Below are 144,179 nucleotides of genomic sequence, written 5' to 3' on the forward strand. Positions count from 1 at the left end.
TTTTCGGGCTTCGGAAAATTGGGTAAAGGCCCCTTCAGAATAGATATCAGCAGACAGAAACTGGCACTGGGTGCACCGAGTTAGTAGGTTAGTCCAAATATGTGTGAAATGATATAAAAGTGTAGAAAAACATATAACGTTGTCACCCAAAAGAGCATGGAACAATATAAATTATAGATACGTTTGGGACGTATCAAGCGCTCCTGTCTAGCCGCCCCAGATTGTCGAGGGCCAACCTGGTGTTGGTTATGCGCGCTAGCGTGTCCGTCGGTCATTCCGCCGTTCTCCTCGCGTCCCTGGTGGTTGTCGGTATGGTGCGCCTCGGGGCCGGTCGCTGGGTTCTGTAGAAGGTGGAGGGCAGCGCGAAGCACGTCTCTCTCGGCCCCGCCCAGAGCAGGCAGGGCCCCGAAGCTTGCAGGCCCGGGGACCGGCACGCGGTGCAAGCCCCCGGCGCCCGACGCTTGTGGCCTTGAGTATGCACCGGCTTGGATGGTCTTCTGGGCGATGGCGATCAGCTCCATGATGTGGTCTGCCCAGGCGTCCAAGCCCCCTGGTGCCGGTCGTTGGCGGAGAATCTCTTTTGCGATCCGGAATGCGTCATGTGCACTGAGGTCTCCCAAGTTGATGCGGCGCGCTACGGGTTCCTGGTCCGCCGCCCACCCACCATGCACCTAGGTGGCACGTGTGCCCGCCACGGTGGAGATGACGTTGACGACCTAGTACGAGCCACCTGGTACCGCGCCGCCGGCATGCGGGCTTCGAGCCGCTGTGATGTGGCGGTCAGAGACCAGCTTGACGAGGCTCGAAGAAGCTGGTTGGTCGCCGACCATCGGTGGAGCGTCCTAGGAAGGAGCAAGCTAGGAGAATACCTTCACACGGCCCCTACCTGGCATGCCAAATGTCAGATTTCGGGCTCTGCAAAACCCTAAGGATTTGAACACAGGGGCGTGTACGACAATTTCTCCTGGCTCGACCTTACCTAGCCCACTACTCGATGGAAACAACAAAGGACTCACTCAGTGGTGAGAGGAACACAGAACACAACAGTTTACCCAGGTTCGGGCCATTGCGAAGCGTAAAACCCTACTCCTGCTTTTGGTGGATTGCCTCTCACGGAGGTTGGTGGATGAACTAGTACAGTGATCTCCAGCCTCCGGAGATGAAGTGGCTAGGTGTATTGACCTACGGTTGGAATGAACTCTCCTATGTCGGTCCCTGAGCTCCATCAACTCTCCTGTCTCAAGTATCCTACTCTCTCTATTTATCATGGAGGCCCGGGTCCTCTTCCCTTATCGTAGGCGGGAAGGGATCCCACAACGGCCAGTTTCGGAGGGGTACAAGGGAACATGCGTCCCCTGTCAAAAGTGGTCTTCTCCTGCAAAGTAGCTGCTGGCGCTACAGAGGTGGGCACACGTAGGACGCTGGTCCTGCTGGCGGGCGGTCGTGGTCTTGATGCATCGGAAAGGAAACCTTTGGAAGATGCCTTTGGAGCCGTAGTATGCTCCAACCTCCTTTGAACTAAAGGGGAAACTGTATCGTCCTGCCATGTACTACCCGCCTGTCCTTCCTCTACGTCAGCCTTGACTCCTGAGGCTGGGCCTTGTCTCAAAATATGCGCCGCTCTAGAGGGGTCCTGAGGAGGCCCCGTGCGGGTCTTGACGTCGCTATTTCTCACGAGGCTTGGCCCCTCACGAGGAACTTGTCCCGGTGGTGCCGTTCCAGTCGATCTTGTGTTGATGAAGTGGGCCAGCCCTGGGCCGCACGCGGGTAGGTCTGGGTACCACCATTCCCAGAATGTCGACAACCTCCGATAGAATTCAACGCACGCTAGCTCTTACTTTACATAGAACAAGTATGCTACTATATTGCGGGAAATAAATTAGAAGTACTTAGAAGGTGTAATAGATAGGTTTGGAAGGTAATAAAAAATTTGGAAAAAATTTAGTTGTTGGTTTCATAAAGAACAAGAAAATAAATTGTGTAGTAGAAAGCTTTTTGTGTAAAGCAAGAGAAAGATTGTCCATAGGAAATTGGATATAACATGATAGATACTTATCATATGCAATGAGGGAGAGGTATATGCTAACACACTTTCCGTACATGGATCATATGGACTTATGATTGGACCTCTAGCAAGCGTCCACAACTACTATAAATATTCAAATTAAACGCAACCATAGCATTAAGCATTAAGTCATCTCTACTCCCATACACACACAACTCCCTTACTCGGGTGTAAGCTTCTATCACTCTAGCCACCCACTATAAGTGAACCATGAACATATTGCAAACCCTCTAGCGTGTATACCTCACGTGTGCCCCTCATGGAAGGCACCTTAGGGAAGCACCATATCAACACACAACTCATATCAATAATGTCATATCACAATTCTCCCGTAGGGAAAAGAAATCTACTCAAACATCATAGGATAGCTGCACATCATTGGGTAATAATATATAGCAGTAAGCACCATGTTTAAGTAGAGATTATAGTGGGGAAGAGAGGTTTTACACCGCTACATAGAGGAAGAGAGATTAGGTGGTGATGGCAGCGAACTTGTTGGTGTAAATCGCCGTCACGATGGTTGCCTCGACAGCACTCCGGCGCCATCGAGAGAGACCGGGAGAGAGCCCCGTCCTTCTTCTTCTTCCTTGGCCTCCTCACTACATGGGAGGAGGATTTCTCCTCTTGTCCATGGACACCATGGCACTGAGAGGGCAGCAGCCCCTCCGGGATTGGATCTCTCTGTCTGTGTGTGTGTGTGTGTGTGTGTGTGTGTGTGTGTGTGTGTGTTTGTGTGTGTGTGAGTGTGTGTTTGTGTTTCTCTCTTGTTTTCACGACCTATTTTCTGGCCCTTCACCATTTCTTAAATATCCGGAGATCTGTAACCCCGACCGGGCTGAAATTTTGAGGGTATTTTTATCGCAAAAATATCTTCCTTGTGCCAAAAGGAGAGCATCAACCGACTTAAGGTGTGACCTGAAGCAAGTAGGTCGCGACCTATTGGCTTGTGCCTCCCTCGGGCACTGTGTTGCGTTGACTCAGACACCCAAATATCACCTGTATTACAAAAAAATCTTCGTAAATTTTATCGCATTTGGAGTCCGTTTGATGTGGATTTTCTGCGAAACAAAAAACACACAAAAACAGGAACTGTCACTTGGCACTGGATAAATAGGTTAGTGCTCAAAAATAATATAAATTGGTAAATAATTACTCAAAAAGTATCATATAATGATAATATAATAGCATGGAACAATAAAAAGTGATAGATACGTTGGAGACGTATCAAGCATCCCCAAGATTAATTCATGCTCGTCCTTGAGTAGGTAAATGATAAAAACAGATTTTTTATATGACATGCTACCCAGTATGTAGTCTTTTGCATATATGCTCATTGAGAAACGGTGAATTAACAAACAGTGACATAGTAATACTTATAAGCACAAGCAATAAAATCATCAATCCTTCAAACCATACGATCCTCAAAGAATGTTTACCCCCATTCATCTTATTATATTAGCAAGGCATGGCTCCATCTTCACCACATTAATACAAATGTCAAGCACGCCGGTTCCTAGGTCAGGCAATTGGATCGTACTAATGCAATATGCTTCAACTTTTTAGTCTTCCCGCAATACATGAGCGTGAATAATGGACATAGCATATAGGTGGAATCGAATATGGTCTTAGGTTTCAAAAAGGGTAAAGGTGCAGAACGAAGTCTTGCATCAACTCAGCGTATCAACGGTCTATGTATATGTCCATCAATAGATATCAATCCGAGGAGTAGGGATTGCCATGCAACGGATACACTAGAGCTATAAGTGTATGAAAGCTCGACTGAAGCTAAGTGGGTGTGCACCCAGCTTGCTTGCTCATGAAGACCTCGGGCATTTGAGGACGCCCATCATCAGAATATACAAGCCAAGTTCTATAATGAAAAATTCCCACTAGCATATGGAAGTGACAAAACAAGAGACTCTCTATATGAAGAACATGGTGCCACTTTGAGGCACAAGTGTGGTAAAGGATAGTAGCAAAGTCTTTTCTCTCTTTTTCTCTCACTTATTTGTTTATTTTTATTTTTTAATGGTAAGATTTTTTCCACCTCCCACATTACTTTCTTTATGGGGGCACATTTAGCCTCCACTACTTTTACTTCCTCGCAGGGACAGTGCTCTAATAATGACAATCATCACACTTTTATTTACTTACAACTCGATACGGAAAACCGATAGGATGATATGACTCTTTATGAATGGCTTTGGCAGTGTACCACGATGTGCAATGCTCTAGCGTAGCAAAAGATATAAAAAACGGACAAGCCATGTAAATATCATCCTAGCTATCTTACGATCATGCAAAACAATATGACAATGGAAGTACAAAGCATATGAAGTGACGGTGCAAAACAATATGACATGGTAATATAAAAAGGAATGGCTATGGAAATGCCACGATAGGTAGGTATGGTGGCTGTTTTGATAAAGATATAATGAGGCTTATGTGTGTAAGTGCATCTAGTGCACCTTAGTGATTTTGGTGGTTTCAGGACTTATAGGTTAAGACACATATATGTTTGTGAGTGTACACAGGCTCTATAAGTCGCTGAGGAGTTTGAGTTATTCGATGAAAATCGACCCCTAACAATGTATGTCTTTGGGTGAAGACTTTGAACGCAAAGAAATTGCGAATAAATTGATATTCCTCATGAAGATATTCAAGATGAAGAATTTGGTGTTTCCTGAAGTAAACACTCTGAACACTTTGAAGCTTGAAGATTTACTCTTTTTGTTTCATTTTCTTTAAACTTGAGTCATAGGAACACCATACTGTTAAAGGGGGTCGAGGTAATACTATGGAACGAATTTCGTCATGATGCTCAACCCAAACCTACATCGACCAAATCCTCAAAGTGAGGAATATGAGAGACATCAGGACTTTCACAGTTGAAAGTTCTGACCGTTGTCCCGCCACGCGCCAACTGCCATAGAACTTATCCACCCAATGGTCATATTATTAAAGGGCATTTATGTCAAATCATGTCAGGATGCTCCCAAGCTATAAATAGCTGCCCCCACAACCACTAGCTAGTTGGATAGTCCGAGAGAAACTGACACTAGTCATTTAGAGCAACCCAAATTGCTCATAGCCTTTGAGTGAAAATCATCAAGTGAGGAAATACCCCAAACACCAAAACCCAAACCAAAACCAAAGTGATTGAGCATCACTCAAGAAGTTATTCCTATGTGGAACCGATGCTTATTACCTTTGAAGACTGTGCATCCTCCAGACGGCTAGGCGTCATGGTCTTGAGTATTAGCAGTCAATTGTGGATCTCCAGGTGACCGATTTTTTGAAGGTTTGGAAGTCTGCCCTGAAGACTTACCACGAGTGTTGGGCGAGGACGATGTGTCCTTATCTCAAGGAGAATACGGTAGGGACTGTGTGTCCCGATACTATGTGTCCTTTGGTCTGGCTACGAATGTTGGTTTCAATACCAAGCCGCTCCAAACCAGACGTACAATTATCACAACAATTTGAACTAGGTCATCAACAACTATCTTCATCGAGCTACTTGTTCTATTTCCACAACCTTTTCAATTTCCTCAATTGCATGTTGAATACTTTCATCTATACTGTTTGAAGAATTTGACTGAAGACTTTCTCTGAATTCCTCACCTCAAATTCTTCACCTCAATTAATCTTCACCTCCTTACTCTGTACTTGCGACATGTGCAAACCGAATCTCTAGAGTCATGCTGAGTACTTTAAAGTGGACGTTTTTGCACTTCTGATCTTGTACTGTTTCTGTTGCACACAGTTCATGACTGACGACTTTCCTATGTGATGAAATTGAAAAAATCTCCTATTCACCCCCCTCTAGCCGATATAACGCACTTTCAATTGGTATCAGAGCAAGGTACTCCCTTGTTCCGTGTGATTTTGGTTTAACTATGTGGAGTTTTAGTTATATCGACCGCAGGTATGATCAAGGTTACTGCAGGATGTCCTACCTTCGAACGAAATGACTTGCCCTATTGGAAGACCAAGATGCAAGTGCATCTTCAAGCAATTGACAATGATCTCTCGTATATTGTGGAAAATGGTATTCCCTCCATCACTTCTACTATCTGTGCCACTAATGTGAAGAAGTTCAAGAAACTTGACTCACAAGCAAAGATAATTATTTATGGCCACCTCAGAAAAGGTCAGTATGGCAGAGTTAGTGCTTTGGCCACAACTAAGCTTATCTGGGATAGGCTGTCCAGAGTCAATGAGGGAGTCTCAACATAGCGTGACTCTCATGTCGATGTTCTTCACAATCTCTTGAGTCGCTTCAAGAGGCTTGACAATGAAAGCTGCCAAGATAATTTTGATCGCCTCACTGATATCTCAAATGAACTGCAAGCACTTGGAGCTAGAGACATCACTGTCACACTGCTACAATTTCTTGATCCATATTTGACACACTGGTTCTAATGATCTGAGAACGAAGAGACTACAAGATGCTTGAACCTGCTGATATACTTGAGAGACTCAATACTCATGAATTCCAACAAGAAGAAAAGAGAGATCTGTATGGACCAAGCTACTCAAGACCTCATGCGCTGAAGGGCAAAGCTATTTCCTCATATGAAGAAGAAGAATCTGATTGCAGTCTTGGTGACCCTGAAGAACTTGGACATGAAGTTGATATGCTCGTGAGGAAATTCCAGAAGTTCACAAAACGTGGCTACTTTCGAAAATCTTCAAGAAAAAGTATGAGGAAATCAGAATCTTCATATGAAGACTACAAGAAAAGAACCTGCCAAAAATGCAGGAAATCTGGTCACTACATTGCTAATTGTCCTTGCTGGGTGAAAAATCAAGGAAGAAGAAATACAATGATGAAAGTTTTGATGACTTGCAAAAAAGGAAGAAATCTTCAAAATCCTGATCGCACAAGAAGACCAGTTTCAGAAAGGCTCGCGCACACATTGGCAAGAAAATGGATTCTAAATACGATTCTAAGGAATGTGATGAAGAGGAAGATTCTGAAGTGGAGTCTGAATCTGGTGTGGCAAGCTTTGCACTCGCCACCACATTTGTCAGCAAGTCGATCTTCAACCTTGAAGAAAATGACAACAAAGACTACACTAATTAATATGCTGATGACTTCGCTCCAACCTATTGCTTCATGGTAAAAGGTTCAAAGGTACCAAACCACATTTCCTCGTCTGATTCTAGTGACGATGAAGCTGATTATTATCAAAAACCCAGTTACTATAAACTTTCTAGCATTGCCACTAAGCAACAAAGTGCCACTGAAAAGCTTCAGAAACTGCTAAACAAAAGCAATGATCTGTTGAATGATAAAATGAATCATACTCAAGTCCTCACGGAAGATGTTCAAAGTCTTCAATCTAGATTTGACATTCTTCAAGATCGCTATGGCACACTCTTGGCTCATCATGAGAAAATTGCCTATAAATTTCGTTGAAGGAAGGTTGATCATGAGAAGTTAAGAATGTCCCATGATGATCTTCGATGGAATAGAATTCATTGCTTGCTCAACAGATCGGTACCACTCAGGTTGAATTCATTCCACCATGTCTGAAATGCATCGAGCGTGAAACTACTAATTCTTCACCAGAAACATCAAATGCTTCAGTCGCTACAAATTCTTCAACTGTTCCTGTTGTATCAAATTCTTCACTTGAGCAAACCACAAATGCTACTAAAGAAAATGCAGGATTGAAAGGAAGTGTATGTGATAGGAATATACAAAAGTCTCAAAGGTCATCAAGCCCTTTGTGATGTGCTCAAAAACTAGATTCTGAACAGGAACCCAAGGAAAGAGGGCATTGCCTTCGAGAGGAAATTGAATATTGACGGATCATACTGGAAACCTAAGCAGTACTTCAAAACCTCATTGGTTGCTGCTAAAGACCCTCCCATTGATCCATCCACTCTAACAGGATTTGCATGTGAAATGACATATTCCTGTGATGATTCGTTTGACTCCAACTATAAACTGTTCAAAAATCAATCCGGTGTAGTATTTGCTCGATATGTTGGAACTAACTGCAGGAATGGATCACTCCTGAGTAAAATCTAGGTCCCCAGAAGTTGCTTGGAAAATCTTCAAGTGAATGTCCTCCTAACACCACCAGTGAAGAAGCAGAAACCCGGATCAAATTCCGCAGGCGGACCAAAGTCTTCACGAGGATCAAACTGCTCAAATGGTCAAAATTATGCCCGTACTCACACTAATGCTTCTGATATGCAGGGAAACTATAAGGGACATGAATATGAGAATTATTCCTCAAATCATTACGTTCATATGTTCTCAAAGAATTTCTCTGCCTATTCATTTGAGTAGTATATCCCCCTACTGTGAAAAGAAGTGCATTAACTTCAATGCCTCCATTCTCATACGGTGCTCGAAGGATGATGAAATCTTTGCCACCCCTTCATATGTGGGTGGTGAAGAAATCAAACTATTCACTTCTACAGGTCAGGTTTCGAGATGAAAGTCATTATCTGAAGAATTTGTTGTAGACGTGAGGAAATTGCTTCTTTGGATGCAAGCTAAAACATGGTGAAATGATAATATTTCACACGTCCTCAAATTACTGTTCCTGATGAAATTCTTGTCTGGTGAACTTGATATCATATTCTTCAAGTCTGAAGCATATGAGATGGTTTGTTGTACTAATTCAACTGCAGGATGAGAAACCCAAGAACACAGAGTGGGTTCTTGACACTGGTTGCACAAATCACACGACTGGTGATAAAATCTTATTGATGAATATACACTGACTCCATCACCACTTAAGGAAATCACTTACGCTCATAAAGGTAAAAGCAACGTATTGGGACTTGGTAAAGTGGCTATCTCTAAGGATCGGCTCATGGACAAAGTCATGCTTGTTGAATCCCTTGGGTTTAACCTCATGTCAGTCTTAATGCTTTGTGATCTTGATATGATGGTCATCTTTGGAAAATATAGATGTGTAGTCATCATGGAATCTGAAAAATCTTAAGACTTCGAAGGCTTTAGGAGAGGAGACTTGTACATTGTTGATTTTTCCACAGGTCCTCACCCAGCCCCATGTTTCTAGCAAAAACCTCAGAAGGCTGGCTATGGCATCGACGACTTGGTCAGAAGGCATGATGAATTTGCACACACAGGCGAAGAAGAAGCATGTCATAGGCATTGAATTAGTCAAATGACTCTGTCTGATTTCGGGCTCCGCAAAACCTTAAGGTTTCGAACACACGGGCGTGTACGGCGATCTCTCCCGGCTCAACCTTACCTAGCCCGCTACACGATGGAAACAGAGAAGGACTCACTTGATGGCGAGGGGAACACATAACACAATAGTTTACCCAGGTTCGGGACGCTGCGAAGCATAAAACCCTAATCCTGCTTTTGGTGGATTGCCTCTGAAGGAGGCTGGTGGATGAACTAGTACAGTGCTCTCGAGCCTCCGGAGGCCAAGTGGCTAGATGTGTTGCTCTGGGGTTTCAATGATCCGATCGAATGAATCCCCCTCTCAAGTATCCTAGCCTATCTATTTATAGCAGAGGCTCGGGTCCTCTTCCCTCATAGCCCCGACGGGAAGGGATCCCATAGCATCCAATTTTGAAGGGGAACAGGGGAACATGCTCCCCTGCCGAAAGTGGTCTTCGCCTGCAAAGCAAATGCCAATGCCGCAGAGGTGGGCACAAGGATAACGCTCATCCTGCCGGCGGGCGGACGTGGTCTTGTTGCATTGGAAGGGAAACCTTTGGAACATGCCTTCAGGGCCCTGGTATGCTCCTTCACTTTTGCACTAAAGGGGAAACTATCCCGTCCTGCCATCTGCTGCTAGCAAGTCCTCCCATGGCGTCACCCTTGACTCCTGAGTCCTGGCCTTGCCTTGAAATGTCTGCCGCTCCGGAGGGGTCGTGAGCAGGCCCCGTGCGGGTCTTGATGTTGCTCTTCCTCGTGAAGCTTGGCCCCTCGCAAGGGTCTTTTTCAGGGTGGTGGTGTTTCCAGCCGATCTTGCATTGATGAAATGGGCCAGCTCAAGGCCGCAGGAAGGCACGTCTAGGAACGCCCATTTCGAGAACGCCAACAGTAGCCCCCGGGTCGAAGGCGCGCTTGAGTTGGCTTCTCGGCGAAGCCTTAAAGATGGCGCGAAATGTTGCGGGCCCCATTTTCATGCGGGTCAGGCGACACACATGTCTCGAAGTTGCACGGCGACGCACTCGCTCCTGGAGGCGCTCGAGTGGTGCCAGGCCACGACGATGCGATCCCCATGAGTCGCGTAGGCCATCATGTTGCTCATTGAATGTGACCACGCCCGATGATCCTCATGAAGTGACCGATCGGTGGACACGTGAAGCGACGCGGGCGGCAGCGCTTCCGTCGGCCCACCTCGTGGCCCTCGTGAGGTGTGTGACGCTCATGCGACTGCGACGGTTGGTGGCTAGGGCTCGCCTATAAATTCGCCCAGCCCCCATCGGGGGAGGGGCATCGCAACCTCGAGCTTCTTCTGTGTTTCATCCGTCCGCGGCGAGAAAACCTCTTCTCTCCATCGACCTTCTTCTTCATGGCGTCACCCAAAGACGGTTCTGGTCGGGGGAAGCGTGCGGTGCCTCCTGCGCTTTCGTCCACTCCCGGAGGCAGCGGTGGAGGGCCCTCAGGGCCTACGCGTACCGCCACCACTGGGTAATGGCCGACGAGTAAGTCCTTCATAGCGTCTCCTTTGCTTGTTGCTTCAGCTGTTGTCCCGTGATTGATTTTCCTTCTTATTCAGCGCGCTGCCTCCGAGAAGCCGGTTCCAAGAGGAGGGAGAGGGGCTGCAAGCCCGGGTCGCGAATGACGAAGCCGCACTATGGGCCGCCCGTGGGGACGAGGTGGAGGCTGTGGTGAGTTGGCGACGCTGCGGAAGCAGTCCATGAGGCAACCGACACCGTCCTGGCTGCCAAGGGCGAGGCACCGAATGCCCTAATGATGGTGCACCAGCGCGCCAGGGAGTTCGCCGGCATTGCTAGGAAGGCGGTCGATGCGACGCGCCGATTTGCGCGGGAGGCCCCAACGCTGCCCAACGTGACGAGCAACGGGGGGTACCTCACCTTCTTCGAGAGGGTGGTGGAGGCGCTAGAGACCGGCGTCTCCCACATGGAGGAGGACAACATGGCTGACGGATGCAAGCTATGGGGCCTGGCCTTGACGCTTGTCTTCTCCAACCTGCGTTGCCTTGCTCCGGAGCTCGACCTTCAGCGCGTCGTCGAGCCGGCGCCTGCCGAGTCCCATCGTCTCCCCTCGGGCAAAGTCCGGCCTCACGTGGCCGCTCTGGTGGAGCGGTTGGCCCGGGTGCCTATCTCCAGCGAGGAGGAGGGCTCCGGCATCGAGCCCCGTGGTCATCAAGGGCACTGCCGGCGGTTCCTCCCCCTAGGCATCCCCCGTCTTCTGCTTACATGTTCCTGTGATGACAATAGAGACTCTGCCCGGTCGGGCGTTCAAACTTTGCCGTTATTACCTTCGCTGCCCTCCTCTTTTCTTTTTGCTCCTTAGGTGATTGCTTGCATGTTGGTGCTCATTGCAGCCGGTATACAAAGCTTAGGGTCCATCTTTGGACCTGCCATGGCTTGGGACGACCAGGGAAGCACGACCTTCTGGAGGTCCTACCCCCTCCCCCCGGGGCACCTCTTGCACCGTCACTTGCTTGGGTGTTGGGCTCGCTCCTTGCTGCTGTCGAATCCTTAGGCCCTGCATCCTTTCGTTAGTGTGTATGTTTTTAATTCACTGTTAGTATGTCGTAAAGGGAGAGGTTCCCGGTCATGGCCTGCGAGGAACTTAGCTTGTGGGTTTGTGTTGGTCCCCTGGGTACGTCCTTGTGTGCAGCTCCTGTTTCATAAGTGGGACGAGGTGAAGACCCTTTCGGCACTCTATGTCTGCGGGTCCTAGTCCCGCACATTTCCTTGCCGCCGTGTGGCTCAACCCGTTACCAAGACTGCTCCTCACGAGGCAAGGCCACGGCACCCTGGGGGCCGAGTGGCTTTGCGACTAGTGAGGCTCCTGAGGCGCGCCCAGGAACCCCGCCCCCTTTCTGGCACCCGAGCAATTGCGCACATCGTTCCTTTGGTCATTGCCCCACAGGTCCCTCAGGCCTCCTGATACTCTTTGTGGTGGTATCAAGTTTCAGTCCAGACCGCCATGCGGGGGTTAACCACTGAAAAATATGGCCCCTGAGGTGGCAAGTCCTTGCACTCATGCTCCTTGACTCCTAGGGGTGGCACGGAGCGGTTGCCTCCAAACACGTCCTCCGGACATGAGGTTTCAAAGCCAGTGATATAAGAAACGCTAGAGAAAGTTCCCCCCCTTTTTATTTTTCAAACATCGGGCATTGAAACTGGAAAAAACCAAGTTTTGAAATCGGCCAGTTCAAACTCAGAAAGAAGATAGTTCGAATCCAAGAAAAAGCAAGCAAGTGCCGCGTCCGGCATTAAAGCGAGCATAGTCATTGGCGGACTATATGGGTTTCCTTGCCAACTGCGAGCTCGGTCATTGGCGGATCATGCTGATTGCCTTTGTCTTTTACTCATCACAGAGCATATGTCTTCCAATAGGCATGGGGTGGACCCCATCCGCGTCCTCAGGAGGCCCTGGGCGCATACAACCTCGGCTCGTTATTACGTGAGAGTGTCATGATGAGGTGTATATGGGAGGTCGCGAGGACGCTTTGGCCTCGCGAGTGTCCCTACTGTCGGTGTTCTGGGAACGGGGGTGCCCAGACTCGCCTATCTGTGGCCCAGAGCTAGCCCACTCCATCGACCAAGCATCGGCAGGATCGACAAGGCCCTCATGAGGGGCAAAGCCTCACGAGGAGGAACGACATCGAGGCACATAGGAGGCCTCCTCAGGACCCTGCCTGAGGAGTCAAAGTTGACGCGAGGAAAGGACAGGCGAGTAGAAGATGGCAGAGCGGGGAAGTTTCCCCTTTGGTGCAAAGTAGACAGGATCGTACAGGGGTCCAAAGTTTTCCCTTCTGGCGCAGCGAAGCTGCCGCAGCCCGTCAGTACGGCAAACATCATCCCCTGGCATGTCTCTAATGGCGCGGACAGTTACTTTGCAGGCAAAGACCACTTTTGACACGGGAAGCATGTTCCCTTGTCTCCCACCGAAACTAGCTGTTGTGGGATCCCTTCCCGCCTACGATAAGGGAAGAGGACCCTAGCCTCTACTATAAATAGAGAGGGTAGGATACTAGGCAAGGGGATCAGATCGTTGACACCTCAGTGCAATACGCCTAACCACTTGGCCTCCGGAGGCTCAAGAGCACTGTACTAGTTCATCTACAAACCTCCGGTTAGAGGCAATCCACCAAAAGCAGGAATAGGGTTTTACAGTTCGTAGCGGCCCCAAACTGGGTAAACTGTTGTGATTTGTGTTCCCCTCACCATCTCGTGAGTTCTTAGCCTTGCCCAACATGTAGCGAGTATGGTAAACCGAATCTGTTGAGTGGCCTCTACGGGCGCCCCTGAGTTTGAATCCTTATGGTTTTGTGAAGCCCAAAATCCGAAATTTGGCGCCCAGGTAGGGGGCGTGTGTCGGAACCTCCACGCCAACAGCAGGAACCAGATCTCGACTTGACAGCACCATGGAAAGTCCAACCATCATCCACCGCCGACCCACGAGGGTGGACGGCGTCCGAGCAAGTAGGGCCGTCCCTGCGATCGCGTGCATTCTCGGCGGATCACATGCGCCACCCTCAAGCCGCCATGTCAAGCCTTTCCTGCATCACTGGGGGACGGTCTTCCTAAGGCCTGACCCGCAGAACACCGTGTGTGGCCAGAGGTCGACATCACCTTCGGCCCCGACGCCCACCCTAAGGCCACGACGGCTGCCGTGGCGCTTCCCATGCTGTGCACGCCGACCATTTCCGGCGTGGCTGTCTCCAAGACCCTTATCAATGGCGGCGCGGGCCTCAACGTCATCTCGGTGGAGGCCTTCAACGTGCTGCGGTTGCCCCCAGTGCAGATCTGTCCCTCGAAGCCCTTTTCTAGGGTTGTGGCGCGATCCGTCGTTCCCATCGGACGGATCCATCTCCCTGTCACGTTCGGCACCCGCTCCAACTTCCGCACCCAGCAGATCAACTTTGATGTCACTCGCATCTACCTTCTGTACAATGCTATACTCGGCTAACCCTCCCTCCCGCAGTTCATGGCGGCGACACACCCGGGCTACCACATCGTCAAGATGCGAGGGAGCGGCAGCGTGCTTACCATCATGGAGGACATCAAGGACGCCTCACGGGTGCTCGGATTATCCCATAAGGCCGCGACCATAGCGCGTGCCGACTCCAGGGCGAGGCGCGCGCCGGCGGGGACCCAGGAGATGCCTGCGACATCATGCCCGTGAAGAAGAAGCAGTTGTTTTCCCAAGACCGGGCAAAGACGAAGCAAGTTCCGGTGGGTGAAGGCAGCCTGACCCCCACCTTCGTCGTCGGCGCGAATCTCCCCCAAGACATAGAGAAGGCATTGGTGGATTTCCTCAGGGCGAACACGAGCGCGTTCGCATGGGGTGCCTCCAACCTTGTGGCGGTTCCGAGGGACGTCATCGACCACCACCTCATGGTGTGCCCGAACGCGCGTCCGGTAAAGAAAAAGGCAAGGAGGCAAGCCCGGGAGAAGTAGGCGTTCATCGCTCAAGAGGTGTGCAAGCTCAAGGAAGCAGGGGTCATAAGCAAGGTGCGCTACCCAGAATTGGTGGCCAACCCGGTGGTTGTCCCAATGAAGTGTGGGAAGGAGCGCATGTGCGTCGACATCACGAACCTCAACCAGGCTTGCCCTCAGGACCCGTTCGCGCTACCACGCATCAACCAGATCATGGACTCCACCGCGGAATGCGACCTCCTATGCTTCTTGGATGCATTCTCGGGCTACCACCAGATCAAGATGGCAGTGGAGGACATCGAGAAGACAGCCTTCCTCTCCCTGTCGGGGTATACTGCTAGGAGTGTATGCCTTTCGGGCTGCGGAATGCCAGGGCAACCTTCTAGCGGCTGATGCATATTGCCTTGGGACCGCAGCTCGCAGGTGGTGAACCTGAAGCTCAACCCCGAGAAGTGCGTCTTCGGAGTCCCATGAGGCTAGCTACTTGGTTTCCTCGTGTCGCACTAGGGGATCAAGGCTAACCCAGTAAATGTAAATTCCATAAACAAGATGAGTGCGCCCACAACCCTTAAGGAAACGCAGAAGCTGGCGGGATGTGTCACCTCCCTTGGTCGCTTCATCTCCAAGCTTGGCAAGTGGGCCCTGCCCTTCTTCAAGATCATGAAAAGGAAGGGGCCCTTCGAGTGGACCTCGGAGGCCGACGCTGACTTCGACGAGCTCAAGCGTTACCTCACGAGCCCGCCGGTCATGATGGCGCCTCGCCCACGGGAGCCCCTACTTATGTACCTCGCTGCCACCCATCACTCCGCTTGCGCCGCTTTGCTGGCAGTAAGGGAGGAGCAAGCCAGCAAGGGTGCTACTTTGGGAAGCCACATTGTGGCCTCGCCAGATGCTCCTTAGGGCTCGCACGACTCGCAAGCTCCAACTCCCCCACGAGCGGATGGACCTGAGGCCCAGACTGGCGAATCAAGTCATGAACAGCCTTGTCCTCTCAAGGCCTTGGCTTTTCCTCGGGACGGCGAAGCGTCAAAACCTCTTGAAGACACCAAGGAGCATCATGCACCGGGCGGACCCGTCCTCATCGAGCCCCCCGTGTATTTTGTCAGCACGGTACTGCGGGACGCGCGCTCGCACTACCCCATGCAGCAGAATCTCCTTCTAGCGGTCCTCCGCGCCTCGGGCAAGCTACGACACTACTTCAAAGGACACCCGATCAAGGTCGTCTCCGCTTACCCCTTCGAGAAGATCCTGCACAACACAAACGCGGCAGGAAGAGTTGCTGAGTGGAACATCGAGCTTCAGGCCTTCAACTTCGAATTTAGCATGACCAGGGTCATCAAGGCAGCTGCCCCGGGCGACTTCGTGGCGGAATGGACGGACGCACCGGACCGGGGGCTGGAAGGGAACCAATCCCTTGCGCCCAGAGCAGAGGTGCCCGAGGGATGGACAATGCACCTCCCCGATGGGAGACATGCTCCGCTACATCGTGGAGCTCTGCTTCCAACGGGGGGATAAGGTCTCAAACAACATAGCAAACTACGAGGGCCTCATCGCCGGCCTCAAGGCAGCGACGGCTTTGGGGGTCCAGCGCCTCACCGTGATGGGTGACTCTGAGCTCCTCATCAACTTCTCCAACAAGGAGTACACACCCAATGGCGAACATATGGAGGCATACCTACAAGAGGTACGTAAAATCGAGAAAACATTCAGGGCCAGGAGCTGCAGCACGTCCCGCGAGGCAAAAACAAGGAGGCAGACAACATCGCCAAAATAGCTTCACGTAGTGAGGCTCATGAGCCAGGCGTCTTTGAGGAATGACACTTCAAGCCTTCTGCGAGCTGACACCTGAGGACCCGGCACCGCGCGGAAAGGAGTGCCCCCTAGCATTGCCCTGGGGGGCTCCGGACTGCGGCCACGCCTCGGGGGCTCGACTGCTCCATGCCCTGGAGGTTCAAGATGAGGATTGGATGCAGGAACTCGGAGCGTATCTGCTTCGCGGCACATTGCAGGAGAAGGAAGAAGATACGGAACAGGTAGTACGACAAGCCTTGGCTTACTACGTGCGAGACGATGCCTTGTAGCGCAGGCGCCCAAACGACGTCGCACTACAATGTATCTCCAGGGAGTAGGGGCGCGAGCTACCGGTCCGCATTCACGAAGGGGACTGACATCACTTTTCCTTGCACACGCTCGCATGTAAGGCCTTCAGGTCAGGTTTTTACGGGCCCACATCTCTGGATGACGCTACCGAGTTGGCCAGGTCTTGAGAGGCCTGCCAGTTCCATGCCAAGCAGATCCATCAGCCCACGCAAGGCCTCCAGACCATCCCGCTCACCTGGCATTTTGCGGTCTAGGGGCTGGACATATTGGGGCCCTTACCGTGGGCCGTGGGGGGTTTCCGCTACCTCTACATCGCCATCGAAAAATTCACCAAGTGGGCGGAGGTGGAGCCCGTGTGCACCACCTCGGCCGGGTCTGCCGTCAAGTTCATCAAGGGCCTCGTGAGCCGCTTCGGCATCCCCAACCGCATCATCGCTGATAATGGTTCACAGTTCACAAGTCAGCTCTTCAAGATTTACTGTTCTAACCTCGGTACATAGATATGCTACGCATCGGTGGCCCATCCGCGGAGCAATGGCTAGGCGGAGCGCGCCAACGCAGAGGTGCTGCGTGGTCTCAAAGTGAGGGATTTCAACAACAAGCTCGAAGGTTGCGGTCGAGGATGGGTTGATGAGTTCCCATCGGTACTGTGGTCCATCCACACCACTGCAACCAAGCCCACCGGCGAAACCCTGTTCTTCCTTGTCTACGGAGTAGAGGCGGTTCATCCCCACGAAATCAAGGACGGCTCCTCGCGGGTCTTGGCGTTCGATGAGGAACGTCAGGAGGCTGCGCAGGAGATGGGCCTCGTACTTGGAGAGGAGGTGAGCCGCTGGGCCTCTCTCTGAGCCACGAGGTACCAGCAGGCCTTGCAACGCTACCACTTCCGCAACATCCGCTCCAGGACCCCATCCTGAGGCGGGTCTAATCCAGGGAAGGATTGCATCAGCTTTCGCCCATGTGGGAAGGCCCATTCAAGGTCGTCCACGTCTCCAGACCTGGCTCCATGCTTCTGGAGACTCAAGAAGGAGTTCCCATCTAGAACGCATGGAACATCTAGCACCTCCGCAAGTTCTACCCGTGACGACTCTGCGCCGCCCCTGCACTGCCTCCACGTCGCCTCTGCATCGACCCTGCATCGTCCTTCAATTCTTCCGGAACCTACTTCATCCCGTGACACTCTCACGTAATAACGAGCTGAGGTTGTATACTCCCAGGGTCCCCCGAGGACGCGGAAGGGGTCCATCCCATGCCTAGTGGGGAAGACGACGGAAATCAACACGGTCCACCAATGACTTCCGGAATCAGGCACCTAATGCCTAGGGGGTAGGGACACTCGCGAGGCCAAAGCGTCCTCGCGACTTCCCAGATACACCCCCACCGTTACACTCTCACGTAATAATGACCCGAGGCTGTATACGCCCAAGCCCCCCTTAGGATGTGGAAGGGGTTAACCCCACGCCTAGTGGAAGTCCTATGCTCAGCACTGGGGGCGATGGAGGCGGAGAATAGATTAGGTGCCGGACGTGGCTTGAATTTGCCTTTTCTCGCTTGGATTTGCTGGAATTTATGAAATCAAAACTCGGGGCCATTCCAAATGAAGCTTTCTGCAAAATCTTATTTTCCCTGCATCACTTCGCAGCGTGCTCTTTTCCTCTAAGTCGTGCGTCCGTGTGCCCTCACCTGCTCGTACCCCGCGAGCAGGGGCTGGGGGCACAGTGCCGGCACCTCGCCAAGGCCTTGGCGCCCGAATCCACGTGTGGTACTAACTGATGAGTCGGCATCCTCACGTCAACCAGCACTCGCACAAGAGGTCCATTCGCAGCTCGACGCACCGTCCTGGACAGGGAACAACATTTGGTTTTTCCTCACAATAGCTTTTTATCTTGGGAAAGTTTAAGCGCCTAATGGGGCTCCTGAGCACAATGCCTCAGGATCCTTACCGGTCATAAAACTACCTGGCACCCGGTGCCGGGGCCTGGCCCCGTGAGGAACCACCTTGGTAATGGTTCGCGCCTCACGACGGTGAGGAAATGTGCATGACCGCAACCTGCCGACGTAGAGCTTCCTAAATGTAGATTAGGGATCCACAAAAACAGAACTAGCGAGGGCCTCATGAATGTCTAAGGGGGTTCATCAGGATCGTGCCTCAGGAACCTTACCGGTCGCAAAGCCAACTAGTACCCGGGTGCCAGGGCCTTGTTCCACGAGGGTCTACCTTGACAAGTCGCGCCTCGCGGTAGGAAAATGTGCGGGACTGGGACCAGTCGATGTAGAGCTGCTTGGATGTCTAAGGGGGCTCCTGAGCACAGCGCCTCATGAGCCTTACCGGCCACAAAGCCACCTGGCACCCAGGTCCCAGGGCTTTGCCTCATGAGGAACAATCTTGGTAACGGGTCGCACTCCACGGCGGAAGGGAGATGTGCACGACCGGGGCCAGCTGACATAGAGCATCGACCCACTTCACCTGCAGCAAGGAAAAGACCAACCAACCAACAAGACCCCTCCCAAGCACCATAGTCATGCATCACAACAAAGGAGTTCCCCTCAAGCATACCAAGCTAAGTATCTAAATCAGCAGAGAAACAACATCGATAACAAAAGGGGGCGGTCGCCCAAATCCATTACATGCCTGAAGGGTCCATCCCTGTTCCAGTGGATAGAGGGTCAAAAGCAAGGATAATACAACTAGCAATGGAGATCCCGGAGGAGGGTTTCTGCCGTCGACGCCCATCATCCGCACGCCGACACTCAACCCGTGTCCTCCTCCTCCTTCACAAGCGCCGCAGGAGTAGACGGGCGGCGCATCACGTGGGGGATCCTCCCCGTGGCTCGGACACGACGGTTAGGCGGCTCGTCGTAGCTGTCATCGCTGCTATCGCTCGGGCTCCTTTCGGAAGAAGTGTCGCCGCCGCTGGGGGATCGGCACCCGCCATCGCAGGCGGGCTCGTTTACCGGGCCGCCCCGGCAGGCGTCCTCCAGGCAGCAATCCAGGCGATTGCCCGCGACCCCGAATATCTTGATGAAGAGCGTCGCATCCCCGTCGTACTTGAAGAATAGTCAGCGCCTCCCCTTCAGGCCTCGGGCGCGCACGAAGGTCTGCCACCCGCGGTTCAGATACAGGTAACCGTCGGGGGTGACCTCAACCTCCACCCAGGATGCCCCTCCGAAAACAGTCGTCGGCCTGCAACCAGAGGCCCCGAGGCCCGCCGGCTGGCAGTGCTTGCGCGAAGAAGCGATTTCCTACCACTCCACCCACATCATGAACTCCATCATCGTATCAGCCGAATGGAGCAGCGGGCGAGGCAGGCGAGTGGCCATAACCGACCTCCCACTCCGGCCGCTACGGGCGCCCGCTCCAAACGATGCCCCGCCATTGCCGCCGATGGAGATCCCCGGGCCGGCGGAACCACGACCGCGCCCGCCGGAGGCCGCTGACCGCCCCGCCGCATACTTCCGGGGGCGGCATCGCCCCCTCTTGGCAGGTGGAGCAGCAGGACCTTCGCCAAGGGCCTTCAACTTGTCGGTGGCAGAGATTCTCCTCATCGGCGCCATGCTGAGGGAACTAAGGGATCAAGGTCGGAAGCAGAGAAGACTGGGTGACGTGAGCATTATCACCCTTGCCGGGTAAAATAGGCGGCCCAAAGTGGGATCGCGTCCCCTCGCGTCCCCGGGCCCTCGAAATTCGCAAGGGGACGTGCTCACATGGCGGGCGCCCAGGCGTCACCCCAAGGAGCAATGATGGTCGGTGCTACACCCAGGCGTCACATCAATTTCACCTGGTGTGACTCTGGGGCCTCAGGAACAGGAGTGTAGCCACCAGGCTACGTGGCGGCCCTGAAGCCTGACCCGCAGACATTTAGGACACGCGACGCTTCGAACTACCTCCAAGGCTTTGCTAGGAAGCTAGCCCGGGCGCACCTTGGGACCGGGGGCTACTGTCGGCGTTCTGGGAACGGGGGTACCCAGACTCGTCTCTTTGCGACCCAGGGCTGGCCCACTCCATCGACCAAGCATCGGCAGGCTCGACAAGGCCCTCGTGAGGGGCCAAGCTTCACGAGGAGGAACAACATCAAGACCCACAGGAGGCCTCCTCAGGACCTCGCTGAAGTGGCGGACATTGTGAGGCAAGACCCAACCTCAATAGTCAAAGATGATGCCAAGAAAGGACATGCGAGCAACAGATGGCAGAGCAGGACAGTTTCCCCTTTGGTGCGAAGTAGACAGGAGCATAGAGGGGTCCAAAGGTTTCCCTTGTGGCGCAGCGAATCCGGCGCTGCCCGCCAGTAGGGCAAACGTGATACCCATGCCCGTCTGTGATGGCGCGGACAGTTACTTTGCAGGCGAAGACTATTTTTGATAGGGGAAGCATGTTCTCTTGTCTCCCACCGAAACTGGTCATTGTGGGATCCCTTCCCGCCTATGATAAGGGAAGAGGACCCTGACCTCCACTATAAATACAGAGGGTACAATACTTGGCAAGGGGATCGGATCATTGAAACCCAGTGCAATACGCTAACCACTTGGCCTCCGGAGGGTCAAGAGCATTGTACTAGTTGATCCCCAAACCTCCGTGAGAGGCAATCCACCAAAAGCAGGGGTAGGGTTTTAGCTTCGCAGCGGCCCAAACCTGCGTCAATTGTTGTGTTATGTGTTCCCCTCACCATCGCGTGAGTTCTTAGCCTTGCCCAACGTCTAGAGAGTCTCGTAAAATGAATCTGTTGAGTGGCCTCTGAGCGCTCCCCAGAGTTCGAATCCTTAGGGTTTTGCGGAGCTCGAAATCCAACACCTACCCCCGAGGCATTGGGGCTTGAGCTTCTAGAGTCATTGGTGTACTGTGTTGTATCCAGCGCAGAGCATAGGTCTTCCACTACGCATGGAGTGGACCCCTTCCCCATCCTCGGGGGGCCATGGGCGTATACAACCTAGCTCGTTATTACGTGAGAGTTTCACAGGATGAAGTAGGTTCTGGAAGGATTGAAGCATGATACAGAGGTGCAACGGGTTGATGCAGGTCTTGCGTGGTCCCTCCCGGGAGGCCAATTGAGGGCTTTTTATGACTCTACGTTGACAGGTCCCAGCCCCACACATTTCCCGACCGCCGTTGCGTCAGACCGAGTGAAAGGACGTAGCTACGGGGTTGAGCCCTTCCTCCCCTAACAACGATCGGATCCAAGGACGCTATTAAGGGCGGCTGGTGGCCTTGTGACCGGTAAGGTCCCAGAGGCGCGATGCTCAGGAAGCCCCCTCTAACGTTTGAGCGGCTCTACGTCACTAGGATCCAGTCCCGCACATTTCCCGACCACCATTACATGGGACCGAGTGACTGGATGTAGCCACGGGGTAAGGCCCTACCTCCCCCGACAACGACCGGACCACTAAGGATGCTGTCGGCGGCGGTAGGTGGCCTCGTGACCGGTAAGACCCCTTAAGCACCATGCTCTGGAGCCCCATATTGATGTTCAAGCGGCTCTGCGTCGCCAGGACCCGGTCCCACACATTTCCCGACCGCCGCTACTTGCGACCGAATGAATGACCTCAGCTGCGGGGTCAGGACCTGCCACCCCTGATAACGACCGGATCACCGAGGACTATATCAAGGGTGGCTGGTGGCCTTGTGACCGGTAAGATCCCTGGAGCGCCATGCTCTGGAGCCCCCCTGGACGCTCAAGAGAATCTGATTTTATCCTGCCGATTGTGGTCCTGAGTAGCCGTGGGGCTCCCCAATCCCTGCGTTGGGGCGATGCGTAGCGGCCGGTGTCAGGTTGCCGAAGGATGCAAGGAAGGCAGTGCGTCAGGTCGCCAAGAAGATGCAATGAAAATTGTAAAGGATAGAACTTGCAGAAGTATGCCACGACTAGTTGAAGCTCCTCCGGTCAGCAGACACTCCTTAAGGCAGTAAATCCAAAAAAAATCCTTGCTTAATAGTTGAAGCCCCCTTCGCCTGAGGAGCGTATCGCGAGGCCAGGCCCCCGACGACCAAGCCTGCATCATGGTCGTCGCAGGTTATCCGTGCCACTTCCGTCTCGTCGCGGCGTTTGACTCGTCCTCGTGAGGCCCGTGGGGTTTGGCCTTACGTAATCCTTCCGCTGGGAAGGCGGCTAGCGCCGTGCTCCACGGCTTGAGGCCACCTCCCTGCCCACGATTCTTGGGACCGGCTCCAGGAGGAGCCCCCAAACGCTGCTCACTCCTGAGGAGGATAGGCGTCGGGGGGGGGGGGGGGACGCCCGAAACTCTTCCTCGTCGGGAGGGTCAGGTAGTGCCGCATACTCCGGCACGTATGGCTCCATGTAGTCGCTCGATCGTCCCCCATGGCTCTTCGACAGCGCGACGGTGGCAGTCCCTCTCGGCGGCGGAGGAGATCCCCTCGGTCGTGCTGCTCGAAGATCTTCCTCCGATAACCTTCCGCGCGAAGTCGCTTGTTTCGGTTGCTGCCGCTGGCTGGTCCCGGCGCCGCCCGTTGTTCGCTCTCTCCTTGGTGTCCTTCCATGTCTCCGTTGTCGTAGTTCGTCCACGCCATCGTCTCTGCCCTCTAGTGGCTGTGCCGAAGGGAGCACTCATGTCGAGTCGCCCAACGCTATCGAGGGCCGACCTGGTCTTGGTGATGCGCGCTAGCGTGTGCGTCGGTCGTCCCGCCGTTCTCCTTGCGTCCCTGGTGGTTGTCGGCGTGGCGCGCCTCGGGGCCAGTCACTGGGGTCTAGAGAAGGTAGAAGGAAGCGCGAAGTGCATCTCTCTCAGCCCCGCCAAGAGCGGGTAGGGCCCCGAAGCATGCAGGCCTGGGGACCGGCACGCGGTGCGAACACCCGCCGCCCGACGCTTGTGGCCTTGAGGATGCACCAGACTGGATGGTCTTCTGGGCGATGGCGGTCAACTGCATGATGTGGTCCACCCAGGCGTCGAAGCCCCCTGGTGTCGGTCGTTGGCGGAGCATCTCTTTTGCCATCCGCAACGCGTCGTGTGCGCTGAGGCCTCGCAAGTTGTTGCGGCGCAGTGCGGGTGCCTGGGCCGCCGCCGAGCCACCATGCGCCTGGGTGGTACGTGTGGCCGTCACGCTGGAGACGATGTTGACAACCTGGTACGAGCCGCCTGGTCCCGCGACGCCGGCATGCGAACTTCCAACCGCTATGACATGGCAATCAGAGACCAGCTCGACGAGGCTCAAAGAAGCTGGTTGATCGCCGGCCATCAGTGCAATGGCCTGGAAAGGAGGAAGCTGGGAGAAAGACCTTCACACGCCCCCTACCTGGCACGCCAAATGTCGGATTTCGGGCTCCGCTAAACTCTATGGATTCGAACATAGGGTGTGTACGGTGATCTCTCCCGGCTCGACCTTACCTAGCCCGCTACACGATGGAAACGGTGAAGGACTCACTCGATGGTGAGGGGAACACAGAACACAATAGTTTACCTAGGTTCCGGCCGCTGCGAAGCGTAAAACCCTACTCCTGCTTTTGGTGGATTGCCTCTCACGGAGGTTGGTGGATAAACTAGTACAGTCCTCTCGAGCCTCAGGAGGCCAAGTGGCTAGATGTGTTGCTTTGGGTTTCAATGATCCGATCGAATGAATTCCCCTCTGAAGTATCCAACCCTCTCTATTTATAGCGGAGGCCCGGGTCCTCTTCCCTCATAGCTTCGACGGGAAGGGATCCCACAACGGCAAATTTTGAAGGGGAACAGGGGAACATGCTCCCCTCGCAAAAGTGGTATTCACCTGCAAAGCAGCTACCAACGTCGTAGAGGTGGGCAGGGATGACGCTCGTCCTGCCGGCAGGCGCCCGTGGTCTTGTTGCACCTGAAGGGAAACCTTTGAAAGATGCCTTTGGGGCCCTGATACGTTGCTTCCTCTTTTGCACTAAAGGGGAAACTGCCCCGTCCTGCCATCTGTTGCTTGCATGTCCTTGCATGGCGTCACCCTTGACACCTAAGGCCCGGCCTTGCCTTGAAATATCTGCCGCTCCGGAGGGGTCCTGAGGAGGACCCTTGTGGGTCTTGATGTCGCACTTCCTCGCGAGGCTTGGCCCCTCGCGAGTGTCTTGTTTAGGGTGGTGTTGTTTCCAGCCTATGATGTTTTGATGAAGTGGGCCAGCCCTGGGCCGCAGGCAGGCAGGTCTGGGTACCCCCATTCCCAGAACATCGACAACCTCAAGGACCATCTCTGTGGTGCTTGTGACTGTGGAAAAATGACCAGATCCAAACACCCCTCGAACACTATCATAACTACTACTCGTCCGTTTGAATTGCTTCACATGGATTTGTTTGGACCTATTCATTATGCTACTCTAACCAATTCAACATATTTATATGGCTTTGTCATCGTTGATGGCTATTCTCGCTATACTTGGGTACGCACCATTCTGTATGAAACTGAAGTGTAGGAAGTCTTCAAACGATTTTCCTCAAGGGCCTAGACGAACTTCGGCGTCAAGATCAAACACATCAGGAGTGATAATGGGACAGAATTCAAAAATACTGGTCTTGATGATATCTTGATGAACTTGGTATTACTCATGAATTGTTTGCTCGTTATACTCCTCAACAGAATGGCGTCGTTGAACGCAAAAATAGGACTCTAGTTGAAATGGCACAGACTATGCTTAAAAATATCAGACACCTCGTCGCTTTTGGACTGAAGCCATTCAAAAGGGTATATCTTCACAAATTCCTTAACAAAACCTCATATGAACTCAACACTGACAAGAAACCCAATGTAAGTTATTTCAATGTCTTCGGTGCAAGATGCTGGATTAGATATCCTCACGATAGCGCAAATTTACACCTAAAGCACATGAGGGTTTTATGATTGGTTACGGAAAGGACTCGGACACCTACAGAGTCTTCAACACATATCATAACAAGGTTGTTGAAACTGTAGATGTGCGGTTTGATGAAACTAATGGCTCGCAAAGAGAGCAACCGCCTCTTGTGCCAGATAAATTGACTCCTAAGGAAGCTATTAAGCACAAGGTTACTGAACATAGCATTCCAACTGAGTAACAACCCCTTGTTGAGGAAGTCGTCCCCAACACTAAGGAAACTCAAGCAAGTGTACCTGAAGAAAATGCTACATATCAAATTCCTCAGCGCAACCAAAGCCTTCAACTAGATCATCCGAGGATTGTGAATGAAGTGGAACTTGACAAAATCCTCGATGACATTAATGCGCCAGGTCCTCTCACTCTCTCAAAAGCATCACATTTAGTTAACTTTTGTGTACATTCTTAATTTGTGTCAATCACAGAACCCTCAAAAGTTGTTCAAGCCTTCATGGAACCTGAGTGGATACAAGCCATGCAAGATGAACTACTTCAGTTCAAGCTAAATGACGTGTGGGAACTCGTCAAAAGACCAGATCCTCGCAAACACAATATCATCGGGACCAAGTGGACCCACCTAAACAAGCAATATTAGGATTCTCAGGTTGGGAGGAACAAGGCACGACTTGTAGCCCAAGGCTACACACAGGTTGAAGGTATTGAATTTGTTGAAACTTTTGCACCTGTTGCTAGACTCGAAGCTATTCGAATATTACTTTCTTATGCTAACCATCACAATATTAATCTATATCAAGAAGATGTGAAAAGTGCATTCCTCAATGGTAAGCTTGAGGAAGAAGTATATGTTGCTCAACCCCCACGTTTTGAAGACCCGAAGCACCTTGACAAAGTCTTCAGACTCAAGAAGGCACTCTATGGCCTCAAGCAAGCCCATCGGGCGTGGTATGACACATTGAAGGAATTCCTCATGAAGAAAGGATTCAAACCTGGTTCACTTGATCCTACTCTTTTCAGCAAATCCTATGACAATGAACTATTCGTGTGCCGAATATATGTCGATGACATTATCTTTGGTTGTACTCACATACATTACAGTGATGAATTTGCCTACCTGATGGATGAAGAATATCAAATGTCCATGATGGGGGAGCTGAAATTCTTCTTAGGTCTGCAAATTCGTCAACAACGGCCTACCTGATGGATGAAGAATATCAAATGTCCATGATGGCATATTCATATCTCAAGAGCAATACCTCAAGGATGTTCTCAGGAAATTCAGCATGCATGAATGCAAAGGCGTCAAGATTCCTATGCCTACCAATGGCCACCTCTGCACTCACGAAAATGGTATAGATTTCTATCAGCAGGTATATCATTCCATGATTGGCTCTTTATTGTACCTATGTGCATTTAGGCCAGACATTATGCTTAGTGTTTGCATGTGTGCATGTTTTCAAGAAAAACCGAAGGAATCACACCATAAGGTTGTGATACATATTCTTTGATATCTAGCTCACACACCAACACTAGGATGATGGTACCCAAGGGCTCAAATCTTCACCTCTTTGGATATGCTTATTCTTATTATGCTGGTGACTGTGTGGATCGCAAGTCAACATCAGGCACATGTCATTTCCTCGGACGATCCTTAGTCTGCTGGTCCTTAAAGAAGAAGAATTGTATATCACTCTCCCCTGTTGAAGCTGAATACATTGCTGGTGGATCTTGCCGTGCACAACTGCTATGGATGAAGCAAACCCTCAGAGATTACGGCATCAACATGATGAACGTGCCCCTCTACTGCGACAATGAGAGTGCAATCATGATCGCCTACAACCCAATACAACACTCAAAAGACTAAGCACATTCAGATTTGTCATCATTTTCTTTGTGACCATGTAATCAAGGGCGATATCATCATCCACCATGTAAAGACTGATGGCCAGCTAGCAAATATGTTCACAAAGCCCTTGGATGAGAGAAGGTTTTGCCAGTTGCGGTGTGAGCTAAATATCCTAGAGTCTTCAAATGTTTTGTAAACATGCACACGTCCTAACACTTATAAAAAATTGATGACTTAGATGTGCAACACACGAAGTAACGATTTTCATCATTCACTGAAGAATATCACTCTAAGGTGAAGAAATCAATGCAAAATTTGGTTCTCAGGGCCCTACAACAATTGTACGCGGTGCCTGAAATCATCATTCTTATACGGTGGGTCACGCCACCACCAAACTTACAAATTCTTCGAGTTGGAAATTCTTCAATGTGAGACTACTCACAAATTCCTCCAAATTTTCAAAGTCATCAAATTTTCAATTTCTTCAAACTTTTCTGTTATGATCTTCATTAACTATATATATATATATATATATATATATATATATATATTATAATGAGCTTTCAATGTCCTCAACAACAATCAATTATTGCTAAGCATTCAATTTGGTATTTCTTCTAATTGAATGTGATCGGACCCGACTCCCCTCTATGCTAATCTCAACCTAGTCTATTCTCAAATTCTTCATATGCATTATGTTTGACACCTGTTCAAAATCCTCACCGAGTCCTTTTCAAGTGAGGAGTTTGCAACAAAATCCTCAAAATTCAAAAATTAATTTTAACGTTACCACAGTAACTGCACCCACTACTCATGATAGGATAACCACGATCTCCACCGCTTCCATCATGCGTAGCACGTGTAATGCGGAGACGAAGGGGCAAGGGCAGTTTCGTCCGAAGTTTTTGCTTCACACCATTTTGACATGAGCTATAATTAGCACCTTCCCCCTTTAGTCAAAAACTCTTCATTCCTCTTGACTCCTCCGCTCGAGCTCAAAAGTTAGCGCCACCGCTAGTATCCTCGTCGCCGGTGAGGAACAGCTTCACTGCCTCGACCTCGCCATTGCTGGACTCACGCCGACTACGGAACATCTTCCTCCGCCGCCGCCATAGCTGTTTTCAGTCGCCAAGTTAGGGCACTGAAGATCTGAGCCGAAGAACTTCCTTTTTTACCTCCCCAGCTGATCGTGTTCTTCATCCAGGGTAATTAAATCCCTATTTTACCATCCTGTTTGATTCATGAAATAAGTTTTTCCTCAGAGAATCTCTCAGATGCGCACAACCATATCTAGAACACTTGATGAATTTCACTAAGCCCCTAAATTGTTTAATTTCCGAATCTGCACAACTCTTGAACCCAAGATCAGAATGCTTAGTCAAATTCTTCAACACACTAGTCAAGTTCCTCAACTTAAGAAAAATTTCAATTTCCTCAAATCTGAGAACGCATATGACCTCTCCAAATTCTTCGCACCTATACTCCGTTCACATGTACAAAATGCCAGCTGATGAATCACTAGGTTCTCATCAGCTTAACTCATTTGCAGCATTTCTTGAAGAAACATTACATGTGTCCTCAAATTCCTCAAGAATACAAATTTCTCAGCAAAAACCTCAACTGGAAAAAATGGAGTACGACAGAAAACAGAAGGGTGGCAATAAACTGGAACAGAACATTGCTTTTGAGATCAGTGAGGAGATATATGTTGAGTACTGCACGCGAGATGAAGAAATACATGGAAAAGAGACCATGGCTAAACGCAAAATCAGGCTTCAAAGGATTGAACACAGATGGGCAAAGGAGTGGAAGGAATATAGTTATGTCACTCCAAAGTATGCCAAGAAGTTTGCCCTCAAACCTCCTTGCAAAAGGTTGCCAGAGGGAGATCAACAAACAACACATCCCTCAAGCGTAGCCATAATTGAGGACTATCCTGGTGAAAAAGACAAGTATTTCTCTAAGCTTCAAAAAAAGAAAAACCTGCTGTCACAAAGTTTAATGAGGATTCTGCTGCTGCAGCAACTGCTGCCACTTCTTCTGCAGCTGAGGCTTCTGCTACAGAAAAACCTCAGAAGAGGGTTCTGATGAAGAAACGAGGTCTCAAGCCAAAATCCTTAACATCATTATCAAAAGAGGAAATTCCTTAGAAAGTAGAAACAATGACTACCAAGTCCTCAACTGCAACAAAGTCTTCACCTCCTCTGCAGTCACACCTCAGCCAGCATCAAACACAAAATCCAAGTTCCTCTATACCATCTTCCTGAGGCTCAGCTCCAAAATCTGCACCTGGTCTATTGAAGACAAAGACGACTGCTGGTAGAGGTACAAGGGCAAGCCCAAGAATGATTGTCAACATTCCTTCTCGATCACAAGGAAGTGAAGAATATGATGATGAAACTCTTCAAGCCATCACCAGAAAAAAGCAAGAAAGGCTTGCCGAAGCTACTCGCAACACCATTCCCCTCGCACTCGATCCGAAAGTATTGCTGAACTTCAGCGAGCTTCGGTATGAGGATACAAACACTCGAATTGATGTTTTGAAACTTCCACTTAGACTCAGTCATATGGTTAGTTCATTCATCAATGAAGCAAAATGGAAGGATCAACAAGCCAAACAAGCTAGGGCTGCGAAGGTTAAAAAGGAGAAATACTTGAAGCAAAACATCCTTAACCTGATGCTTGAGAAACTTGTTTCAACTCAGGCAGAATTGAAAACCCTCACTGATAAATACACAAGTCTTCATGCAGACCGCAAGGGTGTCAAAGTGAGGTTTGTCCAAACAGCGATTGATGGAATTGATGAATACAACAATAGAGTTGCTGCCCCAAAGCAACCAACAAATCCTTAGCCAAGCTATATTGTGCAAATCGCTGATGATGATGAAGATGAAGAACCAGCTGCTGATGAAATTACTCAGAATATTACAACTAAAGAATCTACCAGGCCTAACATTGCTCCTGCAATGCCTGATGAAAATGCTCCTTCACCAAACTCATCAAAGGTGAAGAAAGTAACTCTTCCGTCCACATCAGACGTGAAGAAAACAAAAGATGCTGACAAGGAGGCCAAGAAGAGAAAAGTTTCAACACCTTCAAAGTCTTCAGAGGCAAAACGCCTGAAGACTATGCCTACTACATCATCAGCTCCAATGGATGCAACTCCCCTCAACGTTGCACCATCATACATGATTGTACCATTTGGTGAAGAGCACATCATTCCAGAATAGGATGATGAAATGAATGAAAATCGCTCTGTTGCATCCAGACCAACTATTGAGGAAATTCAAGCAGATCAAATTCCTCAAGACTCAACATCTCCTCCTCAAAATCCATAAATGACTAGTGAACAAAAGGAGGGTCATGGAGACATTGGCAGCATCAGACCTGTTATCCATGATGATTTTTGAGAAAAGGCTCACCCAAACTTGCCAATAAACACTCAAAATCCTCAAACTCTTATGGACTCCGAAATTCTGACTAGCAGTGATGAAAAGAGCTAAAATGTGAAATCAGCACCACACCAAGAATCAGCTGCATCAGCTGAAGAAACTGAAAAGGAAACCACTGCACCAGAAACTGCTTCTGCTCTCTCGGAACAGCAAATTCCTCAAGCTGAAGAACAAGCTCCTGATGAAAATGCCTCCTCATAGGATATCAATACTACTGATGAAACTGCAAATGTGGTTCAAATCATGAAACTGCAATTTTGGTGGCCAAAACTCCTCAAGATGAGCAACATCATAATCTTCAACCAAAGCCTCATCAGCCCTTCTCAAAGAGGGCAAAGTTTCTTAAGGAAGATTTCTGTGATGAACATCACTTCTTCACTAGAGAAAATCCTTATGATAGGCTTCGTATCAGGCACAGAAAGTTCTGGACTAGAACTCAACTTAATTACTATGCTTCTTTACTAGGTGGGAAAAGGAAGATATTTCATCACACCCACATTCCTCACTGTGACATGGAGGAAATTCCTTGCTTCACCCCACTACTGAGTGTTCTTCACTAAGCATGGGCTACTTAAATTCTGCACATATATCGGTGACTGTAATACTAATATTATTCTTCAGTTCTATGACACACTACATATCTGTGGTGACCCCAAAGACATCAACTCGTGGGTCTTGGACTGGATGACACAACACACTCACTACAAAGCTCCAGCCACATAATTGCTTCGAGCTCTTCCTATCTCAATTCGTTCAGAAGCTGCAGTCAAACTTTATGATGAAATACAATTGCCAAATAAGCTCATGGAAGTCCTCATGAAACCTTTGAATCCGGGCTAACCTCCAAGGACTAGATTCTTGGTGAAGGAATTGAAGTATGTGCCCAGAACTGTTTACAAAATATTGGCATATTCCATCGCACCTATCAAAGGGCATGATAAGGAAGAAGTTGTTTCTGGAATCATGAAGAATATCATGTTCAACGTCATTCATGGCTTCAAAATGAACCTTCATGGTTTCTTCTTGAGGAATTCGGCTAAAAATGCCTTGTTACCATTTGAGCTGAAGATTTATGCGCCTTGCATCATGAGATTCATCAGAAACAGATCTGCCATCGACTACCAAGCTGACTATCAGAATCACCTCGGTTATCTACCGCCTCTCAAAGTCATCAAGAAATCTTTCGAGCCAATTGAAGGCAAAAGCAAGCCAGTGATTGATGAAGGAAATCGGCCCCTCTATATTCAATTTTGCAATGTTGCCTCTTATTCCTCATATGATGACACTTCCAAGCCCAATTGCCCCAAGAGTGAAGCTTAACAAAGAGCTTCTCCTCAATCTTCACCAAAAAGTCAATCACCATCACAATTGGGTAAAACACCAGTTTGGCTCCATTGTGAAAACCCTCAATGAGACTCGAATTGTTGTGAAGGAAAATCACTATTATCTTCATGAGGTATTTGATCGCACTTGCGCCATATTGTCTCACCTGAAGATTCCACAGGAAATTGAAGAACTGGAATTCTCTCACGACTTTGATTGGTCATCGCCACCTAATAAGAAATTCAAGACTATTCCAGTTCCTGACTGGGTGGACAACTCATATTCTTCATTCCGCACTGCTGACTTGGACGAAGAACCTGAGGATACTGCAACTGGCCCAGCCGGGAAGTCTGACTCAAAGACTGCTCATGCCTCTTACTCAACACGGAAGTGAAGTTGTTCATGGGCGTTAGTCCTCAGTTTCGTCCCTTTTTGTCACTTGATGACAAAGGGGGAGAAATCTGAGAGTTAGTTTTCAAGCAGGATAAATTTATGGGCTTATAAACTTTATTAAGTTACAAACTCTTGGTTCTTCTGAAGTTTTTGTTGTAATGAGTTGTAACTTAAGCCCGATGTTGTTCAGAAATTTTTGAACTTTTTCCTCCCATGCTTTTTCCTCAAGCTAATTAATGCATGCATGGTGAAATTAGTCACACACCATTTTTCATAATGCATTTCAAATTACTCATACTATATGTCAAATGCATGCATGAATTTCAAGATACAAGGGAGATCTCCATGATATATGCTAAATGCGTGCATTTGCTTTTCAAAGCAAATTCCGCAAAACATGCATAGTTTCAGGGGGGAGTTTCTCTATATCTTGATTTGAAATTTCTCAAACTCAGTACTTACATTTCATATTATTATCCCCATTGAAAACTTAACGTATTTGTCATCAACCACCAAAAAGGGGGAGATTGTAAATGCATCTAGTGCGACGAAATTGCGAAGAAATTGATATTCCTCATGAAGATAGCCAAGATGCGGAATTCAGTGTGTCCTGTAGAAAACACTCTGAAGACTTTGAAGCTTGAAGATTTACTCTTTCATTTTCATTTTCTTTACAATTGAGTCATAGGTACACCGTACCATTAAAGAAGATCGAGGTAAAACTATAGAACGAATTTCCTCATGATGCTCAACCCAAACCCAGCAGTTAATTGTGGGTCGCCGGGCGACTGAGTTTGTGAGGGTTTGGAAGTTTGCCCTAAAGACTTACCACGAGTGTTGGGCGAGGACTGTGTGTCCTTAGCTCAAGGAGAATACGGTAGCACCTATGTGTCCCGGGACTGTGTGTCCTTTGGTTTCAATACCAAGCCGCTTCAAACCAGACGTACAACTGTCACAATAGTTCGAAATGGGTCATCAACAACCGTCTTCATCGATCTACTGGTTCTATTTCCTCAACCTTTTCAATTTCCTTAATTGCATGTTGAAGACTTTCATCTATACTTTTTAAAGAATTTGACTGAAGACTTTCTCTGAATTCCTCACCTCAAATTCTTTACCTGAGTTAATCTTCACCTGCTTACTCTGTAGTTGTGACCTATGCAAACCGAATCTCATAAATCACGTTGAGTACTTTATAGTAGACGTTTTTGCACTTGTGATCTTGTACTATTTCCGCCGCACTCAGTTCATGACTGAGGACTTTCATCACTAGGAATTTCCTCAATGATGAAATTGTAAAAATCCCCTATTCACCCCCCTCTAGTCGATATAACACACTTTCAATGTGCAAAAGAGTGTATCAAGTCACGAGGTTTGGATGGACCGTCGAAAGTTGCACCAATCCTCGAGGTAAGATGGGCAATGCACAGTACCAAAGAGGCTACCAAATATGAGGAGGTGAGATTGCGTATGTCCATGGTGTCACGCTAGTCATAAACAAATCATATAATTATTGCAAAGTTGTATTGGTTTTATCACAAATCAAAGCACTACTCGCGTGCCCCGAGGGAGAGGGTCGGGTGGAATTAACCATCATGCGACTTCGACTACAAACAACACTAGGATTTCAGCTAGGAATAGAAATGCTCACACATCATCACCATGCCTTTTTTATTTTTAGACAAACAAGAAGTTAACACCTCTCAGTGTGGACACTTCTATGAATCAAGAATGATGCACTCACACCCTTTCACATTACCACATCAATATCATTATCCCACAATTTCTCTTTAATTTGCTACATGAAGGTTTTGATTATCACTCCTTGAGTTCCTATTATTTTTGGACTAGTCTTCTAACCCATGCAAACTACACTCTAACAAATATAAGTGAAAACTGATATTTTAATTATTTCTACAAAAAACCATGCGCTCATAAATATAAGTGAAGCTAAATAGCATTTTACAAATAACGGTTTTCTATATGTAGAGAAACAAGCATCCAACTTCAATCATATAAGTGAAAGACATGAAGCATTCTATAAAGCCATACTCTGAAGATATAAGTGAAGTGCAAAGAGCATTCTATAAATCAACCATGGAATTTTCCGTACCACCATGGTGCACTCCTAAAAGGAAAATAAAACGCACACGACACTCCAAGAATTTACGTATATCATGTGAACAAAACAAAAACCGAGACACTTGAGTCTCCTCGAATAATTACTTGGGGTGCCTTAGGCATCCCAAAGCTCGAGATCTTTCCTCTCCTTATTCTACTCATATGAATACATTGTCGGGACCCCGATCCTAAGCCATAGGAATCTAGCCTGTAACCCATCGCATCCCTTTGTGGTCTCACGCACGGTTAACTCCACGGCTGCAGCCTTACCTTAGCCGGGACCGTTTGCGTCTTTTGACTCACGTATGCGATAGTATCGCTAGAAATCCAATGTCAAAGAACCCGGATCGACATGTCTAGTCATAATCCAAAGTGGCAGTACTGCACAAGGACAGGCATACATGACCCAACAAAGCAGGTGTCGGTCACCGGCGAATGTAGACGAGTCGTAGCAAGCTACAAGGACTCCATTACATCGCGTGACATTTCCCCAAAGGGGACAGACACAACAGCTAAGAAGGACACATGCCGGTCAACCAATGTGTCCGGAGCAGTAGCGAACTACCAAGGCTCGTTGGACCACAAAGGGGCATTTCCTTGTAAGGAGTGCTACTAAAGTTCACGACTAGGTAATCGAGCCCCATACATATCAAGTACGACACACGTACGCATGGCATACCGATATGTATAGATACATCGATGGCATCACAACATAACCATAAACATACAAGCTTTATTTAAGAGGCTTGGAAGAGCCACACACATAATATTACACATTAAGGGTCTCACGACCCATAATAGCAGTCATACAATACAAGCCAGCGGAAGAGTTATAAACTGTCTAGGTACAGACAGGGCAACTAGTAGGCACGTGGCCTGACTATACTACAGAGCCGACGTAGGGCCAGATCGTAGCTGGGACACCAACTACTCGTCGTCGTCGATGTCTACGAAGAACCCTCGATTAGGGTCATTAGCAACCTCTAAAACATTTATTAAGCAAACATGAGTACGAAGGTACTCAGCAAGACTATAGGAGAACTAACTACTCATGCAAGGTATCAAAAGGTATTGTGGGGTTTCATGTGGAAAGCCAGCATTTGACTCGTGGCTAGACAACTTGCATTTTGAAATTAGTTTTGACAACTTGATTTCTCGCACACGAGTCCACTAACACCACAACAATACACTATCGTGGAATCATTCCGTCTCCATACGGAAATGCCGTCCACGACACTCACGCTTATCTTGACAATTTTATGAGTAGCCATTGAAGTTATCTATGAACAACATATGTCTCCAAGTAGTCCATATCCGCGGACGCGGCTATTCGAATAGATCATAACCCTGCAGGGGTGTACTTCGTCACACACGCTCCCGCCACTTATCGCCATGTGCACGTCATGCACCTCGGCAACCTTCTAGCGGAAGCCCAGCGAGGGAGTCGGCCACGACCGTTAACCACACTAGTACCTAGTCCAGGTTTATCGTCTATCTGAGAGTAACCCGTACGGAAGTCCGGCCGAGGTTTCCGCCACGGCCTCAAACGATGTGCACAGGGTTCCCAAGCCCACCATCCGGGTGCCACCTGGTACACCGTGCCACTGCCTACCGCATCACGGTCCACCTCTCAGGTCAGCACCATGCACGGCCTCCAGCATTACTATAAACACCAGAAACTACTTGCAACTCCTGGACCGAGTACTACGCGATTAATAGGCCGAGCGGGGTCATATTTCAGGGCCTAGCATGTGGTAGTATCTAGTCTTGGATTACATACACAGAACTCAGTTCCTAAGGACGGTTCCAATGAAACAACCCGCCATGTACTCCTACACAGCCTTTCACCGGTACCTTTACCAAATCAAGTTCAACACACAACCTTTGCTCACCGAACACATTCCACATTTCTGTTCATCTCCCAGATGACAGACCATACACAACTCTAAGCATAGCATGCATAGCAGGATAAGGCAGATCATAGCTCAAGCCACTACCAGGTATGCTAGGTTGCAAGGTTTGGCTATTTACTGTGACAAGGTTAGGTCATGCAAAGGAAGTGGGTCCAACTATCGTGGCAAAAGCAGTTAAAGCATTTGACCTTAAATGCAATAAATAGGTGCAGGAGCAAGAACATGGGATTTATCGGGATGATCAAAAGGGTTGCTTGCCTTGTTGCTCAGAGGAGGAACGATATCCGTCAGACGGATATTTGGTGGAATCCGGGGGTGCGGAGCCTACCGGAATGAATGGCAACATTCAATAACAATCATATGCAATCAAAATGATGCATGAGCATGGCATGAGAATGCAAAGTGATAAGTTATTATAATCAAGATGTTTTAGGTTTAGAGTTGATTTGAATCACATTCGAATAGCAATTCAAACGGGTATTCTCGGATACCGGTTTAATTGATTCGACCTGATGCTCAGATCAACTTAATGTTAACATGCATGAAATGTCATGTTATGGTACTGATTTATATCTAGGGCAGTGTGTGATCATTGCATTTATAATGAAATTTGGATATTTTTGCAAATTCCATTTATAAAGTGATTAAAAGAATTGAATTATTCCTTATTTCACGAATTAGGGTCCTGTAACTTTTTCAAACATAGTTGAAAATAGCATAATCAGAATCCTTGAATTTTTCTGATACATTTTCATATATAATTTATTTTCATTGGAGTTACAGATTAATTTCTATGATTTTTGCAATTTTTAGCAATTTCCTGAATTAGTTTTAAACTGGAAATTCCATTTATTGCATCAGGCTGACGTCAGCAGGTCAGCCGACCTGTTCAGGTCAAACCTGACAGGGGGGCCCCACTGGTCAGCCTCTCTGGGAATAATCCCGCGCTGGCCAGCCCTAACTGAGGTTTGACTTGGCCTTGGGCCCACTTGTCAGCGAGTGACTAAGTCACTAATCGGCTAGGTTAGCTTACCACGTCGACCTCCACCGGCGGCGAGGTCGTCCTCGCCGGCGGGGAGCCTCCGGCGACCACCAGCACGGCGGAGGGGCTCGGGCGTCATCGGGGTCTTTGCAACAGGGGGATCTACGCTCGGTTCTTAGCTGCTACAGCATCTAGGCGTCGTCCTGGAGCTGTTGGTGCCATCGGAAGGACGAGCTGGACATCGGAGGGCTACCGGCGACGAGCGGCAGCGGTGATCCTCGTCTTGCTCCGGTGAAACTAGGGCTAGAGGAGGGGATCGACGGGGAAAACTTACGGAAAACGACCTCATGCTCACAGGGAGTGCAGAGCAGAGCTCAGACGGCTCGGGGAAGGCCTGGGGGCGACGAATCGACGGGAGAGGTCCGTCGGCCGGAGGTGGAAGACGATGGCGTTGCGGGTGTTGCAGGGCTCGAGGAAGCTTCGGCTTCTGCAGGGATGACCAGGGCGATGAGACGGAGCTAATGGCGTGCTCTGGGAGGGGTTCCTATGGCCAGGGGCACGGCTAGCTCGAGCTCGAGCTCGGCTCTAATGGCGGCAGCAGGGAGAAGGAGGGGATCCGGGAGGAGGGGAAGAACCGAGGCGGGGAATGGATAGGGGAAGCTGTGGGGAGCTTATCCCCGTCGTCGACACCGCGAACCGGCGGCCAGGCAGGCACGCAGGTGCGTGGCCGCGCCGGAGGAGGCGGCGGCCACCTCCTGCTGCCTACTGGCGCGAGGGAGGGGACGAGCGGGGAGATGGGCCGGGCCTGGCTTGGGCGACAGGTAAGTCTTTTTCCATTTCCTCTGTTTTTGTTTTTCTGTTTTGCTATTTATTGCTTTGCTAATTATTTCAGCTCCAAAACAAAAAGTAAAAACTATTTTAGACCTCCTGAAATATTTGTTATAATATCCCCACTCATTTCCAAGGTTTTCAACATTTTTGGAAAATTATAGTTTCTGATTTCAATTTTTAAATTTGAAACCAGTGGCTTTTGCATTTATTTAAAATGCTTAAAGTGTCAAGAAAATAGTTTTCTCCAATGCTCATTTACTTTCATGATTTATCAGAAAGTTTGAACATTTCTTGAGGCCATTTTGGGTTCATTGATTTGAACTAGTTTGAAATTTCCTTTAGTTGAAATGGTGGCTAGGGTTTTGAGTTTTTCCTTTGCCACTTTGTTGTTTTTGTTGAAACTTCTTAGATGCAAATGCAAATAAGACATGAGCACAATGCTATCTTGCTTAAGGGTTAGGGATGTGACAACTCACCCCCACTCAAAAGAATCTCGTCCCGAGATTTAGAAGTCGTCGGGAATAACGCAGGATATTCGAGTCGGAGACGATCCTCTCTTTCCCAAGTTGCCTCTCTCCGGTTTCTGACCAATTAAGAGGTGTTCGACATCTTCGTCCATAGAGAACTTCAAAAGGGGCTTTGCCCAAGCTTGATTGATAACTGTTGTTATAAGCGAATTCGGCGAATGGAAGACACTTCTCCCAATTCATACCGAACGATATAACACAAGCTCGGAGCATATCTTCTAGAATTTGATTCACTCTTTCTACTTGACCACTTGATTGGGGATGGAAAGCAGTGCTAAAAGATAAATGAGTCCCCATGGCATTCTGAAAATTTCCCAGAAGCGAGAAGTAAAGATACTTCCACGGTCCGAGTTAATTTCCAGGGGAACACCATGAAGAGACACTATTCGAGAGATATATAACTCTGCTAGCTGGCTAGCTGTTATACTCTCACGAACAGGAAGAAAATGAGCCACTTTGGAAAGACGGTCAATGACCACAAAGATAGCATTATTTCCTTTCTTGGTCTTGGGAAATCCGGTAATGAAATCCATGCTAACTTTATTCCATTTCCATTCAGGAATAGGTAAAGGTTGAAGGGTGCCAGCAGGCCTTTGATGTTCTGCCTTAACTCGACGACAAACATCGCAGTTAGCAACGAACTCAGCAATTTCTCTCTTCATCCTAGTCCACCAGAACCTCTGGCGTAGGTCCTGATACATCTTAGTACTACCGGGAGGAATGGTGAGAGGGGAATCATGAGCCTCCTTAAGGATTAACTGCCTTAGATGTGGGTTCTTAGGAACCTCTAAACGATTCTGGAAGAACACCACACCTTGATCTTTCATGGAAAATTCTTTAGCGTTTCCGCTAAAAATATTCTCCTTGATCCGTCATATACCCTTGTCACGCTTTTGGCCAGCTATAATTTGATCCTTAAGAGTAGGCTTCGCCACCAGGGTAGAAAGGAATCCTTGAGGAACAATATGAAGATTCAACTTCCGAAAGTCCTCATAGAGAAGTGGTTGACCTTGTTGTAGCATCAAATTATTACAATAAGATTTACGACTTAGTGCATCGGCCATAACATTGGCCTTCCCCGGGGTGTAAGTTATCCCTAAGTCGTAATCCGAGATCAACTCAACCCACCGTCTTTGCCTGAGATTCAAATCCGGCTGGGTGAAGATATATTTCAGACTTTGGTGATCAGTGAATATTTCGCAACGATTACCCAGAAGGTAATGTTGCCAGGTTTTTAGTGCATGGACCACAGCTGCAAGCTCAAGGTCATGTGTGGGATAATTATCCTCATGTGGACGCAACTGTCGAGATGCATATGCGATCACATGACGATCTTGCATGAGAATGCAACCTAATCCTTGTCGCGAGGCGTCGCAATAGATAACAAAGTCCTTAGAAAAATCTGGTGGTAGCAACACAGGTGCGGAAGTCAGGCGTCTTTTCAGTTCCAGAAAACTATGCTCACACTGTGGTGTCCACTCGAACTTTTTATCCTTCTTGAGAAGTTCAGTCAGAGGCTTTGCAACCTTGGAGAAATTCTCGACGAAGCGGCGACAATAGCTCGCTAGACCAAGAAAACTCCTAACTTGCTTAACCGATTCAGGTTGAGTCCAATCAAGGACAGCTTGAACTCTCTCGGGATTGACAGCAATACCCTTACCAGAGATTACGTGGCCTAGATAGGTCACTTCTGGTAACCAGAATTCACATTTTGAAAATTTGGCATAAAGGCGATGCTCTCGAAGTTTCATCAATACCAGACTTAGATGCTCGGCATGTTCTTGTTCATTCTTTGAGTAGATGAGAATATCATCGAGGTATACTACGACGAATTTATCCAAATACTCCAAAAAGATTGAATTCATCAGTCAAGAGAAGGTGGCTGGGGCATTGGTTAAACCGAAGGACATAACGGTGTACTCATATTTACCATAACGAGTAACAAAGGCCGTTTTTGGAATGTCCCCGTTCTTAATCTTGATTTGATGGTATCCCAACCTCAAATTCCGTTTGGAGAAGACTGAGGATCCAGCGAGCTGATCGTACAGATCATTGATCCTGGGGAGCGGATACTTGTTCTTTATGGTGACCAGGTTAACTGGTCGGTAATCTACAACCATCCGATCCGTTCCGTCTTTCTTCTTGACGAAGAGGACGGGACAAGCCCAAGGAGAAGAGCTAGGACGAATGAAACCTTTGTTCAAGGCCTCATCCAATTGCTTCTTAAGTTCGGCTAGCTCTAGGGGTGCCATCTTATAAGGTCTTCTGGCTATTGGGACAGTTCCCGGAACAAGATCTATCACAAACTCTACATCTCTGTCAGGTGGAATTCCTGGCAGTTCCTCTGGAAAAACATCCGGGAAGTCACGGACTATCGGAGTGTCTTCAAGTTCCGGAAGTGGGTTGGCATTTAGGGAATAGATCTGGCATTTGGCAACTCGAGTAGAGACATTTACTATCTCACCCGAGGGATGGGTAAGCTGGACATTTCTAGAGTGAGTATCAATCTTGGCATAGTGAGCTGACATCCAGTCCATGCCCAAGATGATATTAATATCCGAAGATTTCAATGCTATCAATGAGGCTAGAAAAACTAGCCTGTCTACTAGAATCTCATTGTCATAGGTTATCCTAGAGGTTTGCCAATTACTACCAGGGGTTTGGACAACCAATGGGATTGGCATATCACAAAATGACATGTTATGAAACTGTGCATAACTTTCTGAAATGAAGGAATGAGAAGACCCAGTGTCAAAGAGAACGGACGTTGTGTGATGATTAACAAGAAGCGTACCCAGTATGACGTCGGGATCCTCTGCAGCTTCTTCTGGTGACACATAGTTCACACGGCCACGTGCAGGTGTTGGCTTCACATAAAACGCTTTGCCCGACTTGGCCTGCCCGACGGACTTTCCGGGTTGCTTGGCACCCACATTCTGAGGACACTCACGGGAATAATGCCCTGGTTCTCCACACTTGTAGCATATCACCTGGTTGGCACGTGGTGCAGCATTGCTAGCTGGACCACCATAAGCTTTTGATGGAGGGTTGGCCTGATTCGTCTGAGGCGCCACGTAGGATGGCTTCGGAGTGTATCTTGGCGGCAGAGAACTGTTTGGAACCCACAGCCTGCGTTTTTGAAACGCGGAACCAGAAGATGAGCCAAAGTCACGGGAGTGCTTCCTTGTGGTTTCGAAGTCAGTATGACCAGTCTCCGCACTGATCGCTTTGTTGACCAGGGCTTGAAAGCTTGCACACTCATGGAGGCGCAGGTCTCGACGGAGCTCAGGGCTCAGACCCTTACGGAATCTTGCTTGCTTCTTGGCGTCAGTAGACACCTCCTCTATTGCATAGGGGCGAGGTTACCGAACTCGCGGCTATAGGCATCCACAGACAACTTGCCCTGAGTGAAGGCACAAAACTCCTCTCTCTTTCTGTCCATCAGGCCCTGTGGAATATGGTGCAGACGGAAAGCTATGCTGAAGTCTGCCCATGTAGCCACTGGTTCAGCAGGACGCATAGCTTCAAAATTCTCCCACCACGGATTGGCGGGTCCCTCCAGGAAATACGCCGCAAAGGTCACGGCCTCAGACACATTCGCAGAGCGAATCTTGCGCGAGATGCTGCACAACCAGTCATCAGCGTCGAGGGGATCGACGGAATGATGAAACTTTGGAGGATTCAGCTTCACAAAGTCATTGAGGGACACTGCAGCATTCCTAGGCTATCGAGCCGTATTCTGCTCAATACGCTCTAGCAGTCGGTTGGTCTCCCTTTTGTTTCTTTCTGCCTCAAGCATCACTTCTACCAGAGAAGGTGGGTGAGGCAGGTCTTCCTGCGACGCTCGACTACCCTCACCTTGCTCATGAGCAGGGGCACGGTTCAACCTGGTGAACACCATCCTGACAAACAAACTCATAGCTTAGACCAATATCATATCAATACTAACTATGGATTAAGAATGTACTGAACACACGGAATGCGGAAATGAATATCCGAACAACATGGTAACAAGCAAATGCTATATATACACCATGGTTCATACACACCCTTACATAGTTCAGTACAAACTTACTCGAAGAGCAAACTACTGAAATGGTGGAACTACTCATCAGAGGCATACAAGCTTCCTATACATTATTTATCTAGGCCTCCGGAATTCGTTTCACATTACTACCGTACTCCACATGTCACGCAGGACTGTGAACATACGGCTATTACCATACTATCCTTCCGCTCATAGCTCAGGCATCCGCATAGAACATCTCATAGAGATTACCTCCATGACCCGGAAGCTCAACCTGCGGATCAGGAAACACTCTAGCCTGAGATCCCTGGGATCCATAAGGACACGGATGTGGCCTTGGTCCCCTGACTGGTGGTAAGAGGGGTCCCCGAAGAGGTGTAACTCCTCCTATAGCTGGCCAGTCAACGTGGGCCGGAAGATGGTTCCTAACAGGGTTCAGCATCTCCATCTTTCCATACCCTGTCTGGACTACCGGTGCGAGCTGCGTCAAAGTTGTCCACAGACGGGCACGGGTAGCATAAAGCTCCATGCGGAGAGCACGAGCATCCTTGTCTCTATTCTCTAGCATCTCAAAAGTGGACTGCAGAAGTGGGTCCTCCATAGAAGAATCAAAATAGACTCCACTGAGGTATCCCTCTTCACCAGACTAAGAGGCCGGAACATAGCAGAACTCTGAATTCTGCAGCAGTGCATGTCTCGCTCTCATAATAGTCAGCATTGAATAGGCAGCATCGTGTACTGCCATGTCAACGGTGACCCCCAACCCATAGGACCAATGGATTGGCTTCTCCGCTCCAGGGTAATCTGGAAATACCCTAACAGTGCAAATGTACTAGCTCTGGTTGAAGTCTCGGTACTGTTCCTCCACTGTGTACTGGGGGTACCAGCGGTAACCGCACACCGACATCACCCTGACCAGCATGGCCATATGACCCGGCACATCAATGCACCTGTTCAGAGGTACCACTTGACGAGAAGGACGGCCAGGCATCTGTAATTAGAGAGTAATGCAAAAGCATTAGAGCTCTGAATGCAAAAAAAATTGGGCAGCATAACGGCTGTAAATGCTCAAAACAAATTTGAGACAACCCAAAGTGGAATAACATAACCACTCAACTATCAAGTTCAACTCTCTGGTCACCAAACTTACTTCCTGCTTCCTAGGAATAAAAGAAACCCAATATCTCTCGACCCGTAGTCCTATAATCTACCGATCAGAAATACGAGCCTAGGAGAAGATGAGTAACCTAGTCCTTAATTCCCGCGGAAAAGACGAGGATGACCAGAATAGAATATCTTGAGAAGAGAACAAGAGTGTTACGTTCCCTTCCACAAACAATTCCCTTATATATAACTAAGAAATTCTAGACACAACTTCGACCAGTTTGGCTTAGTAATCCTACAGTCAGTCAGGCTCTGATACCAACGCTGTCGGGACCCCGATCCTAAGCCATAGGAATCTAGCCTGTAACCCATCGCATCCCTTTGTGGTCTCACGCACGGTTAACTCCACGGCTGCAGCCTTACCTTAGCCGGGACCGTTTGCGTCTTTTGACTCACGTATGCGATAGTATCGCTAGCAATCCAATGTCAAAGAACCCGGATCGACATGTCTAGTCATAAACCAAAGTGGCAGTACCACACCAGGACAGGCATACATGACCCAACAAAGCAGGTGTCGATCACTGGCGAATGTAGACGAGTCGTAGCAAGCTACAAGGGCTCCATTACATCGCGTGACATTTCCCCAAAGGGGACAGACACAGCAGCTAAGAAGGACACATGCCGGTCAACCAATGTGTCTGGAGCAGTAGCGAACTACCAAGGCTCGTTGGACAACAAAGGGGCATTTCCTTGTAAGGAGTGCTACTAAAGTTCATGACTAGGTAATCGAACCCCATACATATCAAGTACGACACACGTACGCATGGCATACCGATATGTATAGATACATCGATGGCATCACAACATAACCATAAACATACAAGCTTTATTTAAGAGGCTCGGAAGAGCCACACACATAATATTACACATTAAGGGTCTCACGACCCATAATAGCAGTCATACAATACAAGCCAGCGGAAGAGTTATAAACTTTCTGGGTACAGACAGGGCAACTAGTAGGCACGTGGCCTGACTATACTACAGAGCCGACGTAGGGCCAGATCGTAGCTGGGACACCAGCTACTCGTCGTCGTCGATGTCTATGAAGAACCCTCCATTAGGGTCATTAGCAACCTCTACAACATTTATTAAGCAAACATGAGTATGAAGGTACTCAGCAAGACTTTAGGAGAACTAACTACTCATGCAAGGTATCAAAAGGTATTGTGGGGTTTCATGCGGAAAGCCAACATTTGACTCGTGGCTAGACAACTTGCATTTTGAAATTAGTTTTGACAACTTGATTTCTCGCACACGAGTCCACTAACACCACAACAATACACTATCGTGGAATCATTCCGTCTCCATACGGAAATGCCGTCCACGACACTCACGCTTATCTTGACAATTTTATGAGAGGCATTGAAGTTATCTATGAACAACATATGTCTCCAAGTAGTCCATATCCGCGGACGCGGCTATTCGAATAGATCATAACCCTGCAGGGGTGTACTTCGTCACACACGCTCCCGCCACTTATCGCCATGTGCACCTCATGCACCTCGGCAACCTTCAAGCGGAAGCCCAGCGAGGGAGTCGGCCACGACCGTTAACCACACTAGTACCTAGTCCAGGTTTATCGCCTATTTGAGAGTAACCCGTACGGAAGTCCGGCCGAGGTTTCCGCCACGGCCTCAAACGATGTGCGCAGGGTTCCCAAGCCCACCATCCGGGTGCCACCTGGTACACCGTGCCATTGCCTACCGCATCACGGTCCACCTCTCAGGTCAGCACCATGCACGGCCTCCAGCATTACTATAAACACCAGAAACTACTTGCAACTCCTGGACCGAGTACTACGCGATTAATAGGCCGAGCGGGGTCATATTTCAGGGCCCAGCATGTGGTAGTATCTAGTCTTGGATTACATACACGGAACTCAGTTCCTAAGGACGGTTCCAATGAAACAACCCGCCATGTACTCCTACACAGCCTTTCATCGGTACCTTTACCAAATCAAGTTCAACACACGACCTTTGCTCACCGAACACATTCCACATTTCTGTTCATCTCCCAGATGACAGACCATACACAACTCTAAGCATAGCATGCATAGCAGGATAAGGCACATCATCGCTCAAGCAACTACCAGGTATGCTAGGTTGCAAGGTTTGGCTATTTACTGTGACAAGGTTAGGTCATGCAAAGGAAGTGGGTCCAACTATCGTGGCAAAAGCAGTTGAAGCATTTGACCTTAAATGCAATAAATAGGTGCAGGAGCAAGAACATGGGATTTATCGGGATGATCAAAAGGGTTGCTTGCCTTGTTGCTCAGAGGAGGAACGATATCCGTCAGACGGATATTCGGTGGAATCCGGGGGTGCGGAGCTACCGGAATGAATGGCAACATTCAATAACAATCATATGAAATCAAAATGATGCATGAGCATGGCATGAGAATGCAAAGTGATAAGTTATTATAATCAAGATGTTTTAGGTTTAGAGTTGATTTGAATCACATACAAATAGCAATTCAAACGGGTATTCTCGGATACCGGTTTAATTGATTCGACCTGATGCTTAGATCAACTTAATGTTAACATGCATGAAATGTCATGTTATGGTACTGATTTATATCTAGGGCAGTGTGTGATCATTGCATTTATAATGAAATTTGGATATTTTTGCAAATTCCATTTATAATGTGATTAAAAGAATTGAATTATTCCTTATTTCACAAATTAGGGTGCTGTAACTTTTTCAAACATAGTTGAAAATAGCATAATCAGAATCCTTGAATTTTTCTGATACTTTTGCAATTTTCATTGGAGTTACAGATTAATTTCTATGATTTTTGCAATTTTTAGCAATTTCCTGAATTAGTTTTAAACTGGAAATTCCATTTATTGCATCAGGCTGACGTCAGCAGGTCAGCCGACCTGTTCAGGTCAAACCTGACAGGGGGGCCCCACTGGTCAGCCTCTCTGGGACTAATCCCGCGCTGACCAGCCCTAACTGAGGTTTGACTTGGCCTTGGGCCCACTTGTCAGCGAGTGATTAAGTCACTAATCGGCTGGGTTAGCTTACCACGTCGACCTCCACCGGCGGCGAGGTCGTCCTCGCCGGCGGGGAGCCTCTGGCGACCACCAGCACGGTGGAGGGGCTTGGAAACGGCGCACAGGGGGCCAAATGTTGCACGGAGAGCACCAGAGGAACGACACGTCTCCCGCAGCTTCATTTCTGCGCCTAGCCGGGCTGATCTGGCCGGAGATGACGCCGGCGACGAGCTTGGCGGCGGCCAAGGCTCGATCGTCATCGGGGTCATTGCAACAGGGGGATCTACGCTCGGTTCTTAGCTACTACAGCATCTACGCGTCGTCCTGGAGCTGTTGGTGCCATCGGAAGGACGAGCTGGACATCGGAGGGCTACCGGCGACGAGCGGCAGCGGAGATCCTCGTCGGGCTCCGGTGAAACTAGGGCTAGAGGAGGGGATCGACGGGGAAAACTTAGGGAAAACGACCGCATGCTCACAGGGAGTGCAGAGCAGAGCTCAGACGGCTCGGGGAAGGCCTGGGGGCGACGAATCGACGGGAGAGGTCCGTCGGCCGGAGGTGGAAGACGACGATGTTGCGGGCGTTGCAGGGCTCGAGGAAGCTTCGGCTTCTGCAGGGATGACCAGGGCGACGAGACGGAGCTAATGGCGTGCTCTGGGAGGGGTTCCTATGGCCAGGGGCACGGCTAGCTCGAGCTCGAGCTCGGCTCTAATGGCGGCAGCAGGGAGAAGGAGGGGATCCGGGAGGAGGGGAAGAACCGAGCAAGGGAATGGATAGGGGAAGCTCTGGGGAGCTTATCCCCGTCGTCGCCAGCGCGAACCGGGGGCCAGGCAGGCACGCAGGTGCGTGGCCGCGCCGGAGGAGGCGGCGGCCACCTCCTGCTGCCTCCTGGCGCGAGGGAGGGGACGAGCGGGGAGATGGGCCGGGCCTGGCTTGGGCGACAGGTAAGTCTTTTTCCATTTCCTCTGTTTTTGTTTTTCTGTTTTGCTATTTATTGCTTTGCTAATTATTTCAGCTCCAAAACAAAAAGTAAAAACTATTTTAGACCTCCTGAAATATTTGTTATAATATCCCCACTCATTTCCAAGGTTTTCAACATTTTTGGAAAATTATAGTTTCTGATTTCAATTTTTAAATTTGAAACCAGTGGCTTTTGCATTTATTTAAAATTCTTAAAGTGTCAAGAAAATAGTTTTCTCCAATGCTCATTTACTTTCATGATTTATCAGAAAGTTTGAACATTTCTTGAGGCCATTTTGGGTTCATTGGTTTGAACTAGTTTGAAATTTCCTTTAATTGAAATGGTGGCTAGGGTTTTGAGTTTTTCCTTTGCCACTTTGTTGTTTTTGTTGAAACTTCTTAGATGCAAATGCAAAGAAGACATGAGCACAATGCTATCTTGCTTAAGGGTTAGGGATGTGACATACATCCTCGATCTTCGAACACTTCAGTCACACAAAACTTAGCAGAATTTTCATTAGAGATGTTAGTTCATACAACATCAAATCTCATCCTGTCCTCCCATATCATTATTTTATATTTTTAATATAAAATTAACGTTTGTAATCTATCACAATTCTTTGTCTTCTATGTCAATGGGTCTCAACAAGAATTCAAAACATAAGCACGCAAAAGCAACTACAACAACAATCTATGAAAAACAGGACAGTCTGGAAAGATGTTGATGAAACATATACTTCCGTAACTCAGAAAATTCTGAAACTTTTAGATGTGGTAAAAAAATTATAATAGTAACTGCTAAAAATTTCAGATTTTTTTAAAGTTCCAGTAAAATATGAAAATCAAACGCTACAGCCAAAGTTTATGTTTTTACACAGCAGATATCAAATAAGAAATTTAAACATCCTAAAGGCAATTCTTGGTACTTTTTATTGATGAAAATATTATAAATGACATCTAACCAATAAAACAAAAATAAAATAATGCTCCAAGAAAAACACATTTTATGTGATGAATGAAAATATAGCTTCAAGTAAGATATATCGAGAGAGTTGAAGGCGAAAGAGGGGAAGCCTTCCGCGGCATCCCCATGCATAGATGGTTGAGTCTTCCTTGGATATTACCTTGGTGATTCCAAGCTTAGGTTCTTGCTACTCCTTATTCTTCTAATATTGGTGTGTCACCCAAAACTTCAAAACTTCAATCACATAAAACTCAAAAAAATTCGTGAGATCTCTTAGTCTAAGCCACATATCAAATTCTTTAGGTATTTCTATAAGTTGATTCTTATTTTATTTTATCATAAGATATTGTATTATAACTTCTCTATGGCGTATACCCTCCGATACAATACATAGCATCATTAAAACAAGCAAACTATACAAGAAAAAATATAATATGTCTAAAACAGAATAGTTTGTGATGATACATTACTTGCCATACTTCTGTAACTCAAAATATTCTGAAAAGTTGGGATATCTTTAGAATTTTTATATATGTTCTGTGTAAGGGATTCAGCTTAAAAAGACATTCCAGTAAAAATCATAGAAAATGTGCACTAGGCATCAAAGTTTCTGTTTTTGCACCGTATCAATTCTACTAATCACACAAATCATCCCAAAAGCTTTATAATACAAAAGAATTTATACGAGGGCATGATTATTTTTGCTGAAAAGTTTCTGTAATCAAGATTCACAAAGTTTTCATGGGCATGAACAAAGTTCAAAGCTAGCCCCCACTTCAACGGTGCTCGTCCTTCTTGGTTTCACCTTTATTTTTGAAAAAGTTTTAAGTTCCCCACTTTATTTTTTTGTTTTTAAATATTGTAAAAGCACACACCAGAAAAAATGACTCTCTAAAACTTCCGTGTTGTCTCCCTCGCAGTGCTTTCTTTAAATCCATTAAGCTAGGCATATAGTCCTCAAGTAATTCATCCACCCGGATCCCAAGGTATATCAAAATCAATTTTAACAAACAATGATTTGTAATTTAGTACTGATCACCAAGTGATATATATCATGTGGCAACGAATTCTAAATATTTTCTTATGCATTGGCATGTCATAAAAGAACAATTTATTCACACAAAATAAAGGCCAATACATAGAGTAAGTAGTTTCTTGCAATTTTATCGTATTGGAAACATAGAGAGGTGAAGACTTGGTTCCTCTCACATAATAATTGCATGTAGGATCAGCAAGCACATGCATATTACATCCATCAAAATCATCATGCAAAGTGGTAAATCACAACACATCAATATAATCCTTAATAAGTGCAAACTTTTCCGATATAGTGTAGTTGGGATAATTCAAAAATATAATAGGACTATCATGTGTGGGTGCAATAGCAACAATTTCATGCTTAACATAAGGAACTAGAGCAAGTTCATCTTCATAAGCATAATTTATATTGGCATCATGGCCATAGGCATAGCAAGCATCAAGTTCATCAAAAAGGGATATTTCAAATCCAAGGGAATCCAAGGGATCATAGAAATCATCATCGCATTCATCCTTTGGTATGTGCGAAGGGAATTTAAACAATGTATTAGTTGAAGAGCTACTCTCATTAGAAGTTGGGCACGGGTAGCTAATCCACTCTTCCTCCTTTTGTTCTTCACTCTCCTCCTCATCTTTTTAATCTAATGAGCTCACAGTTTCAGCAATTTCTTCTTCCATAGATTCCCGTGAAATGTTATTCTCTTCCAAGGCAGCGGTCATTCTTTCAAAAAAAATAAACATAAGCATGAGAATCATAGTTTTCATCACAATATTTAAGTATGGCAAAATTTTCAGATTTGTAAAGAGTAGCACTATACTTTCCAATCAAAGAAGCTATTTCATAAGCAGCCTTAAAAAGCAACAAATTATTCAATTTGTTCAATATCGTAATAACAATAGGCCTCCTTGGCGTAAGAAGATAATATTTCATTATCTTTAAACACACATAGCTAAGGAATGTGTTTTTTAGTTTCTTCAGAACAACCAGTAATATCATATATTTCACATAAATTCCAAGCATAGCAACTCAAAGTATTAATGTGATGCCACAAGAGTTTCCCTTTTCGAGATAAGCGATGTCGCACATAATAAGCATGCTCATTCAATGGTTTTCCCTCAACTAACCTAGTTGGGTTTTCAGCACGAGCACAAAGGGTTCAAAGATGATCCAAGTAATAAGCTTTAATAGAAGTATACATTTTGTGTGTTTCCACAAGTTTTGGAGCAGCAAGTACATATTTTTTTGGTGTTTTGCGTTTCCTACTCATAACTAAGGATAGAAAACAAATAATAACAGGAAATAAAAATTACTAAGTGATAAAGCGAACAAGCACGCACAAGAATATCAACCACTACGCTATTACTCCCCGGCAACAGTGCGAGAAAAAGGTCTTGATAACCCACAAGTGTAGGGGGTCGTTTGTAGCCTTTTTCGATAAGTAAGAGTGTCAAACCCAATGAGGACCTAAAGGTAGAATAATATTGTCTCAAGTTCTATCGACCACAAATACAACTCTACGCACGCTAACGTTTACTTTACCTAGAACAAGTATGAAACTATTTTGCGAGAAAAAACTAGAAGTACTTAGCAGGTGTAACAAATAGGTTTGCAAGGTAATAAAGAATGTGGAAATAAAAGTTAGTTGCTAGTTTAATAAAAGAATAAGAAAATAAATTGTTTAGTAGAAATATTTTTGTGTAACGCAAGACAAAGATTGTCCATAAGCAATTGGATATAACATGATAGATACTTATCATATGCAATGAGGGAGAGGCATGCGCTAACACACTTTCTGTAGTTGGATCACAAGCACTTATGTTTGGACCTCTAGCAAGCATCCGCTACTACTAGAAATCATTAAGGTAAATCCAACCATAGCATTAAACATCAAGTCCTCTTTATTCCCATACGCACACAACTCCATGACTCGGGTGTAAGCTTTTGTTACTCTAGCCACCCACTATAAGCGAATCATGAACATATTGCAAACTCTCCAGCGTGTATCCTTCACGTGTGTGCCTTGCGGAAGGCACCTTAGGGTATCACTATACCCACACACAACTCATATCAATAACATCATATCACAATTAACCCGTAGGACAAAATAAATCTACTAAAACATCATAGGATAGCCACACATCATTGGATAATAATATACAACATTAGGCACCATGTTCAAGTAGAGATTACAAAGGGGAAGAGATATTTTAGACTGCTGCATAGAGGAGAGAGTTGGTGGTGATAGCGGCAAAGTTGTTGGTGTAGATCGCTGTCACACCCCAAAAATTTAATCATATTTTTATAAATTAAAATATTCCCTAGAATAATTTTTTTGTGAAATAAATTTCCTCTCGGCTCATTTCAAAGCCTCCTTCCAAAAACATTTTTTTTCTAGTAGAATTTTAAAGATCATTTAGGTCTTGTGATCATTATAAATTCTTTATTTAATAAAATGGGGATATCTTAAAATTTGGCCATTTTCTAATTCCTGGATTTTCTGTTGAATTCAGAACCACTCTTTTGTTGCAATAATAAAGTTGCCCCTCCAAGTAGAAGTTTTTGAAAAATTGATGGGACTTGAGTGCTTGCATCAAAACACTTCCTTTCTTTCAATAAATTCAATGAAGACCCTTTTTATAATTATTTTTGCCAAGTTTAATTAGTTTTAAAAAGGCTTTTCAGTTCTTCTAAGGGCCACGGTTCCACTGGAACTCTTTTCTAAATTCCACAAAAATTTGGAGATGTCAAGGGATGCATGAGATTCACTTTTCTACAAAAACCCAAGTATGTGTTTTGCTAAATTTTAGCAAAACAAACATTTTTCTATTCTAGTCTAGTTTGACATTTGGACGGAAACCCCAAGTTTAATTGCTCCAATGCCCATTGGGTTATTTTAAATCCATGAGATAATAGCCTCAACTTACTGGCCAGAATTGTATTTTTCAAAACCTTGCATTACCAAGTTTTACTTTTTTCCAAACTAAACTTGCCATCATGACTAACACGTAAGGAGACCTTAATCTGGAAATTTTAGTTGGCATCAAGACCCATTTTATGAATCTCGCAATCTATCGAACACCTTGAGTTCATGACCAGAATTGGCATGGGTTTTAGTGTGCACTATGGAATTGTTTTAGTGGCCAAGCCAGCATGTCCCTCAACACCCATCCATCTTATAACCTGGTACTGTGTAGCCTCAAGGCAGTGGACACATCTGGCATGTACTGGCATTTCGTTGAACACTTGTCGTGCACGCCCAAAGCGCACGTTTTAATAGCGCACGCCTGAGCTACCGCGTCCACCTATTTGTGCCCCTTGACTAGCTTCCAGAGCTAGGCATCGCCTTGCCATGCACGACTTTTGGTCGATCCTTGCCTGCAATGCTCAAAGCAGCCGAAGTGCTCGCCTTGGGGGCTTGCCATTGATCTCAGCCACATCTCTTAGTCCAGCACCGTCCCAGCCCTCTCCGTGCGCCAGCTGCACTTGGACCCTCCCCCTGCATCGTCTCCATGTTGACAGCCCAGCCAGTCTAGCCCCACCTCCCATGTCGTTGCCAGTTTTGGTCATCGGCGATCCTATCCGAAAACTGCCACGGAACCGCCATTGCCCAGCTATAAATAAGCCGCCGGAGCTGCATTGCCCACCAACGCGTTCCCTCGACTTGTCGCAACCTACCTAGAGGAGCAATTCGCCCCCGACGGCCATCTTGCCCGCCTTTGGCCACCACAGCTGTCGGAGAACCTCAGGTGAAATTCACCATCACCGAAGTCAATCCCTCCCTGCAAGCCCTACCACAACGACCCTTGATCCCCAGCAATCTTGTGTGCCACTTCTGGTTGCTCGGGACTGCGAGCAGGCACTAGTGTTGCCGTCTGCCGGAGCCAGTGCCACCGGTGACCCCTTGCACCCCCTGTGTCATTGGAAACTACCCGAAGGACGGTGAGAACCTCATGGATCCATTCCCGCGCTTCAGAACTCGTGAGCCGTAGCCAATCACCGACGAGGAGCACTGGAGCTCCACCTCGGTCCTGTCGTGTGAGGAAGAGTATGAACCAGATAGGTGGCCCCCACGTGTCGGTGAGGCAACCAAGTGCCTTCAGTGGTGCAACCCTCTTGGTGTGCTTCCCATTTGGGTAAATCTTAAAGCCACGTAAGTGCACCTTCGCTTTCATAAAGAGTATTGTATCCGAAGCGTTTAGTTAATACGCTTTCTCTTCTAGAATCCGTATTCAGTGCGAAAAGTTTTCTTTTTTGTTTTGATTTAAAAACAGAGTTTCACCAAAAGTTTGACTACTCATGACTTGTTAACGACATCTCCAAATCAATTGATTCTTTTTCCTACCTCTCTAAAATTTCCTCTAGTTTATTTGAATATTTATTTCAAAAATATTCAAACAACTTTTATGTGCTGTTTTGAAATTGTGTATTTATTTAAATATTTTCAAAATAGGAATTTGTAGAGAGGAAACTTACTTCAAGATTTTGGGGTGCACACCACCCTCAACTCCAAAGGCATGCATCTTGAACTCTGATGTGTGCTAAGATGTGTGATGTTTGTTGTGGTGCATTGGAATGTGTGATTTCATTATGTTGATAAGAACTCTTGCATAAAATCATACTTTGCATGAGAGCATGTGATGAATAATTGTATTTTTGAATATATGTGAGGAAAGTCATGAGTGAGTACTACCTCATGCCTTCTATGCCATGTTGGGGTGGAGAACCTCGGAGGAAGGTTTTTCGTGGTGAATATGAGACCATGGGGCTGACATCTCGTGGGACAAGATTCTTCAGTGAAGGCATGTCGGGGTGTGATGTTGGTAACACTGAGGTATATAATTCAGCAAAATCGTGTGGTACTAACCCTTACAGGAAAACATAAACCTCCTAAGTCGACCGTAGATCGAGTCCTGTCAGTGTGTCATCATACTTTTTGTGCTACCATAGGTCTTTCCGAAAAGGGAATACGGTTTAATAGAGGGTCAGGATGAAGGTATAAATGGCCCTGGACTAAATCCAGTCATCCGGTAAGGGGTCATGGGTGTTTCCTGTATGGGCCCAAGAGGGAAGGGCCCTTCCCATGTAGCGCACGGTATAAATTTGATCCCATGCTAGTCAAGGTTGGAGCCTCCCCGTCTTATTGTTTTTCCCTGGCAGCGTAGTCCTGGTGAGTACGGTCTTCACGAGAGAAAAATGGGTGTGTGCGGGTTCTGGGTGTTTACTTATAAAATACCGTACACGTGATTAGTACGAGTGACTATTGAAACATGTGGCTTGTGAGTAAAGAGTACACCCTCTTCGGAGTCAAAACTATCTGAGTAGCCATGTGCACGGTCCAAGAGGACTGGTTGACTAGTTAACTGTCGGCTGAGTGTCGTTCTTCAGAGGAATTAAATTAAAAGAGGATGAATCCTATTAACCGGGATGATAAGTATTATTATTATGAATTCTGATATGGACTAATCATGTGTGGCATATGGATTTGTTAGAGTATCCTTCGGACGGTTCTACCACCTGGACACTTGGTGTTGATATTATATAAGCCCTTTCTGTGGTGTCGCTTAGATGTCCGACTGCGGCATCTGTTAGTTCTTTCATATAAGCCCTTTCTGTGGTGTCGCTTAGACGCCATACTGTGGCAGCCGTTATTACTTTCGTATGAGCCCTTTATGTGGTGTCGCTCCGACGCCCGACTATGACACCCATGCTATTTATTTATCTTTATCTTAATATAATCCCTTTTGTGGTGTCGCTCCAGACGCCCAACTGTGGCATGTTTAGTAAAATTCCATTGAAAAGTCCCTTTATGCGGTGTCGCTAAGACGCCGATTTTGGCATGTTTTACTTATCCCTTCGAGATGTCGCCTCAGACGCCCGATCGACAAACTTATAATTGATTGTCACCCATCCCTGCTTCCTTATACAACATTGGCGGAAATGATTTATCTGCATGAAGGCATCCGTGAATAGATGCACATGGCATAATAGAGTTATTAAGTGAAATATGCATACATCTCACCTCCTATAACTAATCTTTCTTCTTGATGTTTGCGAGTACATTCAATGTACTCACTGGTTGCCCCTGGCTATTGTCTTGGCTAGATTTCATCGGAGAGGAGCACGATGTCATCAACCCGGGAACCTAGGAGTCGAGGATAGAAGCCTTGTGAGATAAAAATTTATCCAGTTCAGCTGTTCCTGTGGGAATGGAGTCCCTTGGGCACTCGAGATTCCTCGAGTCGCTTCCGCTGTCAGCCTTAGACATTTTGTCCAACCCACTGGACCTTCATGATTTTGTATTTTTCTTGGGATTTCTGTATCAAGTGAGTTGCCAACAACTAATAGTAGTCCTTGGGCTGGTGAACACAATGCCTATTTTCTGGAAATTATTTACTGAAAAACTGGCCGCTACAAGCGTTGTCATGATGGTTTCCCCGACGGTGCTCCATCACCACCAGGAGAGAGAGGGAGATACCCCCTCCCTCTTCTTCCTTGGCCGCCTCACTACATGGGAGGAGGGTTTCTCCTCTGGTCCGTGGCCGCCATCGCACCTGAGGGCAGGAGCCCCTCCGGGTTCGGATCACTCTCTTTGTTTCTCTCCTGTTTTCGCAACCTGTTTTCTCGGTCTTCACCATTTCTTAATTACCTGCAGATCTGTAACTCTGGTCGGGCCGAAATTTTGAGGAGATTTTTATCATGAAAATTTCTTCCTTGCGGCACAAGGAGAGCATCAACCGAGTTAAGGGGTGGACACAAGCCATCAGGTGGCGCCCCCATGCTGCGGCCTGTTGGCTTGTGCCTCCCTCCGGCATCGTGTTGTGTTGACTCCGACTCCCAAAATTCACATATATTCGAAAAAATATCCATAAATTTTTAACGCGGTTGGAGTCCATTTGATATGGATTTTTTGTGAAATGAAAAACACACAAAAACGGGAACTCGCACTTGGCACTCGGTCAATAGGTTAGTCCGAAAAATAATATAAATTGCTAAATAATTACTGAAATGTACCCTAGAATGATAATATAATAGCATGGAACAATCAGAAATTACACATACGTTGGAGACGTATCTTTGGGCAAATGCATATCCGCGTTGAGGTAACTTAGTGTCATATGAAGATTTCTCGGTTTCATATTATTCGGAAACAGTTTGTTAATAAGAATTAATCAACCTTATTAATGGGTTGTTTCTAAGAGGCATGAGGTTGATAAATTTAGTGAGCACAACCTATTGTACCCATAGTTTACTTTCTGTTGTTTAAAGTTTTAATGATGTAAAATGCCAGGATTATCCAGCTTTTTGAATTAGCTGTGCAATAAAAAACGTCCCAAAAATAATAGTTCTCATAATGGCCTGATAATTTATTATCAATCTTGCCATAATAAATAAGAATTTTGGCATTGGACACACCCGAGGGGGTGCACTTGTGATCTGGGAGCTCAAAGGGCACGCCACCGCCCTAGGCACGCCTAGCAGGCTCGTGGGTCACATAGCGATCCCACCACTTAGTCGTTCAGCCCATTGCCTCCTCCTACATCCTGAAAAATAACCATGACTCCTAGCCCAAATTCTTGCTCATTTTTTGAGGGATTTTCAATCTCTTTGTGTCGGGCCTCTGGGACCGGGGGTACCCAGGCCCGTCGGCCTACGACCCCTGTGCGACCTGGCGGGGCGAGCCTAATTCGGCCCACCGGTAAGCTCGTCGAGGAAGACCCTCACGAGGGCCCCTGCCTCGCGAGGAAAGAATCTAGGGACCACCACAGAGGATCATGATGGGACGCCCACATCAAGGGCGCTTCCCGAGGCCAGCACTTGGGGCTCTTGCGAGGCGGGCTAGCCGAGGGCGGCGTAGCAGGGCCCCATGACCCCGCGCTTCTATGTGGGTGACGCAGGTTGCGCAGTCGGCGGAGGAGCAATGCCAACAGGCATGGACAGGGAGGGTTTCCTCTTCCATGCTAAGGAAGCTAGGCCGACTGGTGTACTCCCTAAGGAAATCCCAATGGTTTCCCGATCAGTGCAAAAAAGACTAAAGATGGGGCTTGGCAGGAGGGAGGTCAGCCCTGAGCCCACCAGCTCGTCACGAAGAGAGGTTTTGCAGGTGAAGACCACCTTTATCAGGGTGAAGTGCAGTCTTGTACCCTTTTGAAATGGTCATTGTGGCAACCCTTCCTGCCAATGTTTTCGGGGGAAGAGAACCAAAACCGGTATAAAAGAGAGGCCTAGCCTCCGTAGAAGGGGATCAGACCCCCATCGCCTCCGCGAGGGCAAGGACCCATCTTTGTACTCGTCTTCCACCTCGAGCAATCCCAAAATAAGCATGAGTACGGTTTTAGACCGCAAGGTTGCCCAAACATGGGTAACTATCATGCGTTCTAGTTAGCTACCGTTGAGCTCGTGCTGTCGGATAGTCCCGTGGAGTCGAGAGGTAGAACAGGGAAGGATATTGAGCACACCCCAGCGTTTGAACCTTTTATTGGGCCAGTGGAGCCCAGATTCCAACATTTGGCGTGTGAGGTAGGGGTGCGCAGACGCTCTCCAACTCCAGTTTTTCCCTGGCCCGTACCGACCCTATGGCCAACGCTCACCGCATGTGCCCTGGGAACTCGGCGTCGGACGACCGTTACCAGCCTGCCAACATCATGTCCACAACCGTTACCTCCTCCGTGCATGGGTGGCAGGGCTTCCTGCGGCTAGCAGCGCAGCAAGGAGGCCGCCGTGCAGTGCCCCCTGCGACGTCTGCCTCGGCCTGCGTTCATGTGGGAGACCTAAATGCGGAGGACACACTGCTCATGGCAAGCGAGCTTCTTTGCCACCGCCTGACCGATGGACAACACGACGCCTCGGTAGACCACATCACCGAACTCGTCACCGTTGCTAGGAAGGCCTTAGCGCACTACGCCCCGCTTCAACCACCACTACCGAAAGCAGGGTGGTCAACCAGTGAGCCTCCCCCGCCCCCGAGTTGTGGCTCGCTCGGCGTGCAGCCCCGAGGGGCCCGAGCAGGCCCCACCTCATGTCAGGCTCATCCTCCTTAGGGTCTCGGTGACTGGCTTTGGACCTTCGCCCCCCACGGCGACGCACCTGGAGAGGCCAATGGGATGTTCTACGCCCATCACAACATGCACACCCACAACATGGAGGACTGCCAGGCGGCCAGGGTCCCCTGCAGCAAGTGTGTTGCTCGACACCGAGACTGTGCCATCGCTGTCAACCAAGGAGGAGACCGCGACGACAGAGGAAGGGGCCACCTCGGTGACCAACTATGTTGGCCCTGCAACGACAGTGGAAGCGGTCAACCCCAAGACGATGCTTGGCATGGGTGCTCCCGCGACGTGCACCACCCGGGCAACGTCGCCGTGCCGCCAAACCCACGACCCCTAGGCGAGAGGAGTGACGCGCTAGGTGCTGGAGTCACATACCACACTCTCCAAGATGGTGCTAGCCCCCTGCGTAAGGGGTACGTCGGTCACCCTCCATTGAATCGGGCTCGAGCGCTCCAGCCTGGGGCCGCGTGGTAAGGCCGGTGCAAGGGGATGGCGCACGGGCGCCCATGAAGGCGCGCCTCGACACGTGCCCCCATGGGCCAAGGGATTGGCGTCAAGCGCCAAGGTCATGGGAGTTCGCCATTCAAGAGGTCAACAAGCTGCAAGGGGCATAGGGTGTGTGCACCTCGTGTGGCATGGTGAAGCTTCAAGGGCGAGTAGCCTCAGGACCCATCCGTCCCGCTCCAGTGGGGTGGACCCCAGTGGTATGCGACGTCGAGTGGCCTGACGCGCCCGTAACGATCGAGCCGTCAGGTAGTTTTTTGGGCCGTCCGAGTGAAATGGTTCATGGTATTTTGTACTATGCCGAGCGGATGTTTACTGAATATGTAATGAACTTTATTAACTTTCACTTGAGATGGTGTTGTTTGCCTTAATTCTAAGCTTTAGTGCAAAGTTGTCGTCTTTCGACCGGACTCTTCAGGCCGTGTGGGGCGTGATGGCCTCGCTCTTGGGCCATGAGAGCGGTGATACGTCATCCGTGTTTCCTGGTCGAGGGGCAGGAAACGTCAAAGAAGAACACTCTCGGGAAGGGCCCCCCAGAGGCGTCCATGTCTCTAGGCTGGACACCACGCGCCTGGAGACGAAGGTTGGGAATCACCCATATCCGCAAGCTAAACTCCGCGCACGTGGGGAGTGAGGGTGAGGCCCCTCAAGACCATACGTATCTCCAAGCCTCACACCACATGTCTCGATACGAAGGACGGGATCTCGAAATTGGGCACCCGTAAGAAGACCATTAAACTCAAGTAATAACGAGTTTTGGGGTTGTATACGCTCCAGGCCACCCAAAGTTGAAGCCCACGACGAGCCGCGTCGTGGCCGTGGAGGAGGGTCCCTTCCCACGCCTAGTAGATGTCCTCATGCTCGACACTAGGGAAGAATACCGTGACCCTCTCACGTAATAACGAGTTTTGTGGTTGTATATGCTCCGGGCCCCCCGAAGTGGAAGCCCATGAGGAATCACATCGTGGCTGCGGAGGAGGGTCCCCTCCCACGCCTAGTGGCATTCATCATGCTTTGTGCTAGGGAAGAAGACGAAGGAGACACCTTGGGGTCCGCATTACTTTTTAGGCTAGCTCATGCTAGGCGTGGAAGTCGATTTTATTCATTCATGTTTTCAACTTGCGAATGAGACCACCGGGCTCGCCTGTTTCAAGTGCGGCAGCCACGCCCCTCCTTTTTGGGCTCGTGAACAAGTTAGCTTTGGATTTTTTAGCAGAGATTTTGATTTTTCTAGTTCTCATGGAGCTCCCTTGGTTTTATGTCTTCTTACCATGCCCAAATGCAAGCAGGGACACCCAAATGCAAGCGGGCAAGTACGCGTCGTCGCGACCACATTTTTTTTCTGTAGGACTTCCCTCAAGGGGCCTCGCTAGGCGGAACTCGCAAGTATCCGCCGCAGGCGCAATCTTCCCACACGAAGGGATTGAGCCCCCGAGCGTCGCGCTTAGGGGTCCCTTGGGCCCATGCTTGGGGGCTGGGCCCTAGCGCTAGGAGGCATCAAGGAAACGTGAAGGACGGGAAGTCGGGCTCCCGAAGCACCAATCCCACGCAGCTCGGGTGGAACCCTCATGATGGTACCACCATCAAGAGGTTTGCACGAACCGCCATTGCAGGGGACTCCGCGGGAGATGGAGGCCGAGGGAACACCAAGATGGGCAGCGCTTGGGGGCTGCCGGTCTGCGGCCCGAGCGCATGCCAGGAATGGGTCCTCAGGGGATGTGCGCTATGGGCTCTCGTCAGCTGGGACACACGGAACACGAGACGGAAAACAGAAAACGTTGTAGAAGCAACGAAGACACCCCAAACATAGCGGGCAACCGCCGCCCGAAGCGAAAGTTACTTACAACTGTCTGACGCCCCCATGGGGCGAAAGGTTCTTCGGTGGTGCAGGTGAAGGCTGAGGAAGGTCAAGCGAAGGAGGCACTATCCTCACCGTGGTCCTTGGAGGCTGCGGCACTGAGGTCGTCACCCTCCTTGGGAGATACCGCCTGGGTGAACCTCCTGACGAGAGACTCCACATGCCCACGCATATTGTCCCTAAGGGGGCTCCAAAGCTCTGCGGGCACCGGATCCATCACGCGGGAGAGGTCGGACGCGAGATTCTGGCACCGCGATTTGGATAAGAGTCGCGTGAGCGCGTTGCCCATGATGTGTCGCGTGCAGGACTCGATGTCTCCTTCCACCTTGGAGGCGCCTGACTCTAGTGCTTCCACCGCCATGAGGAGGAAGAACGGGATGGGCTCTATTGCCATAAGTTCGCGACGGCGCGGTCGTGTCCCAGATGAAGCAGTGGAGCACGGCGCCCGCATGCAGGGCCAACTCCTGGGACCGTTGTTCACACCGCTCCTCCATGCGGCGCGCATGCGCCGCTGTGCATCGAGCGTGCACCGGGTCATCCTTGGCAGCATGTGCATCATTGGCGGCTTCACAAACCTGGGCCAGGAGAAACTTCAGCTGCTCCTTCGACAAGACCTCCAAGAAAACCACCCGCCCTTGACCACCCTTGCATTTGCACCGGCCAAGGCCTCCTTGCGCGCCTCCATCAGGGTGGCCACGCCGGCGAGGACACGCCTCTCCAAGGCTGAGAGTCCCTCACGCTCCGCCTCGTGGTTGCGGGCAATCTCGGTGGCCTCGCACTCGCGATGGGACACGATCGCCTCCCGTTGGATGACGACAGTTTCCCTGAGGGGAAGGTCCACCCCGCCCACGAGGCCCCGAAGGTCAAGCATGGCAACCTCGATGGCATGCTCTCGGGGCTCTGTCGCTGTCTCGTCCGGGATCACGGGCCCCCGTGTCACACCCTGTTTTCACTACACTTTTTCTGTAATTTAAAAATCTCAGTTTATTAAAACTTTTCCAAAATCAAGGATGTGAGTGCCACGGTTGTCATTATATACTTGTATTCTTGATTTTGTATTATCAAAATCATATTTTTCACAACTTAGTTATTCTCAAAATCCATTTTCTCAATTCTGGTTATTTCAAAACTCTGCCTTGGGTTGCACTACAAGACCTTGATCGCAAGGAGTGCTATTACCCAAAGTTCGTGATTTGGTTCTAAAGCTATTTTAGTTTCCCAAAACCATAAAATAATTATTTAATAAATTGTTTTCCTATTTTATTTGCATGTCCATTTCTGACGCCAGAAACAACATTCCTATATGGAAAAATACTTTTCTGCCTTAGAAAAGTATGAGAAAATTTGGAGATACTCAGAGGACATATATTTTCCATACATCAGATTTTCAACCCCTATTTATATTATAAATGTTTGAGTAAAACCCTGAACACCTATTCTGTCTGTTTTGACCTTTTGAAATATTTCCAAAGGAAATATTCCCAACAAATTCCTAGAAAATTCCACTAACCTTCCTAAGCCATATTTGGTGCCCATATAAAGTTTCACCTTGATCCAAGGTGGTTAGGTTCACCAAATAATTCCAAAACCCTTTCTGTCCAGTATGAAGTTAGAGCAACTCTGCAGAGCAAAGTTTATCCAATCGAGCTGAAACTTTGCAGGAGTGCTTAATACCCCAAATGAGCACTCGATGCCAAAAATGGGATTTGTGGGACTTCATTTCACCACACTCCCTTTGGAAGGAACATATCTGGCCATTTGGGTGTGATCTCAAGTTTACATAGCTAAACTTGTGAAATGGAGCCCAAACTTGGTGTAGCCTCATGTTTTTGCACCAAACCTAATCATGTTAAGTTGCATAGCTAGTGGTGGGTTGCAACCACCCCAAACCACTTTCGAGCACCTTTTAACAGATAGGCAAAACCCTTGTTAACCCTAGCTACACCCTCTCAATTTCTCTCAAACTCCTAGATTAGGTGGCTAGCATCGGTGCCTAACTCCAGTCAAATGGATATTATCTGGTTCAAAGTAGAAAATCCAAAAACTCCAATCTAAGCTTCAGCCCAAGGCTGACAGCACCTATTTCCCTCTTCTCCTTTGACTAGCCGAAGCTCCCACGGGATTCAAATGGCTAGGCATATCCAAGAAAGGACCTAGGACACGCCAGACACGTCCAAGGCACCCCAGAGCACGCTAGCATGCCGTGGCATGCCAAAGTTGCGCTCTGGGCGCGTTACAGAGAGCAACCAAGGTGGGGGCGACTCCCTCGGCCAGTTCCAGCATCCCCGCGGTGTCTCTCCTCTCCCCCGACAGCTCCTCCGGATCAGGAAGCTCCCAGGGCCCCTCCTTTCCTGCGTTGAGAGCCGGTGCGACGCGTGCCCACGCGCAGTAGTAGTGGCCATGCAGGCACGCCACTCCTTGCTCCCCCTCTCTCGCAATGAGCTCAGAGGTCCAAAACCACGTCCTGAGACCGTGGTTTCGACCCCAACCTCTTTTTGTGCCCCCATGCACGCCGAGGTGAAACCACGGGAGCTTCCCGCCCGGTGCACCGTCGTCGCCAATATAAGGCCACCCCCTCGCTCCAGCACCCCTCACTCCACTCCACCTAGACCCCAACCACCTCCCTAGCCATCCCATTGAGCAAGCAGAGCCCCAGTCCTCGAGATTGACCGAGGCCCCTCCGCCTCAGAGCTTCGGTCGATCTCCGGCTACAGCCCCAGGCCGAGCCAGGCCAGGGTTGTTGCCCTTTTTTTAAGGGATAACTCCATTTGTGCCCCTAGTTGAGTCACACTCGACTGATTTCCCCCTATTTTGTCAACAATTGCGGTTTTGCCCAGCTCACTTCACTCACCTTGTGTTTTTGCCCTTCCAGCACGGTTCCGTCCAATCACGGTTCGCCACATGGCGACTGATAACTGGACACAACCGTGCCGGAAGGGAAAAAACACAAGGTGAGTGAAGTGAGCTGGGCAAAACCGCAATTATCGAAAAAATAGGGGCAAATCAGTGGAGCATGACCCAACTAGGGGCACAAATGCAATTATCCCTTTATACTCTATTTTACAAGATTTTTATAAAAACATTTAACTAGTGAAAATTAATGATTCTTCCACTTATATTTTCTAAAAATGAGGAGTATTTAATAGAACTGTTACACAAATTTTAAGGACAACTTATCTGTTTTATAATAATGAAAAGGCTAATTTGGAATAGTTTTGCTTCTCTCAAATTGATTTCAAAAGTATTCCTTTCACTAAAACCAGGGACAAATATTTTTAAAATAACAATATAGATTTATCATAATTGAACAACATTTTTAAAGTGACTTTGTGATCTGTTTTGGAGCCAGCTACTTATTGCTTTTATTTTATTACGACGATAGAAACCCCGTTTGACGAAGGAGTTGGACTTGAAGACCACGAAGACCCCGGATACTTAGCAGACCAAGGCAAGCAGCGCTTTGACCATGTTTGAGCATATGTTATATTGCATGCTAGTGTAGCAAATATTTCCGTTGTATGTGATCATAAGCATCGGCAAATCATTGAAGTGATTTTACCGATGGCTCCTCGGAGCACTTGCATTTTGAGCATGATCCTACCACCTATGAGGGTCACGCTAATATCATGTTGACAAGTAGAGCTAAGCATGGTAGCATGAGCATGATGATGGTATAAAATCAAAGGTTATGAAAACCCCGTCGGGTGCCACTAAGGCCCGAGGGTAATGATGAGTTGGTTGGCCACTTTTGGAGAAGTGGTGCACCGGGTATTTTTTAGTGAGTGGTTTCGGAAATGGGAGTAGATTTATGATGTGTCTACCGTCCCAACCTTACATGTACGACCACGTTACCCCTTTATGGGTCGGGGCTTTGTTGATTACTCTGGTCGATGCTAGCAAAGAGCCACATGACTAGTGGCGGGAGTGATGTGTGGTCACTCTTGTGATGGGGTCGTTCTAGGTAGGGATACTATGCCGTTTTTACGTGTTCCTGGCACACCGTTGGTCCCTGCATGGATGATACGGTCCAGAGTCGGTGCTCGTAATACGTACATCATGTGGGTTGGGTATCAATCGAGTGGACCTCTTTGTCTAGTATCGTCAGGGGAAAGGCATTGATCGGGTACTTACCTCGGGTATATTATATACCGCGAGTCGTGGATGAAACGAAAGATTCTCGGATCTCGTCGGTCCACAGTACTACCTGTGCAAAGTGTAAAACTATTCGAATAGTCATGTCCACGGACAAAGACAGTTGGGTAATCCTTCTTAATCTACGTCCAGTCGTTTCCGCATAAACCAAGTGGGTGTGAGTGTGTGGTAAAAGGTGTTAATATAAAAGAGTTGATATGACCAAGTTTGTGACTTGGCATATCGGTTGAACCCGGAGTGTTTAGCCCTTGACAGGTATGTTCATATCTGTAACCTGTTCTTCTAATTACCATCTAGCTTATGTTGCACATCCATGATCATGTTTATTTACAATCAAGTTGTTATCCACCAAACTGCATATACTTGTTATTCTACCAACTGCATTGTTCATATCGTGGGCTGTTTGCGAGTACCTTCAAAGTACTCATTGGCTTGCCACTGGTTATATTGTTGACCATACATGGAAGGACCGGAGTTTGGAGAAGAGTACATCTTCGGAGACGGCCCTGCAAACTATGACGCTTCCCAGTTAGAATGCCTATTGGTGTAGGCTGATGGAATGGGCACCCCCTTAGCCCCAAGATTTCCGCTACTAGTTGTATCCGTGTGATTTGGCCTTATTGGCCCTACCTTGTGAACTTGACCCTTCGGTCATGTGTTATAATAATTTGGTACATGGATGTAAGACTCTTAATATTCAGCATATGTGTGTTTCGTGAGCAATAATCTCTGGGATCACTAAGCACATTCATTCGGCGATCTCGACTCGTAAGTCGGGGTCCCCACACCCCCTGGCCCTGCCAGGCCAAGCGCCGAGGAACAAGCTTCATGGACCAGTGGCGCGCGAAGGAGCGCCCCCAGCGAGGTGTTCATGGTCCTTTTGGATGTGGGGGCCCTAAAAATCTCGACGATCGAGTATATCAAATAACGATGACGATGCCGATAACGGTGACACGCTTACTCATCACTGGCGACCCAATGCCCACATGTTGGGGCTGACCTCGAGGTCCGGACCTCACCGTCCCGAGGGATGACCATGGTGCTGAGGCTCCGCCTGTACTTCAACGCTCGTGGCATCTCTGTTGGACGCCATGGATGGAGTGAAGGCCGAGTTCGCACGAGGACGACAGAGGAGCAGAGGAAGAAGTCGGACGAAGGAGCACTACGGTGCCAATTCCACCCATTGGGCAAGTTGGTTTTTGTAGGCGCAACCGTGGTTCCCGAGGCGCCACGGAAGGAGGAGGTGACATGTGCCCAGTGGGGAGCCATGTGCCAGGCCTGGGTAGCGGATAGCGGGGGCTCACGCCTCCCTGTTCCTCCAATGGACTGCCCCATGCATGTCATGGCCCCTGGTGCAATCTTGCGCGAGAAGGAGGGCGCAAGATGGTAGCACTGGTCAAGGGATCAATAGTGGTGGGTGCTGCGTGCAGGCTTTGCACCAGTCAACTTGGAGCAGTTCCTGAAGCGTTGGAGGAAGGGAGAGTTCCGTGTCGCGTCAGGTGTCGTGAATCGTGCCGGGTCCGCGGGCATTGAGGTACCGTGTCGCTTCACTCTCCACCCCGTGGATTCATGCGCAATGTAGGCCCGGGAGCTACTGTCGGGCCTCTGGGACTGGGGGTACCCAGGCCAGTCGGCTTGCGACTCGATGCGTGATACAGTGGGGCGAGCCTGGTTCGTCCCACCGGCAAGCTCGACGATGAAGACCACGTGAGGGATCCTACCTCGAGGGAGCACCGCGGAGGATCATGAGGAGACGCCCACAGCAAGGGAGCGTCCCGAGGCCAGCCTTGAGGCTCTCGAAAGGCGGGCTCGCCGAGGGTGATGTAGGTTCCACGGGAGTGACACAGGTTGCGCAGGCGGCACAGGAGCGATGCTAGAAGGCACGGACAGGGAGGGTTACATCTTCCATGCTAAGGAAGCTAGTCTGACTGGCGTGCTCCCGAAGCAACACCCAAGGGTTTCCCAATTGGTGCAAGAAGACTAAAGTTGGGGGCTCGGCACGACGGAGGTCAACCCCGAGCCCACCATCGTGTCATGAAGAGAAGATTTTGCACGTGAAGACCACCTTTATCAGGTCGTTGTGGAAACCTTTCCCGCCAAAGTTTTCAGGGGAAGAGGACCAGAGCTAGTATAAAAGAGAGGCCGAGCTTCCGTAGAAGGGGATCAAACCCCCATCACCTCCGTGAGGGAAAGAACCCATGTTTGTACTCATCTTCCCCCTAGTGCAATCCCAAAGCAAGAAGGCACTACAAGAAATATGCTAATACAAGACGCTATATTTTCGTCGCTACATCGTCATGCTTTTTAATTTACGATGATCTTACGTCGAAAAACCAAGCGTAAAAAACGAAGCGTCAAAAACTAACACCAACAACGTTTTGATCGAAATTGTCGTAAATTTTACGACGATTCCTGAATCGTCGTAACCTTTACGACGATCCTAAATCGTCATTGTCAATCTAACCCAGTCCTATGTGGCAGTCCTATCTGGAAAAATTACGACGAAATCAAAACGTCATGGTTGAAATCAGCCCAACCCATTTCAATTGATCACATGGGCTGGTTTTATTTTTTTGGGTTTTTTCTTATTGGGCATGTTTTTGGGCCTTAGCCTATTTACAACCACTTCTAGTATTTTTTCGAATTTTTTGTATCATTATAATTTGGGCCCTCGCCTTTTAGTGCCGAAATACATTTGGTCCCGTTTCAGTTTTGGCCTTTTTTCATTTTTTAATTCACAATTTTTTTGTTTCACAACTTGATTTCATTTCTATTTCTTGGGACTTTTCAACCCAATTATTTGTCGAATATTAAATCCAACACTATTTCATATTCAAATCAAGAAAACTTCAAGTCGAATTAAAATAATCCATCATATAACATCACATAATACATCTCCTAGGTTTACATAAAACAATAATTCATCTCATGAATACATTTCCTTACACAGCAATATAGCAAGAACGGTTAGAATTGCAGAATAGGACAATGGCACATCTGCTAACAATGGAGTTCATTCCATTCTCCAATGAGACATAGTTTCAGAAATTTTTATGTTGTGTTGATTTGGATGTCCCAAGTAGGCATCATCGACATCTTTTCACCACTTTCTTAGCAATAGAGAAAGAGACAAAACAAAAAACATTAGACCGTAATATTGCCTACAAAGCAAAAATACCATGGAAACCACAGCGTACTTTTTCTGTGGACTACAGTTCACATTGCTTACTATGAATATTTAATGTTTTACCTAAGTTATTACCTACAGTTTACATTGCCTACTATGAATCTTTAATCAAAATGATATGCTGCATTAGCACTCAAACTTCAATAGCAGTTTAATCAGGTATCAGGACATACCTTCTGATTGATAGATTAGTGCACCATTGACAGTATTCAGGATTCCAGGGTCAGCGGGATCAATAGCAGTACATCTAGCGTATATAATCAGTACCGATAAGGCATGATAAAAATAAATAGATACTAGAGTCATATTAAATGAAATATACTCCAGGATTCGATCCATGCATGAAAATAGAGGAAGTGAAACCTTACGAGGAAACTATAAACATCGATTGCAATATACTGACACAAGTTCTTCCCAAGAAACGGAGACAAGAAAGCATAGAATGCTATACACAACAAGAAGAACACAATTATAGCAACCACCTTCCAAAAAACACCATTCAAAGTTTATAGAAGAAGAAAGAGCGTTCGGTATATCAAACCATCGACCGAGCGGCTGACAAGAAAATACAAGTCACAACCAACCAAACAAAACCTGAACCGAGCACTGACAAACACCACTAGGGCTAAAACTAGACAAAACAAAAACAACTCAGGGAGGAGCCAGTAGCTAGCGTCAGCTTTAACCTGAGTTATGAGTAATGACCTAGGGAGTCAAGATGGAATGTACTTGTTAAAAAAAATCAAACAGCTTGCAGCTTGTAGTGGCAGCAGCATAGAAGGAAGTGTAAATACAACCTAGATGCCAGAACTTGAGCAGAAAAGCAAGACCAAAAACTCAACAAAAAACAGAAAGCGAAGTAAGGACTCCTAACCCTAGGTTTGTCATAAACAATAAGCATTTGAAGTCATAAAACCATCAAATTTACATGTAATTGTTTTAGTTATTTACACAAGTTAACCAGTTAACCAGGCTTGCTCAGATATGGAAGATCTCCTGTAAAGTACAAGACCAAAGATAAAAAAACATTTGCCTATTTGCTTGATATTTTAAACTACCATCTTTAAATTCATGAGGAAGGAGACGTAAGACGATCAGTTCAGATGAAGGTGAAGTGGTAAACAGGGTGGTTTTGTCTGTACATGTACCAGAGAGCGGTTAGTAACTGTATTTTCTAAGTAAAGAGATATTATAGTCGCCTTTGAGCTTCTAGTCCATATAACCTGGACAATACGGAAAATTAGCAATTTAGATGTTCAATGACTAAGATGTTCACATCCAACATATACACCATTTATAAATGGCTACCACATGGATCCAAAGGATAACCATGAATAAACAAAACATGCTTCTAAACACGGCCGGGTTATTTTGAGCCTCAAAATGTAAAACTACATAATATTACTCCCTCTATATTTCTTTATACACGAAGTAATAATCAAATAAGCAATACAAGGAGCTATCAGCTAGTCCACTGTCCATCAATCAAAACATATCAAATCTTCTAACAACTAACAATGCACATTTCTCACATGTGCAGCAATCACACTTGATGTGGTGAGTTAATTAAGCAACTCTGTTAACTTGGCATGCATACATGTATCCAGAATCAAACAGAATTAAGCACATGTTCATATAATCACCGCGTCACTATCTCCTTTTCCACCAACCAGGAAAAATAAAAGCCTTGGATTTTGCTATCTAGTTTCCATTATCAGTGATTCTAGCAAATGCATGTCAGAAAAAACATACCATAGATTATACTGAAAACCAATGAGACCATTGCCCGCGTGCAAGGGTAGAGAGGAGCTCCAAGTCAGTCGTTGTGGTCAGCGAGCCCCTGAAAAAAGGTTTCCTCTAGGTAAAATTAATCAATCATGAAATAGGCATATCAGATCACTACAATGGTACATAAACCTCTTGAATTATCACCACACCATGCGACCTAGAATACAAAGACATTCACTTGTTCACCCAGTCCTTTCCAACAACTCGCAAGTTGACTGACACAAATAACACATTATATATCGTTGCACATTTTGTTTTGTTAAGCCATACCAAACCCAATCAAACCTCTCAACTGTCTGGTCATATAAATGCACAAGGTCATATGCCTACATTGGTTTGTTACATTTTCCTAAATAACTTTCTCTTTTATATTGGAACGGCTTCCAAGTGTGACCAACTATAAATAGCAGAAATAAGGATGTAGCCTACAACAGCACCTATATATACAGCCTACAAAAGACGGATGATCCATAACAACAATGAATGATGATATCAGAATAATGCCTTTCTCCCACTATAGCCTACAGTAGCACACACACAAGCATAATATCATGCTGAAATCCTAGTTGAGCCACATCATTAAAAGATGGAGTAAACCTAAGTGAACAGAGGAAGAGGGGAGGGAGGGGGAGGAGCTACCTGTCGCAGTCTGTCATCATGGTCGTGCTTGAGCTCGGCTAGGATCTCTTGGTCGCCATGGAAGCAGAGGAGCAGACCCCTTCTTCCCTCCTCTCGACAGGACAGTGTTACCGGCTGGACAAGGCCGGCGCCGTGCTACCGTCAAGGACGTCCCAACCACGCCAATGTTACCTGCAACAAAGGGAATGAAAGGAGGAGATGGTGAGGTGAGGTGGGGATGGAGAATCCAAACGGGGAAGGAGGAGAAGTAACAATCTGGGACATGCCAGTGTTAGATCCACCGCCCACTAGCCTCAACATTGCCGTATGTGGCAGATCTCGGCAAAGTTAGGGATGCAGGCCGAAACCCTAGCTAGCCACCGGGCTGGAGGGGGGGCGGTAGCGTCGATGCTGGCCGGAAGGCAAGGAGGCACGGAGTATCGGGAGCTCGGGGGAGTGCTTCCCGCCGCCGGACCTTGCCAAAACAGGCGGACATGGCAGGTGGCGGCGGCGAGGGAGAGGACTTCGTGGGGGCGAGAGGATACGTCACGAGACAAGACAAAGAGGGAGGTGGCGTTTTGTCGAGTTGGGTGAGCTCTCTCTCTCTCGGGATATTTTTCCTTTTCTTTTTTTCTTTTTTTCTCTACATAGATGGATGGATGGATATGTGGGTTGGATAGCTGGATGGATGGATATGTGCCACGTCATCGATCCGTGGTACAAACGTTTCCACCAATAGGAATCCATCTAATGTAATTGTGTTTTCCATTTTTTTATAACTTCTAATTTTTCTACCCTCTTGCATTGACGAATGAGGGAATTGTAGCTTCTTCGGTGATAGATCTGGCGGCCTCTGGCCTTGGCTCCATCGGAGAAACCTCGAAGGTGAAGGCCACCAAAACCCTAGACCCGAGGCAAGGCTACGTGTGGATGGCAGGGGAGGATCTCGATGGATGGATGGACAGACACGACAATGCATGGTGCGGCGGATCCTACACCGATGAGCCATATGGGAGAGGAGGGCGGTGATAAGGAGATGGTCAGGTGGGGCCGGAATGGATCGGGGAGGAACATCCCCGGACAAACCGGTCACCGATTGATCCGTGAGGGGAGAAGAACATCCCCGGACATGGTCTGGACCCAACCAGCCACTAGATTCCCTACGGCTCGACCCGACCCGCACGTTTCCCCCCTCCAAGTGATGGCGGCAGTGCCATCCATGGGTGCATATTATGCATAAGGGTGCATATATATTGGAATGCCAAACAATGTTGATTAAGGAAGTTTTCATTTTCCTTGTATGAAACATTCATTTTCCATTTTTCAAGTGTCCAAAATGAGTTTTGTTTGTGAAGGACCTACCATATATTTGTTTCAAAATTGGATCAAATAATTTTAATAAAATACTAGGCCTTATTTAATGTACAATTGACCAGATGGTTGGGTGTCAAAATCTTTTACCCATCTCTCGTGAAAAAGACATTTTTTTCTCGAATCAGTTGGAAGCAGGTCAAATTTGAACTTCAACTGCATTATAGTTTGCTCTTTATTTTTCCCAAAAATCATTTCTATATACATAAATATCTATTTAATCATAGAAACACCAAAATGCTTCCAAGATTCAACCACTAGGTACGAACGGTCATACCTGCTCATTTGACCGCATTTTCAAGTGGCTACGAAAAATTAAAAAAAAATTGAAAACCATTGCATTGTGTCATCATATGTGACAAAGTTACGAGGAAAAATAATAAACTTGTAATATGACAATAATTTTTAAAAGGTGTTCTTAGAAATGGGCTATCATGTGTGAAGATTAATGGCTTTCAAGCCAAATGATCAATCTTATGGCCACATTCATGACATAGTTTGTTGAAATGATATAATATTATGCAAAAGGGTGCATATTGGAATGGCAAACAATGTTGATTAAGGAAGTTTTCATTTTCCTTGTATGTGAATATAATTTTCCATTTTTCAAGTGCCCAAAAAGAATAGTTTTGTGAAGGACCTACCATATATTTGTTTCAAAATTGGACCAAAACATTTTTCTAAAATACTAGGCCATATTTAATGTACAATTGACAAAATGGTTGGGTGTTAAAAGCTTTTATCAACTTCTCGTGAAAAAGATAAATTTATGTCGATTCAGGTGGAAGCTGGTTAAATTTGAACTTCAGTTGCATTATAGTTTGCTCTTTATTTTTCCCAAAAAATCATTTATAGGTACATAAGTATTTATTTATTTAGAAATACAAGGTGTGGTCGCTTGACGTCGAGGTTTGGATGCTGGTCGAGGTTCCCAACTCCAAAGCGCGTGAACTTGCATGCCAGGCGCATGCTCACCGCCTGACCGTTGCGTTGCCATGGGTTTTGGGTGGAATAGGCATGTCTGGTGGGTTGGACAATCCCTCAGTAGGTGTTAGGAAGAAGAATACAATAGAAGAATCTCACGAGGGGACTGAACTAAGCTCAAACATGAACTAGGAGCCAAGTGTTTGGTTAGCGATGCGGGTAATACACATAGACAATTGGAATAAATTTTGGCTGAGGATGATCATCTACTAAGGAGACTCTCTTGGCAATTTTTTATCTCAAATGGATGAACCTAGGTGGCACTTGCTCTGCAAAGTAACACACTGTGCAGAAATATGGATGTTGAAGCTCGGAGCAAATGGATTAATGGATTGAGCTGAAATTCGGTGTATGATGTTAATTTGGGCATATGAAGGCACTCTAAAATTTTTATACCATTTGGACATGCCAAAGTGACACTTCCTTCACAATGTGCTAATCTGGACAGAAAATGATAATTGAAACTGGGCTCAAATAGATGATTGGATTGAGCTGAAATTTGGAGGAGGATGATAATTTGGGCACATTAAGGGAGTGTAAAAATTTCATAAAATTTGGATAAACAGACATTATACTTCCTTCACAATGCTCTCTACTAAACAAAATATTGGGAAAAATATTGAGGGAAACTGGCTGAATTAAATGAGCTAAAATTTGGTGGAGTGAGGTTATATGGCCGGTTTCATCCCGTGGTAAATTTTCATCAACTATAAAGCAATATAAAATGCAGTTGCTTCATAAAATGAAAATATTACCAGAAACAAAGATTGTACGATGAGCTCACATGGCTTGTTAGAAGGGGCTAAAAATTTGTGGAGAGCTATGTTTTGGGCACATATAAGATGTGGAAAAAATTCAACTCATTAGGATATTCCTATCTCGTACTGACTTCACAAAGCTGTTAGCTGAACACAAACTTTGGAAATTTGCTAAGAAAGATTTACTAGGAAAATGGTTCCGAAAGTTTTCATGAGGAAATGATTTAAATAGGAAAGATTGCCCAAAAGATATGAGGGTAATCAAATAAATAGAAATAGCACTTGCTTCAAAAAGTGCTATTCTGAACAGAATAGGAAAATGAATATTGCTGAATTACTTTTGAACTATGGAAGGAAGGGTTTTCACATATTTGAGGAATATATGATCCAAAGTATTGATGATAATTTTTCGAGAATTTTTGGAATGACAGAATAGTAGGTTGCTTCACAAACTAGGCGGGTTTGGCGCGTGACATAAAACAGACCCACGAGTGACATGTCAACATAGTTAGAACATGTTACGACATTTTTATAATCCTCGTAATAGTTATGACGAATCATCTTATGCGATTACGACGTATATGACTCGCATCGTCGTAAATTATATGTAGATTTGATCCCCTCAAACGGTTTACAATAATCTCGGATGAAATCATCATAGATTTATGACGAATTCATCAACGACGTCTTAAAAACCGTCATGTATGAGCATATTTCTTGTAGTGACGAGTATGGTTTTACACCGCAAGGTGGCCTGAACCTGGGTAAACTATTGTGTGTTCTAGATCGCTTCCCTTGAGCTCGTGCCGCCGGAGAGTCGTCATGGAGTCGAGAGGTACAACAGGGCAGGAGAGCGATCGCACCTTGACGTTCGAACCTTTTCTTGGGTCTACGGGGCCCCGATTCTCACACAATGCTGAGAGCTCCATTTCTCAAACTGTTTTGTGGAATTACTCCTCGTATGTGACTCCCACGATGCTCCAATTAATTTTTGATCTAGTATTATAGACTTTGCAATTTTTTCTACTGTTAGTGACCATGTATATAAGTTTTCGTGTTCAATTTGTATGATTCAAAGTAGTTTTGACGCATGATATATCTTATAGATAATTGTGGTGCTAGTTGTTATCAATTTTGTTAAGTTTTTTTCACTTTTATTTTGAGGGCCTACGAATTTCAGAAATTTTCAAAGGAAAAGAAAATATTTGGGAAGATTTTCTACATAGATTCTTTGAGAAGGAGCTCCCCGAGGGCTATGATTGTCAACTTGATCTTGAACCTCCACGGGACACACTTGTGAAATCATGTGAATGGCCATGTGACACCTTCATGAGTAGCTGGCATCAAGGAGTAATTTAATATGTATGTACAAAATGTAGAGCTCACAGACTTCATGTCACATAAGTTCCCGAAGTACCATGATCTTACTGATTCCTTTGTGTGAAAATTCAAATATGTATCTCATCGCTCATATCATGATTTTATGTTTGATTTGTATGACAACACTTTTCACATGTCTGCTCAATAATTTAGTGAAGCTTGTAGAGTTTCATTTTGGGGAATTTCCTTGAACCTCATAAAAATCATTGCAATGAATTTCTTATGAGCATTAGTCAAGGTGAAACTACTAGCATAAGACAAGCTAGGATTGGTAGTATTAATTTCCTTTCCATCCATTACTTTGTCATGTTCATAGTAAGATACATTACTGGTAAACATGACCTCAATACCTTGTGCGCACGTGACCTAAACATTCTCATTAGCATGGTATTAAGGGATGGACAATTTAGCATGGTAGCAATCATAGTAGTCTCTTACTTACAAATTCTCTTGATGGTGATCTTTATGTTGGAATTTATGCCACTCATTTAGATGCTTATCTTGACATACCAGTTAAATAAAATGATTCATTGCTACCTCCTAGTCATGTTAATTATGAGGCCATGGAGCATCATCTATTTCTCTAAGGAGACACTTTACCATTTTCATACAAGCTCATTTTTGAAAAGCGTCGTGTTTCCCATATTACTTTGCCTGATCCTTCGTTCTTCAAATTTCAGGGAAAACAAAGATACTTTATACTTAGCGAGGCAACCCAGGCATATGAGGCGGTAGATGAGACTGCCACCCGTAATGAGGTAGCCCACGAAGCACTAGCAACTATGATACAGTATAAGCGAAACTATTGCAATGATTATTACCCGCACCAACCATGCCCATAGACCAAGATAGGCCAAGATCCTAAACTTGGGAAGTATGTATTTCTCGCCAACATTGCATCCATGTACCACACATTCATTCAAGTTGTCAGTGTTTATCCTCTTTCATTGTATAGCATGTTCAATTTTATTTTCGCTTTCTTTTGTGTGTTTGAAAAACATTTGAGAATCCAAAAATATTTCTTTTTCTTTTTGGTTTTTCTTTCTTTCCTTTATAGTTAGTAGCATTAAAAAGAAAACCACAAAATATTTCCTATTATTCTTTTACTTGTTGGGAGCTTTCCCGTGTAAATAGTTTTTGTGGTTTCATTTTTTCTTTTATTCTTTTTGCTTGTTCAAAAAGTAAAAACTCCCAAATCATTTCACTATGCTTCTCTAAAATTCGTATCTTTTCTTTGAGTCATCGTAAGGAGAAGACTATGCTAAATTTGTTGACTGGCCCATGTTACCTTATCTTCTCCTTTGAATAAATTGTTTCATGGATTGCAGCTTAGTCGACAACACACTTGTACTATTACTATTTTCACATCATTCAGTCGTGCAAGTGAAAGGAAACAATGACAATGATTTGATGAAGTGGTCGCAGTGAAAGAATACTCGTGTGAACTCTTCTTGTTTTCATTTTTGTAAATATATTTTAAGCTCGGTCGATCTTGATTCAACATATTATGAGTAAAAATGTTTGTGATGACAATTACATATTATAGTTGCTCATGCCATGCTTGAATATCTAGGATTTGATAATGATTCATCTCCTGTGTCAACATGCATTATAATGGTTGTTATGTAGTCCCTCCGTTCCTTTATTTAATGTGTATTTGTTTATTATAACATTCCACAATGTAAGGTGTGTTTCTTCTAATTACTCAAAGTTCCGTTTCCAACCCTCTAGAAAGTAGGAAAGTATCTATTTTATGATTGCATGTATCTCTACTTGTAGCAAAAAATGGAAAATATCTCTCTCTCGATTGCGTGTATCTCTTTCTTTCCTTGACTAACTGATTTACTTCCCACAAACCAACAAATTTGTCACAGGTATTTTTGTCCTGGAATGTCTATAATTATGTGCCTTGATCATCATGTCGAAAATAATACACCTTACATAAAGGAATGGAGGGAGTAGTATGTTAGTATGGTATCCTCCTCTGAATAGTTCAAATGGCTTGACTTGGAATTTTTTTAAACATGTAGTTGATTCAAAAACAATGTAGCCTTCATGGCATTAATGTTCAGAGTGTTTATATCCTACTCAATGTCATATTCAATGTTAATTATTCACAATGCATGTTTATGACCTTTTTTATCTCTAGTTGGCCACTTCTCAATACATTTGTTGGCATTTACTTGTACTAATTGGGAATATTCCTTGTGCATCCAAAATCTTAAATCCCAAAGTGGATTCATGTGAGTCTGCCATACCTACCTATATGTGGTATTACCCTGCTGTTCCAAGTAAATTTGCATTTGCTACCTCTAATCTTTCAAATAAACATTCATTTTATGTTCCCATACTGATCTTGGACCGATGAGGCATCCATTATCTTCCATGCGAATCTGGTTATTCTCATGAGGGTAGTTATTCACATGCCATTGCACGAGAGAGGCTGGTAATTCCGATGCCCGGTCATGTAATATCAAAACAAAAATATAACAAAAAAAACCCCTTGGAAAGTTGATTTTTAGAAAGGCACACGTGAATTCAGATAGCCATGACTTCTATTTGTATGGTTGAGGGATAGTTGATGCCTACTATGCAACTTTATTCTTGTGGACGTTGTTGGGCTTCCAAGTGTAGAGTCTTGTAGGACAACAACAAATAAAGTTACGCTCCAAGCAAAACACATATTATTATAAAGGAAATTATAAGAACTTTTGATTAAAGCAAATGATTATTAATAACATCAAGAAAATTTTAACCAAATAAAGTTACGCTACAAGCAAAACACATATTATGTGATGAATAAAAATATAGCTCTAAGTAAGATATACCAATAGTGTTGAAGACGAAACAAAGGATGCTTTCCGGGGCATCCGCAAGCTTAGAGGCTCGAGTCTTCCATGGATATTACCTTGCGGGTGCCCTAGGAATCCCCAAGCATAGTTTATTGCCACTCCTTATTCTCCTCATATCGTTATCTCACCCAAAACATGAAAACTTCCATCACACAAAACTTAACGGCACTTCATGAGATAGGTTAGTGTAATAAAGATATATCATTCACTTAGGTAATGCAAACACAAGATTCATAATTTTTATAACATAATACCTACTATATTCTTTCATTTGATAATTTACATCACTAAATATAAGCTATGGAAACACTAAAACAAGTTAACTCTGCATGCAAAACAGAATCTATCAAAAACAAAATAGTATATAAAGATCTGAACTTGAACCAGCTTTCTCTGAAAATTCTAAAACACTAGGAAAAATATATATTGCTTTGAAAAACCATGTAGAAGTTTCAGATTTTTTTGGCTGTCTAGTAAAATCGCATAATTCATATACTCGACGTAGAAGTTTCTGTTTTGGCACATAATTGAATCAAGAAGTATCCATACTATCCCAAAGGCTTTATTTGGCACATTATTAAAATAAAATCCACAAAACATGATTACTACAATATATTAATCATGTGAACACACAAAAACGGAAGGTAGCATTATTGGGTTGTCTCCCAACAAGCGCTTTTATTTCATACCTTTTTAGCAAGGCATGATGATTCCGGTGATTCTCATATAGAAGGTAGTAATTGAACCATGCAAAAGATCATCTTGAATCACATGATAATCACATCTAAGTATAACCCACTTCATATGCATAGGGATTTTGCAATCAAACAATTTATTTTAGCAAGAATCAACTTGCATAGGAAGGCAAAACAAGCCTGAGTTAAAAACTTTGAACACATAGATAGGAAAGTTTATATTATTGCAATGCCTACAAGCATATATTACTCTCTCATAATAATTTTGAGTAGCATCATAAAGAAATTCAACAATATAACTATCACATAAATCATTATCTTTATGAACAATAAGCATAGAAAATTTATTACTCTCCCCATAAGGAAACTTCTCGTATATAATAGTGGGAGTATCATAAGAGACTCGAATACTATAAGTTGTTTCCACATTAAAAGAGTAATGTTCATAGAGAGGGTATTCCTAACTATGACCAGTTTTATAATCATAATCGTCATTACCTTCTGTAACATAAGTATCATCACAATAATCATCATAATTAGAAGGCATGCAATCATCATAACGAATTTGATCGTTCAAAGTAGGGGGGCTAAAAAGATCATCGTGAAGAGGTGCTGCACCCCCAAGCATGGGAAAACATTTATTACAAAAAATATATTTTCAAACATGTCATTACGATCAAGCATAGCATGCCCATGCATTCCATATTAAAAGAGTAATGTTCCTAAAAAGGGTATTCATAATCAAGACAAGTTTTATAATAATAATCATTAATTCCTTCTCTAACATGGTTCTTCATTACAATGAAATTTTGTGAGCTCAGTTTTTTCATTGCGTCTAATAGGCGAGCCACCGCTCTTGGCGGCCAGATCCTTGAACCTATTATGGTACCACTTCGGATCCTACTTCCGCATCCTCTAGGCCCATATATTGTCAAGTGCGCTCTTGATGGAAGACCTGACAGTCCTGGTGGAGCTGTGCAGTATAACAAGCTACATTCATCTGCACACTACAAGTCCGCTATGGAAAAGTGTAGTTCAAATACACACATTGATGTTGGTCATGATTAATTAAAGAAGACCAAGCACATAACCATCAGCTAGATGGACGAATTAAAACCACTTATGGGCTCCTAACAGTGTGATGAGCATATAAAGATCCATGCTTTCAATCGCATCAAATCAACTATAAAATTGTCACTCTAATGTCTATATATATATATGTATGTAAAGGACCTCCAGTCCATCAATTCAAGCATCCCCACTAGTTAAGCTTCCGATCATGTCTTATTTAGAGCGAGTGAGAGAAAGATGGATGACATTTGTTCTTCTGTTATCACAGAGGCAAAGTTTAGTCATGATCATTGAGTACTAACATGGGCATAACTGTCATTATGAAAAAAATACCTGATAAGAACTGACATCATGTTTTCACATGACCATGCTCGGAATTCATCAAATAACTATAGCCTAGAGCCCCAGAAGGCAGAACGCCATCTCAAACACAAGGAAATAAAGGTTGTAGATTAAGTTGGCATTTCTAGTTTCCATCCAACCAAAGCATATACCAGTCGGATGTGGAGCAAGTGGAGGTGAGTCAGGAAGTTGCATCAATCACACCTACGGGAGTGTAGTTATGAGGAGGACAGGATGCAAGGAGTTGCACGGTGACCGACTTGGCATCCACCAACGAAGGCATTTGCGTGAGTTTACCGCAGGCCCACCGCCCGAATCTCCCCTTTGTCCCTCACCGAGGCCCTCTCCATCGACGACTCCAACTTCAACTTTCTGCCCACACCGCCTGAAGTGCATCACCTTATCGAGCATTAGTTGCTAGACTCGCCTTATTTTCCTTTTTCGTGGACAATACCGACCAGCACCACACCTATGTTTTACCCTAGACTAGGATCGGGAGGGCTGGGCATGGGATATGGCGGCGACCTACCTAGGGTTCTCGGTGGCGAGAGATAAGAGTTTGGGGATCGGGAGGGGAGAACCACCACCAGGCCAACTGACGAGTCGCGACTCGCGAGCAGATATCAAATATGGCATCAAATGGGGCGAGCTAGCATTCGTGTAGGTATAGAGTCCGAGACAACCATAGTTGGGCCCAGTCAACTAGAGGCCCCCAATTTTGCCAGAGGATAGGAAAGCTGACCCATTTGCTGGGAGATGTGAGAGATGGTGCACTAATGAAGATCTGGCGACCAAAAATTCCTAGATTGTAAGAATGAATGACTTTGGAAGATTATGTCCTAAGAGGGAAGGGGTTTGGTGCAATTTTCTTGTCCTGAACATATATGAAATACATGCCTACATTACATTGGTGTATTGGAGCTATTGTGTCTCTCTCCAGGTTGTGAGTGTCACATGATGAATATCATCTAACATAAATATCCACTGCTGATCCAATGCATATTTTTTCTCATATTGATCTGTGCTAAGTTACTAGTGCTACTGCTTTTACAAACTTCACAAACTACTATTGTTCTTGTTCCTGTTAGTACTGCTAGTGTTACAGAAACTATCACAACTATCAAACTACTGTGCTACTAAACACTTTGTCGCAGAGATATTATATTCCATGTGTGGTTGAAATAGAACTCAAGTCCTATGGCTCATAAATAATCTTTGGCTCCCTTATGTTGAATCAACAAATTTTGGTGAAATACTACCCTCGAAGACTGTCGCAACCCCCTATACTTTTTGGCTCTCACAAATCACCCAATATTTTACTTGCATTGTAGTTTTTGCCATGATAGGCGTGTAAGCCAGGATGCTAAAACCACAAGTTCTACGTAGGTGGTTTTGATAATTAACAACAACATATTGTTCATTGAACTGATGAGTTTATCAAGTATATTTCAAGAAAGTTCAATGATTGGATTGGTTAGGAATTGTGAGAAGGAACCCTATGATTCAAATAACTCTTACTGGCAAAATCTCCAAGACTCTAAATTTTGTTTTATGTGAGTAATCACAATTGAGTCCATAGGGAAGCTAGTACTATTAAAAGGGGATGAGGAACTAATGATGATATGGTTGCTCAAGTGCTTAGATATATGCGACGAAAATCCTCAAAGACATTTTCACAAAAGATTTGTCAAAAACCCTGAACTACCAGAATCTATGGAACCAAGTTTTTCGCTTCGGTGTCACTCAGTTAGCCCCAGATAGAACCTTTGTAGAACCGAGACTGAGTTCGGCGAAACCGGAAAGCAGTGGCCAACTTGCTGGAGTCGAGATTTTGAGTTTTCTAATTTCTGAGATTTTATTTTTGGAACTTCCAAAGTAGTGGAGCTGCCTACATTAAACTGAATCGGTCTCATCGAGATGTTTCATTCGGTCTCACCGAAAATTCAAAAGTTTGGACATTTTGCACTAGTCGATTGCACTGAGTTTTTAAGTTTGGTGTCACCGAGTTGGGCAATAATATTGTAACGATTAGATTTTGGAGATGGCTATAAATACCGCTCCTCTCTCATTCGGTGAGAGAGAACTCATAACGTGTCAAGACTTCCACCTTTCATTTTCTGAGAGAGAACCACATACTCATGTGTTGAGATAAATATACTCCATTCCATTCGTACCATATGAATCTAGTTTCTAGACTCCCAAAGTTGCTTTCCACCAAATCAACCACTTCTACCAAGTCAAATTCTATAAGAGATTGATTGAGTGTTGATGAGACTATCTTTTCAAGTACAATACCAAGGAGTTCATCATCCATACACCATCTATTACCTTTTCGAGAGTGGTGTCTCCTAGATTGGGTAGGTGTCACATGGGAGCCTCCAAAGCATGTGTAGTTAAATCCAAAAGTTTCTAATGGCATGGAAATCGCCTACTTCATGAATATCTACCCCGAGTGAGCCTAGTCCTTCGTGGATGTAAGTGATGGTGGAATAGACAAGGTTTCTTATTCGTGGAGTATTCATGGGTGTATCCCTTTGTGGGCTCGTGAAATCGTTACCTTCCGTGGATTGAAGTATCCATCAATGTGGACGTATGATGGAACAACCAATCATAACCGCACCAAAAATCTCTGTGTCTTCATTGTGTTTGATCTTCCTGACCCTCCTTTACTTACACTTGGAAGGTCATTAGTTTCCGCTGCTAAACTCATAGACTTGCATGTGTAGGGTGTGACTTGGTATAACCGCTAAAACTTGCCAACCGATAAAATTGGGAAAAGGTTAAGTTTTAATTTGGTCAAGCAATTTAATCACTCTCGCTTTAGACATACTTTCGAACCTACAAGTGATATCAGAACTTTGGTCCCCATTGCATTGGTTTCACAACCTAGGAAAGTATGGCATCTAGTGAGGTAAATTACCACTGTAGAGGTCCGTATTTTGATGGTACATACATTGCTAGTTGGAAGCATAAGTTGAAAATTTATATTCTTGGTCAAAGCCCCGCCGTATGGGTTGTTGTTCGTGTTGGCTTTCAACGTGAATTATTTGGAGATGGAAAGGAACCGGATAGTGGAATGGTCACAACAGAATTGAAGATGTTGCAATACAATGCTCAAGAATTACTACTGTAGGATGGTCAACAGACGACACATCAATGAGAGACCGTTCGACCAAACTATGTGTGATGCATGAATCGCAAACAATATAGTTAAAGCTCTGTCGCCAATGACACGAACTGTGTGCGCTGATGAAATCATCAAATATGATTCATAAAAGAGTTGCATGTGCGATATAAGGCAGATAGTTGACGCATGCAAACTATTTGTGATGGACCAAAATAATGCAAATAGTTAACTGAATACAAGTGTGTGCGATGTACAACATATAATTCACTCGAATAAACTGTTTGCACTGATCAAGCAGAACACCAACGATTGTACAAATGATTATGTGTGCAATCGACAAAATATAGGTGAGTCGGATGAACTGTTTGTGATAATAGAAAATAACACGAACGAACACCTAGATCAAGATGTGTGTGCAATAGGCACCAAACTCTAAGTGCATCTAGTTCCCCTTAGTGATTTTTGTGTATTGAAGACTTATAGGTTAAGGGACTAATATGTTTGTGAATGTACACATGCTCTATAAGTCACTTAGGAGTTTGAAATATACGAAGAATGTCAACCCCTAGAAATGAAAGTCTTCAAGTGAAGACTTTTCTGTTTTCCCAAAGACTTTGAAAATGAGGAAAAATGTGTGTCCTTGAAGATATTGATGCAAGGACTATGAAGCGTGAAGACTTTTGTTTTCCTAGTTCCATTTCCTATCTTTTGAGGCACAGGAACACCATACTGTTAAAGGGGGTTGAGGTGAAACTAAGGAAAACTTTCCAAATGATGCTCATCTCAAAGCCTACACCTAACCAATCCTTCGAGTGAAGCCTCTGGAAATATCTTGTAGTTTACTCAAATTCTTCAGTGATAGATACGTAGCTCTTTTGGTCTCTAAGGAAATTGCTCTCACTGAGGAATTAGGATTTCACCGGTGTGAATTGCCTACCTGTGAAGAACATGATAAATCTGAGGACTTTCATAGTTCAAAATTCCAACCATTGTTGTGCTTCACGCGAGTTGTCCCTAAGATCTTATCCACATAACGGTCAAATCATTGGGGGGCATTTATGTCTTAACATGTCGGGTGGCACCTTGCTATAAATATCTGCCCCCATAACCACTAGTTGGTTGGCTGCTCCGAGAGAAAACTTGACAAGTGTCATTTGAGAAAAAAATCATAAGTGAGGAAAAAACCAAAACCCAAAACCAGAAACCCCAAAAAACCCGAAGTGATTGAGGATCACTGAAGAGATTGTTCCTATGTGTAACTGATGCTTGTTACCTTTGAAGATTGTGTATTTTCCAAACGGATAGGCATCATGGTCTAGAGCATCCAAGAAGAAATTGTGGATTGTTGCTTCACAGAGTTTGTGAGGGTTTGGATGTGTGCCCTGAAGACATTCCTGGAGTGTTGGGGGAGGTCTCTCTCACGTTAGCTCAATGAAAATACGATAAGGACTATGTGTCCTCGGACTGTGTGTCCTTTGGTTTGAATACCAAGACGCTCCAAACCAGACGTACCAGTGTCAGAGTAGTTGGAACTGGGTCATCAAACCATTGTCTTCACGGAGCTCCAGGTTCTATTTCCTCAACTCTTTCATTTCCTCGAGTACTTGTTGATGAAATTGATCATCACTATTTGAAGATTTTTAGTGAAGACTTTCTCAATTTCCTCATCTCAAATTCTTCAGTCACCTTAGTCTTCAACTACTTATCGTGTTTACATGCTACTTGTTGATGAAATTAATTAATAATGTTCATTTCATTTCATCATGACAATTACGATACTGTTATGTTATGCTTACGCTTGATTACCTATTCCATTGCAAATAATTCGTCAGTTAGCAAATTCCTTAAGAAGTAATTCCTTAGTGAATAATTTGTAAAAATCTTCTATTCGCCCCCCTCTAGTCAATATAACGCACTTTCAATTGGTATCAGAGCAAGGTACTCCCTTGTTCTGTGTGATTTTGGTTTAACCACCTGGAGTTTTAGTTATGGTGACTACACCTACTGGAGGAAGGGATGGACTACCTTGTTCTGTGTGATTCAGGTATGATCAAGGTCTCTACGGGTTGTCTTACCTTCGAAGGGATGGACTACACCTACTGGAGGAACAAGGTGCGCATGCATCTTGAAACAGTTGAGAATGATCTCTGGTATGTTGTGGAAAATGGTCTTCCCTCCGTTAGCCCATCAATCAACATTGTTGATGTAAAGAGATTCAAGCAAAGCGACTCTCAAGCAAAGAATATCATATGTGGCCATCTGAGCAAAGATCAGTATGATAGAGTGAGTACTTTGGGATGTGCAAAGCGCATCTGGGAGAGGTTGTCCAAACTCAACGAAGGTAAGTCAGCACAACGTGACTCTCGGGTTGATGTTCTTTGCAATCTCTTCAACCGCTTTAAAAGAATCGACAAAAAAATTCAGCAAACCTTCGATCACCTCACTAATATCTCCAATGATCTCCAAGCTCTAGGTGCCACGAGGTGGTGAAGAAATTGCTGAGATCTGTTGATTTCTCATTCGATACACTTGCTTTGATGATTCAAGAGCATGGAGACTACAAGTCACCAGATCTTGATGACATCCCTGAGAGGCTCAATACTCATGATTTCCAGCAATCTGAGTAAATAGATCTCTATGGGCCAAGCTATGGAAGATAGTGTGCGCTGAAGGCAAAGGCAATTTCCTCATCTAAAGAAGAAGAATCTGATTGCTGTCTTGGTGACCCTCATGAACTTGGCCAAGAGCTTACAATTCTCATGAGTAAATTCCACAAGTTTTTTTAGAAGAGGTCGGTTTGGAAAATCTTCAAAAAGAGATGTGAATAAATCAAAATTATCATCTTAGGATTACAAGAAACAAACTTGTCACAAATGCAAGAACTCTGCCCACTACATTGTTGATTCCCCTCGCTGGGTAAAGGAATAAAAGAAGAAGAAAAACAAGGATGATAGTTCTGATTACTCAAATATATATAAGAAATCTTCAAAGTCCTCATCTTCAATGTCCACCTCACACAAGAAGAGTCGTTCCAGAAAGGCTCAGACACTTATTGGCAAGGCAATGGATTCTGAAGAAGAAACTAAGGAATGCAAGGAAGAGGAAGGATCCGAGCAGGAGTCACACTCTAGTGTGGAATGCCTGGCTCTTGCTACCGCATTCGTCGGCAAGTCCATATTCAAAACTGAAGAAAATGATATCGTCAACTACACTGATGACTACGACGACGACTACGCTCCCACGTATTGATTCATGGGAAAAGGTGCCTTGGTACCCAAACATGCTTCCTCATCTGCCTCAAGTGAGAATGAACCTGATGGTTATCAAAAACCTAGTTACTACAAACTTGCTAATATTTCCATTAAGGAACAGAGTGCTATTGAAAAGCTTCAGAAACTGCTAGACAAAAGCGATGACCTATTGAATGAGGAAATGGATCGGACTCAAACTCTCACTGATGACTTTCAGTGTCTTCAATCTAAGTTTGATAGGCTTCAGAGTCGTCTTGAAACTCTCCTAGCTGATCACGACAAGCGTTCTTATGAATTTCTTCAAAGAAAGAAAGTTCTTGAAAATCTAAGGGTGTCTCATGATGATCTTCAAAGGGAAAATGATTCTTTGCTTCTCAACGTATCAGTTTGTGTGAGGAAGAATTCATTCCACGTTGCTTGAAATGCATCGAATGTGAAACTTCTAATTCTTTATCTGACAATTCAAATGCTTCCATTGCTGCAAATTCTTCAACTATATATGTGGTCACAAATTCCTCAATTGAGGAAACCACAAGTGTCACTCATGAAAATGCAGGGTTTAAGGACTTGTATGTGATAGGCATATAAAAAAGTCTCAAAGGGCATTAAACCCTTTGTAATGTAATCAAAAAGAAGATTTTGATCAGGAACCCTAGAAAAGACGGTATTGCATTCGAGAGGAAATTGCATGCCAGTGGATCTTACTAGAAACCTGAGCAGTATCCCAAAACCTCCTGGGTTGCCGCAAAAGGACCTGTTGTAGATTCATCCACATTATATAGCTTTACTTGTGAATCTTAATTTTACTCTAATGATCCATTTGAATCCAACTATAAAATGTTCAAAAATAAGAATGGTGAAGTATTTGATAGATAACTTGGAACTAAATGTACAAAGACACCTCCTATGAGGAAAATACGGGTTCCCAAGAGCTGTTTGAAAAATCTTCAGGTGAATTGCACCATGACACCACCCACTAAGAATAGGAACCCGAGATGAAATACCTAAAATGGACCAAAGTCTTCACACGGACCAAATTCCTCATGTGGTGAAAATTCTACTCATGCTCGTGGTAATGCTTCTCTAAGGTCGTGGTTATGTGCATTATTCTTCAATTCATTATGTTCATAAATCCTCGAAGAATTTATGTGCATATGCATTTGAGTACTCTAACCCCCTACTTTGAAGCGAAGTGCTTTAGCTTCAATGCATAAATTTTCATATGGTGCTCGTAGAATGATGAACTCTTTGCCATGCCTCCACATGTGTGTGGTGAAGAAAATGAGCTCATCACTTATGCAGGTCAGGTTTCCAGACAAAATTGAACATCTAAAGAATTTGCTGGAGACCTGAGGAAATGCTGGAAAGGACGCAAGATAATCATGATGAAATGAATTATTCATTTCATATGTCCTCATGTTACTTTACTTGCTACACTATTAGATCAAATTCAGTCTCAAGAATTTCATGTCATATTCTTCACTAAGAAGTATATGAGTTTGTAAGTTGTACTAATTCATGTGCAGGATGAATCACCCAAAGCTACTGAGTGGTTCTTCAACAGTGGACGCACTAATCACATGACTGGTGACAAGAATCTAATGATGCACATTCCCTTAGCTCCATCTCAGCTAAAGCATATCACCTACGCAGATAAAGGAAAAGGCAAGGTATTGGGTCTAGGTAAGGTAGCAATTTGAAAGGACCGACACATGGATAAAGTCATGCTTGTCGAATCCCTCGGATTCAATCTCATTTGTGTCTCAATGGTTTGTGATCATGATATGGTTGTCATCTTTGGCAAATATCATTGCATTCTGCTTATCAAATCTAACAAATACAATGTCTTCGAAGCCTTTAAAAGAGGAGACTTGTATACTGTTGATTTCTCTATAGGACCTCGGCCTGCCACATGTCTACTTGCAAAAGCTTTAGAAGGCTGGCTATGGCATCGACGACTTGGACATGCTGGCATAAGGAGTCCGCAAACACTCATGAAGAAGAAGCACGTCATAGACATTGAGGTTGTCCAATTCATCAAGGATCATCCGTGTGGTGCTTGCGAGTCTGGAAAGATGACCATATCCAAGAACCCCTCAAAGATTATCATGACTACCACTCGTCCCATTGAGATGCTTCACATGGACCTCTTTGGACTCACTCATTATGCCACACTAACCAATGCTACATCTCTATATGGCTTTGTCATTGTTAATAATTACTCATGTTACACTTGGGTGCATTTTATTTGGTACAAAATTGAAGTGCAGGAAGTCTTTAGACGATTTTCCTCAAGGGTTGCAACGAATTTTGGCATCAAGATTATGGACATCACGAGTGATAATGGTATCGACTTTAAGAATAGTATTCTAGATGACTATCTTGCTGAACTTGGTATTACTCATGGGTTATCTTCCCGATATACTCCTCAATAGAATGGCGTCGTGGAGCACAACAACAGGACTCTTGTTGAGATGGCTTGCACCATACATGAAGAATATAAGACCCCATGTTGCTTTTGGCCCGAGGAAATCAATACTACCTTCCACATTATCAATAGGGTATATCTTCACAAATACCTCGGGAAGACTTTATATGAACTCCTCACTAATAAGAAACCCATTGTAAGCTATTTCAAAGTCGTCGGTGCAAAATGTTGGATTAGAGATCCTCATCACAGTTTCAAATATGCACCAAAATCACATGAAGATTTTATGCTTGGTTATGGAAAGGACTTGCACACCTATAGAGTGTTCAACACCTACTACAACAAAGTTGTTAAAACTGTAGATGTGCGATTCGATGAAACTAATGGCTCGCAAAGAGATCACCTCCCTCGTGTGCCACATGGAATGCCTCCTGAGGAATCCATTAGGTTCAAGGTTATTCAAGACCTCTACCAGCTAATGAAGTCATCCCGAACAGTGAAGAAATTCATGCTGGTGCACTTGAGGAAAATGGTGCTGAAGAAAATCCGCCGCCCCAACAAAGTCGTCAACCTACCCATCCAAGAGTGGTGAATGATGTGCAGATTGACAAAATCCTCGACGACATCCATGCACCATGTCGCCTCACTCGCTAAAAAACTTCACAGTTGTCTAACTTTTGTGGGCACTTTGCTTTCGTGTCTATCACACAACCCGCCAAGGTTGATGAAGCATTTATGGAGCTTGAGCGTATTCAAGCTATGCAAGAAGAATTTGAGTCAATTCAAGCTCAAAAATGTATGGGCACTTGTCAAGCGGCCCAATCCTCGCAATCAAAATATCATCTATACCAAGTGGATCTACCACAACAAGCAAGATGAAGATGGTCAAATGTTCAGGAATAAGGTTTGTATTGTAGCACAGGGCTACACAGATGAATGTGGAAAGTGCATTCCAAAATGGTAAGCTTGAGGAAGATGTATATGTTGTTCAGCGCATGGGTTTTGAAGATGCTAATCATCCCCACAAAGTATTTAGATTCAACAAGGCCCTCTATGGACTCAAGCAGGCCCCTAAGGCGTGGTATGACACGTCGAAGGAATTCATCATGAAGAAAGGCTTCAAACCCGGTTCACTCGATCCAACTCTTTTCACAAAAAACTATAACACTAAATTATACGTGTGCCAAATATATGTAGATGATATTATCTTTGGATGTAGTGACAAATGTTAGAATGACGAATTTGGCTAAATGATGATTGAAGAATGTCAAATGTCCATGATGGGGGAGATGATAATTTTCTTAGGTCTTCAAATTCGTCAATAACACAATGGCATCTTCATCTCTCAAGAGAAATACCTCAAGGATGTCGAGAAGAAATTCAGCACGCAAGATTGCAAAGGCGTCAAGGATCCAATGCCCACTAATGACCACCTCTGCACTAACGACAATGGTAACGATTTCGATCAAAAGGTATATCGCTCCATGATTGGCTTTTTCTTGTACCTATTTGCATTTAGGCTAGATATTATGATTAGTGTTGGCATGTGTTCCCGTTTCCAAGCAACACTGAAGAATCACAAGATAAGGTCGTGAAGCATATTCTTTGATATCTATCTCACACGCCAACTCTTGGATTGTCGTACCCCAAGGGCTCGAATCTTGATCTTATTGGATATTTTGACTCTAACTATGCTGGTGATCGTGTGGACCGCAAGTCAACATCCGGAAGATGCCATTTCCTCAGACGATCCCTAGTATATTGGTCCTCGAAGAAGCAGAACTAGTTGTAATTGTGTACTGCTAAAGCTGAGTACATTGCTGCTAGTTCCTGGGGCGCCCATTTTCTATGGATGAAGCAAACCCTCAAGGACTATGGCATCAATGTGAAGAATGTGCCTCTCTACTGCGACAACAAGACTGCCATCAAGATTTCTCATAACCCTAATCATCATTCAAAGACAAAGCACATACAGATTCCTCATTATTTTCTTCGCGATCATGTATTAAAGGGCGACATCTTCATCGACCATGTGAAGATTGAAGAATAACTGGTTGATATCTTCACTAAGCCCTTGGATGAAAAGAGATTTTGCAAGTTGCGGTGTGAGCTAAATGTCTTAGAATCTAGTAATGTTTTGTGTAAGGACACACAACCTAACACTTATGCAAAATTGATGACTTAGATGTGCAACACGCGAAGTTTAAAGTGTTTTCTTCAATCAATGAAGACTAACCCTCTAAGTATGAAGAAATTGATTCTGAGAACCCTACAACAGTTGTACCTATTGTCTGAAATCGTCATTCTTTTACGGTGGGTCACACCACCATCCATAGTTGAAATTCTTGAAAAATGAGTTTTTCCTCATTTTGCAAATTATTTAAATTTTCAAATTCCTCAAAATGTTCAAATTCTTTAAAACATGTCAACCGGTGTTCTTCATTGAGTACACACACACACATATATATACATACATACATATATATATATAGGAAAAATATATTCTACCACCAAGTGGTAGTTACCCCACATGTCTCATAGACTATCATGTAATAGTATATATACTACTTTCTCAATGTAAGTATGTAGATATAATATATATAAGATATTTTAAAGTAAGTTACATGAATTTTTTTCAAGTTGGCACATGATTTTATTATATTTGTGAAATACATATATATTTGTACGTAAAAAAGAAGTATACATAAAATATGAGACATACTACAAAAAATGTAGTATATATACTCCCTAAGAATTGTTATATACTACATACTACACATACACACTCTCAAATTTGATAGATACTACATACAATATACAAAACATGAGTGAAGGTAACTACCACCGGTTGTCGTCTATTTTGACACTGGATGCAGAATAAATATTCTGACATCACTTCAGAAATGCACGGTTAACATGAGTGCACTAAGTCCCTATCGAACGAGCACTGCAATGTCAGCAGAAAAAACTGCATGTGTTTTTATTCTGCATCCGATGAACGTATTTTGAACGCCGTTTGTCAGAACGAGGCATATAATATACCGTTGGATAGCCAGGGAAAATGTAGAACTTCGTCATGTTGAACACTCTATGAGATTTCGTGTTGTTTAAGAGCAGTTTCGAAAATGGTGGGCGCCTCATGGGTGGCATCTAGCATATTTTCGTGATTTTTTCTAAATTGCTCATCAGAAGGAAGCAAATGATACCACGTTGGACAGATATGATCGATACGCCGCTTTTTCATGTATATTACACCCTCTAATGCTTTACGATTTGAGAGCAATTTCAAAATTATTCTATTTTTTTCAAAAATTGCTTTTTTGATCCGGTTTTCTTTGTAGTTTGTTAACCGTTTGCCGGAACGAGGCGTGTGATAAAGGGTTAGAAACCTGGGCAATAAGCGTAACTTTCGTATGTTGGTCATTTGTTGAGATTCCTCGCGGTTTTAAATGAATTTTGAAAACGGTGCGGCTGCCTACGAGTGGGTGTGAGCGTATACGACATTGGAAATATACAAACGAGGCACAACTTTCTCATGTATAAGACTCTCTCTAATTCCTTATGACTTTAAGAGTAATTTTGATTTTACCAAAATGCGGACACTTTGTTTTTCGCGACACCAAAAAAGACGCTTAAACTGCATGAGAAAGAAGAACGCATTGCTTCGGACCGAAGACCGCACTGCATCGGATGGGCAAGTAAACTTCATGGTTTATTTTGTAAAACATAAACTTTTCTTAGAGGAGGAAGTTGACCGCACTTCACATCATGCGTGAGTGAACCGCGACACTTTCGAGAAATGAATCACATTACTTTTTTTCTCATTTCCATAACATTTTTTCTACACTTCACACCGGGATTGAGTGAATTGTGACACTACGAAAAGTGAACCTCGTGAGTTTTTGTTGTTCTTTTTCTATTTTTCTTGATAGAGGGGAGACCACGAATAGTATTTTAAGTACATTTTTCAAATGAAGTGTATTGCACACATCCAAAGTGGACTTTTCTTAAACCGAAGTGCACTACGTTTCCGTCTTTTGTTCTAAAAGAAGGGACGAGGGGACTAAATTAAGCAAAATTATACTGAACTCAAAGCTCTAGGAAGGGACTGCATTAATCTTAACTTTTGCTTTTTATACAACATGTGGCAATATAGAGAACTTCTCACCTTTCTTATACAACATGTGGCAATATAGTTAACTAAACCAATTTATTAAAATAAATTGCAATGCTTTTTAAAATAATTACAATCATCACAAATGTGACTTGTCTAATACGTATTCATCAAGTGGACTGCTCCCCCTCTTTTCCCCGCAAATCTTCTCAGACATACGGCCACACATATGTCCATGAGAAAAGCATAAATTTTTCGAGGGACAACCCCATATTGATCGCACTGGAGTACACCCACATTTTAAAGTCACTACAGTGCATTCTATTAAGATTGAACAAAGTCGCAGGGTTGCTCCTTGCCAACACAAGCACTAAAACGGTCGTGCGACCAGACCTCGTGCGAGTCCATGGAAAGTTGAATCAGAAGGCAAAATAAGTGAATGCTGGCCAGAGTTGCACAGCGAGTCGGCGACAGATGTGGACTGCACCATGGCCGTTGGTGAGCAAAAACAAAAAAAGCATCACCTCACCGCGCTGCTTCATACCCTTGAGCATATTGGATAGTGCAGATGAATTGGACATCAACCAAAACAAAGTGTAGCATGTAGGGAGCCTCCAGCGAACTTCATACTTGTGGGAGGAGAGAGATCCCCAAGGGGCTCGTCGGCTCGTGATGGCCGTTGGGCGAAAATCCTATGGTCTCCGGCTTGTGATACCTGTTGTGCCGAAACCATGTGGTCTTCTGGGATTGACACGGAGGCGGGATTGCGGCGGGGAGCTGATCTGACGGCATGGTGAACCAAGATTTTGTTTCCTCCCTCCTCGAGGCACCCACGAGCTGCACGCACGCTCTACATGAACTGCACGAGTTAGGTCCAGCAGAGGGGACTACCTCGCGCTACTCCTCCTTCGCTCTCTCTAGTCTTCTGGAGTTGGGCGGCGGTTTAGTGGATCTCTAGGCACCGTCAGAGATTTTGTCGGGTTGGAGGTTAGGATCGTGCGGGGTGGTGGAGGTTGTTGCATTATGCGCCTTGGTATGGGTGATCGATAGCCCGATGCATGGAGGTAGCTGGCCTTGGAGGCTGACCATGCCGGGGAGGAGGCAACTCGTCGGATGCCACTTGTGGAAGCACACATGGGTGCGGGGTTGGTGGTGGGCATGCGGAGATGGGCGCGTCCCAGACGGTTTGGGAAAGCAGCAACCTGATGGTTCTCACATATATCCCACCGCCAGATATATCCCACCATGACAGTGATATGGTGGCGTGGGAAGGATGGTTGTTAGTGGTGGGGAGGGGCGAAGAGGGGGGTTGTGTCGAGAGATGTGTTGGTGCTTGTGGATGTCTAATGGAGAGGTAGGTTGGCGGGACCCCGATCCTAGGTCATAGGAATCCAGCGTGTAACACATCGCATCTCTTTTCGGTCTCACGCATGGTTAACCCCACGGCTGCAGCCTTACCTTAGCCGGGACCGTTTGCGCCTTTTGACTCGCGTATGCAATTGTGCCGCTAGCAATCCAATGACAAAGAACCTGGATCGACATGTCTAGTCATAAACCAAAGTGGCAGTTCCGCACAGCGACATGCATACATGACCCAACAAAGCAGGTGTCGGCCACCAGCGAATGTAGACGAGTCGTAGCAAGCTACAAGGACTCCATTACATCGCGTGACATTTCCCAAAAGGGGACAGACACAACAGCTAAGAAGGACACACGCCGGTCAACCAATGTGTCTGGAGCAGTAGCGAGCTACCATGGCTCGTTGGACCACAAAGGGGCATTTCCCTGTAAGGAATGCTACTAAAGTCTACGGCTAGGTAATCGAACCCCATACATACCAAGTACGACACACGTACGCATGGCATACCGATATGTATAGATGCATCGATGGCATCACAACATAACCATAAACATACAAGCTTTATTTAAAAGGCTCGGAAGAGCCACACACATAATATTACATAGTAGGGGTCTCACGACCCATCATAACAGTCATTCAAGTTACAAGCCAGCGGAATTAATTAAACTGTCTGAGTACAGACAGATGAAATTAGAAGGCACATGGCCTGACTATACTACATACCCACCCTAGGGCCAGATCGTAGGTGGGACACGAGCTACTCGTCGTCGTCGATGTCTAGGAAGAACCCTCCGTTTGGGTCATTAACAACCTCAGCAACAAATTTTAAGCAAACATGAGTACGGAGGTACTCAGCAAGACTTTAGGATAACTATATACTCATGCAAGTATCAATAAGGAATTGTGGGGTTTCATGTGGAAAGCCAACATTTGACTCGTGGCTCCAAAACTTGCATTTTAAAACAATTTTTGACAATTTGATTTCTCGCACACGAGTCCACTAACACCACAACAATACTCCATCGTGGAATCATTCCGTCTCCATATGGAAATGCCGTCCACGACACTCACGCTTATCTTGACAATTTTATGAGTAGCCATTGAAGTTATCTATGAACAACATATGTCTCCAAGTAGTCCATATCCGCGGACGCGAATATTCGAAGAGATCATAACCCTGCAGGGGTGTACTTCTTCACACACGCTCTCACCACTTATCGCCATGTGCATGTCATGCAACTCGGTAACCTTCAAGCGGAAGCCCAGCGAGGGAGTCGGCCACGACCATTAACCACACGAATACTTAGTCCAGGTCTATCGCCTATCTGAGGGTAACCCGCACGGAAGTTCGGCCGAGGTTTCCACCAAAGCCCCAAACGATGTGCGCAGGGTTCCCAAGCCCACCATCCGGGTGCCACTTGGTACACCGTGCCACTGCCTACCGCATCACAGCCCACCTCTCAGGTCAGCGCTATGCACGGCCTCCAGCATGACTATAAACACCAGAATCTACTTGCAACTCCTGGACCGAGTACTAAGAGATTGATAAGTCGAGCGGGGTCATATTTCAGGGCCTAGCATGTGGTAGTATCTCATCTTGGATTACATACAAGGAACTCAGGACCTAGGGACGGTTCCAATGAAACAACCCGCCATGTACTCCTACATAGCCTTTCACCGGTACCTTTACCAAAGCAGGTTCAACACACAACCTTTACTTACTGAACACATTCTCACAATTCTGTTCATCTCCCAGATGACAGACCATACACAACTCTAAGCATAGCATGCATAGCAGGATACGGCACATCATGGCTCAAGCATCTACCATGTATGCTAGGTTGCAAGGATCAGCTATTTACTGTGACAAAGACAGGTCATGCAAAGGAAGTGGGTTCAACTAACGTGGCAAAAGCATTTTAGCATTTGATCCTAATGCAATAAGTAAGTGCAGGAGCGAGAACATGGGATTTATCGGGATGATCAAAATGGTTGCTTGCCTTGTTGCTCAGAAGAGGGACAATATCCGTCAGTCGGATATTCGGTGGAATCCGAAGGAGCGGAGCCTACCGAAAGAAATGACGACAATCAATAACAATCATATGCAAGAAGATGATGCATGAGCATGGCATGAGGATGCAAGGTGGTATGCTATTATGGCTAACATTTATTAGGTTTGAAGTTGACTTGAATCAGATTCAAATGTCACTTCAAACGAGGTATTCAAGAATACGATTTTAATTGATTCGACCTCATGCGTAGATCAACTTGTTTTTAACATGCATGGAAATGATATGTTAAGTTGCTGGTTGTGATTGAACAATGTTTGATCATAGCATTTGAAGTGGAATTCAAATGATTTTCAAATTCCATCTCCATAGCATTTATAAAATTGAACTTATTCATTATTCTACATGTTTGGTCCAGTAACATTTTCAAACATGTTTGAAAATGACATATTCAGATTCCTTGGATTTTTCTGATACTTTTTCATATATAAATTATTTTCATTGCAGTTACAGATTAATTTCTATGATTTTTAGAAGTTTTGGCATTTTTTCTGGAATTCTTCTAAATCAGAAAATCTTTACTACATCAGCAGGTCCAACTGGCCGCTGAAAGTCAAACCTGACCAGTGGGACCCACTAGTGAGTGACTCTAGTCAGTTTTAGATTAGTTTTAAACTTAATTTTCTAATTAACAGTACTGGACCCACATGTGAGTGACTTATTAGATTAATTAATTTTATTTTGTTAATCCTAAACTTCCAGAGGCTGGCCCCACGCGTCAGTGGCTTAGGCGAGCTGAGATCCACCGGCGGCGATGTCGTCCTCGCCGGTGGGGAGCCTTCGGCGACCACCAGAACGGCGGAGGGCATCCGAAACTCGTCTCCGACGACCAAACGCACGACGGAGACGACAGGGAGATCGGAATCTCGACGGCGCGCACGATGGGGCAAATCCCAGGAGCTGGGGTGGCCGGAATCGACGCCGGCGACGAGCTCGACGGCGGCCAAAGCTCGGCCATCGTCGAGGTCATCAGAAATCGGGGCAAATCGCGCGGGGCTGGGCTCCTAAAGCATCTATGCGACGGCCTGAAGCTGCTGGTGGCCTCAGATGGACCCACCGTTCACGGGAGGGCTACCGGCGACGAGCTGCACTGGCGGTCCTCGTCGGGCTCTGGTGGAACTATGCCTAGAGGAAGAGATCGACAGGGAAAACTTGGGGGAAAGCTGTGCAAGCTCACGAGGAGTGCAGAGGAGGGCTTAGACGGCTTGAGGAAGCACTGTGGGCGACGAATCGAGCGGAGCTCGCCGGCGGCCGAAGCTTGAAGACGACGGTGTCGTGGGCATTGCAGGGCTCGGGGAGGCTTCTACTGCTGCAAGGAGGACCAGCTCGTCGAGGCGGATCAAATGGCGCACTCGGGGGAGAGAACTAGTGGCCAGAGGCACGGGCAGCTCGAGCTCGAGCTCGTGTCAATGGGGGCAATGGGGGAGGAAAGACCCAAGAGGAGAGGGGGGAGATGGAGCGCGGGAATGGATAGGCCAGAGCTCGGGAAGGTTATCCCCGCGCGTGCCAGTGCGAAGTGGCGGCCAGGCAGGGAGGGAGCTGCGTGGAGGCGCGCGGCATCGCAGCGACCACCTCTTGCTCCTACTGGCGAGGAGGAAGACGACACAGGGACTGGGCCTGGGCCAGGTGAGCGTCAGGTAGGCGTTTCTTCCTTTCTTTCTTGTTTTATTTTCTGTTTTACTAACTATTTGATCTTCTATTTATTTCAGCTCCAAAATAGTTTACAAAAAATATTTTGAACACACCAGAATATTTGTTGGAATATATCCAACCATTCCTGAAATTTTCAACATTTTTGAAAACTTAAAGTTTTTGAATTCAAATTCAAGCTTGAATCTAGTGGCTTTTTCATTTTAAATAAAATGCCAAATGTGTTATGAAAATAGTTCTCTTCACTGCTTATTTGCTTTCAAGAATTATCAGAAAAGTTGAACTTTTCTTGAGGCCATTTTGGGTTCATTGATTTGAACAAGTTTATAAATTCTTTGAATTTGAGAAGTGGCTAGTTTTTTTTGACTTTTTCTTCACCACTTGCTTTGTTCTTGTTGAAATTTTCTTGGATGCAATGCAAAGAAGATATGAGCACAATGCTAACTTGATTAGGGTTTCAGGGTTGTGACAACTCACCCCCAATCAAAAGAATCTCGTCCCGTGATTTAGAAGTCGTCGGGAATAACTCGGCATACTCAAGTCGAAGACGATCCTCTCTTTCCCATGTTGCCTCCTTCTCAGAATGATTTGACCATTGAACTTTAAGAAACTTGAGGTTTCGACGTCGAGTGGTACGCTCAGCTTGATCAAGAATATGCACAGGGTATTCTCGGTATGAAAGGTTATCTTCGAGATCAAGCGTTTTGTGGTCCACTTCACGGATAGGATCCGAAAAGCAATGCCTGAGTTGCGAGACGTGGAAGACATCCTGAACCTTGGAAAGATGCGGAGGAAGTTCCAACTGGTAGGAAACTTCTCCTCGTTTGGCAAGAATGCAAAAGGGACCAACGTAACGAGGAGCCAACTTGCCCTTGATACCGAAACGATGGGTACCCTTGAAAGGTGTAACCCGAAGGTAAGCCTTCTCGTGAACTTCAAAGGTCACAACCTTATGATGACGATCATATTGGTTCTTTTGACGAGAGTGGGCTGTTTTCATCTTTTCACGAATAATGCGAACTTGCTCTTCTGCATCCTGGATCATATCCGGGCCAAAGAGTTGCCTCTCTCAGGTTTCTGACCAATTAAGAGGTGTTCGACATCTTCGTCCATAGAGAACTTCAAAAGGGGCTTTGCCCAGGCTTGATTGATAACTATTGTTATAAGAAAATTTGGTGAATGGAAGGCACTTCTCCCAATTCATACCGAATGATATAACGCAAGCTCGGAGCATATCCTCTAGGATTTGATTTACTCTTTCTACTTGACCACTTGATTGAGGATGGAAAGCAGTGCTAAAAGATAAGTGAGTCCCCATAGCATTCTGAAAACTTTCCCAGAAGCGAGAAGTAAAGATGCTCCCACGGTCTGAGTTAATCTCCAGGGGAACACCATGAAGAGATACTATTCGAGAGATATATAACTCTGCTAGCTGGCTAGCTTTTATACTCTCACGAACTGGAAAAAAATGAGCTACTTTGGAGAGACGGTCAATGACCACAAAGATAGCATTATTTCCTTTCTTGGCCTTGGGAAATCCGGTAATGAAATCCATACTAACTTTATCCCATTTCCATTCAGGAATAGCTAAAGGTCGCAGTTAGCAATGAACTCAGCAATTTCTCTCATCATCCTAATCCACCAAAACGTCTGGCGTAGGTCCTGATACATCTTAGTACTACTGGGATGAATGGTGAGAGGACAATCATGAGCCTCCTTAAGGATTAACTGCCTTAGATGTGGGTTCTTAGGAACCACTAGACGATTCTGGAAGAACACAACACCTTGATCATTCATCGAGAATTCATTAGCGTTTCCGCTAATAATGTTCTCCTTGATCCGTGATATCCCCTTATCACGCTTCTGGCCAGCTATAATTTGATCCCTAAGGGTAGGCTTCGCTACCAGGGTAGAAAGGAATCCTTGAGGAACAATATGAAGATTCAACTTCCGAAATTCCTCATAGAGATGTGGTTGACCTCGTTGTAGCATCAAATTGTTACAATAAGATTGACGACTTAGTGCATCAACCGTAACATTGGCCTTCCCCGGGGTGTAAGTTATCCCTAAGTCGTAATCCGAGATCAACTCAACCCACCGTCTTTGCTGAGATTCAAATCTGGCTCGGTGAAGATATATTTCAGACTTTTGTGATCAGTGAATATTTCGCAACGATTACCAAGAAGGTAATGTCGCCAGGTTTTTAGTGCATGGACTACAGCTGCAAGCTCAAGATCATGTGTGGGATAATTATCCTCATGTGGGCGCAACTATCGAGATGCGTATGCAATCACATGATGATCTTGCATGAGAATGCAACCTAATCCTTGTCGCGAGGCGTCGCAATAGATAACAAAGTCCTTAGAAAAATCTGGTGGTAGCAACACAGGTGCGGAAGTCAGGCGTCTTTTCAGTTCCTGAAAACTATGCTCACACTGTGGTGTCCACTCGAACTTTTTATCCTTCTTGAGGAGTTCAGTTAGAGGCTTTGCAACCTTGGAGAAATTCTCGACAAAGCGGCGACAATAGCTCGCTAGACCAAGAAAACTCCTAACTTGCTTAACTGATTTAGGTTGAGTCCAATCAAGGACGGCTTGAACTCTCTCGGGATTGACAGCAATACCCTTACCAGAGATTACGTGGCCTAGGTAGGTCACTTCTGGCAACCAAAATTCACATTTTGAAAACTTGGCATAAAGGCGATGATCTCGAAGTTTCATCAATACCAGCCTTAGATCCTCGGCATGTTCTTGTTCGTTCTTCTAGTAGATGAGAATATGATCGAGGTATAACACAACGAATTTATCCAGATACTCCGTGAAGATTGAATTCATCAAGCGAGAGAAGGTGGTTGGGGAATTGGTTAAACCGAAGGACATGACGGTGTACTCGTACTGGCCATAACGAGTAACAAAAGCCGTTTTTGGAATGTCCCCGTTCTTGATCTTGATTTGATGGTATCCCAACCTCAAATCCATTTTTGAGAAGACTGAGGATCCAGCGAGCTGATCATACAGGTCGTTGATCCTGGGGAGCGGATACTTGTTCTTTATGGTGACCAGATTCACTGGTCGATAATCTACAACCATCCGATCCGTTCCATCCTTCTTCTTGACGAAGAGGATGGGGCAAGCCCAAGGAGAAGAGCTAGGACGAATGAAACCTTTATTCAAGGCCTCATCTAATTGCTTCTTAAGTTCGGCTAGCTCCAGGGGTGCCATCTTATATGGTCTTTTGGCTATTGGAACAGTTCCCGGAACAAGATCTATCGCGAACTGTACATCTCTGTCAGGTGGAATTCCTGGCAGTTCCTCTGGAAAAACATCCGGGAAGGTCACGGACTACCGGAATGTCTTCAAGTTCCGGAAGGGTGTTGGCATTGAGGGAATAGAGTTGGCATTTGGCAACTCGAGTAGAGACATTGACTATCTCACCCGAGGGATGGGTAAGCTTAACATTTCTAGTATGAGTATCAATCTTGGCATAGTGAGCTGACATCCAGTCCATACCCAAGATGATATTAATATCCGAAGATTTCAGGGCTAGCAATGAGGCTAGAAAAACTAGCCTGTCTACTAGAATTTCATTGTCATAGGTTATCCTAGAGGTTTGCCACTTGCTACCAGGGGTTTGGACAACCAATGGAATTGGCATATCACAAAAAGACATGTTATGCAAGTGTACAGAACTTTCTGAAATGAAGGAATGAGAAGACCTAGTGTCAAAAAGAACGGACGCTGGGTGATGATTAACAAGAAGCGTACCCAGTATGACGTCGGGATCCTCTGCAACTTCTTCTGCTGAGACATAGTTCACACGGCCACGTGCAGGAGTTGGCTTCACATAGTAAGCTTTGCCCGACTTGCCTTGCTCGACGGACTTTCCGGGTTGCTTGGCACCCACATTCTGAGGACACTCACGGGAATAGTCCCCTGGTTCTCCACACTTGTAGCATATCACTTGGTTGGCACGTGGTGCGGCATTGCTAGCTGGACCACCATAGGTTTTTGCTGGAGGGTTGGTCTGATTCGTCTGAGGCGCCACGTAGGATGGCCTCAGAGTGTATCTTGGCGGCAGAGAACTGTTTGGAACCCACAGCCTGCCTTTTGGAAATGCGGAACCAGATGACGAGCCAAAGTCACGGGAGTGCTTCTTTGTGGCTTCAAAGTCGGTATGACCAATCTCGGCACTGATCGCCTTGTTGACCAAGGCTTGGAAGCTTGCACACTCATGGAGGCGCAGATCACGACGAAGCTCACGGCTCAGACCCTTAGGGAATCTTGCCTTCTTCTTGGCGTCAGTAGACACCTCCTCTCTTGCATAGCGAGCGAGGTTACCGAACTCGCGGCTATAGGCATCAACGGTCAACTTTCCCTGGGTGAATGCACAAAACTCCTCTCTCTTTCTGTCCATCAGGCCCTCTCGAATACGGTGCAGATGGAAGGCTGCACTAAAGTCTGCCCATGTGGCTGCTGGTTCAGCAGGACGCATAGCTTCAACACTACTAGGAAAAGGCTTGCTAATGGCGCACCTATTTTTGCTACTAATGGCGCACTATAGGTGTGCCACTAGCATCACGCCATTAGATTTTTTTACTAATGGCGCACCACAAGTGCGGCATTAGTATCTGGTATACTAATGGCGCACCAGGTAGTGCGCCATTAGTATTGCTCACGGTGCGCCATTAGTACGCCTCCCAGGTGCGCCATTAGTATGCGTCTCAGGTGCACCATTAGTATGCCTCCCAGGTGCGCCATTAGTATTCCTCTCAGGTGCGGCATTAGTATGCCTCCCTAGTGCGCCATTAGTATGCCTCCGAGGTGCGCCATTAGTATGCCTCCCAGGTGCGCCATTAGTATGCCTCCCAGGTGTGCCATTAGTATAGCCCATGGTGCTCCATTAGTATCTAGTATTCTAGCATATATATGTTCTTTTTCAAAACCACAAATTCAACAACACATAACATATATATCAAATATATAATACATAATATGTGCCCAATAGTTTTACTGATCCACAACACATAACATATATGCAAAGTTGCATAACAAATTTCATGATCCATATATCAAAACTCCATAGCATCCATACATCCAAAATTCCATAGCATCCATATATACATATAGTTCCATAGCATCCATACATACATAGCTCCATAACAAATATAGTTCCATAGCATCCATTCATTATTCACATACAATTTTTTGAGCTACAATATTATTTTGTTTGCATTAATATGTTACCATTATTATTTTAGATGACAAAAAAGACAACTATGGCTCCAAAGGTTTGCTTTATATCTTCACGCCACATAAGTAAACCAAGTAGAAGGGGCGCACGTTTAGGAGCTGCAGCGCGCGGTCCTTTTGAACTTCCCCTCACAAAAGAAGCATGAATCAAAAGCGTTAGAGAAAGAAAACAGATGATTCAGAATTACAAATTTTGATACATATTGACTTCTAACATAACAACACCAGCAATGTTTGTTACAAAATTTAGGAGGTATCAAGATACTTAAATTGTCAACTAGTGACGACTACACACACACACACACAGAGATATATACACATAAGCTCCAAAGAATACAACTAAGATTTTCAAGAGAACATTCACATACAAGAATAAGCACATGATGTTTGGTTCCAAATTATAAATATAAGCTGCCGATGTTGCGCTGAATCCAAAGTAATCCCAGCTACATAGGTCACACGCTCGCTCTAATGAGATGTGATACCAAATGTTTAACCCTGAAGGAAAGAAGCAATGGTACAGGCACAAACTTTCCAGTCTTGGAGATGATACTACGATCATAGTGTTCACCCTTGATTGCAAACAAAATCTAACTAGTAAACGCACACAATCAGCAGCCCCTATATATAACTCCATAAAAGTATTAGAAGAGATGCATCAGAACTGAATTACCTGGGAGCAACAGCAGTAATGAGCCTTCAGGCTGCGCGAGGAAGGAGACCTTCTTGGCAACCTTCTCCAAGCACTCCTGACTCTGCACCAGCAACGAATCGCCATTCCTCTCCACAATTCAGTCAAACCTGTAAATTCTACTCGGGAGCTAAGCAAATGAAAGGGTTAACAATCCCACTGCATTACGGCAAAAGAAACAGCGTTGAGTAAAGATATGAAAACAAACTAAAACTACAAGACAATGAAACTACAGGAATGATTAGCTGTAGAGATACTGGAAAAGGCGGTCCAATGGTATGGAACATGGTAAAATCAGGAGGGAAAAATAAATAAAAGAAGATATGTATCGTACTTTCTAAGCGCATCGTTCGGTATCTACTCTATACTCTACAAGCAAAGTGCAATGCCAACGGTTTTATTAATTTGAATGGAGGGTTGTAGCAAAACCATCAGTTTAACATGTGACAGAAATGTGATACAAGTGATAAATTCGTAGCTCGAGAAATCAAGTTATGAACATCCAAGTGTCAGCAAACAGAACAAGCACCAATCCATGAAGCGATATGTTATCCAATATGGTCGACATGCCAAACCAGCACTGCTCAAAGGCCATATCACACACAGCTCAAGTGAGAGACATGAAAACTTAATTGTATCTGAACAGGAGGCATCAACGATAGCCGTAGTGAGAATATTATGTCTATCCTACTGACATGAGAATATTATGTCTTTAAGTCTCACTATAACCATATGTCTAGAGGCAAGGTTTTAAATAGCATTCGCTACACCCGCTATTGCGTCCACTATTGCGATACGCACCTCTAACGATATGTCTTTTGCGTTGCGTTTGTATATAGCGGCTTTGGTATAATGTGTCCGCTATTGCATCTCTCAGCCTGCTATTGCGGGCGATATATTAGTTTTGGATGCGGACACAGCGTTCTAACTCATTAAAATATGGTTTTCTGACCTCCAGCGGCCCCGCGTGCAAGCGTCACAGTAGTATGTAAAGTCCTAGTACGTTGCCTTTCTGCAGCATCCCCTGCTACGCATTGGACCATGGACAAACTCCCTCTCTCTCTCTTTCAGGATGTGGATAATCTCTCTCGAACAAATAAAAACGGGTGCTGCACGTGATATAGAGCAAGTTGATTAGTAATTTGATATGGTGTTGACAATCTATGCATTTGTTTAGTATTTATACTAGGGCGAACAACACTTTGGATAGAAAAGATATTTTGTGCTTGCGACTTAGTGAACCACGGCTCATACAAATGAGATTGTATACAATTTAAGTATCATTTTGTGCTTGCGACTTAGTAAACCACGGCTCATACAAATGATTGTATACGTGAACGGTTTGATTTCTGGTGGATCTGCGCGGGTGGCGAGATAACGATGAGAAATGAAAATTGCCAGCACCTGGGCACAAACAACCGAAAAACTGAAGGAAACATGCAGTAGCTCGCCCAAGTCCAAGCCCATCCTGACAGCTATCTGAAGCGCCTTGTACCTGGGGAAAACATCATGCCCTGCAAAAATGGAACAAAACATATATTCAGCATCCGAATGGTGAATGGAGGAGGAGGAGGGTGGGATGTGGGATCGTCAGCACCTTCATCGGTGACGAGCCTAAGGAATATGGCGGTGATGTCGTTGTTGAGCCGGGGGCCGGCGTCGTCTTCGTTGTCCTTGAACACCTCCTTGACCTTCCGAGCACCGAAATCGAAAAGGGGGTGAGGGGAAGAGAATCTAGGGCGATGGAGGAGAGGGGGGAGGGAGGGAGGATACGTAGGTGATGGGGCGGTGTGGCGAAGGAGCAGCACGGGACGGTGACCGGGCAACTCAAGGTGGGCGGCGGGGGCGGAGGCGGCTTGAGGGTGAGAGGCGAGGCGGCGACGCGGTGGAGGCAATATGATGCCTGGGAGTGGACAGCGAGGGACAGGATGGCGCGTCGGAAAGCCATGGATGGCGGCGGCGATGGGTCGCGGCGGCGACGAGGTGGGATCTGGAGGGGACGAAAACGGGTGGTCGGGAAGGATTGGGAGAAGGAGGCGGCTGTGGGACTTGGCTAGGTTTTCGGGATAGAGAGGCGTGAGGGTGTGCTCGTCGGTTGTGGGCATATGGGCTAGAGAGGTGCGCCATTAGTAATGCTGCATCCTAGAGAGGTGCGCCATCAGTAATCTTTTTTTTGGATAGCAATGGCGCACCCCAGAGAGGTGCGCCATTAGTAATTTTTTTTGGGATAGCAATGGCGCTCGAGGGGGAGGGAGGGGGTGGGTAGTGCGCTCGGTCGATTCCGTTCGGGGGAACTGGGCGAGGAGACAGGGGAGGGTGCAGGGGGTCGTCGACGACGGTGGAGCGGGGGGTCGTCGACGGCGGTGGAGCGGGGGAGGGTGCGGGGGCTCGGCTGCGGTGGAGCGGGGGAGGGTGCGGGGGATCGTCGGCGGCGGTGGAGGGAGGAGGGTGCGGGGGGTCGTCGTCGGTGGTGGAGCGGGGGAGGGTGCGGGGGGTCGTCGACGGCGGTGGAGCTGGCCGAGGAGGGTCCGGGGGGTCGTCGGTGGCGGTGGAGCGGGGGAGGGTGCGGGGGGTCTTCGGCGGCGGTGGAGCGGGGGAGGGTGCGGTGGGTGCTCGGCGGCGGTGGAGCGGGGGAGGGTGCGGGCGGACACTATTGGGACACTATGATGCAAATGAGGTGAGGAGGAGGAGGCACCCGAGACAAGCTTGGAGGAGGAGGTGGAGAGAATGAAAGTGGGGAAAGTGAGTGTGGTAGGTCGTTGTCCAAAATATCTAGCTATGATGCAAGAATATGAACCATGATCAATAAAAAAAGACAGGATTTGTTATGCTATTTCTCTGTGGTTGTAGTTGTAAGCTAGGTATTTCTACATGTTAGAACATGCTTGGATACAGAAAATTCGAAGAAAACTTGCATAAACCGGCCTACTTCTCCATAGGGAAAATGATTTTATATGATATATTGACATTACAAATATTAAATACGTAGAAAAATAAACATCGTATGGCCCATACATATTTCTTTTAGAGATTGGCTTCTGGCACATTGCCCATAAATAGCAAAGATCAATCTGATGTAATTCAAAAGACGACCTGAAATACGTAAAAAAACATCATTTCTCCATTTCTAGGTCTTCATGAAAGAGCCAGGAAAATGTGTAGGATAGGTGGAGCATAAGAGGTGTCAAAATATGGAGAAGCTGCTGCTAAAAGAGGTCTGCATTTGCACATGAGGAAGATGCTAGGGGACGATGTGGACTCACCGCATCCTTCAATCCTCTAGGTTCAGAACAATTGGACAGACAACTCAAGTGAACTAGCAGCAAGGGAACACAAATTTTCACCTCATCATCTTCCACCTCCTGCCAATCCTCATTGTCCCGTCCTTCATCCTGCAAAATGGCAGAGCATTACTTGTAAAAAGTTCTTTCCAGCTCCAGCACAAATGGGGTGCCCGAGATCCTACAGCCAAGAACTCTAAATCCCCACCAGTTGGGCACAAGAAACATGCCAAGAACGGCATAAAGAACACCCAGACGCGCCAAATCTCAGAAGACGAGCGAGATTTTGGAGAAAAGATCGCCGAGCAATCATCACCCAAGGTACTGGGAACTCACCGTGTCCTTGTCGGCTGGACGCGGCGAAGGTCCTGGCGGCTGAGGCGGGGGCGCCGAGGTGGGAGGCGCCGAAGCGTCGAGAGACGGCTACAAGTAATGGAGCGGAGGGTGCGGTCGATGTTCTCGTGGGCGGTGCGGCGACGTGGGTGTGGAGCTGGATGGGGCGCATGGCAGCGTCGAGCGCGGAGAGGCGGCTGTCGAAGGGATTCCCGCAGCAGTGCTCCTCCTCCGTGACCCTCCATCCCGCTGCCCGAGGACGGATGCTCCTCCTCCTGGAGAGCTTGGGCCGGAGAGGCGGGGCGGATCTGGGGGACGTGATCCGGGGCTGCGCGCAGGCACAGCGGAGCGGGGGGGTCTGGGGGACGGGATCCGGGGCGGATCCGGGGGACGGGATCCGGGGCAGGCACTGCCGGTTAGCAATGGCGCACCCCGGAGCGGTGCGCCATTATATTTTTTTGATAGCAATGGCGCATCCCCATGCAATGCGCCATTAGTAAATATTTTTTTATATAGAAATGGCGCATTTCACAGAGGTGCGTCATTAGTAATTTTTTTTGGATAGCAATGGCGCACCCCAAAGAGGTGCGCCATTAGTAATATTATGTTTTTGGATAGCAATGGCGCTCGGGGAGGAGGGAGGGGTGGGTGGTGCGCTCGGCCGATTCTGTTCGAGGGAACCGAGCGAGGAGACATGGGAGGGTGCGGGGGGTCATCGGCGGCGGTGGAGCGGGGGAGGGTGCGGGGGGTCGTCGGCGGCGGTGGAGCAGGGGAGGGTGTGGGAGGTCGTCGGCGGCGGTGGAGCGGGGGAGGGTGCGGGGGGGTCGGCGGCGGCGGTGGAGCGGGGGAGGGTGCGGGGGGTCGTCGGGGGCGGTGGAGCGGGCCGGGGAGGGTGCGGCGGGTCGGCGGCGGCGGTGGAGCGGGGGAGGGTACGGTGGGTGCTCGGCGGCGGTGGAGGGGGGAGGGTGCGGGGGGTCGTCGGCGGCGGTGGAGCGGGGGAGGGTGCGGGGGGTACTCGGCGGCGGTGGAGCGGGGGGTGCTCGGCGGCGAGGGTGGTGGTGCGCCATTAGTAGTTTTGCAAAAAAAAAAATTTATAGTAGTGGCGCACCACCTACATATGCGCCAGTAACCCTGGTTACTAATGGCGCACCTCCTCTGGTGCGCCATTAGTTGTTCTGCAAAAAAAAAGTAGTGGCGCACCACCAACGGATGCGCCATTAGTAACACTAGTTACTAATGGCGCAATAGCTGTGGTGCGCCATTAGTAGTTTTCAAAAAAAAACAAAAAAAATTATAGTAGTGGCGCACTACTAAAAGATGCGCCATTAGTAAGCAGGTTACTAATGGCGCACCACCTTCTGTTGCGCCATTAGTAGTTTTGCAAAAAAACTACAAAAAATATAGTAGTGGCGCCCCGAGTGTGTGGTGCGCCATTAGTATCCACCACACTAATGGCACACCTCACATGGTGCGCCATTACTATATAGTAGTGGCGCACTGCTTGTGTGGTGCGCCATTAGTATCAATATCATCTATAGCCGTTTTCGTAGTGATGCAAAGTTCTCCAACCACAGATTGGCGGGTCCTTCCAGCAAATACGCCGCAAAGGTCACCTTGTCGGCCTCAGCAACATTCGCAGAGCGAATCTTACGTGAGATACTGCACAACCAATCATCAGCGTCGAGGGGATCGACGGAGTGATGGAACTTTGGAGGATTCAGCTTCACAAAGTCATTGAGGGACACTGCAGCATTCCTAGGCTGACGAGTCGTATTCTGCTCAATACACTCAAACAGTCGGTTGGTCTCCCTTTTGTTCTTCTCTGCCTCAAGCATCACTTCCGCCAGAGAGGGCGGGTGAGGCAGGTCTTCCTGCGACGCTTGACTACCCTCGCCTTGCTGATGAGCATGGGCACGGTTCAACCTAGTGAACACCATCCTGACAAACAAACTCATAGCTTAGACCAATATCATTATCAATACTAGCTATGGATTAAGAATGCACTGAACACATGGAATGCGGAAATGAATATCCGAACAACATGGTAACAAGCAACTATTATATATACACCATGGTTCATACACACCCTTACATAGTTCAGTACAACCTTAACTGAAGAGCAAACTACTGAAATTATGAAACTACTCATCAGAGGCTTACAAGCTTCCTATACATTATTTATCTAGGCCTCCGGAATTAATTTCACATCACAAGCATACTTCACAAGTCACACAGGATTGTGAACGTACGGCTACTACCATACTATCCTTCCACTCATGGTTCAGGCATCCGCATAGAACATCTCATAAAGATTGCCTCCATGGCCTAGAAGCTCCACCTACGGATCAGGAAATACTCTGGCCTGAGATCCCTGGGATCCATAAGGACACGGATGTGGCCTTGGTCCCCTGACTGGTGGTAGTAGGGGTCCCCGAAGAGGGGTGACTCCTCCTATAGTTGGCTAGTCAACATGGGCCGGAAGATGGGTTCTAACAGGGTTCAGCATCTCCATATCTCCATACCCTGTCTGGACTACCGGTGCCAGCTGCGTCAAAGCCGTCCACAGACGGGCATGTGCAGCATAAAGCTCCATGCGGAGGGCACGAGCATCCCTGTCTCTGTTCTCTAGCATCTCAGCAGTGGACTGCAGTAGAGGATCCTCCATAGAGGAATCAAAATAGACCCTGCTGAGGTATCCCTCTTCACCTGGCTGAGAGGCAGGAACATAGCAGAACTCTGAGTTCTGCAGCAGTGCAGGTCTCGCCCTCATAATGGTCAGCATTGAATAGGCAGCATCTTGTACTGCCATGTCAACAGTGACTCCCAATCCATGGGACCAATGGATTGGCTTCTCAGCTCCAGGGTAGTCTGGAACTACCCTAACAGTGCAGATATACTAGCTCTGGTTGAAGTCTCGGTACTGTTCCTCCATTATGTACTCTGGGTACCAGCGGTAACCGCACACCGACATCACCCTGACCAGCATGGCTGTATGACCCGGCACATCAATGCACCTGGTCAGACGAACCACCTGACGAGAAGGACGGCCAGGCATCTGAAAAAAAGAGATTAATGCAAAAGCATTAGAGCTCTGAATGCAAAATTGGGCAGCATAACGACTGTAAATTCTCAAAAACAATTTTGAGACAACCCAAAAATAGAATAGCGTATCCACTCAACTATCAAGTTCAATTCTCTGATCATCAAACTTACTTCCTTTTTCCTAGGCATAAAAGAAACCCAAATATCTCTCGACCCGTAGTCTTATAATCTACCGATCAGAAACACGAGCCTAGAAGAAGATGAGTAACCTAGTCCTTAATTCCCGTAGAAAAGACGAGAATGACCAGAATAGAATAACTTGAGAAGAGAACAAGAGTCTTACGTTCCCTTCCACAAACAATTCCCTTATATATAACTAAAGCAATTCTGGACTCAACTTCGACCAGTTTGGCTTAGTAGTCCTACAGTCAGTCGGGCTCTGATACCAACACTTTCGGGACCCCGATCCTAAGTCATAGGAATCCAGCCTGTAACACATCGCATCTCTTTGCGGTCTCACGCACGGTTAACCCCACGGCTGCAGCCTTACCTTAGCTGGGACCGTTTGCCCCTTTTGACTCGCGTATGCAATTGTGCCGCTCGCAATCCAATGACAAAGAACCCGGATCGACATGTCTAGTCATAAACCAAAGTGGCAGTTCCGCACAGGAACAGGCATACATGACCCAACAAAGCAGGTGTCGGCCACCAGCGAATGTAGACGAGTCGTAGCAAGCTACAAGGACTCCATTACATTGCACGACATTTCCCCAAAGGGGACAGACACATCAGCTAAGAAGGACACACGCCGGTCAACCAATGTGTCCGGAGCAGTAGCGAGCTACCATGGCTCACTGGACCACACAGGGGCATTTCCCTGTAAGGAATGCTACTAAAGTCCACGGCTAGGTAATCGAACCCCATACATACCAAGGACGACACATGTACGCATGGCATACCGATATGTATAGATACAACGATGGCATCACAACATAACCATAAACATACATGCTTTATTTAAAAAGCTCGGAAGAGCCACACACATAATATTACACAGTAGGGGTCTCATGACCCATCATAACAGTCATTCAAGTTACAAGCCAGCGGAAGTAATTAAACTGTCTGAGTATAGACACATGAAACTAGAAGGCACATGGCGTGAGTATACTACAGACCCACCCTAGGGCCAGATCGTAGCTGGGACACCAGCTACTCGTCGTCGTCGATGTCTAAGAAGAACCCTCCGTTAGGGTCATTAACAACCTCTGCAACAAATATTAAGCAAACATGAGTACGGAGGTACTTAGAAAGACTTTAGGATAACTATCTACTCATGCAAGTATCAATAAGGAATTGTGGGGTTTCATGCGGAAAGCCAGCATTTGACTCATGGCTAGACAACTTGCATTTAAAACAATTTTTGACAACTTGATTTCTCGCACACGAGTCCACTAACAACACAACAATACTCCATCGTGGAATCATTCCGTCTCCATACGGAAATGGCGTCTACGACACTCACGCTTATCTTGAAAACTTCATGAGTAGCCATTGAAGTTATCTATGAACAACATATGTCTCCAAGTAGTCCATATCCGCGGACGCGGCTATTCGAATAGATCATAACCCTGCAGGGGTGTACTTCTTCACACACGCTCTCGCCACTTATCACCATGTGCACGTCATGCACCTCGGCAACCTTCAAGCGGAAGCCCACCGAGGGAGTCGGCCACGACCGTTAACCACACTAATATTGAGGTTTCCCCCACGGCCCCAAACGATGTGCGCAGGGTTCCCAAGCCCACCATCCGGGTGCCACTTGGTACACCGTGCCACTGCCTACCGCATCACAGCCCACCACTCAGGTCAGCGCTATGCACGGCCTCCAGCATGACTATAAACACCAGAAACTACTTGCAACTCCTGGACCGAGTACTAAGCGATTAATAAGTCGAGCGGGGTCTTATTTCAGGGCCCAGCATGTGGTAGTATCTCATCTTGGATTACATACACGGAACTCAGGACCTAGGGACGGTTCCAATGAAACAACCCGCCATGTACTCCTACATAGCCTTTCACCTGTACCTTTACCAAATTAGATTCAACACACACCCTTTACTTACTGAACACATTCTCACAATTCTATGGATCTCCCAGATGACAGACCATACACAACTCTAAGCATAGCATGCATAGCAGGATAAGGCACATCATGGCTCAAGCATCTACCAGGTATGCTAGGTTGAAAGGTTCAGCTATTTACTGTGACAAAGACAAGTCATGCAAAGGAAGTTGGTTCAACTAACGTGGCAAAATCATTTGAGCATTTGATCCTAATGCAATAAGTAAGTGCAGGACCGAAATGCAAACATGGGATTTATCGGGATGATCAAAATGGTTGCTTGCCTTGTTGCTCAGAAGAGGGACAATATCCGTCAGTCGGATATTCGGTGGAATCCGAAGGAGCGGAGCCTACCGAAAGAAATGACAACAATCAATAACAATCATATGCAACAAGATGATGCATGAGCATGGCATGAGGATGCAAGGTGGTATGCTATTATGTCTAACAATTATTAGGTTTGAAGTTGATTTGAATCAGATTCAAATCTCACTTCAAACGCGGTATTCTCGAATACCATTTTAATTGATTCGACCTGATGCTCAGATCAACTTGTTTTTAACATGCATGGAAATGATATGTTAAGTTGCTCGTTGTTATTGAACAATGTTTGATCATAGCATTTGAAGTGGAATTCAAATGATTTTCAAATACCATCTCCATAGCATTTATAAAATTTAACTTATTCATTATTCTACATGTTTGGTCCAGTAACATTTTCAAACATGTTTGAAAATGACATATTCAGATTCCTTTGATTTTTCTCATACTTTTTCATATATAAATTATTTTCATTGGAGTTACAGATTAATTTCTATGATTTTTAGAACTTTTGGCATTTTTTTGGAATTCTTTTAAATCTGAAAATCTTTATTGCATCAGCATGACATCAGCAGGTCCAACTGGCCGTTGAGAGTCAAACCTGACCAGTGGGACCCACTGGTCAGTGACTCTGGTCAGTTTTAGATTAGTTTTAAACTTAATTAGCTAATTAACAGTACTAGACCCACATGTCAGTGACTTATTAGATTAATTAATTTCATTTTGTTAATCCTAAACTTCGAAATGCTGGCCCCACGCGTCAGTGGCTCAGGTCAGCTGAGATCCACCGGCGGCGAGGTCGTCCTTGCCGGCGGGGAGCCTCAAGCGACCACTAGAACGGCGGAGGGCATCGGAAACTCGTCTCCGACGACCAAACGCACGGTGGAGACCACAGGGAGATCGGCCACTCGACGGCGCGCACGATGGGGCAAACCCCAGGAGCTGGGGTGGCCGGAATCGACGCCGGCGACGAGCTCGGCGGCGACCAAATCTCGGCCATCGTCGAGGTCATCGGAAACAGGGGCAAATCGCGCGGGGTTGGGCTCCTAAAGCATCTACGCGGCGGCCTGAAGCTGCTGGTGGCCTCAGACGGACCGACCGTTCACCGGAGGGCTACCGGCGAAGAGCTGCAGCGGCGGTCCTCGTCGGGCTCCGGTGGAACTAGGGCTAGAGGAAGAGATCGATTGGGAAAACTTGGGGGAAAGCTGCACAAGCCCACGAGGAATGCAGAGGAGGGCTTAGACAGCTCGGGGAAGCACTGTGGGCGACGAATCGAGCGGAGCTCGCCGGCGGCCGAAGCTTGAAGACGACGGTGCCGTGGGCGTTGCAGGGCTCAGGGAGGCTTCTACTGCTGCAAGGAGGACCAGCTCGTCGAGGCGGAGCATATGGGGCACTCGGGGGAGAGAAGTAGTGGCCAGAGGCACGGGCAGCTCGAGCTCGAACTCCTGTCAATGGCGGCAGTGGGGGAGTAAAGAACCGAGAGGAGAGGGGGGACATGGAGCGCGGGAATGGATAGGCCAGAGCTCGGGGAGGTTATCCCTGCGCGTGCCAGCGCGAAGCGGAGTCCAGGCACGCAGGGAGCTTCGTGGAGGCGCGCGGCGTTGCGGCGGCCACCTCCTGCTCCTACTGGCGAGGAGGAAGACGACACAATGACTGGGCCTGGGCCAGGTGAGCGTCAGGTAGGCGTTTCTTCCTTTCTTTCTTGTTCTATTTTCTGTTTTACTAACTATTTGATTTGCTATTTATTTCAGCTCCAAAATAGTTTACAAAAAATATTTTGAACACACCAGAATATTTGTTGGAATATATCCAACTATTCCTGAAATTTTTCAACATTTTTGAAAACTTAAAGTTTTTGAATTCAAATTTAAACTTGAATCGAGTGGCTTTTTGTTTTTAAATAAAATGCCGAATGTGTTATGAAAATAGTTTTCTTCACTGCTTATTTGCTTTCAAGAATTATTAAAAAAGTTGAACTTTTCTTGAGGCCATTTTGGGTTCACTGATTTGAACAAGTTTATAAATTCTTTGAATTTGAGAAGTGGCTAGGTTTTTTTTTGAGTTTTTCTTCACCACTTGCTTTGTTCTTGTTGAAATTTTCTTGGATGCAATGCAAAGAAGAAATGAGCATAATGCTAACTTGATTAGGGTTTCAGGGATGTAACATAGGTGGGCGATATAGGACGGTGTCGACGGGGAAGAAGCTCGACTGGGATGGGGATGGGGGAACACATCTGATCTATGGGGCATTAGATGGATCAGCGGCACACTGAGAAGGAGGGAGGTGGGTATCGAGCGTGGCCGTCGGGGGCGGTGGGGTGGAGATGGTGGGAGGTGGTGCCGTGAGGGCGGTGGGGGAAGGGAGGTGGTGCGGTGGCGAAGGAGTGACCAGTTGAAGAACGTGGGAGGAGTTGGGTGGGTTTTATGGGTTGACCTCCCTTTTTTTCATGTGACGTCGGGGTCATGATGATGTCAGGATAAGTAGTTTTTACTGTGAGAATAAGACTCTTAAGGGTCGTGTAAATATAGACCCACCATATATATATATATATATATATATATATATATATATATATATGAGCTTTCAATGTCTTCAACATCATTCACTTATTGCTAATTCTTCAAGTTGGTTTTCTTCTAAGTAAATGTGATAGGACTTGTTCCCCCTGTATGCTAAGCTCAACTGAGTCTCTTCACAAATTTTTCATGTGCGTTCTACTTGAAACCCATTCAAAGACTTCGCTGGTTCCTTGTCAGTTGAAGAATTTACGAACGAAATCTTTAAAACTTTCTTATCATGTTTTTGGCGGTTGCCGGTCAAACCGATCCCACTTGCAAAAACTGGATAACCCACGATTCCCAACTATCTCCACTTGAACCGAGGAACTTCTCCATTTCTGCTCCGTGTTACTCTTGTTCTTCATAAAGGGTAAAGAAAATCTAATTTTACATCCCTATTTGATCTTTATGATTTCACAAAATCCTCGAAAGGTGTTTGTTTGTCAACAATTCATTTTTTAACACTTTAAAAGCTTCACTTCCCTTGATTTGTTTCTCTAAGTTATGATTTTCTTCAAAGATTCCTCAATTGTGTGGATTTCGAAATCTGCACAAGTATGCAACACTTAGTGAAACTCTTCAAGACATCTATGGTAAAATTTCTCAATTTGATATTCTTTTGTAAAAATTCTGAGAACGCATATGACCTCTTCAAATTCTTCGCAACTATAATATGTTCACAGGTTACAAATGTATGCTGATGAAAGTCGAGGTTCTCATCAACTTAACTCATATACAACGTTTATTGAATAAAAATTGCACACATCTTCAGAATCCTCAAAAGTACCAACTCCTCAAGTGAAGAAAATGGCATAAGGGAAAGTACCTCAGAAAGGAGGAAAGAAGGCAGAAAAAAATACTGCCTTTGAAATTCCCGAGGAAATATATGATGAGTATTGCACTCCTGATGAGGAAATATATGTCAAGGAAACCAAAGAGAAGCGCAAAACATGCATTCTAAGAATTGAGAGGAGATGGACAAAGGAGTGGAAGGAATACCTTCATGTAACTCCAAAGAACAAGAATAAATTCCCTATCAATCCTCCATGCCCAAGACCTCCTTTGTCTGAAGGCCAAGTTGCTGATCCCACCAGCATCAAAAGTGTCGGGGGTGATCTAACTATCTATGGGACCGGCGATGCCCCTTTCCTACGGTTCTACAGCGAGTTGTGCACAAAAAGTATCACCGACAACTGCATACATGGTGGTTTAGATAGGTTGGGCCGCTCGTAAGCCTAAAACCCACATCTTGTGTTCTGGTGGATTATGTGTATCTTCGCAGGTACATTTGTGTTCGCTAGTCAAGGATGCTCGAGGGAAGCAGCTACGTGTGTAGAATGAATAGATAGTCGACCTTTCTAAAGGTAGCCCTAGACCTCCTTCTATAGTCCTAGGTGTTACCATAGTGGCTAAACTTGTCTTTTCGTGGGAGACTAGTCCACACGATAACTGCCAAAACTACTGGCAGAAGTTATAGTGTGAAATACCTAATTTTGACGGACTGGGTCAAGCGCATTAAATGCGTCGTGACGTGACGCGCTAGCGAAGTTCCTCCGCAAGGATTGCCTCTCCTTCTATGTCGTTTTCCCAAGTACCCTTTATTTACTTGACATGCTGCAGGACAGGTTTCATTAAAGTCGATGCATGTCTCTGTCTGTTGCGAGAGGCCTCTGACTAGACACACCTAACCATCCGTCTGCTTGACACCTCACTGATGTTGACAATCATCCTGATGAGGTGGAGCGACGGAGATCTGGAGGAGTCCTACTGGGCGCTATGGTTGTCAGGTCTTCTTCCTCCCGGCATGCTGGCTTGCTAGGAGATTGTTTCTGGCCTTTGCTTGTTGTTGTTTGAAGGTCGATATTTGCCACGAAGGCCTTGCCGGCCTCGGAGGCCGCTGCTCCAAGTGTACAAGTTTAGGTACTAAGGGCCCCGTTTCTTAGCACATCGATAGTAGCCCCCGAGCCTAGGCCACACTCGTGTCCGTGACGTTGTTGAGCTAGGCCCCAAAGCAGTGCACATGCACACGCGACCGCAATTTCATGCGGTTATAACGGTTCATAATGCTTTCCCATGGTGGTCATTGACTACGGGTCGTGGGAGTCATGGAGCGAGGTGGTTTCCTCGAGGAGTCACGCATCTGAAGTCGCCTGACATTGGTGGAGGAGGGCGGTCGTCGAAGCCCACATGTTGGTAGCAACCAGTCGCGTCAGATAGTGAACGGTCAGCCCTTGGGTCCCTCCAAAGGAAGGGAGGAAGAGGGTAGGCGGCGTCTGTTCGCTTCTCACTATTATGCTCCGTCTCCTCCTCTTCTATCTTCTGTCACACTTCTGATGACGTGTGTCACATGCGAGGTCGAGTGTTGGCCGGGAGGGGTGATAGCTGGTGCTGAGTGTGCACCAGTATGCACTGGCCTCGGGTTATGAAAGACAACCCTCCCCTCCCCTGCCCTATAAAGAGAGGGATCGATGGAGAGGGTGATGCTCATTCGCATCACCCTCATTAGTCTATTGACCAGCATCTTATTCGTCTTCTTGCCATCTTCTACAACACGCCATTCTTGAGATGGCGAGGGGTTGTGGTTGTTCTCGTGGGTCTCGTGCCCCTACGAGAGGCACGACCTAGAGCCCAATATGACTCATGGTGATAGTGGTGGGGGTTGGCTCCAGCTCCTGTAGAAGGACAACATCTAGGGGTCGAGGAAGGACGGATCCGACGGACCGAGGCGGTCATGGTGGCGCACCTCTCCTGCAGCCCCATGGAGGGGTCCATACGGGACAGGAGTCACACAAGTTCGCCGTGGCGCTGACCCGACGGCACAAAAGTTGGTTGTGCCTTCCTGACCCTTTTGCACGGGCTATGGAAGGCAACTGGCCCCAAGGACTGTATCTCTGGGTGGACGATTGGTACAACGGGCCCGTCTAGGTGGCCTTCGCCTCACCTGTGAGAGCGCTATGTTCTTGACACGGGGGTGGAAGTCGTTCGCCCGCCCCCATGGCCTTGGCCCCGGGCACTTCCTCTGGTGCAGGTTCGATAGCTCCGAAACCCTCACTGTGAAGTTCTTTAGGGTGACTCGTGTTCATATGGAGTGCTACGCAGAGAGCTCAAGCAGCAGCGACCTCGACCCCTCCAGCGATAGTGATGATGACACCAATGTCTTTGGAATCAAGTAGGAGGACTCTGACTAGGTGCGCTTGTTGTTGTAGCTAGGTCCTGAAGATGTGGCAACCGACCGGGAAACGAGGTCTAGTCGCCATGTCATAGTGGTAGATGTCATTTTGTGTTTAAGTCGTACCCAATGTAATCCTGTGAGGAACACAAAGAGAAAATGTTGGGTACTACCCTATCAAATGTTCTAAAGTTTCATCATATCTTAACGAAGACCCGCTCTTTCTCTTTCTCTTTTTGTTTGCGTGAACCCGCACTCGTGTATCTTTATTTCCTACACTTTCCTGTAATGCTTGCCGATGTTTTCTAGCATGATAGTCTTGTAATCCTTGCCGTGATGACTTGGAGTGTTTAGCTAAGACATCCAATCGTGCAACAATTTTGACTAGGACCCTATGCATCGCTTGCTAGTGCACGTGTCCTCACCGAGGGTGTCTTTAGGACCAAGTACTATCCCGGCGATGGTGTCGCTACCAGCAAGACCACGTCATCATCCATGTTGTGGTTGCTCGGGGTGTTGAGTAAGCTAGAAACACTTTAAGCATCCAACAATTTTGACAAAGGCCCTCCTCGTGCAAGTCTTTTTACCCGAGCTCTAACTTGGTTGCGAGAAGTTTTTCAAAAAATTTCACTTAGCTTTTTCTCACGTTGACTCCCTTGCCGCAAGGTGGTTGTCGCCGCATCCATAGGTGTCTGTGCCATCACTCCCGCTTGGAAGACATGCGCAATGTGGCTTCTTCTCCTTTTTGAAAAAAAGAAGTAAGAGAAATTATAGAATGCTAGGAACCTTGGCGGTCCCATATCCACCTTAATATGAATATGTTGTGGGGACCCCGACTTGTATGTTGGGATCACCGAATGTACGTGCTCAGTGATTCCAGAGATCAATGCTCACCGAACACACATGAACTAAACAACAAGAGTCTTACATCCATACATAATGTTCGATACAAATAATGACCATTACGGCCAAGTCTTACATAGGTAGGGCCTTGAAGGCCAACACACCAAACTCTACTAATAGCAGAAATCTAGGTTGAAAGGATGAACCCATGCCATCAGCCTTAAACTACACGCATTATGACTAGGAAGCGTCCTAGCTCACAGAAACTTCACTGAGGTACTCTTCACCATATCTTGTTCTCTCTTACCTGGTCAATGAAATATCTAGTGGCAAGCCAATGAGTACTTTGAATGTACTCACAAGCAACCCATGTTCTGGAACAAGGCAATAACGAAACATGATATAACAATAGTAGGCTATTTTTGCGGAAAGCAGATTTTTCCCTAGTGCAATAACATAATCAAATTCTCGTGCGACATGCATCACAAGGCATAGCGGTAGCCCAGTGCACAAGTTACATATATCAATATCAACTGAGGGTCGAACATCCCATGTCCACCCATTATGCAAAGTTACCTGACTTAGCTCAAGCATCATCTTTCCCATGTCACCATCTTTTCCTCATACTTCCCCACACACACAGACTTGTTTTACGCAAAAATGACTAGATGTAGTTTAAGCAGCACTACCCAACTGTCATTGACCACGGACACAGCTATTCGAATAGTTTTACACTCTATAGAGGTTGCTCGTTGTACCCACAAGACTTGGCGAACTTACATGTCATCCATGACTCACAGTATTTAACATACCCAAGGTAAGAACCCGAACGATTCCTTTTTCCATAGCAACACTAAACAAAGCGTCCACTCGTTTGTGCCATCCCTCATGATTTATATGATACGAGCCTCGCTCTAGATCATATCATCCATGAGGGCACCCAACCGTGTGCCCGGAACATGTAAAGAAAGCATGGTCGCCCTACTTGGCACGACCCCCATCATGAGAGTGACCACATCACTCCAGCCACTAGTAATATGGGCTCTCTCCTAGTATCGACCACAGTAATCAAAAAAGCCCCGTCCCATAAGGGGTATCGTGGTCGCACATGTAAGGTTTGGACGGTTGACACATCTTAAATCTAATCCCACTTCTGAAACCGCACACACAAAACCTTTTTTGGTACACCACTTATTTATCAAGTGGTCATCCATCTCAACACCATCACCCACGGGCATTAGTGGCACCCGACGGGGTTTTTGAAAAACCTTTGTAACACACCCTTCATCGTAACCATGCATATACCCATCCCGTTCTTGCGTAGCAACTACTAACCACCAACTACATCCCACATGCACAACCCTCATATATGGTAGGTTCATGCCCAAATGCAAGTTTCAACAAGGTATTTTTCAGGGACAACCAACAAAAAGGGGGGTCTCCGATCCAATAGGTATGTATGCATAAGTAAGGCATCATGTGACATGCAAGTAAAAGTTTCTTAAGCATGGTCAAAGGGCTGCTTGCCTCGTTCTAATAGGTCTCCGGGGTCTTCCGGCCCAACTCCGAGTACTCCGCTTATTTTTCCAACTATCGTCGGAAACAACAAGGATAAGCCAGATGACAAGGAGAAACACAAAGTACTTTATAAATAGGAATTTTATTTTTCTTGGACATCTCTGGTCATAAGAAAAATGCCTAAACTTGTTCAAAGGTTTTAGGATCACCATATATTTGTGAATGGTGGAAATGGAGGCATCACAGGCCCCACAAGAAGTAGACTGAAAGTATGTTATTAAAAATGAGTGGAGGCACTCATTTAATAGGTCATGAAGTTAGAAACATTTAGGAAGTTGTTTCATTGGATTTGGAGTTGGTATGAATTTCCTATGGATTTTCTAACATGGAATAAATAGTAATAATGGGATTTTTTATTGGGCAATGGAAATAATGCATACAAAAATGTTGACCAAGGCTAGAAAATTAGAGCATGGTTTTACAAGTCTCTCTAAATTGGAATAACTCCATTTGGAATTGATTTGTGTGCATCAAGAATTTACAAAGGTGGAGTTTGAATAAATCAGATTCCAGTTTGCATTAGATCTCTACAGAAAATATTTTTGGAAAATTGTGCAAAGCACATATTTGGATAAGCAAGGATTTTAGGAGTTCCCAGGAATTTGAATCATCAAGTTTGGAGATAAAATGAATTTAATATGGATTTTCTAAGATTTAATTCTCTACTCGCAAAAAGAAAATGAAAAGGGATTCTACCCGAAGCTAAACTGCGCTTAGGGTACAGGGCAGCACCTGGGCTGGCCCAACCGAAAGGTTGCACGCGCGAGGGGCCACATCGGAGGAGCACCACCCAGAGTAAACCTCCCATGCGGAGAGACGCAGAGGTTGGAGGGGAACTACCACTTAAACCAGCGGGGCCCGGGCCATAGCCACTTACAGGCCGGCCCCACATAGCAGATCCTCCCCTACCTTCGCTTGAACATGGGAGGGACGAGGACGTCGCGACAGAGCATGCGCGGGCGCCGACCTCGATGAGTCGGCCACTTCTGGTGCAACCCCGGCCACGCCCACATGCGGGAGCACGACGCCTGCCTGCCCACGTATTGCATGGAGGCAGAGGCCCATGGGGGAGCGATGGCGATGACGACATGCGGTGGGTAGCATCGACGAGTAGAGGCAACTCGGCGAGGCCAGCAGGAGGAGGAATGGGGAGGAATGGAGGCTTGGAGGAGCGGCCTCGGCACCTCTTTGCGGACGAAGGAGGAGTGGGGGGCGAAGGGGAGCTCACAATCGGGAAGGGGCGGCGACATGGCTTTGGCCATTGTCGTGGATACAGGGAAGGAGAGGGCGAAGGGGATCTCCCGGGGGTTCTGTGGGAGGGAGACAAAGAGATGTGAGGAAGTGGGGACTCGGGGGAGGCCTCAAATGGAGGGGGCGACCGAGGGGAACTCGAACGCGCCTCGGGTGCCCTAGGCACGGTGGCCTCGCATCCTTAGTAGTTTTGGAGGCGAGATGGTGTCGTTCAGGGGGTCAAAGGTGGAATGGGGGATGCCCTGGTGCGCTGGGACATGATGCCACTGCCGGACATAAGTTGCAGCAAGAGGACTAGGTGCAGAGCACCGCTTCTGCATGCCAGGGTGGTGGTCACCATGTGCATTCATGCCTAGAGTGGTATTTTGGTCAGTCAAAGTTGTCTGGCATGCAAGGCTTGCGTGTAGGAGTGTGACTGAGGAGTTTGACCTCATATGGGGTAATGCAGGTGGGGCTTCCTCTGTGATTAAGTTTGCAACAACAAACTTTAGACTAGTACAAAGTATTCTTATTGTGAGCTGTTTGAATCAAAACTTTGTCTAGTAGTCTTAGACATGCACGGACTACAAGACTACCAAGTTTCAGATCAAGGAGAGGAGTGTAGCTAGCACTTGCAATTTAAGGCCGCATTTCTGCCAAAATCAGGTTTCTGAACGACTGGTCATATATCACACATAAGCATGTCATATCTTTGCTTGAAATAGTGCATTGGCATACTAGAGATGCTCTAGAAGGATAAGGGGGCGTTGGCTTGAACATAATTATTGGAAGAGAGTAAAAGAGGGACTGCCATGGTAAAAAGAAGACGTAACGAGAGGCAGTCACCCTCAAATAATTGACGAGAGGCCATGGCAAGGCTACTGGAGGTAAAATAGGATCCATGAATACCATGGTAAAAATTTGAGCTCAAGGAGAATAGTAGAAGGGGTCAAAGAAGCAACTTTGCTAAGTGAGCAGAAGGTGTTTAATGGGGGTTAGGGCTAGCAAATGGATTCCATTTGCTATGGAACTTAACAGGGTCACATGATAGGTGAAAATGAGGCAGGATGGCAAATTTGGAATTTGTTGGAGAAAGTTTGCAATGTAGACTTGAAAAGCCCTAGAAATTGGTAGAAATGACTTTGTGAAGATAAACTCATGCAATTTAATTCCCACAAATGCACCACTTGGTGTGGTGACATTATTTGATTATTATAGCATACCCAAAAGTTTGGGATCAATTACAGAAACTGCATAATGTAAAGTTTCCCAATCCTAGATATCAACACAGAAGGTTTTGAGGGGTTTTGGACAAGTTAGACTATTCTCCTTGATGAACGAAATGGTGGGGATTGGAGCATCAAAATATGTCCACAAAATTTGAGCACAATTGGAGATACTTGGCAATGTAGAGTTTCTCAAATTTGGATCTGGAGAGATATTGTTTTGGAATATTTAGCTCAATTAAATCAACTTGGATTAAGGTGAAACTTGGCAAGATCATCACATATATCATGTGTGAATTTCCGGAATTTTACTCCGATTTAGTGAGGATGTTTTCTATGGAAATATTCCAAAAGCTTGAAATAGGCAGAAATGGTTTTGAGGGGCTTTGCCCAATATTTTGAATATGACCATGTGTTAAAACTCTTATGTATGGAATATATATGTCCAGTGAGTTTCCCTAAATTTTCTTAAACATTTTGAAAGCAAGAAAAATAATTTTTCATTGTAAAAGACCATTTCTGCCCTTAGAAAAAAGTATTTAAATAAAATAGGAACATAAGTTTTAAAATAATAATTTTGTGGTTTTGGGAAGTATTTTTGATAATGGGATCCAAATAAAATATTTGGGTCAAAACAACTTCCCTAATTTGAGGATTTGTAGTACAAATCCCACATGAGGGGTTTTTGCAAGCTTAAATTAAATAAATGCTTTTTATAAAAATAATATTTGGCTAAAATAGTTTTTGGTCCTATACACATGGTATGGTCATTGAACAAAGGTTTGGGTCAAGGACGTGAGTCTAGAGAATGGTAGGAACCCATGATTTAAACACAAGCAAACAAGAAAGCAAGCAACAATCATATGATGCATCCCAAGCATTCACAAAAATTTTAGTCGGTCCTAATTTCTGAGATAAGTTTATTTAGTGAGGAGAGCGAAAACACAGGGTGTGACATATGTACTTTGACAAAAGGTTGTGGAATACTTAGCTTTATTAACTGGACACATGGTCATCACCTCGCTTTGTAGAAAGGATTACAAGCCTTGCCGCAAGACTTGTACAAAAGTGGTTGTCCGGAGGCCCGACAACCGCGCCGTATGGGTAGAACATGCGAAGATCCTTGATATTCCACGAGTTCTTCTCTAGGGCACCATCTTTGATCTCCAGGCGGACAACACCATGCCTAGTGACTTGTACTACCCGGTAAGGGTCTTCCCACTTTGACATCAACTTGTTAGATACCTTCATAGACTGAATCCAGCAAAGAAGAAGGTTGCCTTCCTCAACACTCCTTCAGATTTGTAAAGAGTAGCACCATACTATTCAATCAAAGAAGCTATTTCATAATCAGCCTTAAGAAGCAACAAATTATTCAATTTTTTCAACATCATAATAATAATAGGCCTTCTTAGCATAAGAAGATAATATTTCACTATCATTAAACACACATTAGTAAGTAATGTGTTTTTTAGTTTCGTCAGAACCACAAGTACTATCATATATTACGCATAAATTCCAAGCATAGCAACACAAAGTATTAATGTGATGCCACAAGAGTTTCCCTTTTTGAGATAAGTGATGTCTCTCGTCAAAACCTTCTCATTTAATGGTTTTCTCTCAACTAACCTAGTTGGGTTTTCAGCAGGAGCACAAAGGGTTCAAAGATGATCCAAGTAATAAGCTTCAATAGAAGGATACATATTGTGTGCTTCCTCAACTTTTGGAGCAGCAAGTACATCTTTTTTTGGTGTTTTGTGTTTCCTAATCATAACTAAAGATAGAAAACAACTAATAACAGGAATTAAAAATTACTTAGTGATAAAGAAAACAAGCACACGGAAGAATATCAACCACTATGCTATTGCTCCCCGGCAACAACGCAAGAAAATGGTCTTGATAACCCACAAGTGTAGGGGTCATTTGTAGCCTTTTTCGATAAGTAAGACTGTCGATCCCAACAAGGAGCTAAAGGTTGAATAATATTCTCTCAAGTTCTATCGACCACAAATACAACTCTACGCACGCTAATGCTTACTTTACCTAGAACAAGCATGAAAGTATTTTGCGGGAAAGAAACTAGAAGTACTTAGTAGGTGTAACAGATAGGTTTGCAAGGTAATAAAGAATGCGGAAATAAAAGTTAGTTGCTGGTTTAATAAAAGAACAAGAAAATAAATTTTTTAGTAGAAAGATTTGTGTGTAACGCAAGACAAAGATTGTCCATAGGCAATTGGATATAACATGATAGATACTTATGATATGCAATGAGGGAGAGGCATACGCTAACACACTTTTTGTACTTGGATCACAAGCACTTATGGTTGGACGTCTAGCAAGCATCCACTACTACTAGGAATCATTAAGGTAAACCCAACCATAGCATTAAACATCAAGTCCTCTTTAATCCCATATGCACACAACTGCCTTACTTGGGTGTAATCTTCTGTCACTCTAGGCACCCACTATAAGCGAATCAAGAATATATTGCAAACCCTCCACCGTGTATCCTTCAAGTGTGTTCCTCGCGAAAGATACATTAGGACAACACCATATCATCACACAACTCATATCAATAGCATCATATCACAATTAAACCGTAGGACAAAAGAAATCTACTCAAACATCATAGGATAGCAACACATCATGGGATAATAATATACAACATTAAGCACCATGTTCAAGTAGAGATTACAATGGGAAGAGATATTTTACACTGCTTCATAGAGGAGGAGAGAGTTGGTGGTGACAGCGGCGAAATTGTTGGTGTAGATCGATGTCAAACCCCAAAAATTTAATCATATTTTTATAAATTAAAATATTGCCTAGAATAATTTTTTTGCGAAATAAATTTCCTCTTGGCTCCTTTCAAAGCCTCCTTCCAAAAACTTTTCTTTTGTAGTAGCATTTTAAAGATCATTTAGGTCTTGATATCATTTTAAATTCTTTATTTAACTTAATGGGAATATCTTAAAATTTGCCCATTTTGTAATTCCTGGATTTTCTATTTATTTTAGAACCACTCTTTTTTTGCAATTATAAAGTTTCCTTTGGAAGTAGAAGTTTTTGAAAATTTTGATGGGACTTGAGTGCTTGCATCAAAACACTTCCTTTCTGTTAACAAATTCAATGAAGCCCCTTTTATATTTATTTTTGCCAAGTTTAATCACTTTTAAAAAGGCTTTTCAATTCTTCTAAGGGACACGGTTCCAGTGCAACCCCCATATAAACTCTTTTAAAAATTCCACAAAAATTGTCAAGGGATGTATGAGACTCACTTTTAGGCAAAAACCCAATTATGTGTTTTGGGAAAATTTAGCAAAACAAACCATTTTCTATTCTGGTCCAAATTAAAGTTTTGTACTGCAACCCCAAGTTTAATTGCTCCAATGCCCTTGGAAGTTCTACTCCTAGTAGTTCACCCTACCAAACCCTTAAGTCCATGAATTGAGCCCCATTGGTTATTTTAAATGCAGGAGATAATAGCCTCAACTTACTGACCAGAATTGTATTTTTGAAAATCTTGTATTACCAAGTTTTACTTTTTGCCAAACTAACCTTGCCATCATGACTAACACCAAAGGAGACCTCAATTTGGAAATTTTGCTTGGAAGAAAGACCCATTTGATGCCTTTGGCAATCGGTCGAACACCTTGAGTTCATGAGCACAATTGGCATGGGATTTAGTCTGCACTGTGGAATTGTTTCAGTGGCCAAACCAGCGCGTCCCTTAGCCCCCATCCATTCTATAACCTGGTACTGTAGCCTCACAGGCAGTGGACACATCTGGCATGCACTGGCGTTTCGTTGAACACTTGTCGTGCACGCCAAGAGCAAGCCCAGAGCGCGCGTTTTGAATGCACGTGCCCGAGCTGCCGCATCCACCTCCTTGTCCCCCTTGGCTAGCTTCCAGAGCCGCACATCGCCTTGCCATGACCGACTATTGGTCGCCTCTGTCCTACAATGCTCACAACAGCCGCGGTGCTCGCCTCGGCAGCTTGCCGTTTATCTCAGCTGCATCTGCTGGGGCCAGCATCGTTCGAGCCCTCTCCATGCGCCAGCTTCCCTTGGACCCTCCTCGTGCATCGTCTCTATGCTAACAGCCCAACCAGTCTGGCCCCACCTCCCGTGTCATCGCCGGTTTTGGTCATCGGCGATCCTATCCGCAAGCTGCCACGAAACCGCCATTGCCCAGCTATAATTAAGCCCACCGGAGCTACATTGCCCCCGTCTTCTTCCCTCGACTTGTAGCAACCTACCGAGAGGATCAATTTGCCCCCGACGAGTGTCTTCCCCGCCTCTCACCACCACATCCATCGGAGAATCTCACGTGAAATTTGTTGTCACCGAAGTTAATCCCTCCCTGTAAGCCCCACCAGAGTGACCCTTGAGCTCCCGCGATCCTGTGTGCCACTTCTGGTTGCTCGGGATCCTGCCGAGAGCAGGCATTAGACTTACCAGCGCTGTCGTCCGTCGGAGCATGCACCACCGATGGTCTCTTGCACCCCCGTGCCATTGGAGACTACCCGAAGGACCACGAGAACCTCATGGATCCATTCCCGCACCTCAGAACTCGCGAGCCGCACCCAGCCCTTCACAAGGAGCACCGTAGCTCCATCCAGGTCATGACGCGTAAGGAAGAGGACAAACCTGATAGGTGTCCCCACCTATCGGTGAGGCAATCAAGTGCCTTCAGTGGTGCAACCCTCTTGGTGTGCTTCCCTTTTGTGTAAGGCGTAAAGCCAGGTAAGTGTGCCTTTGCTTTCATAAAGTTTACTCTATACAAAGTGTTTGAGTTAATACGCTTTCTCTTCTAGAAGTCGTACTCAGTGCGAAACATTTTCTTTTCTGTTTTGATTTAAATACGGAGTTTGACCAAAGTTTGACTACTCATGACTTTTTAAACCACAACTCCAAATCAATTGATTCTTTTTCCTACCTCTATAAAATTTCCTCTAGTTAATTTTATGATTTATTTCAAAAATATTCAGACAACTTTTATGTGTTGTTTAGAAATTGTGTGTTAATTTAAATATTTTCAAAATTGGTAATTGGAGAGAGGAAACTTACTTCAAGATTTTGGGGTGCACACCACCCACCTCAACTCCAAAGGCAAGCATCATGAACTCTGATCTGTGATGTTTGTTGTGGTGCATTGGAATGCGTGATTTCATTATGTTGATAAGAACTCCCGCATAAAAATCATACTTTGCATGAGAGCATGTGATGGATAAATGTACTACCAAATATATGTGAGGCAAGTCGTGAGTGAGTACTGCCTCATGCCTCGTATGCCATGTTGTTGCGGACAACCTCGGAGGAAGGTTTGTCGTGGTGAATATGAGAGCATGGGGCTGACATCTCCTGGGACGAGATTGGTGAGTTGCAAGTTGGGGTGTGATTGTGGTAACACTGAGGTATATAATTCAGCAAAATTGTGTGGTACAAACCCTTGCAGGAAAACTTGAACCTTCTAAGTTCACCATAGATCGAGTCCTTTCAGTGTGTCACCTTACCTTTCGTGCTGCCACAGGTGTTTCCGAAAGAGGAATACGGTTTAGTAGGCCCTAAACCTATTACCAGCTACATACCAAGTAGAGGGGTCGGGATGAAGGTATCGATGGCCCTGGACTAAATATGGTCATCCGGTTAGGGGGCATCGGTGTGTTCGGTCTGGGACCGAGAGGGAAGGGCCCTTCCCTTGTAGCATGTTGTATAAATTTGATCCCATGCTAATCGAGGTTAACCTCCCCGGCTTATGGTTTTTCCCTCGTAGCGTAGTCCTGATGAGTCCGGTCTTCGCGAGGGAAAAAAGGTTGTGTGCTGGTTGTGAGTGTTTACTTCTAAAGTACTGTACACGGGATTAAACCAAGTGACTATTGACTCATTGTGGGCTGTGGGTAAAGAGTACACCCTTTGTAGGGTCAAAACTATTCGAGTAGTCGTGTCCACGGTCAAGGACGACTCGTTGAGTAGTCAAGTGTATGTGTGAGTGTCGGTCTTCGGAGGAATTAAATTAAAATAGGTTGAACCCTATGAACCGGGATGATAAGTATTATTACTATGAATTCTGATATGGACTAATCATGTGTGGTATATGGATTTGTTAGAGTATCCTTGGGACGGGTCTACCTCCAGGATACTCGGTGTTGATATTATATAAGCCCTTTCTGTGGTGTTGCTTAGACGCCTGATTGTGGCAGCTGTTACTTCTTACATATAAGCCCTTTGTGTGGTGTCGATTAGACGCTCGACTGTGGCAGCTGTTATTACTTTCGTATGAGCCCTTTATGTGATGTCTCTTCGATGCTCGATTGTGGCACGCATGCTATTTATTCATCGTTATATTCATATAAGCCCTTTTTGTGGTGTCGCTGCAGACGCCCAACTGTGGCATGTTAAGTAATATTCCATTGACAAGTCCCTTTAAGATGTGTCGCTAAGACGCCTGACTGTGGCTTGTGTTACTTGTCCTTCCGAGGTGTCGCCTCATACGCCCGATCGGAAAGTTTATAATTGATTGTTACCCCTCCTTGCTTGCTTATACAACATTGGTGGAAATGACTTATCTCCATGAAGGCATAATAGAGTTATTAATTGAAATATGAATACATCTCACCTTCTTTAACTTATGTGTTTTCATGATGTTTGTGAGTAAATTCAAAGTACTCATTGGCTTGCCCCTGGCTATTGTCTTGGCCAGATTTCATCGGAGAGGAGCACGATGTCGTCAATCCCAGAACCTAGGAGTAGAGGATAGAAGCCTTGTGAGATAGAAATTTACCTAGGTTAGTTGTTCCTGTGGGAATAGACTCCCATGGGGACTGGAGATTCCTCGAGTCGCTTCCGCCGCCAGCGTCAGACATTTTGTCCTAACCACTTGACCTTCATGATCTTGTAACTCAGATTTTGTATATTTTTTGGTATTTATGTATCAAGTGAGTGTCCACCAACTAAAAGTAGTCCTAGGGATGGTGAACATAAAGGACTATTTTCTGGAAATTATTTACCGAAAATCCTGTCGCTACAATCCCTGTCATGATGGTTGCTCTAACGGTGTTCTGCCACCACCAGGAGAGAGGGGAGAGAGCCCCCCTCACTCTTCTTCTTCCTTGGCCTCCTCCCTAGATGGGAGGAGGTTTCTCCTCTGGTCCATGGCCGCCATGGCACCGGAGGGAAGGAGGCCATCCTGGTTTGGATCTCTCTCTCTATTTGTCTCTTGTTTCTTATATATCTGGAGATCTGTAACTCTTGTCGGTCCAAAATTTTGAGGAGATTTTTATCATGAAAATTTCTTCCTTGCAGCAGAAGGAGAGCATCAACCGAGGTAAGGGGTGGCCACAAGCCATCAGGCCGCCCCGAGGCTGCGGCATGTTAGCTTGTGCCTCCCTCGGGCATCGCGCTGCTTTGACTCCGACTACTAAAATTCACATCTATTCAAAAAATCTCCGTAAATTTTTAACGCGGTAGAAGTCCATTTGAGATGGATTTTCTGCGGAAAAAAACACACAAAAACAGGAACTGGCACTTGGCACTGGGTCAATAGGTTAGTGCTCAAAAATAAATTAAATTGCGAAATAATTACTAAAAATGTATCCTAGAATGATGATATAATAGCATGGAACAATTAGAAATTATAGATCCGTTGGAGACTTGTCATTGGGCAAATGCATATCCGCGTTGAGGTAACTTCGTGTTATACAAAGATTTTTCGGTTTCATGTTATTTGGAAACTGTTTGTTAAACAAAATTAATCGACCTTGTTAATGGGCTGTTTCTAAGGGGCATGAGCTCAATAAATTTAGTGAGCAGAACCTACTATACCCATAGTTTACTTTCATTTATTTAAAGATTTAATGACGTAAAATGCCATAATTATCTAGCTTACTGAATTATCCGTGCAATAAAAATGTCCCAAAAATAATAGTTCTCAGAATGGCGTGATAATTTAGTATGAATATTTCCGTAATAATTAAGAATTTTGGCATTGGTCACACCCGAGGGGGTGCACGTGTGAGCCCGAAGCTCATAGGGCACGCCAACCCACCTGGGCATGCCTAGCAGCCTCGTTAGTCCCACAGCGATCCACGACTTTGTGCATCAGCCCATTGCCTCCTCCTACGTCCTGAAAAATCGCCATGACTCCTAGTCCAAGTTCTTGATCATTTTTGAGGGATTTTCAATATCTTTGTGTCGGGCCTCTGCGACCGGGGGTACCCCGGCCCGCCGGCATGTGACCCCGTGTGTGACACAGCAGGGCGAGCCTGGTTCGGCCCACCAGCAAGCTCAGCGAGGAAGACCCTTGCGAGGGCCCCTGCCTCGTGAGGCAAGCATCTAGGGACCACCATAGAGGATCACGAGGGGAAACCCACAGCAAGAGTGCACCGCGAGGCCAGCACTAAGGCTCTCGCGAGGTGGGCTCGCCGAGGCGACGTAGCAGGGCCCACGATCCTGCGCCTCCATGTGGGTGACGCAGGTTGCACAATCGGCGGAGGAGCGATGCCAGCAGACATGGACAGGGAGGGTTTCCTCTTCCATGCTAAGGAAGCTTGGCCGGCTAGCGTGCTCCCTAAGCGACTCCCAAGGGTTTCCCGATCGGTGCAAGAAGACTAAAGTTGGGGGCTCGATAGGACGAAGGTCACCTTCGAGCCCACCAGCGTATCATGAAGAGAAGCTTTTGCAAGAGAAGAACACCTTTATCAGGGCGAACTGCAGTCCTATCCCCTTTCAAAATGGCCATTGTGGCAACCCTTTCCTGCCAATGTTTTTGGGGAAAGAGTACCAGAGCCTCCGTAAAAGGGATCGGACCCCATCGCCTTCGCGAGGGCAAGAACCCATCTTTGTACTCGTCTTCCACCTCGAGCAATCCCAAAACAAGGAGGAGTAGGGTTCTACAAGGCAAGGTGGCCCAAACCTGGGTAAACTGTCATGGGTTCTAGTTCGCTTCCCTTGACCTCGTGCCACCGGAGAGTCGCCGTGGAGTCGAGAGGTAGAACAGGGCAGGAGAGCGAGCGCACCCCAGCGTTCAAACTTGTTATTGGGTGTGCGGAGCCTGGATTCCGACATTTGGAGCGCAAGGTAGGTGTGCACACACGCTCTCCAGCTCTAGTTTCTCCCTGGCCCTACCGACCCCACGGCCGACACTCATCACATGTGCCCGGAGAACTCAGCGCCGGATGACCGTTACCGGCTGCCAGCATCATGGCCACAACCGTCTTTGCCCCTTCGTGCACGGGCGGCAGGGCTTCCTGTAGCCACCAGCGCAGCAAGGTGGCTGCCCTGCTGCGTCCCAATGGCGCCTGCGTTGGCATGCATTCATGTGGCACACCTGAATGCGCATGACATCCTTCACATGGTGAGCGAGCTTGTCACCGTCGCCGGGAAGGCCTTGGCGGACCACATCGCCGAACTTGTCACCGTCGCCGGGAAGGCCTTGGCGCACTGCGCCCCGCTTCGACGAGCGCCACTTGAGGGTGGGGGATCGACTAGTGAGCCGCCACCGCCCCCGCATGGTCGCTTGCTCGGCGTGCAGCCCGAGGGGCCCGAGAAGGCCCCGCCTCATGTCGCGCTCCTCCTCCTTAGGGTCCCGGTGACCGGCTACAGACCTTTGCCTCCCCCCCCCCCCCCGTGGCGACGCACGTGGAGAGGCCAGCGGGATATTCTACGCCCATCACAACATGCACACCGAGAACACGGAGGATTGCTAGGCGGGTAGGGTCCCCTATAGCAAGCACGTTACTCGACACCAAGATCGTGCCATCCCTGTCAACCAAGGAGGTGACTGCGGCGGCAGAGGAAGGCGCGACCTCGGTGACCACTTGTGCTGGCCCCGCGGCGATAGTGGAAGCGGTCAGCCCTAAGACGATGATTGGCGAGGGTGCTCCCGTGGTGTGCACCACCCGGGTGGCGCCACACCATTGCCGCACCCATGAACCCTTCGCGAGAGGTGTGACTCTCCAGGCGCTGGAGTCATGAGCCACATGCTCCAAGATTGCACTCCCCCTCGGCATAAGGGGTACGCCGGGCGCCCTCCATCGAATCGGGCTCGAGGGCTCTAGCCTAGGGACGCCAGGTAAGGCAGGTGCAGCGGGATAGCTCACGGGGGCCCATGAAGGCGCGCCCTGACGTGTGCCCCCATGTTCCAGGGGAACGGCATCAAGCACCAAGGTCATGAGAGTTCGCCGTTCAGGAGGTCGACAAGCTGCAAGGGGCGTAGGGCATGTGCACCTCGCGGGGCGTCGTGAAGCTTCAAGGGCAAGCAGCCTCAGGACCGAGCTGGCCCCCGCCAGTGGGGTGGACCCCCACGGTAGGCGACGTCGAGTGGCCTGACGTGCCCATAAAAATCAGGCCGTGAGGTTGTTTTTTGGGCCGTCCGACGGTTCTTGGTATTTTGTACTGCCCCGAGCGGATGCTTCCTGAATATGTAACGAACTTGATTAATTTTCACTTGAGATGGTGTTGTTTGCCTTAAATCTAAGCATTAGTGCCAAGTTGCCGCCTTGCGACCTGACTATTCGGGCCAACTGGGGGTATGATGGCCCTCGCGCTTGGACCATGGGAGTCGTGAGCCGGCGTCCGTGTTTCCTCGCCGAGTGGCAGGAAGAGTCCGAGAAGAACACTCTGGGGAAGGGCCCCCAATTGCTTCTATGTCTCTAGGCTGGACACCGCGCACTTGGAGACGAAGCGTGGGGTGCCCCTTCAGAATCACCCGTATCCTCAGGCCAGACGCCGAGCGCGTGGGGAGTGAGGGTGAGGGCCCCCTCAAGACCGTATGTGCCTCCAAGCCTCGCACCTCTTGTCTCGAGACGAAGGATGCGAGCTCATATTGGGCGCCCGAAAGAAGACCATGACACTCACGTAATAACCAGTTTTGGGGTTGTATACGCTGTGGGGCTCCCAAAGTGGAAGCCCATGATGAGCCGTGTCATGGCCGTGGAGGAGGGTCCCTTCCCACGCCTAGTGGCAGTCCTCATGCTCCACACAAGGGAAGAAGACTGTGACTCTCTCATGTAATAACGAGTTTTGGGGTTGTATACGCTCCGGGGCCCCCGGAGTGGAATCCCACGACGAGCCGCGTCGTGGCTGTGGTGGAGGGTCCCCTCCCATGCATAGTGGTATTCATCATGTTGTGTGCTAGGGAAGAAGACGAAGGACACACCCTCGGGTCCGCATTTCTTTTTAGGCTAGCCCGTGCTAGGCGCGGTAGCCGCTTTTTTCATTCCTGTTTTTGACTTGCAAACAAGACCGCTGGGCTCGCCTGTGTCGGGTGCGGCAGCCACACCCCTCCTTTTTGGGCTCGTGAATAAGTTAGCTTTGGATTTTCTAGTGGAGATCTTGGTTTTTCTGGTTTTCATGGAGCCCCCTGGTTTTTCTGTCCCCTTACAACGCCCAAATGCAAGCAGGGATACCCAAATGCAAGCAGGCAAGTACGCATCGTTGTGATCACGTTTTTTTTGCATGACTTCCTTCAAGGGGACTCGCGAGGCGGGACTGGTAAGCAGCCTGTGCAGGGGCGAGCCTCCCACATGACGAGGGAGATCCCCTGAGTGTCGCGGTTTGGGGTCCCTTGCGCCCATGCTCGGGGGCTGGGCCCTAGAGCCACGAGGCATTAATGTGACGTGAAGGACGGGAAGTCGGGCTCCCAAAGCACCACTCCCATGCAGATTGGGTGGAACCCTCATGATGGTGTCGTCCTCATGAGGTTCGTGCGAACCTCCATTGCAGGGGAGTCCGCGGAAGATGGAGGCCTAGGGAACGCGAAGCTGGGCAGTGCTCAGGAGCTGCCGGTCCATGACCCGGGCGCATGCTAGGAATGGGTCCTCAAGGGATGTGCTCTATGGGCTCTCGCCAGCTGGAACGCAAGGAACGCGAAGGAAAATTGAAAATGTTGCAGAAGAAACAAAGACACCCCAAACATAGCGGGCAACCGTTGCTCGATGAAAAAGTTACTTACAACTGACTGACGCCCCACGAGGCCAAAGGTTCTCTGGTGGTGCAGGTGAAGGTTGAGGAAGCTCAAGTGGAGGAGGCACCGTCCTCGCTGTGGTCCTCGGAGGCTGCGGCGCTGAGATCCCCGCCCTCCTTGGGAGGCACAGGCTAGGTGAACCGACCGACCATAGACTCCACATGCCCGCGCACCTTGTCCCTGAGGGGGCTCTAGAGCTCTGCGGACAAAGGATCTATCACGCGGGAGAGGTCGAACGCGGGATTCTAGCACCGCAAGTTGGAGAATACACGCGTCAGCGCGTTACCCAGGAGGTCGGCTCGCCAGACTCGATGTCTTCTTCCACCTTCGAGGCTCCCGACTCGAGCGGTTCCACGAACATGAGGAGGAAATCGGGGTAGCCTCTGTTTCCATAAGATCCCAGCGACGCGGGGGCAACCCTGATGAAGCGTTGGAGCACGGCGCCCGCATGCATGGCCAACTCATGGGACCGTTGGACACACTGGTCCTCCATGCGGCACGCTTGAGCCACCATGCACCGCACATGCGCCGCGTCGTCCTTGGCAGCATGTGCATCGTCGACGGCTTCACCAACGTGGTCCAGCAGCAAATTCAACTCCTCCTTGGCCTCCCCCTCGCTTTTGGAGGAGGATTCCAAGGCGGCTTGAGATCCCTAAAGGTGGGCCCAGAGCGCGCTTACCTCCTCTTGGAGCGTGTCGTACTTGACCTGGAGGATGTTCTCCCGTCGGGCGAGCTTGTCGTAGTACTCCTCCAGGACAGCTGCCAGCTCTTGATCCACCCTTGTGTTTGCATCGGCCAAGTCCTGCTTGCGTGCCGCCACTAGGGTGGCCATGCCGGCGTGGACAAGCCTCTGTAGGGCCTCGAGGTTCTCACGCTCTGCCTCGTGGTTGTAGGCGATATGGGTGGCCTCCCTCACGACAGAACACAATCGCCTCCCGTTGGATGACAGCGGTTTCCCTGAGGGCCGGTCCACCCCGCCCAGGAGGCCCCGAAGGGAAAGCGTGGCATCCTTGGTGGTGTGCCCCCGAAGCTTTGTCGCTGCCTCGACCTGGATCGCGGGCCCCCCGTGTCCTGCGAGGCGAAGCGCCGAGGAAGAAGCTTCATCGACCTGTGGCATGCGAAGAGCACCCCCGGCGAGGCGTTCTTGGGACTCTTGGATGCGGGCACTGGAAATCTCGGCGATCGAGTTCATCAGATCGGGCAAGGTATGCAAGGGAACACTATAACGATTACACACTTACTCATTGCTGGCGACCCAACGCCCGCGTGCTGGGGCTGACCTCAGGGACCGGACCTCGCCGCCCCCGGGGGACAACGACGATGCTGAGGACCCCGCCTGTACTTTAATGCTCGCGGCATCTCCGCTAGGCGGCATGGATGGAGTGAATGCCGAGTTCGCACAAAGGTGACGGAGGAGCAGACGAAGAAGGCGGACGAAGGAGCAGTACGGTGCTAGTTCCACCCCTTGGGCATGGTGGTTTTTGTAGGCGCAACCGTGGTTCCCGAGGCGCCACAAAAAAGTGCAGGTGAGGTATGCCCAGCCGGGCGCCATGTGCCAGGCCTGGCCAGCACATAGCGGGGGATCGTGCCTCCCTGTTCCTCCAATGGATAGCCCCGTGCGTGCCGTGGACCCCGGTGCAATCTTCTGCGAGAAGGATGGCACAAGATGGTAGCACCGGTCAAGGGATCAATAGTGGTGGGTGTTGCGCGCAGGCTTTGCGCCAGTCCACTTGGAGCAGTTCCCGAAGCGTTGCAGGAAGGGAGAGTTTCATGCCGCGTCGAGTGTCGCGCGTCGTGCAAGGCCCGTAGGCGTTGAGGGTCCGCATCGCTTCGATCTCCCCCATGCAAAGTCACGTGCAATGTAGGCTTGGGGGCTACTGTCGGCCCTCTGGGACGAGGGGTACCCAGGCCAGTCAGCCTGTGACCACGTGCGTGATATGGTGGGGCGAGGATGGTACGACCCACCGGCAAGCTCGGCGAGGAAGACCCCTATGAGGGCTCCTAACACGCGAGGCAAGCGTCGAGGGACCACCGCGGAGGATCACGAGGGGACGCCCATAGCAAGGGCCCGTCTTGAGGCCAGCCTTGAGACTCTCACGAGGCGGGATCGCCGAGGGTAAAGTAGCAAGACCCACGGCCCTGTGCCTCCACGGAGGTGACACATGTTGCGCACGCGGCGCAGGAGCGATGCTAGAAGGCACGGACAGGGAGGGTTTCCTCTTCCATGCTAAGGAATCTAGTCCGACTGGCGTGCTCCTGAAGCGACTCCCAAGGTTTTCCCGATCGGTGCAAGAACACTAAAGCTGGGTGCTCGACGGGACGAAGGTCAACCCCGAGCGCACATCATGTCATTAAGAGAAGCTTTTGCATGTGAAGACCACCTTTATCAGGGCAAACTTCAGTCTTGTCGCATTTTGAAATGGTCGTTGTGGAAACCTTTCTCGACAAATTTTTTGGGGGAAGAGGACCAAAGATAGTATAAAACAGAGGCCGAGCCTCCGTAGAAGGGGATCAAACCCCCATCACCTCCGCGAGGGCAAGAACCCATGTTTGTATTCATCCCCCCCCTGAGCAATCGCAAAACAAGAAGGAGTAGGGTTTTACACCACAAAGTTTCTACAACCTGGGTAAAATACCATGCATACTAGTTCGCTTCCCTTGAGCTCGTCTCACCGGAGAGGTGCAATGGAATAGAGATGTAGAACAGGGAAGGAGAGCGAGCGCACCTCGACGTTCGAACCATTTCTTGGGTCTACGGAGCCCCGATTCTAACACTTTGCTCGGAGCTCCATTTCTGAAACTTTTTTGAGGAATTACTCCTTGGTATGTGACTCCCACGATGCTCCAATTAATTTTTGTTCTAGTATTATAGACTTTGCAATTTTTTCTACTGTTAGTGACCATGTATATGAGGTTTCGTGTTGAATTTCTATGATTCAAAGTAGGTTTGATGCATGTTATAACTTATAGATCCTGTTGGTACTAGCTGTAATCAATTTTGTTTTGTTTTGTTCACTTTTATTTTGAGGGACTAAGAATTTCAGAAATTTTGAGAGGAAAAGAAAATATTTAGCAAGATTTTATACATAGATTCTTCGAGAAAGAGCTCCCCGAGGGCTACGATTCGTGAACCGGATCTTCAACCTCCACGGGACACACTTGTCAAATCATGTGAATGGCCATCCAGCACCTTCACGGGTAGAGATGTCATCAACGAAGAATTTGATATGTATGTACAAAATGTAGAGCTCAAAGACTTCATCTCAGGCAAGTTCCCGAAGTACCATGATCTTACTAATTCCTTTGTGTGAAAATTTAAATATGTATCTCATCGCTCATATCATGATTTTATGTTTGATTTGTAGGATAGATCTTTTGACATGTCTGCTCAAGAATTTAGTGAAGCTTGTAGAATTTCATTTTGGGGAATTTTCCTTGAACCTCATAAAAATCCTTGCAATGAATTTCTTATGAGTATTACTGAAGGTGAAACTAGGGGCATAACTCAAGCTAGGATTGGTAGTATTAATTTCCTTGCCATCCATTACGTTGCCATGTTCATAGGAAGATACATTACTGGTAAACATGACCTCAGTACCTTGTGCGCACCTGACCTAAACATAATCAAAAGCATGGTATTAAGGGATAGTCAATTTAGCATGGTAGCAATCATAGCTGTCTCTTACTTACAAATTCTCTTGATGGTGATCTCTATGTTGGAATTTATGCCACTCATTTAGATGCTTATCTTGGCATACCTGTTAAATAAAATGATTCATTGCTACCACCTAGTCACCTTAATTATGAGGCCATGGAGCGTCATCTATTTCTCTAAAGAGAAACTTCACCATTTTGATATAGGCTAATTTTTGGCAAGCGTCGTGTTTCCCATATTACTTTGCCTGATCTTTCCGTCTTCGAATTTTAGGGAAAACAAAGATACTTTATACTTAGGGAGGCAACCGAGGCATACGAGGCAGTAGAGGAGACTGCGAGCCGTAATGAGGTAGCCCACCAGGCACTAGCATCTACGATACAGTATAAGCCAAACTATCGCCATGATTATCACCCACACCAACCTTGGCCATAGACCAAGATAGGCCAAGAGCCTAATATTGGGGAGTACGTATTTCTCTTCTGACATTTCAGTCATGTACCACACATTCATTCCAGTTGTCGGTGTTCATCCTCTTTCATTGTATACCCATGTTCAGTTTTATTTTCGCTTTCTTTTGTGTGTTTGAAAAACATTTGAGAATCCAAAAATATTTCTTGCTTCTTTTGTTGTTTATTTATTTCCTTTACAGTTAGTAGCATTAAAAATAAAACCATAAAAGATTTCCTATTATTCTTTTACTTGTTGGGAGCTTTCTCGTGTAAATAATTTTTGTGGTTTCTTGTCTTTCTTTTATTCCTGTTGCTTGTCCAAAAAAACTAAAAATTCCAAAATGATTTGATTGTGCTTCTCTAAAATCCGTTTCTTTTCTTTAAGTCATTGTAAGGAAAATACCATGCTAAATGTTTTGAGTGGCTCTCATGTGCAATATCTTTGATCTAACGAAGAGCCCATGTTACCTTATCTTCTCCTTTGAATAAACTGTTTCATAGATTGCAACTTAGTCGATAACACACTTGCACTATTATTATTTTCACATCATTCGGTCGTGCAAGTGAAAGGAAATAATGACAATGATTTGGTGAAGTGGTCGCGGTGAAAGAAATCGGGTGTTAACTCTTCTTGTTTTCTGTTTTTGTAAATATGTTCTTAGCTCAGTCGATCTTGATTCAAGATATTATGAGTAAACATATTTGGGATGACAATTAGATATATAGTTGATCATGCCATGCTTAAATATCTAGGAGTTGATAATGATTCATCTCGTATGTCAACATGCATTAAAATGGTTGTGATGTACTCCCTCCGTTCCTTTATATAATTTGTATTTGTTTTTGATAACATTCCACAATTTAAGGTGTGTTTCTTCTAATTCCTCATAATTCCGTTTCCAACCCTCTAGAAAGTAGGAAAGTATATATTTTATGATTGCGTGTATCTCTACTTCAAGCAAAAAAAAAAGGTAAGTATCTCTATCTCGATTGTGTGTATCTCTTTGTTTCCTTGACTAATTGATTTACTTCCCACAAACCAACGAATTTTTCAAGGGTAATTTGATCTTCGAATGTCTATAATTATGTGCTAGGGTCATCATGCCAAAAATAATACACCTTACATAAAGGAACGGAGGGAGTAGTACGTTAGTATGGTATCCTCCTCTGAATAATTCAAATGGCTTGAGTTGGCAAATGTTTAAATGTGTAGTTGATTCAAACCAATGTAGCCTTCATAACATTAATATTCAGAGTGTTTCTATCCTATTAAAGGTCTTATTCAATGTTAATTATTCACAATGCATGTTTAAGACCATTTGTTCTCTCTAGTTGTCCAGTTCTCGATATATTTGCTATCATTTACTTGTACTAAGCGGGAATATTGCTTGTGCGTCCAAAATCTTAAATCCCAAAGTGGATTCAGATGAGTCCGCCATACCTACCTATATGTGGTATTACCATGTTGTTCCAAGTAAATTTGCATTTGCGACCTGTAATCATTCAAATAAACATTAATTTTATGTGCCCATACTGATATTGGACCGATGAGGATTTCATTATCTTCCATGCCAAAATGGTTATTCTCATAAGGGTATTTATTCACATACCATTGCACGAGAGAGGCTGGTAATTCCGATGCTCGGTCGTGTAATATAAAAAATATATTAAAACAAACCCCTTGGAAGGTTGATTGTTGGAAAGGCACACGTGAATTCAGCTAGCCATGACTTGTGTTTGTATGGTTGACGGGTAGTTGATGCATTCTATGCAACTTTATTCTTGTATACGTTGTTGGGCCTCCAAGTGCAGAATCTTGTAGGACAACAACAAATAAAGTTATGCTCCAAGCAAAACACATAGTATTCTTATCACGACCGGTTTACAAATAAATGACTTAATTGGAAATCAGCCATGTGCTTTCTTAGTGAAGAAAATATTTCCCACTAATTAACTTAACTTGATGCAGAAAACCAATAGTACTCAATATAATACAGGTAGAGCGAGGGTCGCTCTACAATTTATTACAACATATCCAAGTCTTAGGATAGATGGAAAAATTATAGTGGTCTTAGGGTGACTCTACTGCTCGCGCAAATAAAGGGGGCACATCACATCTAGGGATGGCAATTTTATCCATGGATTTGGATACCCGTGGATACCCAACCCGGTTGAGCAAGGGTGTGGAGCACATTTCTGCCCATGGATTCATGGATATGGATACCCACGAACAGTCGGGTTGGTCACATTTTTAATTTGTTCTCCATGGATATCCAGTGGACATCCGTGTTACACATGCACCTCTATGGTATTGCCACTAAACTAAGCAAATATCCAAACCCGAGTCACTCGTAGTCAGAGAAGATCAAAGTTTGACCCATGTTCCCTAATCCCCCGCAGCTCCACTAACATAATTATTAAACCTTATCTTTGTTAACGAATGATGAACAGTTAATTTTATCTTTGGGAAGGCTTCATGTTGATTTTTCTATGCCCATGGAGCTCCATGGATATGTGGATATCCAATGGGTTTGGGCATGGCCACAATTTGTGCCCATGGATACTTTGGTGGATGGGCAGAGGGTAGGAATATGAGTCATGGGTTGGATTTGGACCAGCTCCACCCGCTCCAAACCCGACCCATTATGTGACATGACGAGTACTACCACGCGCTAAGCCTGAGAGTGAAGCTCAACGATTTATTCGAGGTGGTGGAAGCGGTGGAAATAAAACAACGACGAACTTCAGGATCGCAAGGCTGACTAGGACTCCTCTAGACATCGGACTTGCTATCGAACTCCTCATCCATGAGGTCTCCTTCATCCATATCTGGCCACAACAACAAGCCAATGAGTACTCCGAGAAGTACTCGCAAACAGTTTGCACAAAAGATGAGATGCATGAAGTTGATTTTATTATCCATGGTTAGAGTCAAGTTTTATCCATAATATAAGTGCAGAAAGTAAATAAGTTAGTGGATAAATCAGGCGGTAGTCCTCCCGAGATATCCGTAACAGAAAAATAAAATAAACCACCGTGGGGTGTGTGAGCGACACCTCACACAGGGTATGAAATAAATAATAAGCCTCGAACGGGCGTCTTGGCGACACCACAGTAAGGGCAATAATAAAATAAAACAACATGCCGCAGTCGGGCGTCTTAGCGACACCTCATAAAGGGCTTATATGAAATAATAAAACAATGCCATAGTCGGACGTCTCAATGACACCACATAAAGGGCTTATATGAAATAATAAAACAATGCCACAGTCGGGCGTCTCAGCGACACCACATAAAGGGCTTATAAGAATAAAATATTGAACATCCAGGAGGTAGAACCGTCCCAAGGATATCCAACAAAGAGAATCATAAGGGTTAGTCCAGAGTAATAATACATGATATGATAATGTCCCACATCATCATATGGTTCACCACATCCATTATTATTAACATCACTTATACTCCATAGACCGAATCTAGGACCGACACTTGACTCGTCAAACAATGTCCTTGACCAGGGGCACGGCTACTCAAATAGTTTTGACTCTGCACAGGGTGTACTCTTTACCCATAGACCGTGGTTTTCGATAGTCAATATGACTAATTCCGCGTACAGCATTTTAGAAGTGGACACTCAGAATCATCACACACCTACTTTACCTCGGCGAAGCCTGGATTCACCCGGACTACACTGCCAAGTTAAAACCATAAGAGGGGGAGGCTCCCACCTCGAATAGCATGGGATCAACAATATTTATATCGCGCGCTTATGTGGAGTGCCCTCCCTTCCGATC

This window comes from Hordeum vulgare, chromosome 2H, assembly GCF_904849725.1.
Source record: "Hordeum vulgare subsp. vulgare chromosome 2H, MorexV3_pseudomolecules_assembly, whole genome shotgun sequence".
NCBI classification, from domain to species: domain Eukaryota; kingdom Viridiplantae; phylum Streptophyta; class Magnoliopsida; order Poales; family Poaceae; genus Hordeum; species Hordeum vulgare.